At 40.4% G+C, this 144,179-nt stretch overlaps 5 protein-coding genes and 1 pseudogene across 11 annotated transcripts; 2 read left to right on the top strand and 4 right to left on the bottom strand.

The window, feature by feature from the left end:
- The first annotated feature begins 16,721 nt into the window (after positions 1-16,721).
- LOC125372127 (uncharacterized protein K02A2.6-like) lies at positions 16,722-17,735 on the top strand. The gene has a single exon (XM_048381182.1). It carries the CDS (start codon positions 16,722-16,724, stop codon positions 17,733-17,735), a length of 1,014 nt encoding a protein of 337 aa, XP_048237139.1.
- Positions 17,736-36,928: 19,193 nt separating this feature from the next.
- On the bottom strand, positions 36,929-43,746 carry LOC125383448 (annotated as a pseudogene).
- Positions 43,747-45,463: 1,717 nt separating this feature from the next.
- Positions 45,464-52,221, top strand: LOC125383439 (multiple epidermal growth factor-like domains protein 6). The gene is made up of 6 exons (XM_048401580.1): positions 45,464-45,588; positions 45,868-45,925; positions 46,209-46,313; positions 46,608-48,248; positions 50,285-50,372; positions 51,481-52,221. Exons 1-6 carry the CDS (start codon positions 45,583-45,585, stop codon positions 51,698-51,700), a joined length of 2,118 nt encoding a protein of 705 aa, XP_048257537.1. The 5' UTR covers positions 45,464-45,582; the 3' UTR covers positions 51,701-52,221.
- A 4,905-nt stretch (positions 52,222-57,126) lies between these two features.
- Positions 57,127-62,911, bottom strand: LOC124143799. Its single transcript, XM_046512915.2, has 4 exons — positions 61,913-62,911; positions 59,678-59,854; positions 59,209-59,348; positions 57,127-58,679 (listed from the first exon to the last, which is right to left on the bottom strand). The coding sequence occupies exons 1-4, from the start codon at positions 62,033-62,035 to the stop codon at positions 57,836-57,838; spliced, it is 1,284 nt and encodes a 427-aa protein (XP_046368871.2). The 5' UTR covers positions 62,036-62,911; the 3' UTR covers positions 57,127-57,835.
- A 954-nt stretch (positions 62,912-63,865) lies between these two features.
- On the bottom strand, positions 63,866-102,668 carry LOC124143800 (MFS-type transporter SLC18B1-like). Of its 4 annotated transcripts, none has more exons than XM_046512916.2 (15): positions 102,508-102,668; positions 88,618-88,710; positions 86,802-86,993; positions 86,390-86,485; positions 84,856-84,929; positions 75,953-76,109; positions 74,301-74,369; positions 72,723-72,813; positions 71,434-71,609; positions 69,478-69,576; positions 69,047-69,147; positions 66,638-66,733; positions 65,227-65,301; positions 64,494-64,587; positions 63,866-64,335 (listed from the first exon to the last, which is right to left on the bottom strand). In XM_046512916.2, the coding sequence occupies exons 2-15, from the start codon at positions 88,672-88,674 to the stop codon at positions 64,162-64,164; spliced, it is 1,551 nt and encodes a 516-aa protein (XP_046368872.2). In that variant the 5' UTR covers positions 88,675-88,710; positions 102,508-102,668; the 3' UTR covers positions 63,866-64,161. The 4 variants fall into 4 exon arrangements, with proteins under 4 accessions (XP_046368872.2, XP_046368874.2, XP_046368873.2 ...); XM_046512918.2 differs by lacking the exon at positions 102,508-102,668 and adding an exon at positions 101,415-101,433; XM_046512917.2 differs by lacking the exon at positions 102,508-102,668 and adding an exon at positions 95,377-95,454.
- Positions 102,669-106,378: 3,710 nt separating this feature from the next.
- Positions 106,379-115,769, bottom strand: LOC124143801 (probable E3 ubiquitin-protein ligase MID2). 4 transcript variants are annotated; one of them, XM_046512922.2, is made up of 5 exons: positions 115,696-115,769; positions 111,395-111,924; positions 110,552-110,863; positions 110,104-110,181; positions 106,379-107,678 (listed from the first exon to the last, which is right to left on the bottom strand). In XM_046512922.2, exons 2-5 carry the CDS (start codon positions 111,917-111,919, stop codon positions 107,673-107,675), a joined length of 921 nt encoding a protein of 306 aa, XP_046368878.2. In that variant the 5' UTR covers positions 111,920-111,924; positions 115,696-115,769; the 3' UTR covers positions 106,379-107,672. The 4 variants fall into 4 exon arrangements, with proteins under 4 accessions (XP_046368878.2, XP_046368877.2, XP_048257535.1 ...); XM_046512921.2 differs by lacking the exon at positions 115,696-115,769 and adding an exon at positions 115,526-115,689; XM_048401578.1 differs by lacking the exon at positions 115,696-115,769 and adding an exon at positions 114,867-115,011.
- Between the last annotated feature and the right edge of the window lie 28,410 nt (positions 115,770-144,179).

The following is a 144,179-nucleotide window of genomic DNA, read 5'->3' as shown; positions in this document are numbered from 1 at the left end:
CCAGCGACTAAAGAGATGGTGTAATACAAGGTGGGTTACTGTGTAGGTATATGTAGCAGATGTACCTACGTCCCCATAGTCCCTTGAATGGTGATCTAACGTTGGTTTGCTGGCGATCTTGACCATGTTTTTTAAATCATATCTGTGTCTAACAATCTTATTATTATAATGTTCCCCAAGCTTGAGATAAATCAGTGATATGTTGCTAGTTTTGATACTGTCCTTTGACGATATATGTTTATGTGGCATAAACCAGAAACCTATAATCATGTGTTCGAATCCCAGATTATGTTTCTAGGTCTGCCGGCACCATACCCTTGCTCGTGGGTTTCACCATAGTGGTAAACGTTTGAGTCCAGCATCACTTGAGGCTTTCCTCCCACATTAAACTGACACGCCGTGGTGTAACTGGAAAACTGTTCAAAGCAGCGTTAAACCCAACTCACTCACTCACCTTCCTGCCTTCATTCCACTTGATGGCCGCCTCCGTGGTCTAGTGGTAGAGCGTCCGTCAGGAGAGCAGAATGTCCAGGGTTCGAACCCCGGCCGCGTTACACCAAAAGACGTTAAAAGATGGTACTTGTTGTAACCCTGTCTGGCATAAAGAGGCTAGCACTATAAATCGGCATTAGTCCGGACTAGTTCAAGCAGACACACACACCACCAACCCCCCCCCCCCCCCCACCCCCCCACCCCCCACCCCCACCCACCCCACCCCCACCCACCCCATACACACACACACGTATAAGTATATAAGTGCAATAATCTTAATTACATACATTTCAAACTCAATTACACCTCACTTACTACCACAGATCGAACAGTGATCAAAGACAAAATTCAAGTTCTCATGAAGCCAGTCATGAAAGACATGTCGATATGACAGAGGAAGAAAGTGACTCTGAATCTGATAATGCTGGTGATGAAATGAGTGACCAAGCCTACCAATAGGAGAAAAACATTTCTTTAATTGTTGGACATTGTTAGTCTATATTAGTTGTGACTGACATACTGTTCTCTCAAACTTTTGTGACAACACATGTCATCAACCAACTTTGAAATGTATTAGTTTTAAAACATGTGATTTGAACAAAACTACTTTTTATCATGGAACACACATTTCTTTGTTATGTGTATCTTTCAATTCGCATGTTATATTAAAAAATATAGGGATTTGTAAATGTGTGAAATAGTATGCCGCAGGGATATTTAGAAACGAAAATGTACAAAATGGTGACACACGGCTGTCCCCCAACAAGACAAGTCTGCGTGCTTGGCTGGTCACCACTTCAGTCCAGAGAGAATATATATGTTCAGAGTTTTAGATAATCTATTCAGAGTGACATTCCACTTCGCTCAGTCATTCAACATAAAGAGCAAACTTGGAATTTCGGATAAACTAGTCAGAGCGACATTCCAAATCATTATGTGAATAGTTTACATCGAAATATTTTCAAATGATAATGATAATGATGACAACAAGTCTTCCAAAGTGGCAGCCAATATTCGCGCAAGGATTGGAATGCCTAAGGTATTGTTGCCCTTGTTGTAATTCCATGAGGTAGGACTTGCTGTAACATCATGAGGAAGGGCTTGTTGTAACACCATGAGGTAGGATTTGTTGTAACTCCATGAGGTAGGACTTTTTGTTACACCATGAGGTAGGTCTTGTTGTAACACCATGAGGTAGGTCTTGTTGTGACATCATGAGGTAGGACTTGTTGTAACACCTTGAGGCAGGACTTGTTGTAACACCATGAGGTAGGACTTGCTGTATAATTGTGAGGTAGGACTTGTTGTAACTCCATGAGGTAGGACTTGTTGTAGTCAGTGCGACACTCCAATTCATTCAAGCTAAGTGAATATTTTACATCGAAACAATTTTCATAAGGATATGATGACAACAAGTCTCCCAAAGCGGAAGCCAATATTCGCGCAAGGATGAGGAATGCCTCAGGTATTGTTCCCATCTAGGTCAGTCAGTACAACAAATGTCCCGTCCATGCATTAAGCCAGGTGTCGGATGGGGCCCACATTGTTTTCAGAGTAGATACTAGCGTATTATCTCTAAACAGGGAACTGTAACTTAAACATAGTTTACCGTAAGGGGGACGGCTATTTCTGTAAGACAATTTACGGTGGTATATCACAGTATAGGGTGGAGGCGAGTAAATTGAAGACATTGAACTTAAACATACACTCAAAGAGTCAGACAAGTTCTAAAGTCGTGTAGAATAAGGGATACATGCTATACGGAAGATATGTGTTTCGTAAATTTCAACAGGATTTGGAAAACACGATCGGTGAGATTATGACTTTATGTAATGTTTACCAACCAGAGAGAAACGTTCCAGGTTCATTCACAGACGAGAATTTACGTCGTTATCTGTGGGTTGGAGAAAAGCCTGAGAGTCTGATGTTCCCGGCCACCCATGCGTGCGAAATGGAAGCCTAAAATGTAAAAAAAACAATGAAGTAGTGTAACATTCCTGATGAGTGAGTTAATATGGATTTACGCCGCTTTTAGCAATATTCCAGCAATATCACGGCGGGGGACACCAGAAAAGGGCTTTACACATAGAACCCAATGTCTGGAATCGAACCCGGATCTTCGGCGTGGCGAGCGAACGCTTTAACCACTAGCCTACCCGACCGCCCAACACTCCTGATGGACAATATTACTATAATAAGTCCCAAAAGAAACGCAAATCTCATTTTACAACTTCCGATCTCAATAATATCCAATAACTGTTAGATATTATAACAAAAGAGACATATTGATGGAATAAAATGTCTACAAACGTTCCACTGGTCGTTTTTGGATTCAAACACTGAACATATAGACTATTCATGTCCATGAGAGAGTGTAGCCAGAACGCGTCTTTCTGAGCACGTGCTTTGAACAACATGCACGTTTTTAATGTGCAACATGGACTGTTGGGTGTTGAAGGTACCCATACAAGTCAGGCGGGATAACAAACGTCCGTCAGTTCTTTGACTGACACAGAATGCATGCCCGGGTAAGGCATAAACAATTATCATCGAGTATTGCGCATGATTGAAGCTTGTACGGCGGCTACACAAGTAGCTAGAGATCTACAGTCTTATTGAGAAACAGTACACAGGATTGCACAAGGAGCGGGCGCCCACGTGTTGCGTCGTTACCGACGGGTGTTCAAAACCGATGAAGACTTACCATCTTAACGAACGTTCGGGCAATCCTGCAGCAAACCCGAATTTTCTGACATTTTTAGTTCCTCCTGAAACCTGGCGAATGTAGTGAAATAAAAGCGACAACACCCTTTCCATATTCATAAGAAATCTCTGCCGAAAGCACAATCGATTGTACGATTCCGACTGTATCATGAGCATGTGTTCATTAATTGCTTTCAAATAGTGATGAAACTATGTGTTCGCGAAAAGATGAGCGTACATGGCCCCACCAGTGGCACCCGTCACAAACACATGCAAAGGCAAGTCAATTGATCACCTGAAAAAAACAAGAAAAAACACGTAAAAAAAGGGAATTATGTGATCAGACATCATTTTTTGTCACTGATGCGTCAAATTTGGAATGGCCTCCACATGTCTTCCATAAAACTGTTTGAAGCTTTACAGGGGCCTTGAATGTTCAGTGTAGAACATTGATCACCTTTGAGAACCAGTCGTAAGACGCTCTAAAATCTTCGTAGAGTGCTCGATTATACCTCAAAAGCTGTGAAATATGAACGCCTGGAGCTGCGGGAATATTGCTCGACATAAAGGAAAGTTATTGGAAATGTGAAGTCATCCTTCTTGTCGTATAGTCTTGTGGAAAATGTTTTATCATTCACTCACTTTATTAATAGATCTAAATATGAAACATATGACGCGGTTCACAGGTTTCCTTTATTTCTAGTTCAGGTGGGTAATCAAGGGAAGGGAATTTGATATACATGGTAGTTATTGAACGATATCTAATCATCGATAAACCTGAAGCTTAAGTCAAACTTCTTGGCCAAATTACCCATATTTTGAGTTTGCCAATCCGAGCAGAAATTCCGATTCACATACATAAAGAAACATATCAGCAAGAAGAGGAGCACAATTTGTGCCCATGGGGATGCCTACTTCTTGCCTAAATGTCTTACAAAAAAATCTTACACCGATGTTCTCAATTAAGAAGTCCTACATTTCACATATTGTTATCTCAGTAAACTTCAAATTGTCCCGAATCTCTAGATAGATATGTGACTAAATATATATACGGTCACTATGCTCTTCCTTAACTTTGTTATTTGGGATAGTGGTGCACCAAGTTGAACAATCAAATGTTTTGACAGAATTGAACAAATCAAGCAAATCATTTGAGGTCTTAAGGATGAACATGGTATTTAATATTCCACCTACCTCAAATACTTAAATGAAAGTCTTTCCTTGGTAGTATCAAGGATTATGGTTAATCTTTGAGACAGGGATTTGTTGGTACATTTGCTGGACCCAGAATATATATCTCTTTGTACGTATTTTTATGGAGCGTTGGAATCCAGAACAAAAGGGGAATGGATATGTCTTCAGGTTTTAGATGAGTTTTAGTTGATAATACCGATGCATGGTTTGGGCAGATTTCTTCCTCAGTAAACAAACTTGCCTTATATATGGCAGTATTTGAAATGTCACTTACTTGTTTAAAAGTTCTTTGAAAGCCCATCCATTTTTGTAGGGCGTAAACTAGCACTTAGCACTAAGGTGATCAAAAAACCTATACTTTAACATACTACGCTTACGATCATCGTAGTGCTAAGATCGCTTTGAGGAACAGGGCCCTGAACTTCAGGTAATTTAAACAACGCCATCACGTCAGTCCATTATGACCCAACCCAAAATGTGTACTTAATTGCAGGGTAAAGTACAGTCGGCGCCTTTGATCTTTTAGCAAATCATTGTAGAATAAATCATAATAATATATCATTTATGTTGTGCGTCAACTTCGGGACTTGAATTTCACATTTCTCCTCAATATCAAATTCAATTATTGGCTCTTCAAATCTAAATACAAAATTATCCAGATTGCTTTCTTATTCGGCACTAAGATCTTCATTTTCATTTCAAAAGTTTGACTGTAAAAAATGTTATCATCATCGTCTCCTCGATCCACTCTTCTAATCTTGCGAGCGCTATGCCGACCATGTTACCGTCCAGCTTCCAAGAACATGTGTCTGCTAACGCGTGCCAGCATCAGGATAACATACACGTGTACCTCCATGCGTGACCAAATCGTGTTATTCTGGGACAAGCCGAATAGCGACTCGTGCCCCTCTCGTGGCCATTTTTGCAACCGGGTTCCGTCTTAGTGCAAACGGGCATACCTAAAACAATTGTCAACTCGTTGCGCAATGGTTTACATATATTTCCCCATATATTATTTATTTTTCAGATGCAATTTAAAGCACATAAGGACATGCGAAATTATACAGTATAATTGAACACATTTAACTGTGACTTGGGTATATTTTTAGATGCAAGACACATGTAAAAACAGAAATTATTTCTGAGGGATTCTTTGAAGAAGAACTTGAAATCATACGCGCATTCTGATTGGTTTGTCTTTTTTTCGCACATAACATTCATCGATAGGAGGACGAGTCTTCTCGCAGGTTACGGAAATGGTGACGAATGGTGTACCTCGTGAGCATTCGGATGCGTTTAGGCAAGACCGTAACTATATGTGAACAAGCTTAGGTATTAACTTTTGATTTTCATTATTATATTACATGGAGTTATGGCGGTTGATAAGTTAGCTAAAAACGTTCCCCTTGGTCTTGACTGAGAATTTTTTAAACAGGACAATAAGCTTCCCCGCGATTACATTATCAGTCAAGACCTCGGAGTCAGTTTTTAACCTTTACTTCTTCATCCAGGCATTCCAGCATCGTCGGCAAAGATGTGTGGACCTCGGAAACGATTTTGTTCAGAAATAAATAGCCATCAACGCAGTCAAACTATATCAAGAGCAGAAGCCACCCATAGTGTGACCATCCAATCAATATATTCAATACATTGCAATGAATACAAGACCCGTGAAGATCCGGGGTAGAATAGGTCTTCAGCAACCCATGCTTGTCGTAATATGCGACTATGCTTGTCGTAAAAGGCGACTAACGGGATCGGGTGGTCATGCTCGCTGACTTGGTTGATGCATGTCATCGATCCCAATTGCATGGATCGATGCTCATGATGTCAATCACTGGATTGTCTGGTCCACCATATAGCTGTAATATTGCTGAGTGCGGCGTTAAACAACAAAGAAACAAACAATGAATACAACGTTATGTTCTGGAACTCTGAGACCTACTGAAGCGAACATATGTTTTCAACCATTCATTTGAACAATGCATATGTATGTTTATGGCATATGTAAGTATATTTCTCAATTTTCATATCAACCATATCGATCACCTGAACATGTTTGCCATCTACAACTTGGTCATTGATATGCATACATCAATGATGTTGCAGGTCGCACGGGCCTAGTGTGGCATTTGTCTAAATATGGCCGCGAAGAACTGTTCTGAAGGCGCGATCTTCTACCTTCACTCGATATGTTTAGTAAGTAGCTCGTTTCTTTGCTGTTTTCACTGGTATAGGAAAGGTCATAACGGGTCTACAGTATTAAATAGTTTCATAACAAATAATTATTACACTGTAAATTGTCTTTCGAAATGTATTCATAAAAAGCGTACAATATTTTGGCGTATTGCTTAAGTATTTATATTATGATTAATATGTCTGTATGTTAGGTGCTTCAGAACAGTATTATTAGTGAGTGAGTTGGGTTTAACGCCGCTTTTAACAGTATTCCAGTTATATCGCGGCGTGTCAGCTTAATGTGGGGGGAAATTCCGAAGTGATGCAGGTCTCAGACGTTTACCACTTCGGTGAAACCCTCGAGCGCGGGTATGGTGCTGACAAACCTAGAAACATAATCGGTTGCGAACCGGGATTCGAACCCACAATCATAGGTTTCTGGCGTGCCCAAAGGGACGCAACTCTACACAGCGAATCGCTGTGCCTTAGACGACTGCAGGGCCACCCGTGCCCCCAGCTTAACTATAACCACGAAAGATGTTATACATATTTTGATTTATTCAGATTTAACATGACTACTTGTTCATATTATGCATACAGGGAGTACTCTTTGGAATAATAGGACCTTCACTCCCAGACCTCAGGTGTCTATTTGGCGTCAGTCTGCAAGTTGTGACTTCTCTGCTACTTTGGTTTGGTGTAGGAGGTGTATCTGGGCAAGTTCTTGTGGTCGTGCTCCTGAAGAGGATGCCGACCTACCTTCTCCTTGCCTCGCTTTTAACCATCACAAGTCTATCGACAGCCCTGGTGCCAGCTTCTGGGAACATATATTACGCCTCACTGCTTCTATACCTTGCTGGGCTCTCTACTGGACAAGGATTGTCAGGTTAGTAGAGGGGGCACGGGTGGCCCAGTGATCAAAGCGCCGCAATTCTCTGTGCTAAAACCCATGATTGTGGGTTCGAATCCCGATTCGCACCGATTTTGTTTCAAGGTTTGTCAGATCCATACACGTGCTCCTTGGTTTTAACAAAGTGCTAAGCGTCTGAGACCTGCATCTATTTGGGCAGTCCTCCCACGTTAAGCTGACACGCAGTGATATTATTGGAATACTGTTAAAAGCGGTGTTAAACTCAACCCACTCACTCACTCACATAGATAAGTTGACGACGTCAATGAGTTAGGGTTAACGCTACTTTGAACACAATTTCAGCAACATCATGGCGTCTCATCTTAATGAGGATTAGATGCGGATTTTGTGAAACCTTGATGAACGGTTTGTGGATGAGGATGAGGATCGGTCTGGAATCAGAAGCTATGATCATCATTCAGTTTAGGGTTTCCATACCCAAGAATCAGATACATCTACATTAACAACGAATTGGCTGAAAAACTGTTGTTTAAGTAATTTTAGACACAACTATTTCTAATCTGACATGGGGATTCAAGTTACCCAACAAATGTAAGTGTTTATCACAATAATATAACTTGAGGTGAGCTTGACACAGGACACAGGGAATACTTTCTTTGTTTAAATAGTTGTCTTTTCGTCATGACACAGGGAATACTTTCTTTGTTTAAAAAGTTGTCTTTTCGTCATGACACAGGGAATACTTTCTTTGTTTAATAGTTGTCTTTTCGACAATTGCATAATGCCTGGTGTATTCGGCAAGACAGTTCAAATACTGAAATACAATTCACAGACAACTGAGGGCGCTGATCCTAACAAGCCTGACTGTGCCAGGATCACCCGAACTCTCTTTGCTGCATTTATTTAAATCTGTAAAATATAGTGGGGTTTTTAATATAAAAAAACTCCATAACCTTTTCCATATTCTCAGAAAATATGCGCTAATTTTGAACCTATTCACCAACCATCCTCACCTTTGCATTCAAGGGGATACTGATAGGGTAAGGCATCCCCAATCATTTTCCCTACGTTCACAAAGCCACCGTTAAGGTAGGACATGCACAAGTTATTTCCCTCTATTCACAGAAATTTTGGTGTGGCAGGACACCCCTAACCATTTACCTTGCATTCACGGGGCTACTGGTCGGGTAGGACATCACAGCCATTTACATTGCATTCACGGGGCTACTGGTAAGGTAGGACGTTACAGCCATTTACATTGCATTCACGGGGCTACTGGTCGGGTAGGACATCACAGCCATTTACCTTGCATTCACGGGGCTACTGGTAAGGTAGGACGTTACAGCCATTTACATTGCATTCACGGGGCTACTGGTCGGGTAGGACATCACAGCCATTTACATTGCATTCACGGGGCTACTGGTTAGGTAGGACGTTACAGCCAATTACATTGCATTCACGGGGCTACTGGTTTGGTAGGACATTACAGCCATTTACCTTGCATTCGGATGCTACCGATTGTGTAGAACATCAAAATACATTCCCTTTGCATTCAAGGGGCTACCGTTAAGGTTGGACATCGGCAACATATTTCCTTCTATTCACGGGGCTACTGGTCGGGTAGGACATCCCCAGTCATTTCCCTTGCATTCGGATGCTACCGATTGTGTAGAACATCAAAATACATTCCCTTTGCATTCAAGGGGCTACTGGTAGTGTAGGACTTCCCCTATCATTTCCCTTGCATTAAGGCGATGACGATTGTGTAGGTCATCCCAATAGATTCCCTTTGCATTCAAGGGGTTACTGGTAGTGTAGGACTTCCCTACATGTCGATTCTACCTGTGGACTTTATACTTCTTGTTACAGTTTTGCTACATCAGATGAACGTGGTATGGCCAGGAGATGCAAAGACTGTTCACCTGCTCTTTGCTTCTGCAGCCCTTGGACCAGCCTTTGGACCACTGATTTTAGGACCATTTCTCAGTGATGGTGTGGTCACCATTTCATTTAGAAAAACGTTTGTTGTCTACAACAAATCCCAAGGCGTAACACGTGAACCCTTGAAATTTAACGCATATGAATCTGATGGTCATGTGAATAGATCTACGTGGACTATTAAGCCAACATATCCGAACATGAAAGAAGACTATAACACAACAGATCCGTGTCATGATGTTGTTACTCTCATACAATACCCATATCTAATGTTCGCACTTATGGGACTCCCTGCAATTGTTGGTTATATAGTTTTACAATACAAAGCACGACAGAAGCAAGAGTACGACATCATGCCGAGTGAGGAAGGAAGGCCACGACCATTAACAGAGTGGTTCTTTATAACATTGATGTGTGCATATTTCATCCTTGCGCAGGGCAGCGTGTCCACATACAGCTCACTCCTTACATCCTTTGGTTATGATGGCACTTTACACCTTTCTTTGAACCAAATGACAGTGATGACGTCAACGTATTGGTTCAGTTTTACAGCTGGTCGAGTTTCCTGCCTCCTACCACACCGCTTCAAACATATACATATTATCATCGCAATGTATGTTGCTATGTTTATTGGTCATATATGTCTATGTTTGGCACCAACAAGGGGAGACCTCCTATGGCCTTCAACAGTCCTAATCGGTTTCAGCACAGGTCCGTTACTATCGGCGGGACTGACTTGGTCTAGGGAAAACATTTCCATGTCACCAAACATAATTACAGCGTATATTGCATTCACTCTTGCAGCGTTTATTCTCGCCCATGCATGTGGTTTCCTAATGGGAGAGTACGGTCCGAATGTGTTTCTATATTTTCTTGTTGGGATATTTGCCTCAAACATCATTGTACTAGTATTCCTGATAATTGTATCCAAATATATTTGAATAAAGTACATGTGGTTACTTTCAACTAAAAGGATTGCTGGAGTGTAAGAGTTTATCCTTAACTCACTTGCTCACTATACAAGGGTCAATCAAGGTAATTGTATGTCCTTACCAATACTCATAGAATTATGTCGCAACCTAAGTGACGCAACTCTTCACACTTTTGACGACTGGTCCAGGATCGCATAAAAAAATATGTTTGTAATTGTATTACATTGTAATTTTATTAGTCTTATATAGCAATTCGAGTTGTTATATAAATAATTTTGTCCTTATGATATTCCTGTAAATATTTGAAATTATTTATTCGTTTTAACACTTAAGTGCGCAGCGAAACACAAAAAAACAGATCTCTGAACCCTTTTATTTTACATCATCACATCAGCATTCTGTAATGATAACATCATGATTAATTATGAATATTTAATACATTATTCACGGACATTGCCCAATGTTAAGTGGTAGGATTAGTTTTACCCCATGATCTTCAGTTGCTGTTCCAGAAATCTGAATATGTTTAAACAAGCATTCTGGTCTGTTCGTTTAATTTTTATGTTTTGGTATTGGATGTAAATCATTGTTGTTTGAAATCAGACATTTTACATGTATCCAGGTGTAAATGCGTTAACACATTACAGATATTTTATACAGTGCGTTGTAACTACAATGATGCTTGATTAGCGCCAGTATTACAACACAATGCCTATACTAACGGGCAAAAGAAAGTATACACCCATGTTTGGAGGTGGATAAAAATGAAACAAACAAGAAATGGTTTTTCGATGATGCATATTTGATATGGGTATCATTGTTGTGTTTCGGACTTCACGTTTGCAGTGTTTCGGCGATTGTTTTCAGCCTAGGAACGGTTGACAAATGTATATAACGTCAAATCCAATTTATTAGTGCCCAGCACTATACATCATATGGTCACAGAAAAGTACATTTCCAAGTTTTTGTGATGTATTTATCTCTGTGATAGGTGTAAATATTTTAGAGTATTGTTAAATGGATATGACGATTTGAATCAATGATTCTCTGTTGGCATAGGCATTGCATGATGGATGACGTTAAAGAACAGCTGTTGCTTCGGAAAAAGAGACAACTGTGTGAACGAGTACGCCTTCCGGAATACATTGCCACGCTAGTCTAAGTATTCATCGTGTATTTCCATCACACATATTATATTACGCTTTCAGCATACGTGAATACTATTTCTAACTCATATGTTAATCATGTTACAACCGTTGTGGTAGTACATACAATTTAATATTCAGCCAAATATACCTTACCGTTTTTACTGTCCTTTGTGGACAGATATTTAATATGAATACCTTGTTCTCATCGCTATATAGCTGCCATACTGCCGATCCAATAACATTTTAACTCACTTCATGGCATGTCAGTCGCTGTAAGTTGACTAATACAGCATAACACACATTTCATGTCAATTACTTATATATTATTCCAAAACGCAATCGCAATATTTAAGGAGTGGTTGTATTTTCATTGCGTGTACAGTTCACTCCAAGAGGAGAACATTAACAAAGTGCCGAAATAATAATAATAATAATAATAATATCGAGTTTATGTGCAATGTGTTGAAAAGATCAGCAATCCTGCAGAGTCCTTCGCTTGGTTGAAGTCGTCAGGCCTGAAAAGTGAAACTGAAGGCTTTCTGTTTGCTGCTCAGGACTAGTCACTTCCCACTCGAAACCGTCAATGTGTGATTTTGTATCAAAATGTAAATATGAAATGTAATTTATGTAATGAATTTAATGAGACTGTCCAACACCTTGTCAGTGGATGCCCACTTTTGGCACAAACACAGAATCTTAAGCGACATGATAGAGTGGCTCGATTCTTTTATTACCGTCTTCGCAATGCTTCTGATTTTGACACAGAGGTCCATCCATGGTACGACCCAGAATATGTAGAGGGCGTCATGGAAAATATATAAATACAAATTTCTTTGGAATAGGCACGTACACAGCCCTAGACGTATCCAGGCCATCAAACTTGATCTTGTCCTTTTTGATAATTCCAGTGAAATAATTTATGTTATTTGACGCTAATGTGATTGACAAGATTGAGGAAAAACATGGCAAATATGCGGACATCGCTTTCGAAATGTCACGCTTGCATCCCATGTACCAAGTTGTCCGACTCCCCATTGTTCTCGGTGCCCTGTGTTTTGTACCTCCCAATCTGTTGACTGGCATTGGGAGAGTACCCGGGTTTGCTACCAGGAATACAGCAATTCTGACAATCTGGGTAATGCAGAAGGCTGCAGTGTTGGGAGTCTTCACATTCTCCGAAAAGTTCTGGGTGGGTTTGACTAGGCAGCGTGGGCTGCGTGTAGAGGGTGCAAGGGCCCTGAGCTGATGATGAGCCTAACCAGCCCGACTGTGCCAGGTGGGTTCGACTAGGCAGCGCTTCCTGGGAGAAATCCCATTCGCTGTCTGGGCTGCGTGTAGAGGGGGCAAGGGCCCTGAGCTGATGGTGAGACTGTGCCAGGATCACACAAATCCTCCTTGCAGCATTTGTTTTATTATAATACGTATATGATAATAATAATCCTTCATATTCGTGTATGGTGAAAGCGCGAAACCATTGTCACCCATGTCCGTGCATCAGTGTGAAATCGATGGGGAGTGTACAACCCAAGCAGAATATCAAGAGCTTGATGGTACACAGTCACATTACCATCTAATCCTAGTGTGTACAAATATCCCCCACCCACTTATAACAGAGGAAAACAGAACGCATTTTGAGGTTTCGGTGTGCACCTGGGTGTACAATCGGGTGGAGAATTGCAGCCATTTCGAGGAATAAAATGACTTAGTATGACTTTATATAAACTATAAACATTCATGTAATTACAGCAACAAGGTGTCTCTAATCATCGTATGTCAAAACAGACATAATACTTATAGATTCCTTGGTCAACTTTGCGATACAGTTATGCTTTCGAGAACACTGACTCAAGGCATTATATTCAACGTACATTCAGCTTCTCTTGTGAGTAGATTCGTTTGGTTTAAAACGATATTAACGAAACAATCAAGTCAAACATCCTTGTATTGGCTAGAACACACATGTTCAGGATCCCTTTGCTCTACATTTGAGGCTTAGGCTTCAGGTACATCAATGATCTTAAAGCGTCACTGATTTACTCGCCTGAACTAGAAATAAAGAAACGAGTGAATCAGCCTCATCTGTTTCATATTTAGACCTGTAACAAAATACTAATATTAATTATTAAAAAATCTGGATGACAAGAGGGATGACTTCAACTGTAAAATAGTCTACCTTCACTTTTTGTCGAGCAATATTTCAGCAATATTTACCTTTAGAGGTACAATCGAACATGTTCAGTCTCCGAAAATTTCAACGAGCTTCATATGATTCTAGTTTAAAACATTCAAGGTTACAACATTCACGTGTCTGGAAGTGTTACGGTAGACAAATTCGACGCATCAGTGACAGGAAAGAAGGCCGACACAATTCTCTATTTTTACTTGTACCATATGTTCCCATGTTTTCCTTGATGAACATTTGACTTGGCTTTGCATGTGTTTGTGACGGGTGTCACCTTTTCGCGAAAACCTTGTATCATCACTATTTAATAGTGATTCATAAACATATGCTTATGATCGGAATCGTACAATTTTAGCAGAGATTTCTTATGATTATGGAAACTGTTTTGTCGCTTTATTTTTACATCAGAGCATCTCAGATTACAAATATTTCCAAAGTCTGTACAATAAATTGTTCTAAATTAAATTACCTCTAAATATAATTATTTTAAATGTTTCGTCACGACATGGTTGAAATATTGCAGATGTGACATTAAATTTCACTCACTCACTAACTAATCATTTATTATGACAGAAACAATGTGATATTCATATGTTCTTGTTGACATGTCTCATCGTACTGCTATTTTTCTGTCAGGATTTGGTTTTCAGCACACGACATAATATTCAATAACTATTTACCAAGCAAAAATTTTTGATATTATGATCAAATTATCGGAAACATTTAATGTGACATCATCTATTACAAAAGCTTTGAAAACAACATAGGCTATTGAGTGAGTGAGTATGGTTTTACGCCGCTTTCAACAATAGTCCAGCAATATCACGGCGGGGGACACCAGAAATGGGCCCCACATATTGTACCCATGTAGGGAATCGAACCCGGGTCTTCGGCGTGACGAGCGAACGCTTTAACCACCAGGCTACAAATTATTGACACATTAAGCTGAAGAATACCAAGTGTAAAACCGAAAGCGTATGTGCGACTGACCAAACGTCTGATAAATATTTTAGTAATTTAACGAATATGACTTTGACAACGACGCATTTCACCATACTTTATGGACAGTTCATCAATATGTGGATCAGGCGTCTTAGGCCCAGCAATAAGCTGTGCAGATCTAGAGTTGCGTCCCTTGGGCGCGCCAGTAACCTATGATCGTACGTTAAAATCCCAGAGTCGCCCTGATTATGTTTCCAGTTTTGTCAGCACCATGTCCTTGATCGTGGGTTTCACCAAAGTGCTATCGTCTGATTCTATTCTTCTAAGAGGATTCAACATGAATAGGAGAAAGGTGTGTACTTTTCATTTTCACGTCACATTTTGGCTATGGTTGATATCTTGAAACATGGTGTATTGATATTAGTTTTCATGTGATGGCATTAAAATTCGTATGCCTTAAAAATCGATATGTATTACCTGGTTTGTTCCACGTTTGACTACGTTTCTAGTCTGCACCGGAACCCACGTCTACACTATCTTTGCACAAATGTAAAATAATTCCATAAAAATATATTCATATCCATATATTAATAAGTTGTCAATAAATTACGACTGGCGCGTTAATAAATTATGCTCAACGCTAAGTGAATCGAGATTTTTTTAAAATTTATTCACCTATTTTGTTTATTGTCAAGAACTAAATTAATAATATATGCAGGCATATATAAAGAGGGCTTCTCGCTGTGGCGGCAGCTATTGTTTATGATATTTAACCAGTGGAGTGTGGTAATATCTGAAACAACAGCTTACGGCATAGCGAAAACCCACCTTTACGTACCGTCAACCTAACTGAATTTATGCCTGATTCGACATTACAAATGGCAGGCATATATAAAGAGGGCTTCTCGCTGTGGCGGCAGCTATTGTTTATGATATTTAACCAGTGGAGTGTGGTAATATCTGAAACAACAGCTTACGGCATAGCGAAAACCCACCTTTACGTACCGTCAACCTAACTGAATTTATGCCTGATTCGACATTAAGGCAACGGTCAGTCCACACCTGGTTATCACCAGTTGAGTGTTTGTGAGGTTACTCAGTATCTGGAAGAGTATTTCAGTTATATCAGTTGGTACAAGAGCAGAACCGTTCAATTATATATTTTGCATATCAGATCAATGGGGAATATCATCCAAAGATGGCGCATGTCGTTTTGTTTACTCATAAGCACGGCTATGATGTTGACAATGATACTAATAGTATCAGAATGAATTTGAGATTCAAATAACTGATCAGCGGATCTTTGCCCGACGATGGGCGTGTTAGGATAAGCTCTCTGGAGCGTTGTGTATACATAACAGAACCCTTAACGTACACCTTCAACAGTCAAAACACCGACATCCATCAGTAATTCGATAAATCTAATTTGAAATACAAACATGTGTTGTAAAGTGGTCACAGAACGACATGACACCAAACACATCACTGACAAACGACAACTTTATACAAGGTACTGTCGAACACCGCTACTATCGCTGTAGGTAAGGGTTCTGTTCACGAAGCATTATACGTCTTTCAGAGGTTATAAAACGTATGTATGTATGTATGTATGTGTGTGTGTGTGTGTGTATGTATGTATGTATGTATGTATGTATGTATGTATATGGGAATGAGTTGTGAAACAGACAGACCTCTTGTTAAGTTATCTGCAGGATTTTCTGCAGATGGTACGTGTCGCCATTGAGATGGATTTGGTTACCTTCTGGTCAGATAGTAGGAATGTCTTGTGTTGGATAAGAAACAATAGTCGTACTTTCAAACCGTTTGTTGCCAACAGAGTTGGAGAAATACACAGCACTACAAATCCACTCATACACAATGAGTTATGGTGGTCTGGTCCTACGTTTTTGCTCAGAGATGAAACTGAATGGCCATCTGATCAAGCATTTTCCCTTGACATGATCAATGATGATGAAAGAAGAACAAGCAATAAGCAGGTTGCTCTAGTTTCAATACAGAAACCTGACCTTGAGACGTGGAGACTTGACCCTTCCAGATTCTCCAGCTGGAGAAAATTGACACGTGTGAATGCTTGGATTTTCAGATTCTTGCATAACTGTTCCATGTCAGATGATTACAAAATGAAAGGTGAACTGACGGTAGAGGAAATAGCAGATTCTGAGCACAGAATCATTGCCGATGCACAGGCGGAAGTATTTGCAATTGAATATGCAACTTTGTTGTCAGGTAAGATGTTGGCTTCCAGTTCCAAACTCCTTACACTTCAGCCACATCTAGATGAAAATGGGGTCATGAGATTGAGTGGACGCTTAGGCGATGCTGAATGTTTGCCACTTGGAGCGCGATTTCCCATAATTCTACCTCGTAGAAGTTGGGTGACAAAGCTCATCATAAAACAGTATCACGAAGATGGTAAACATGTTCTGGGCACAAACCAAACACTGGCTGCAGTGTCATCAAAATACTGGATTATCTCAGCACGAGAAGCAATACGTGAATGGGAGAAAGAATGTGCTCGATGTCATAGGGACAAAGCAAAACCTGCCTATCCAATGATGGCTCCGTTACCAAAAATGAGACTTCGAACATCCTTCCGTGCATTCAGCCAGGCTGCTGTTGACTATGCTGGACCTTTCATAACAGTCCAAGGCAGAGGAAAATCACGTCAGAAACGTTATTTGTGTCTATTCACCTGTTTGACTACAAGAGCTGTTCACCTAGAGATGGCATACAGCTTGGACACCAGCGCATTCCTAAATGCGTTTTACCGAATGGTAAATCGAAGAGGTCTACCACAAGATGTCATATCTGACAATGGAACAAACTTCGTTGGTGCCGTCAAAGAACTCAAGGAACTTCTTCACATGCTGGATCAAGATGCTGTTCGGCGTTCCATGGCCAATCGAGGAGTGAAATGGCACTTCAACCCTCCATACTCGCCGCATTTTGGAGGCGTATTCGAGACGATGATAAAATCGGCTAAGCGTGCTATCTTCGCTATCCTGGGGAATGGTGACGTCACAGATGAGGAATTGGAAACGGGATTCACCGGAGCTGAAGCGCTGATCAACTCGCGCCCTCTGACATATCAGTCGACTCATATACCTCCCTTGGAGGACTTGTTCTTGAAGTAAAGTTGTTAAAGTAAACAAAGTGAAGACCTAATATGGGTAATTTCATTCCACTTTTTAAATGAATTCTAATTAACAGAAGTTGAACATACTTTGTACAGCTTGGAGATTCTTACTCCGTTCTGTTAAGGTCAGGTTGTCATACACCTCGGTCGAATGGAGAAGGAAAATACCTGAAAAGTACCACCCATTTAACCTGATGGCAGGAGTGAGCAATCTCATTCAAATCAGATCTTAGTTCTCGCAATCGCTAAACAAAGATCTGAAGACATCCGATTAGGGGTCACGTCAGAACAACCTTTCATCGGACCAATCGCTTACCAGATTATGAAAGTGACAGTCGGAATGTGATTTCGAATCATGCAAGCTCGAAAACTTTAACACGGGGTATTCCGAACGAGAGTTACGGGTTTAACGACTGAATCCATACAATCTAGACCATCTATTAGCCATGCCAGAATGTTCTTTTGTTCAAGTTTCAAACTTGTAATCGAGAATTTGTCAAGATATGTTTCGAAACGTAGTCGCCAATTAGAAATTTGTGCCGTAAAGCTGGAGAAAGCTGCCTTCTGATTGGTCATTCCATTGGTCGGTCAAAGTTCGCGCAAGGTCGGTCTGACGTGATCCGTAATGGGACGTCATCAGATCTTTGTTTAGCGGTAGCAAGAACTAAGATCTGACTTTAATGAGATTGCAGGAGTGAGTGAATTGAGTTTAACACCACCTTGAAGAGTATTTCAGATACATGACGGCTTGTCAGTTAATGGTGAGAGGAAGTGATGCCGGTGATGATGAGTTCGTATGATAATGATGATAAATATCGAAGGAATTCGCTGGGACCAGAAGACGAGTTCAAGACAACCTTAAACTCGACACATCCAAGTTCGACACAAAGAGGTTCGACTGTAGTATAGTTTCGATAAACATGGTTTATGACGCGGGTATATAATGTTAAAGAAGACGCGATTTTTACACTCAAAGTTGTAAGGCGCAAAAATATATAGTTGAATGTGGTGTTTTGCTTTGTGAAAGGTTAGTGTTTTACATAGTGATATCCCCGTTTTTCAAGTGTGATTTTATCTTCCAGTTACATGTCTTGAATCAATTATGTCCGTTCGGAGGCTCCTCCAATTACTCAGAAGGTAACGGGTGGCCCAGTACTCTAATGCGCCGCCAATCCAAGAGTCGGCCCTGTCAGCACCAATCCTGCTCGGTAAGTGGTAAACATCTAAGACCTGCATCACTTCGGCTGACACGCCGTGGTATAACACCGGCAAAGGGTAGGATGGTTTTCAATGTCTTTTTCTTTTAATCCGTTGCTCCTTTCTGACCTCTCCAAGGTGCCATGACCAACATCTTTATGATTTATTAAAAACTGCTTTGTAAATATCTAGGAAAATAACTGAAATACTTACAATGCAAACCTGTTTTGCACATAGGCAATATAGATCCACGTTCTATATGTTCGGGGCCATTGAGCAGATCAAATATCGTTAATATTTCCCGCACTTTGGTCATGAAATAAATGTAATTTAATTGGATAAACGTTTGCATATTCGTTAATATACCAAATGTAGTCCAACGGAAACAATTGTCTTAATGAAACTAATCTACACCGACGCGTTAAAAAGAGTAACCATTTTTGATTAAATATCCATCACTACAATTGTAGAAAGGTTTAATATTTTGCAGTTATGGTTGAAAACTCTGATTCATATGGTTATTAAAATCGCTGTTATTAATTAGATAATATTAGGTGTGCTCTATTAATCGTATTTGTGGGGAATATTAATTCCATGTACAGAACTTTTATTTTTAATTAAATGTGTATCAAAATGTGTATCAAAGTGCTATCGTCTTCCAGAACATATGCGTGGTAATTTTCACTGTTGGAGGATAAGGCTTTTCTAAAAGTTGTTATTGCAAATAATCATGTCAGTTAAAGATATTCTCCAAATGTTCATTTTGGTAGTACATAACTTATACAACGTAAGTATACATTTAGTACCTGTCTGTTTATGATAAAATATTCATATTATCAATGAATCTTCCTTTGACACAATTTAGAAGTTGGGTTACTGCGATACTATACACAATTCATCATGTTTTACTTCAGTAAAAAATGTTCCGCAGTACCGAATCAGAGAAAAAAGAACTGCCGACAAAGCAATTTACCTGTCATTATGGCGTCTTAAAAAGTCAAACAACAAAATCAAACAACAGTTTTGCAATTACAGGGTTTCATCATCGTCATCCTGGGCCCGAGCTTGCCAGAACTCCAATGCCAACTGCGGGTAGACCTGGACACAGCCAGCTACCTCTTCCTCGCCTTTACTCTGGGAAGCATCCCTGCCGTTGTGCTATCTGGCTATCTGCTGCAGAGATTCAGTGTGTACCTCCTTCAGACAATCACCCTCATCGTGATGAGTACAATCGTAATCTTCATCCCAATCTCCGAGACCATCTATCTTACGTTTTGCCTAGTTGCACTTCTTGGAGCTGCAGCGGGGTTTGGTTTGTGTGGTATGTAGCACTTCATTTTGACATAACATGTATTATAATGTGCGTGCGTGCATGCGTGCGTGCGTGTGTCTGCTTGTTCTAGTCCGGACTACCGTACTTAAACATTAATAGTTACTGTATACTGTCTCCGAGCCGACAAGTCTTTGTTTTATCCCCTCAATGCCGAGCGCCAGGCAGGGTGAGAGCAAGTGCCCTTTATTTTTGGCATGGCGCGGCCGGTGATCGAACCACTGACCTTCCGCTCTCCTGTTGGAATTCCTCATGGAATAAGTATGGACGATAAGAATCTGACGTAGCGAGTAACGTATTTATTTCTATAATTATACAAAGCATTACAAAATAGGCCATTACCATCAATTACATACATTTTAGTCCGTAGTCTTATCGAGATATTTATATTTTTCAGTTATTCTCCATTCGACACATATACGATGGCCGAATTCTCAACGAGTGATTCACCTAATATTCACTTCTGCAGCGGTAGGGTCAGTGATATGTCCAATACTGCTCAAACCATTTTTAAGTGTCGTCACTGAGGACAAAGAGAACCAATCACATGTAAGAAACAACACGAGACATGTGAAGAGCAGAACACTTCATCTTCCTGTTGTGCATGGTAACCACAGCATCATTAATAATGGGTCAAGTGAACAAGATTGCAGTAACTTTTCAACAGGACTCTTTTACCCATATGCCTTAATAGCAACATTAGGCCTGCCTGCCTTCATGCAGATGTATTTCTATTTTAAAAATAAGCAGACAAAGGACACAAATCCTTATGAAAACTTTGACAATAATAAAGATCAAATGAGTCCAAAACCAGGAAAGCTATATTTGCTATTAATGGCATTGTTTTTCTTCCACATTCAAGGTCTTTCCATCGGGTTTTCTTCTCTCCTTACAACCTTTGGCATTGATAGTTCTCAAAACCTGAGCATAGGAACAATGGCTTTGATCACGTCAGTATTTTGGTTTGTGTTCACAACAGGCCGTCTACTTCCAGCCTTCATGCCAAGGTGCATAGGTCAGACCCTTATAATTAATGTATGCATCATTGGTAACTGTATCGGGGCCATAACTCTTTTCTTCAGCGTTCCTGGTAATGGGACGTTGTTATGGATATCGTGTGTTATTCTTGGTTTATTCAACGGTCCCTTAATCGGATCGGGCATGGCATGGTCAAACCAAACCATATCTGTAACGCCCAATATACGAGCTTTGTATGTTCTCTTTATGGCACTGGGGTTCATTATTTCCTACATCTTTGGGTTGCTGATGAACAAGTTTGGGAGTGAAGCATTCATTTACGTTACCATAAGTGTTATTGTTTCTTTGTCATTGATTTACCTGGTCATACACCTGTACATTACAGTACAGAACAGGGTAACGATACATCCATGATTGATATGCAAACGGGGAGTGGTATACCATTTCATGAATTGTGTCAAGTCCCGATACGACCTTGACCTGGAGATATTACTCTGTAAACAGCTTAAAGTAGAAACAATGGCGTTGGTTGTGTGAAGGCACCATAAAGACATTGGTTACTCAAAACAACCTGTTTTGGTTAAACGTATTGTGATACTCTCGAGAAAGTATGAAACATAACTCCGCCAACATCTGCGTTGTTGTAGACGAGATGTAGAGCTTCTTGTGTGAATCTCAAAAACTATCGCCAATGATACTTTAATGGTACCGTGCCACCATCTTCGATCTTTTTCATTTTTTTAATTATTCACTTTCCCGCAAGATTCGCTTACCAAGCCGGTCCAACCTTAAACGAAAATTGCATATGGTTTGTGCCACGCGAGCAGTGTTGTTATTTAACACTCTTGATCAGTCAACTAATGCAGCCTTCGCATATCCAGTGGACAGCGTATTTGTTCTTCTGAACAAATGTCATGTCATGTCATGTCATGTCATGTCATGTCATGTCATGCAAAATGAGTTCACAGAAACTGTGATATATCAAGGCCGCCCAAGGTCAGCTCAGTATTTTCATATTAAACCACTCGAAACCATATCTGAAACGATGCAGGGAATTAGCTGACTATTGAAATTGGTATTTCAAATTTTATCGTTGATGTGTGACTTGTTAAAGTGTTCAAAATCATTGAATAATTAATATCTACATCCGGTTTGCTTTGAAAATGATCAAAGGACGATAATGCATAATGTATGAATTTTTTAGTGTCGACAATAACACATATAGAACGCTCTGTGTGCTCATAAAATAATTCATTTTGAATTTCAATTTGTTTGTTTTTTTTTGTTTCCAGCAGCGTTGAATATCATTGATCACACTGGAGAGAGGTGCATATCGCCCTGTTACCTCTATATTAACTTGAATGCGCTACCAAGCACGGGAAGGCTTTCACCCGTGTGCGCATTTAAAGGTTATTTGTTTCAAATGAGGCTTCGTGATATCCCGGATCTGTCACATTTCCACAGCTGCCAGATACAAAAGACAAACTTATTTGAAGATGGCTCTACACACTAGTGGCCGAAAGGGGACATCGCTTGCTCGCCCTCAGTTACGGCCGCGAGAAAGTGATAACGAGACGAGAAAGCCATAGAGCGAGAAAGCGATATTACGAGACGAGAAAGCCATAGAGCGAGAAAGCGATATTACGAGACGAGAAAGCAATAAAGCGTTAGGGCGAGAAAGCAATAAAGCGTTAGGGCGAGAAAGCGATATTTCCTAAATGCTTTACATTAGAAAGGTTTTTGTTGATACTCAGTTATCCATTTCTATAAGTTTCGCCGCTATTTTATCTTTTATACCGAGAACTTTTCAACATTTTGTGGTGGAGATGAATTTATTGGATAAAGATACAGAATGTTATCTCGTTTCGTTTGCATACACTCGTGTGTTTACGTTCTTATATTAAATTAGAAAGAGTCACGTACACTACAACGGAAAAGACTGTTAGTTTTATTATATTTCGCAAAACCTCAACTGAAAGTTTTTGCGAAACTTAATTGCCCATTTTATCGGTAATAATAGTTTTCTGCCTACCCCACCCATATCCAATGATATTAGTTATTTCATTCTATATTTAAACATGGTCTCAGATACTTGTTTGGTCTTCCGATTTAGGAATGACAATTGTATTGATTAGGATGCATGTACATCATGCAGACAAAAGTTTTAAATAACGCTGTCATGTTTCCCTTCAAAAATACAGATTGATTAGATATATACAGGATATTTCATGTGTCGAGTGTAATATCATGTTTCTCTAATCGAGTGACGGGGGTAAAGGATGAGAGAGACATGATCTTTCACTCGACACATGGAATATCCTATTTATTATATAGTATTCGTGTAGTTGTCTTCCGGAAAATGATATTATTTCATTACAAATGTAAAAACTTGAAACTAATACACAGGGACGGTTCACCACCCCTTTTATTTGCGACTTAAAACGTATTTTCGTGTTTGCAAAATCTTAAAAATTATAAACGAAAGCATCAAGAAATATTTAGGGGCAAATTCCTTATCATACATTTAGATATGATTATATACAAAATCAACTTAAACAAAAATATTCCTGAAAACTACTAGACAGCTGTTGGAAGCGAAAGAATACACGCTGGTCAAGTAACAAAAATGGCACTTTGCGAAACCAACAGTCTCGATTGACGAGTTAAATGAGAAGTTTAAAGTTTATAATGAAACGGCAAGGCGTGATATTAATTCCTCAAATGACCATCTGTCATTATTTTGCCTTGTCAATGTGTAACTAACGTAACAAGGTCGTCAACAGTTCGTGCACGGGCTAGACACTTACGATAAAGGGAGACAATTTCAGGGGAAGTTACTCTTGTATGACAATAGTTCCGTCAAATAGTAATGTTCACTGCATTGAAAATATCACTTTTCTCAACTTCAGAAAGCTCAGTCTTTCACATTGAAGTATATCATAAATGTCTTTACCTTAAGTCAAATACATGACTTTTAAGAGCGTCATTAGCCCGTAACCTCATTTCTTGGACAACAGAACAAACATCAAACTTCTTCTGAAATTCAATTCAATGATCATGTGCCTGCAAAACACACACACACACACACACACACACACACACACACACACACACACACACACACACACACACACACACACACACACAGGCACACACATACATACATACATACATACATACATACATACATACATACATACATGTACATGGCAGCTTGACAAATGGGGGCAGCCACAGAAAACACAGCCCTCCTACCAACAAACAAAACTATACTTAAAATATACGTAAAATATTGGGAAGACAGCTGATTTAACATATATTATCGATAATCAGAGTACTGCACTTCTTATTGTTGTCAACGTCAACTGTGTGGCCACACTAATTAGGATGTCACTCCATATGTGTGGTTTGATCCAAGTACACATATCAACTGTGACAACACCATTGTCACAGCGATGAGAGAGGTAGCCTAGAGGTTAAAGCGTTCGCTCGTCACGCCGAAGACCCAGGTTCGATTCCCCACATGGGTACAATGTGTGAAGCCGATTTCCAGTGTCCCCCGCCGGGATATTGCAGGAATATAGCGAAAGACGGCGTAAAACCATACTCACCCACTCACTCACAGCGGTTGACACGACCCGCCACGCGCTGACTGCGTGATGGTCACATAAATAGGATAGGACTGAATAGGACCGTATATCAATCAAATACTTTTTACTCAGAAATCAGTGGGTTGTTTTAAAATCGCCTGCGTCTGATACAGTTTAGATAACAGTAAGAAAATTCCAACATCCCTTCCATAGACATAATTTGAAATGTGAATGGAAAAATCAACACACCTCACCTCACCTCGACTAAATGAAGAAAACAAAAGCATACATACTTTCTATCGTACAGAAACAGAGGGAACATTGCCTTATCTCGAAAAAGCGACAACATATTCATATCGTTTTCTCGTCTCGTGCTATCGCTTTCTCGTCTCGTGGTATTGCTTACCGCTTTATCGCTGCCGTAATTGAAGGCGAGATAGCGATGTCCGCTCCCGGCCACAATAATACAGTTTGAGGGTGGTGACCTCGGAAATATGGATGCGATCAGTTGTCTCATCAGGAGGTGAGGTGAAATGGGATTTTACGTCTTATTCAATATTATTGCATTTATATATCCACGTGCATACACTGCTTATGCAAAAGAGTGTGTGCGTGCGCGCGTGTGTGCGTGCGTCCGGAGTAATGCCGGTTTAATTGTGCTAGTCCACTGAGATACCATGCTGCGGTTTAGCATGGATACCCACTTCGATACATTGTACTGACTCATAGCCTACCGTACCATCTTTTACAGTCTTTCGGTATGACGGGGCCGGGGATCGAACCACCAGCCTTCTACACATCGGCGGACACTCTATCCACTGAGTCTTGTAGGCGCTCTGTTATACGTAGTTCCGGCTTCTCAGACCGAAACAAATAAACCAACATAATATACATAGATTACTAATTCACTACACAACAGCTGCTGCGTGATGTTTTCCATATGAAATTTACTCTGTATTCACAAAATTGGCAACTAATTAAAAGTGTATGTGCTTTGTTCAGGACATAATATTATTTGAAGCTGTGGAAACGTGTCTTGGAATACGAAGGCGGTGTGCAAACTCGGTGTCTGAGAATATCTCTGCGGTTGCAGAATATAATCTAATTATCAATGGAACTATGGATGTCCATGCATTATGCGATAATTCTCTTTCACGGCTTCGTAATTGTAAGTACATATTCATACTATACTCTGTGAGGCAGAATAGGCCTTGTGTTTTGTCTTAAGAGCCGACTAAATGTGGATCGGCGACGATCTTAGTCCATCATCACTTGCATAGACTCAAACATAGATCTGCGATCATCGTAGCGCTTAGATTGCCGTGAAACAGACCCCTGGCCGTGTAACCTTACACCCTCGACCTATTGGGATTCCCGGTTACAACAGACCCTATGCAGCCTATGCAGCCTATGCATTTCGTAAGTGTCGACAAATGTGGTGGTCGGGTTCGTGATTTGGTTGAATGTGTGTCATCGTTCCCTGACGGCGTCAGGCGTTCCTCATAATATCAATCACTGGTTTGTCTGATCCAGCTTCAGCAGTGTTTCTTACAACGTCAAATATGGGTTTCACAAAACAATCTTTGTCACAATCGATGTAAGATGTTTACCTTTATACCGCAACCACATTACCATGGCCAATGCCTTTGGCGCAATGGTATCACTGCGCAGTTGTAGGACGACTTGGGTTTAACACCGCGGTCTCAGCTCAACAGTTGAAGTACGAATGGAGCAGGCTGAACTGTCTACCACTGTCTATTGAAAGGAAGAGCTTATTGTGTCAACCAAAAGTGTAACATGTTGCTAGGGTAATTCACTTCATTGCATAAAAACCGGGTAATTATAATTGAAGGAATGAGTGAGTGAGTGAGTGAGTTTGATTTTACGCCAGCAATATCACGGCGGAGGACACCAGAAATGGGCTTCACACATTGCACCCATGTCGGGAATAGAACCCGGGTCTTCGGCGTGACGAGCGAACGCTTTAACCACTGGGCTACCCGACCGCCCTATAATTGAAGGAACAAGCACTGGTATTGGACTTCTGTATGCACACGAATTGGAACGATGGAGTTCTTATTGCATTAATTGTATTTACAGTAAACTACGGTTATAACGAACTCAAAGGGACCACTAATTTAAGTTCGTAATAACCGTAGTTCTGTGTAAGCATATATACAGAATATATATAACAAATGGCCGGGACTAAAATAAGTTCGTTATAAGCGTGTTCGTTATAAACGTAGTTTACTGTATTCTTTTTTAAATATGCTGTAAAGTAGCTCACCTAGCAGGGAATGGGTACTCCATATGTGAGGTGGGTGTAAAAACCTTTTCGCCCCCCAGGCAGCTTGAATTGTATACTCCCCAGGGTGTTGAGAATTATAACTGGATTGCAAACGGATCCACTGGTCGGGGAAGAAATAAAAACCGCATTTGAGCAAATACCTGGATACCTGCGGTATATTAATGTACTGTCAAGTCTCGACAATCGGTTTTATCCGACACTAACGATGGGAACCGATTAAATCAGTGCTTTTAATTACATGCTTAGATTACTATCGAGGACACCCCTTTACAGGTCACGTTAGAACGACATTTCGCGAAGTTTGACCGAGTAATGAAATGACTAACAGGAAGTCGACAGTAGCCACATAGAAAGCCGCTTTCTTGAACTTTGCAGTACCAGTTTCAAACTGGCGACATCCATTCCAGACTATGCCTTTTAAAGTATTTTGAATCAGTTAAGCTTCAGAGGTTGCATGATTAGAAAACATATTCCGGTAACAATGTAACATAACAATATGAATATTTCATTTTTCATTTTTTTCTATTACAGCGTCTTTGTATCATAATCTATCTTGTAGTTGTCCGAACGTTGATACTACTTAATTTCGTTTATCCGACATGCTCGTTAATCCGACATAATCATACTGAACCAACAATGTCGGATTAACGGAACTTGACTGTATAATATACCAAAAATAATATTAACAACTGTAGCTCAATGTATTACTACATTATGCTTAATTCAAAATTAGTTTAAGGTTTATGATGATCACATCTCCAATACCCTTCAGTTTATTACATTCACACCTAACCAGATACACTACACAACATTATTGCACACTGAAACACATTGGATACTCATCGACATTGGTCCTTCCTCACACTGACTCAAACTGAATTAAACATCGACAGTGACCTTACCTCACACTGAATCACATTGGTTACACGTCGACAATGAACATGCCTCACACTGAAGCACATTGATTACACGTCGACACTGGCGGTGTCTCACACTGAAGCACATTGGTAACACGTCGACAATGAACATGCCTCACACTGAAGCACATTGATTACACGTCGACAATGAACATGCCTCACACTGAAGCACATTGGTTACACGTCGACAATGAACATGCCTCACACTGAAGCACATTGATTACACGTCGACAATGAACATGCCTCACACTGAAGCACATTGGTTACATGTCGACAATGAACATGCCTCACACTGAAGCACATTGATTACACGTCGACAATGAACATGCCTCACACTGAAGCACATTGGTTACACGTCGACAATGAACATGCCTCACACTGAAGCACATTGATTACACGTCGACAATGAACATGCCTCACACTGAAGCACATTGGTTACACGTCGACAATGAACATGCCTCACACTGAAGCACATTGATTACACGTCGACAATGAACATGCCTCACACTGAAGCACATTGGTTACACGTCGACAATGAACATGCCTCACACTGAAGCATAGTGGATATGCATCGACACTGGCGGTGCCCCACACTGAAGGAAGCGCTACTATATTGACATATATATCTGCCTGGATTTGATTTCGATTCTAAATATTCAAATAAAATGTACATCAATTTGGTCAGTAGTGTCTTCAAATATCTCAGCGTCACTGTTTATATACCACTGGTATCACTGGTATCATCACTGGTATCATCACTGGTGTCATCACTGTTTGATAGTGATTGAGTGCCCACTTTTTGCATTAAAGTAATTACTGGAAAGTGGCATAATATATTGAATATTGACAGTTCATACAGCCACGTGTTATTTGAATCTGTAAGTGCCACATGCCACATGCTCATGATATACTAGTGGTCAAAATCGTACAATGAACTCTGCGTTTTGTTGAGATTTCTCATTATTATGGAAAGGGTTTTGTCACTTTATACTTCTTGAACCCATAGTAGCATTGTTCTATTATAATCCCATGTTCCATAATGGTATGTGTCTCTAAAAGACCCGTGAAGATCCGGGGTAGAATAGGTCTTCAGCAACCCATGCTTGCCGTAAGAGGCGACTATGCTTGTCGTAAGTGGAGATTTGGTATTCTACAATAGTTCCAAATAATTGGAAATCCGGGTTAGAAGTGGTCTTTAGCAACCTATGCTTGTCGTAAGAGGCGACTAACGGGATCGGGTGGTCAGGCTGGCTGACTTGGTTGATGCATGTCATCGTATCCAAATTGCGTGGATCGATGTTCATGATGTCAATCACTGGATTGTCTTGTCCAGACTCGATTATTTACAGACAGCCGTCATATAGCTGGAATATTGTTGAGTGTGGCGTTAAACAACAAACAAACAAACACTTTGTTAAATAGCTCTAACTGAAAGTCGTTTTCTATCCAGGGCCTCCCAATGGGAGTGATTGGACCAAGCCTTCCGGACTTGCAGTGTCTGTTGGGAATAGGCCCGGGCGCCTTGAATTACCTCCTGCTTTCCCAAGGTATCGGATGCTTTAGTTGTCAGTTTGTGTCGTCCCTTTTCCTCACACACATATCTCCATACTTGATCACCTGTTGCTGCCTCATCCTTTGCAGCCTGAGCTTCTTCATCCTTCCAGTCAGCGGAAGCATCTACGTCACGGCAGTCGCCATGTTTGTAATGGGAGGTACTACAGAGGCAGGCTTATGCGGTGAGTAGTCTTTGCTGTAATACCACTGATAGTCCACAAAGCCTCTTATCCATTGAGAGATGGTCATTTGATTATGAGGAGGACCTTGTATCCTGATATACTGCTGATTAGTGTGTGTTGTTTTGCGCCGCAGTAGGACAATACTCCAGCTATATATCGGCCTGTATAAGTTATTCAGTTTGAACTCGACACACCAATGACGATGCATGATGACATGCAACCAACTGAATCTGACCAGTCCCCAGTTTGCTGGGTAAAACGTCCGTTCGTAATCCCTGGCTAGAAGTATCAAATAATCATTTATGTGGGGTCATGGTTGGGGTTAGATTGCCTTAACCCAGGCAAAATTTGAAGCAGGGTTTACCGACGGAAACCCTTGTATCGGCTGTTAAAAAAAGCATGGACCACTGGTGACATATTCTGCCCCGGGTTTCCAACGGGGGTGTCTTACTGTTGATAGTACACATCTTTAGGACAATGCGTGGTCTATTCTACGTGGGCTGGGAGTTTTGGGCTGAGCGACACATTTTGGGGGACCACAAAACATTAATTTTCAGAACAGCATTTGTTTCTTTGTAAAACCAAAGGGCAAACTATTTTTTTTATCATTGTCTGAGACAGAATATCAAATGGTCTGCCCGTAAGGCTGTGATAATGTTAAAAAGCAGCTTTGTTTGTTTGTTTGTTTGTTTGTTTGTTTACCGTCGCACTCATCAATATTCCAGCTATATAAAGGCGGTCTGTGAATAATCGAGTCTGGATCAGACAACCCATTGGTTGATATCATGAGCATCGATCCACGCAATTTGGATACGATGACATGCATCAACAAGTCAGCGAGCCTGACCACCCGACCCCGTTAGTCGCCTCTTACGACAAGCATTGGTTGTTAAAGACCAATACTAACCCGGATTTCCAAGGGTGTAAACTGCAGCAATTTGAATTATTTGGAACTATTTCAGAAATCCAATACGTCTAACACATAATGCTCATTTCTTTGCCAGGGTTATTTCAACTGGTGCATCGGATATGGGCAGGGAACGAAAGAATACTCCACCTCGTGATGGCATCGAGTGCTTCAGGGGCGATGCTGGGACCTCTACTGCTCAACCCTTTTCTTCATGACGGTGTCCTGACAAAGGCATACATTTATAAACCCAACACAACCCTCGAAAATCATATAGTTGAAAACCTATCTAACACAAGTTTAGTGACACCACTCAACAAGTACCACATGGAAGAGCTTGGAGAACGTATACAGAACACGTCTCAGTCTTCAAAGGAACTCACATGTGCTGACAATTCCACTGCTTGTTCTGACTTCAATACACTTATCGAGTATCCATACCTAATCATGGGGACAATAGGTATACCGGCGATTATCATGGAGCTCTATTTCTATATCAAACCTGGAACACATTGCCCCAGCGATTCCTACGAGACAGTAGACTCGAGCAAAGGAATCACTAACCCTGGGAATCTGTATTTTGTATTGATGTTCCTGTTCCTTTTCTGTAACCAAGGCATTTCTGTTGCATTTGCATCTCTCCTTACCACATTTGGCGTGACGAGTTCCCTTCACATCAAGGTTAACACAATGTCAGTGATGACATCTTTCTTCTGGTTTATTTTTTTTATTGGTCGTATGTTAACAGTATTGTTGCCAAGAGGGTACAAACAAGCATACATACTATGCATCTGCCTCCTGGGGACACTGTTGGGCTCACTTACTTTAGCAATGGTTGAATGGCTAGGCACGCCAGTTCTTTGGGCAGCGTGTGCGTTGTTCGGTCTCTTCACTGCCCCTCTGGTGTCTGCGGGGTTCACATGGTCCGGTCAAGTCATTGCAATAACACCAAAGATCACATCGTTCTATGTGGTTGCCATATCATGTGCATTTATGGTTCAGTTTTTATGTGGGTCGGCCATGTTTGTTGCTGGACCAGAAGGATTCGTCTACTTTTGTGCTGGCATTTCTTTTATAACGTTAACACTTCACGCAAGTCTATTTGTAGTTATTCGATCATTTGGGTTTGTTTTTTAACTCATGTATATCGTCGTTCATTTACAATGCGACCAGCCCAAGTTAGAAGATATTTTGGTAATACATATGATGAGGTGAAGGAATGTGAATGGGGTTTATCGTCGAGATTATTGCACTTATATATAGCGACGTGCATGCACACGTGTGTGTGTGTGTGTGTGTGTGTGTGTGTGTGTGTGTGTGTGTGTGTGTGTGTGTGTGTGTGTGTGTGTGTGTGTGTGTGTGTGTGTTCTAGTCTCGACTAATGACGATTTTATAGTGCTAGCCCACTCAGGAACCATGTCGCAGTTAAACATGAATACTCCATTCAGACACAGCTAGAGTCGGCTTGTTTTAGCCCCTTAATACCGAGCATCCGGCAGGGAAACATCAAATACCATCTTTTCATGTATGACGTATGACGCGGCCGGGGACTGAACCCGCAATATCCCGAGTCCGGGACGACGCATTACCAGTAGACCACGGAGGCGGTTATAATTAATGATAATAGGATGACGAATCACATCTGTTACAGACGTGGATAAATCAGCTGGGCCCTCTATATTCCCGTATTGATCTGCATCAGACTTGTGAAATAAATTGTGTGTGATAATTTGAAGGTACATAAGCTCACCTTTATTACATGATCAAACACTTCATGAGAATTTCCAAATTTACCTGTTTTGTCTTAAAGCATCAAACTTAGTGTAAATGCAGAAATCTTGAAGCAAAGTCGATGTTGTCTGCAAGTTGAACTCCTGTGCTTGAGATCCATTGGGAAAGGTGATCGCTGTATTTGATAAAGTCTTGTTGCTTTTCTGTATTCGACTTGCTCTCAATACTCTTTGGCTCTTCTGTTTCTAATGCAGCAAGATACGTATCAAAACACATGCAAATTATCTCAACGTTCCATGAGCCTTGTGATTTCGTTGCGCTTCTTTGTCACTGCTGTGGTAGCTGCTATCTGTTTATTCTTCAGTTCTAACCTTTCTAAGATTTCGACCTTCACTTTCACCTTCATCTTCTCATCATCAACTATTGAATAATTTTGACTAGTTGCCATGGTTACGTTGTACTTGAAAAGTCAAAGTTCAGTTTAGCTATTTATCAATTTCAGTTTTGGACAAGTCTAGTTTCAAAGTTATCTTGCAGTATAATTTTTTCCCAACTTCACCCACCAACGTATTCAACGTAAACAAATGTAAACAAAGATAGTCGTCTTATAACGAGACTGAAATTGCCTCATTATAACGCCTTAGAACGTAAACATAGTTTGAAGTTGTATTTTGAAGTCGTCCTTACCGTTCAACGTCAGCTCTTCAATTCAACTCCTTCACCAACGATTATGTCTGAATGAATATTGTTCTCATCAACGTTTGTATTGAACATTGTGATTAACGCTCAACATCATGTATTAAAGATCCCTGTGGGTGCGAGTGTCAGAAGCTTGTGTTTCTTGCATCAACACTTAGTTCCAAGCTGAAAGAGTTATGTGTTTTCACAAACCGTGTCATGAGCCTGATGTCAAGGTAATCCAATAATCTCAACCTGATCGCCTCTATTCGCACTATCATGGCAATACATGACGGGGACATAAAGAATGGGCAAAACAATGTTTACTTCCATTTCTGGCATTTGTGTATTGTATATAAATAAAAGCAAAAACACCCTTTCCATAATCACAAGAAATATATGCCAAAGGCATAACTCGTTTGTGTGTTCCCCTGTGGCTTGACATTGGATAGAGTGAGTGAGTATGGTTTTACGCCGCTTTTAGCAATATTCCAGCAATATCACGGCGGGGGACACATTGTACCTATGTCGGGAATCGAACCCGGGTCTTCGGCCTGACGAGCGAACGATTTAACCACTAGGCTACCCGACCACCTCCACATTGGATAGAGGCCAGGCCTTACATGAAGTGAATGGAGACCCCCAACAAAAGGCTTCATAAGCCCAATCATGAGATCTCAGGTTCGCATATACATAAGTTTTTATCAATAATAAGCACTGGCCTTGACCATGAACGTAAGTCAGTGAGATACCAATATATAAATATTAATTTAGATCAAAGTCTCACGAGTACGTTTCATTGTCGAGTGTGACACCGTGAGATTCAGACATGGCGAGATACGTCCTGCGACATTACACGTTTTTCAGACAACTTCTTTCGTTGAATGATTACCAAGAAACCTTGCGCGATATTCGCAGCATGAACGGCGAGCAAATCAAGGGTACTAAAGCCATCGTAAAGCGATTGCTCGATGCTCGCATCCCGGTAACACGTGGTGAGAATCGTCGTTTCCTGCAGCCTCATCCCCACAACCATTATTTGAGAATATTGCGACGTATCGCTCGTCCCGACACGACGAATAGAAGCATTAAGCGAACCCTGTTAAACCATACTCCTTTGATTCAGTTTATATTCGAGTACGAACACGTCAGAGATGAAGCCCAAAGAGCTCTCCAAAGATTGGCTAGACGTCAACAACGGACACTCGTACCGAGGGCTGCATAAATAAGCCCGCACCGGTGATAGAATGTATCAGTTCGCATAGACACTCCGTGAAATATGTCCGCGAAATGTTTGCTCCCTTTCATCACACCTACCACCTTGTCCGTGATCGGGGGCACGTGTAGCGGCAAGACCTATTGGACGAAACGCCTGTTAGAGAATGCCAGTACAGTGTTTGATAAGCCACCCGACCTCATCGTGTACTGTTACGGGGTGTGGCAGGATCTGTACGCCGACGTGCAGCAATCCATTGCCAACATTCAGTTTCACGAATCTTTGCCCAGGGAAAGCCAACTGCGTTTGTGGTCCGATCAGTCGAGCAAAAACATGATTCTTGTGTTAGACGATCTCATGATGGACATATGTACCAGTAAACTCATGTTAAACGTATACACCACCTTGTCGCATCATCTGGGCATTACCGTAATCAATCTGCTACAGTCCGTCTACCCTAAAGGTCCCTGTTTACGAACGGTCAGCGTGAATACGCATATATTCGTCTTGATGAGCAATCCCCGTTCCGCTCACGAATACAAGATTTTGGCCTCGCAAATATTTCCAGGTCAAAGCAAGTATTTTTCGGAATCTTACAAGGATGCGGTGGAAGGGAGGAAATACGGTTATTTAGTCGTGGACGCCTCGCCGTACAGTGACCCGGAATTCGGACGCTTACGCACGGGTATCTCACCCGGCGAACTTTGCACCCTCTATTTTCCCAAATAAAAAGCGACAAACACGCTTTAATCCAGTCAGTCTTACAGCAGCCGCGCTATGAGCAAGGTCTAGTTTTGGACGATCGTGTGTAACCCGCCACCCTCTACCTTGTCCGTAAGAGCTACCCAGCACCAGACCGAAGAGATCACCTTAAAAGAGAGCCCTACGTGGTTTTCATCGAAGGAAGCGTGCATCACATCTCTTAAAGAAGCTTGGCGGATTGGAGTGGACCTACTCGATTCATACGGCGGGCCTGTAGGTTATACGTACAAAAAGGTTCGCTTCACACCATGAGCGAGTGTATTCGAGATAACGTGGATTTACTCCACGTACTGAGTCGGTCTAAGCCTGTACAGCGTAAAACATTACTGTCTCATCTGTCCAAAGCCCAGTTTAAGGCCATCATCACGTTGTTACATAACATTATCATCGGACACATTACCGTGACGGATCGCGAGAAAAAGACCTTGTACCGGTACAGAAAGATCATTCGGTTACTAGCCAGCAAACGGGAAGGATACAAACCTAAAAGGGAGTTGCTGGTTTCTTTTCACTTTATATTATCACCTTGTGTGAGAGCGCTTGACAGGTATTTCGCACCTGAACATGACGAAACCCATGATCCTGTTATCTCGCGAGACGTACCATCACCTGATCCAACCTCCTCCGAAGATGGAAGCCAACCCCCCTCCAGCCCTGAAACCCCCACCAGCCCATATCCCACAACAGCAGCAGACTCCAGACAACACTACAACTGAGGAACCACCGGCTGAGCGGGAAACGGCCATCCACGATAACATCGCCTCACATATCCCACAAACAACAGGAGGAGGAGGGAATGCAACAGTAGCGAACCCACCCCTATACTGTCAAGATGTTTTATATCTACTGTTACAACGCGTCCACTCGAACGACCAAAAGGGAAAGTCAGTGTCGCTATGGCAATATCTCAACCAACAAAAAGAGCTCGGCCGCATTAACTGGAATGCTAACCTCGAATGGTTGGATAAACACGAACACCCTATAAAGCATTCTAATGTGATTGACTGCATTCGACAGTTTGTGTTACACAGTAACGATATAAAAGATGTTGGATTTCAAGCATTTACCCGTCAACTGAAACATCTACCCAACTCACAACCCTTTTCCTCTCAGGTGGGAAAAGGCAAGAGAAAACGAACTCAACCCATGTTCGTGCGTGGCAAAGTGAGGGACGGTGTTCCCGGTGCGAAGAAGAAATTCAAACCATTAGAAACTGTAAAATAGTATGGAATCTCTCTTGTTGTTAGTTTTAAACGTGAATTGATAGAAAGTTTGTCTCATGTTGCCACTGGAAACTGTGTATTAAAATGACTATACTGTCTTATGTATCACCATAACGAGCTGTTAGTAATAAACACTGAATCGATAGAATGGAAGTCTCGTGTTGTTTGTGTGAATGTTATGCGGTATATAGAATCGCAGTACGCTGAAGTCGCTCTTAAAGGGCCTGTCCCCATTGCGCCTACAATAAGCACCCTACCTACACCCCAATTCGCTAACAATAAACATAATAGCGCATAGCATCGCCCTCCGAGACTAGGATGTAGAATGGCTCCCATGAAACTAACTTTGCCTCTTTTGCTTCCAGCAAAGGAAACCAGTCTTATTTTCTCACGCGTGTCGTCAACCGCAAAGGAAACCAGTCTTATTTTCTCACTTAACAGCAAAGGAAACCAGTCTTATTTTCTGATAGTTTGCACTATGTAGTGAACTGTAGTGTAGAAGGCAGTACATTCTGTTCCGAGTGGGTACGGGACTCGTATGTGAATGGATGTATTATTTCATACACGACTTCTAGAAAGTAGACCTACATGGCATAAGACAAGACAAGACAACCAACACTCTTTCCAAAATAACATAGATTTATTCATGTAAATACATTTGAGAAACCAAAATATCACAGGTAGCAAAGAGAATACTTTTGAAAGAAATACTTATGTTTATCACAATATGCTTCTAATAATAATAAATAAATAAATAACTATAATATGTACACTACTGGAGTTGAGGGAACGCGGTTGGGACTTTTTTTTGTTTAATTTTCTGCTAAATTTTCTAAAAGTTCGGCCAAAAAGGTGTCGGTGTCATCCAACCTGTCATCACGGGAAGGCCAAGGACAAAGCTCTAGGTCCAGAGGGGCTGTGTGAATGCCATCGGCTAGCACTCGACGCTTGCAATACAGATAGCTCAACCCCTGGCGTGTCTGTTGATAGGAACACATGGTATTCCCCTTGAGTCGGAAACCTCTGTTCAACCCCTCGCCGGGTACTCGCGTACGTAAAACATCTCTAAACGCTCTAAGTGGTGTTTTCAGTGTGCGTTTCGAGATGCCTTTACAGGAGAATTTTACCCGGCGTTCGAAATGACCGACGACAGGGGTGCTTGAACGGAGGCGTCGGGCCTTGTTATTGACGGGCTTGTTGCGACCGAGCCGGCGGCGGGCACGGCGTAGTAAACGTTGTGCTGTACGTACGCTCGAACTCGGCGTTGGCTTTGGAGTTCGCTGGAGACTGGACTGTGAGACTAAGTACGTTTTACTACATAGTCCGATCATCTCGTCTCCTTCGTACTCGAGTTTGAATAAACCCGGAGTACGTTTGTCGTGAAGGGCGTGGACGGAACAGCAACTGCGTGGAAACCAACGCGTGACGTGGCTGTCGTCCGGGTTATGGTCACCACAGAGCCCCTTCAACTGGTCCTGGTACGCCGACTGTTTGGTGGGTTTAATGACGTCGGACAGACATTTCGCGCTCAAGGCCACGTAAGCCGAATCCGTATCCATCTCCATGTATTCAAAATCGCTACGATCCACGTACACGTCCATGAAATCGTAGTAAAATTGAAGCATGCGCAGTTTGGCGTACTGCAGGATGAAATACCCCAGCTGCACTGGAGTATCGAGGCGTATGACTTTCTTGGCTTTCTCCACCTCGAAATAACCCCCGCCCAGTTCCGTCAATTTTCTGAATTGAGGGAAATTGACTTGTGTGCTAGCCGACGCTTGACCACACACGTACGAGACGGTCTGATGTTTTTCTTTAATGATCAAAACCGAACCGTACGCGGAGTTGCCCGTAAGTTTAGCCGTATCCCCGCGAATGGCTGCTGAGGGATCTCGGTCGGCTTCTCGTCTGGCCGAGCACACGTCCCGAACGAACTGCTGAAAACACGCGTTCGGGGTGTACTCGACGACTTGGTATACGCGATCGACCACCATGCCGTGCTGTAAATACCATTGCAACAGAGGGGTGGCGATCAAGATTTTCCGCGCCTTTAACCCGCCAACGAGCATACGGCGCGGTTTTGTACTCAAGTCGTTCTCCCTGATGTACCCCTGCATGTGTTCCCCGAGAATCTCGAACGGAACTTCTGCATTGCAAAACAAGGGAGTCATCTCTTGAAAGTACTCCCTCGGGGAGAGACGAGTGCCGTGAGGGTTCTGTCCAGGCATCCAGTGGTCGGGGACGCGAATGTCCACTTCCACCATGCCGAAAAGTTCCCCCTTTTCCACAGCGTTCAACATACCTCGCTCCGAGACCTCCTTCCACGCCTTCTTTTGAGTAAAAGGTGGTTGACGATCTCGAATAAAGGACGAGAGCTGGGAATTAGTTTTGCACTCGGCGCGAAAGTTACATTCCCACATTTCCACGACCGTGTAACCCAGATCACGGATGTAAGCAACGCGCGCTCTGGTTGCCTTTAGTTTTTGTTCTAATCGTTCTCTTGGTTTTTCCTGAGCGCGCGCTTTCGCCGTGAGGTGAAAATGGTGGCCGTAGAAATAGCATCCATGAAACTCGAATACGGTCATGGAGCCGGGAATGAACCCATCCACCAAGTACGGCCCGACTCGTTTTTCCCGCCCCCAGTTAAACTTGTGCCGAATGTCCCGCCCTTCCTGCTCCCTCAACCAATCCATCCAATCGTACATGCACGCGTACCTGTCCCTGCGTTCCGGCTTGAATCGATTCTCGGCTCTCCTACGCACGAAAGGACCGGTGGGCATGGGCTGATCTATAGCCCACAAGTATAACGCGTTCGCGTCATACCCAACTACCCTTTTACACCGTTTTTCGGGATGGCCTCTAATCAACGTTTGATCGGCTTTGTGGTACCTCGTGAATATGATAGAAGGACCGCCGACCACGTTACCCTTCACGGTGTGATAGAGGTCTTCGTTGCGTTTATCGAACAGAGCAAAGGAGACCCTAACCTTCGACTCTCCCGGAATAGTTTCTGACGGGCCACACCGGGTACCGACATAGTGGTTTTAAAGAGGTCGATGCCGTCCTGGAAATAAAACCGTTGCATGGCTTGTACGGCTTCCACAAAGGGACCCACGTCCAGATTGTTATACCACTCGAGGAAATCTCGAAACGTGGACATGCCTTACCGTCTCCAAACTTCCTCGAGCTCGGCATAATTCTCCTCGATCGATTTCACACCATCGTCGAGGACGGACTTCTGTTTGAGACTGGAATACCATGCCTCACCCAGAGGGGGAAGCCGAGTTTCGTTTAGCTTATCCGGAGTGTCGAGATACTCGTACGGGAAAAATCCCTTTTTCTCTTGCACTCCGAATGCTTTCAGAAACTGAGCATAACTCGTTCCGGGAGAGAGATATTGCGTGACGTCAAGAAATTTGAAACTTTGATTACTTTGACACAAGTAAGCATTGTTTTTCTTGACGGTGAAAGCCTGAGATTCGACGTCGTCGAGAGAGAGATGTTTGGGGAGTTTTTCCTTAATGATATTCAGATCGTAACGAGCTGAATTAAAACCGAGGACGGGGACTTGAGAAAAGTACCCCAAAAGCTTCCCGCAGAGATCGCTCACGTGCTTTCCCCACTTAGCCACGGGTGTAGAGTGTGCGCGAGTAGGCTTGCCTTTGGCGGGGTGGTTGTCACCCTCCCTGACGTTGACATCATCATCATCATCATCGTCATCGTCGTCGTCAACAGTCGCCTGGTCCTCGTCAGACAACAATTGCATCCACTCGCGCAAGCGTTCTAACACCTCTTTATATTTTTCTTTGGCTAGCTTCGTTACGGCTTCTCCTATTTCCGTCATGTATGACAACATGGCAGCAATCAGTCGATCCGGATCGGAATCGACGATGCAGTGTGGCGAAGTAAACCCTTCCACATTGGAACACACGCTGACCGAGATGGGGTGGTGTTCTTGCGTCCATCTCAGTTTCTGGGTTCCGGTATTCATCGGTTTCAAAAAACACTCAAAATCGAACACCACGAACCACGGAAAATATCTGTCTCTAGGCTCGACGACGAAGTCGAACTCTTCCAACTCGTCAAACACGGTCTTTGGGGTGTGGTGGAAACCACCCGGGAACCGCAAAGTCGTTTGACCCGTGCAACGACGTTGGTGTTCGTTGCATTTGTTTTGGCGCCGGAAGAGGCGTTCGCACGGGGGACACTGGTAGCGTTTACAATAGATGTTAATATTATTAATGAGGGATAGGTGACTTTCGAACTGATTTAAGTACATGTGTTCCTGATACAACCCTCTAGATTTATACACGGGTTGAGCTATCCCCGTCACGTCTAGAGTGAACACGCTCACATTCACACGGAAACAGGCTTCAAAGTGACACAGGAGAGAAGGGGGGAGACCCGCGTACTCTTCGGGACGAACTTGATACAAAGATTGGAGATGATGGTCCCGAGAGTAGGCACCCACTGATAGTAAAGAGCTTTGGTGGGCTTTTCTAGTGACTGTCGAGCGGATGGATCTCGATACAGAGCCAGACACCGGAAAGCACATAAATGGTCCTCGTATCGTCGACCAGACTTAGCATTATAATGTAAACAGATAATAGCTTTATGGTGTTTAATGTAATCGGGGAGAGCAGCAGGGGGGTGGCCTAAAGGAAATTTCATTCTGTACGCATAAAACTGTACATTCGTAATCAAAACGGGTTTCCATTTGGTATCGGGGCGTTGTTTCAATAGATAAGACATCACATCTAAGCTTTCCAGTCTCTGACGCAACCGTTCGAGATACCTCAGCTCGGTGATATAGAGAGGAGTAGTAAAGAGCGGATCGACAGCGTAAGGGTGGAAATAGCGATAGCGTCCCGTCTCCACGTGACGCAGGATGACATCGAACGCTAGATTCAACCTAAAACTATAATTCAACGACTGATAGATTTCCCTAGCGCGTTCCATCAACTCACCTATCGAAAAGTTGTTGCTGACGGGGAGGTTGTAGGTAGAAAACATCTCCCCGGGTTGGTCCCGTGCGAGGATGTAGGGAGCGTCCAGGTCAAAGGCTTCCTGGAGTCCGGGCTCCGTCACCTCGCCAGTGCTCTCCTCTACCCACGGGGCGGGACCTTCTCCCCATGGGCGTGGTTGGAGCTCACTACCAGCAGCATCGGTATCCATACTCCCGCCGCACTGCGATGGTAGGACACGGTGTCCCTCTATCATCTGATGACGGTAGAGAGACAACCGATCATCGAAACGCCTATGACACGTCCGGCAGGTAGTACAACCATCCGATGCTGCGATGCGGGAACACGAGGGAGCTGGTGATAGAATAAAATTCAATGTATGAATACTGTGCTCGCCTATAACAGCATAGTTCACTCACTCACTCACTACGAGCTCTTATGCTTCAAATGAAACCGCATGACTAACACGTGCTATATAATACTTCCAAAGCGAATACATATGAACACCATGACGGATTGAATTAATACATATAATTCAGGGCTAGCTAAAACCCATAGCTTATAAAATACTATTCAATATCTACCTCCACTAGCACGAGAGTTTCCCACCCTTGCAACCTGCCCCGAAGAGGTGGACGGTGTAGGCTGGTTTGTAGAGGTTGTCCCTGAAATACAAAACAGTTTACTGAAAACATCCCAGTCAATGCTATCTACAAACACACGACACACATATATTGAAACCCTATGCGGTATGAACCTCGTTAAAACTAACCATGGATGAATGAAGTGATAGATAGATACAAAATAGAACTCACCCCCACTAACCGGTACTGCTCTAGAGGTAGACGGCCGTGCGTCATGACGCGACGTCTGTGTTGCGCCTGTGGAGAAAAAAGATATGTTCAATCTATAGCATCTGAGCATATTTTATTCGAGTGAAATGATAAGCTCGAAGTCACGAATGTGTTGTTTTCAATACAATAACCCATGTCTTTCGCACTTTTACTTCAGATGGCATTATGAACATTCAACTTACCGCTAGAATGACACCGTCGAAAATGCACGGCCAAGTCACGGGGAGAGGGGAACACCTCGGGGCATTTCTGTATGTAGAAATAAAGCAGTGTTCTTAAAGGGACTGTACGAGTTTAGTAACGATACTCGTACTAACATAGCATGATGTCCTTGTTTTCAACATAGAATGAAAATTACCTTTTCAAAAGCATAGGAAGATAAATAAAAGTCCCACACATATTCGCTTAAATCTAATGAAATTACCCTTACATTCACGAAAATATAATGAAAATGAAACTTACGCTACATCGGTATTCCGATAGGCGTTGTTGCGACAGGGCACATTTATGTTTGTTTAGTTTTTGTTTGGAAGCAAACGATTTTGTGCAATGGTCGCACGCGTAACGTTCACCCTGGTGAACAGATCGCATATGACGGGAAAGGTTTAGTTATCTTTTCTATTAAAACCTTTCCCGCACTGTGGACAGGTGAATGGTCTGAAAGACAAAACATTTCCTTTCAATTCTCGCTAGAGATACAACATTGTTTTCTTCATAAAGTTGGTAATGAGAGTTACTCATAATCACTTTTACTAACACATACCTTTTCACTCAGCCTAAAACATGTGTAAGCTGTATAGTATTCTCATTTAATATAAACGAAATAAGTCATTAAGAAATACACTTACGCGTTTGATGAATCCATGTTTTCCTTGCTGACTGTTGAAACTGAAATGACGCTCTGATATTCGGGGTGGTGTTTATATAGGATGTTTCTATGATGAATGATTGCCATATAGTAACTGGCCATTCAACGCACCTGTATAGCTCACTGTAAGCATGACTGACAGCTTGGGATACGGACCACCCATATACCCATATAGATGCACCTGTGTATCTGTCTGTACGTTCACACGGGAAAAGATGTTGAACATTGAGCAATTCAGATATTATTATTATGTACACACCTGCGCGTTGGCTATCTCGGTGCCTGACCTCAATTTTAGTAGTATAGTCTAGGCTAGTATAGACATAGTATAGTCATCCTATCCGATTAAGGGTGACTATTGTAAACATGAAATGTCTTATAGATGGCTTCCATCACTTTCCCAACAAACCTAGCTTCGTGCCGTCACACTGCTACATGTACTCATCAGTTTTCTATTGAACATAGGCATGGTTCTAACTATCTATTGTCAAAATAGCACGTTCTGAAGTAAAACTGTGCACATCATGTTACACGGTTAAAACTCAAACCGTACGGTTTATTTGTCATCGCGTTAAATGGAAACGCTAGCATTGAAACATCAACTATGCAAGTCGGGACAGGGCTGAATAAGTGAACGCCCTCTATACAAATGGTTCACAATAGTACGCAGCGCGGGGTGATTCGAAATCCGGCTGCCTTCAGCGTTATAGTCAATGCAGGGTGACGTGACTACCTCGTTCTTGCGCGCTAAATGTAAACGACACTGCTAGCTTGCTGATTGTGAAGTCTTATCTATTTTGTCTATATTTTTTTCTATACAGGTTGTCTAACGTTCATGGTGTACAACGTGTAGACCGTACAAGATGAATTTGATCCAGCTAGACGTACATTTTTTTCCCTACATTACCCGGCGTATATCGTGTTGACACAACCCGTCTCTATTGTGGTATGATGTACTTTCAACACACACCCTGTATTCATCAAACCAGGTCGCACGCTCTAGCGAGCGCGGGTTAAACGACGAGGCCACGTGAGTTGTCAAGCGCGCTCAATTCAAACTGGGCTGACGGGTACGGTCTGTCTATTCAGGACAGCACGCTATACATTTAGCTCTATTCATAACCCTTTACTTTTGTTTTCTTATGAATTCTTTTCTGCCTTATAAACACACACCTTTCATTCCCCACCCTTTCCCGACGCGCTGTTGATGCATGAGTCATCCTATCCGATCACGTGACTTGGATCAACCAATCACCTTCCCTATTTTCCCTCAACCTCCCTCAACCAAAAGGGGTTCCTGGCGACCCGTTCTATACTACTATCTTTCTAATGATTTTATTTGTTTGTTTTTTGTTTTATTGCTTTCGTTAATTATTGTATTTGTGCCAAAATCAATCAATTTGTGTGGATTCGTAAGCTAATTATTTTTTTAATATGAAGACACTTAGACAAAAACTAAATACAAATGTTGTATCTGCGGTAATGTACGTTAATCGTTTTGTTTTGAATGCACTAGAACATACATATGGCGTGGGATATTGTTCATAATGTCATCCACTGGTTCATAAGTCTGTTAAGAATCGATTAGTTTCAAGCCGCCGTGATATAGCTGGAATGTCGCTGACTGGGTCGTAAAAGACAAGACAAACAAACAAAATGTTCATATTTGTGATCCAAAAACAAACGCAAAAGATGCGAAGTAAAAATATGTGAAATTAAGGTGCCCTTTAACAATACAAGGTTCCGTTGAGTAATGTTAACGAGTCTTTCATTGGTAAATATTTGTCATATGGCGAGACACTTGTTTAACTGGAATGCGAGCATTCACGTGAGTACACACAAGTGAAAGTAGAAATGTTTCCTTACGCTCGCAAGCTTGGATATTTCACTGAGATCTGACCACAACTGTCCATGTTGCCCTTGTCAAATACCTCAGACTAAATTAAACTTATTCCCTCTACGCGTCTGTTTTTTTTTCAGTTTGATATGAACTATCTCTTCCTTCTGAACAACCTAGACTGAATTACACATACAAACAATCCGTCGGAAAGAGTCTCGACACCAACTGTGATCCCTTTTATGTGTTACATTAGACTGAGGTAATATTATCAATTGTTAGAAAAATATATAAAAAAATTGTAAAGAAAATGTAAAGAAAAGCAAACTGTCAATGTGTTATAGCTGCTAATACTGCAGTAGGAAACTTATGTATGGTATGGACCCCGACTGTTTATACAGACATATTAACATGCGAGATTTGATATTGTATATTACGAAGCGTTGACGATCCATCAAGTTGTTTCATTGTAATTACTAACTGGTGCATATTTTGATGTATTTCATATGTACACACGCATGGCTATAAATAGTTTGGGTAAACCCATCATATTTCCGGGTACAGAGGTGGTTCTATTGTCGAATCTAAGTGAACAGGGAAATAGAATTATGAATCATCCTGACGGCTGTGTTGCAGTGTGATGTATACACCATGGGGGAAGGCTGTTTCTAAACCAACATAATCACAGTGACGACTTAATTCACAAGAGAGGCAGAGAGGCTACATGTGATTTCAACAGGAGAAGAAACATGGAGGTAATATATAGTTAAGTTTATAACATCATCTAATGGATATTAATTATCTGAATGCAAAAAATAACAATTGGAATGGACAATTTTCAATCAAACCGTAGCATGTCAGTAAGACTAACATATAATCCCTGAAATAAATATACGCGACAAAAATATTATAATAAAAAGGAGAAAGAAGTTCATTGCACGCGTTTATGAATCATTGTCAAATATAGTGATGATACCAGGTGTTTGCGAAAGGGTAAGTGTATCGTTATTTCCTGTACTGTTTCTCTGTTCCAGACACGAATGTTTGCATATTGCTGGATCGTGATCATTGCAACATTCAGAGCAGGATCTGGTAAGTCTGCATTTTATCGTATCCGAGTCACTTGTTTATGATCACCACCCACCCTGATGTACACTAATATAGCAACTAATTAGAATCATTGATACCAAAAAGTTAAAACTTAATCAAGGGCCATAATTTGCAATTAACTGCGGCGTTATTGTAAACGAGAGAATGTTCCACAAAATTAAAACCAAGGACACCTCTGGTGATACAGTTGATACAGATAATATGTCTTTGTAACAGTACATGTGTACACCGCACTAGTATCTTCTTATATTTTGCCTTTGGCTAGAATCTTGTGTCGACACATTGGAGGATCACTGCAAGACAGCGGATTGTTCACAACCAGGAATTGATGTCACCTGTGCGAAGACGTGTGCCATTTGCCGAGAAGAAGGTTTGTCATGGGACTATTATTCCTTTATCTGTTCGTTACTTAAGTAAACCTTAACTTTGGTTAACATGCAAAACTAAACCAAATGTTGTTTTACAGAGATCACAATTCGGATAAGATCTTGATTGCTGTTGTTGTTTCGTATTTCTATATATGTTAACTTCTAAACACAATATATTGATCATATTCGTTGATATACAATATCTGCCCAAAACAGAGTTTAATAAGTATTCAATGCAAATGTCAATTACAGTTTCTTCATAATACTTTCCTAATAATACGACATTACTTATGCAGGTTGTGCAAAAGGTTACTACAGGACAGCTGAGAGAACCTGTGAATCCTGTGCCAAACCGCCGGTATCACATCGTACTGACTCATACAACAGTTCCTGTCTAGAAGAGTGTCCCGATGGCAAGTTGGGACTTGACTGTAATAAAACCTGCAGCATTGGGTGTACGTCTACTTGTCGCAGGTGGACTGGTCTATGCCATGGTGGATGTAAACGCTGCTACTGGGGTCTTAAATGTAATCATATACATGCCAGGTGTATCTGTGACCAAACCGCCGGGAAATGTATGTGTAAAGAAGGATATTATGGAGAAACGTGTGACTTAAAGTGCTCACTTAATTGTGGTGGTGTATGCGATACCAAAGATACGTGTTACAGGGGATGCAAGGAAGGTTGGTCTGGCAAGATGTGCGATCACTCCTGTGTAAACTGTTTACTGAGCAAGTGCATGGCTGATGGAACCTGTACACAGACTTGCAAGGCTGGTTTCTATGGTAACTTGTGTCAGGTCGCATGTAATAAACAATGTAACAATATCACATGTAAATGGAACACAGGCGAGTGTGACGAGGGATGTACTGCTGGGTGGTATGGTGGCAGATGTGACATCAGATGTCCGGGAAACTGTGCTTCAGAATTGTGTGACAGAACTGATGGTGCATGTTCACACTGTAAGAATGGTTTCATGGGTTCTAACTGTACCACACCATGTCCACATAATTGTGCTACGAAGACATGCAAACAAAAGGATGGTACGTGTGTCAAGTGTAAAGTTGGCTACAGCGGATCTCACTGTGACACACCTTGTCCAGACAATTGTGCTACGAAGACATGCAAACAAAAGGATGGTACGTGTGTCAAGTGTAAAGTTGGCTACAGCGGATCTCACTGTGACACACCTTGTCCAGACAATTGTGCTACGAAGACATGCAAACAAAAGGATGGTACGTGTGTCAAGTGTAAAGTTGGCTACAGCGGATCTCACTGTGACACACCTTGTCCAGACAATTGTGCTACGAAGACATGCAAACAAAAGGATGGTACGTGTGTCAAGTGTAAAGTTGGCTACAGGGGATCTCACTGTGACACTCCTTGTCCAGACAATTGTGCCACCGATGCCTGTGAACAACATGGAGCTTCCTGCACAGGATGCAAACCTGGCTATAAAGGTCCACACTGCGACACCCGGTGTCCAGATAAATGTTCAAGTTGTCACCAATCTGAAAATACATGTATCTCATGCAATGCTAACTGGTACGGGGGAACATGTGGCAAATCTTGCAACACATGTCTGAATGGTACATGCAACATAACTGATGGAGCCTGCCTACATGGATGTAAACCGGGTAGCTATGGACACCGCTGTAATAGAACCTGTAATGCAAACTGCTTAAAGACAGAATGTTTCCGTGACTCGGGAAACTGTACACACGGCTGTAAGGACGGCTTGTGGGGGCCTCAGTGTAACAGCAGATGTCCGTCACACTGTGCCAGGTGTGATAGAGTTGATGCTGCATGTCTGGAATGTGAGGAGAACTACTATGGAGAGAACTGTAGCAGCAGGTGTTCCCCCAGGTGCGGCAGCTGTGACGGAACAGGACACTGTCTTACCTGTGCTGAAGGCTGGGAGGGAGACAACTGTCATGGTAACGTTCCTTTTGTTAGCTCACCTGACAGAAAGAAACGGCGTTTTGGCCGAGACACCATTTCCCTCCACTGTGTTGCGAAACTAACGTATTTCTTAAGTATGTAAGCTGTGGAAGTAATTCAAAGGTAACCTATCATTTATAGTTTCAACAAAATCATAAACGAGCTCCTGTGTTACTGGATTGCCAGTAAAGATTCAACCGTCGCATAGCAGTAGTATTGTTGTGCGGCGTTAACAACAAACACATATATATTAATGTTGTGTAAGTTGCGGCTGCTACATACTTAACCTTTTAACTAACCCCTAGTGAAATTTTCAGTGATCCATTGTTATAATTTTCCTTAAATGTTGTAACCTTGATCAAACAACTTTTGAGCAAGAGTCGTATGAGGCCCTTTAAAATCTTGCTTGATCAAGGTTACAACATTCAAAGCCTTCTCAGGATAAGCGGATAAGCATCACTAGGTATAGACTCGATCCCCCGTGTGCGTCATACCAAAATATAATACACTTGTTGTTACCTTGCGTGAAGCTCTTCCCGGGATAAAACAAAAACTAGTAGGCATGGTGCCAGTATACTGTGTCTGAGTGGGATATTCATGTTAAAACCGCGGTATAGTATCTCAGTGGGTAGTACTAGCAGCAACACACACACTTTACATGCTCGTTGCAATAATCTTGAAAGCGAAGTAACTTCCTGTTTCACATCACCACCAGCTATTTCTATGAAGGAACAAAACACAATTTTATACGTTATTAGTCTTGACTGTCAGAAAATATGATTATTGATAAGATGATAGAGTTTCTAGAAAAGAATATATCTGTGTATAGTCTGTATAAGCACTCTCACTCACTCACTCACTCACTCACTCACTCACTCACCCACCCATTCAGAGTTGACTTGTGTTCTCCCATGAATTGTGATGCAACTCCATACAATTACAATTCCAAAACTGACGACGTTGAGTAACGCAAGCGTTGCTAAAACGTTCTCTTGGACGCCTGCAGACCCTTGCACGACCATCATAGCTGTCCAGATGAAACATGGACTCCGCTGTGAACAGTATGCTGTCCCAGTCCTGTCGTATGAAGCTTTTGAGGCTGTATACACCAAGTTAGACGTGCCTGACTGTGACGTGAAACCAAAATTTGGCTATCAGTGGGACGTCGGAGCAGGATGTTGTGCTCCCTCAACGGGTTGCGTACAGTTCTGCCACTAATTGGTCTCAATCCAGGAATTGGCGGAGTGGTTAAAGTGGCAGTTTGGTATCGATTCCGTAAATGCGCCAATCGAATATGGTTATCTTTGTGACGTGACGACATACGTGGACCCACCGGCCTGTGGCAAGTTGCCCGCAGTAGATTACGTCTCCAAAGAGAATATATTGTGTTTCGATGTTAAAATGTCTGGCAGCACACCCACGCCGCGTAGACGTTAATTTTCAACAAACATTGGCATTGCGTAAGCATTATTTACGGTAAACAAAAGTTGTTGTTTTTTAGCACCAACAGCTAAACAATCACTGTGTGCTGTTCACATTAAAAATCCACGTGTGAGAGTATCTTGCTCCCAACAAATACGCAAACATCGAAATTGTGCGCCGTGCATGAACATGTACGTGCAAATTAGGAATCACGACCTTAAAGTCGAGGAGATGTCTTCTATGTATTAAGAGAAGCATTATCTAATATCAGAATAAATATATTTTCATTAAACGTTATACGAAACACAGTTATTTTGATCGATTACAATACACACAAGGGGGACATCATGATTGTACAAGTCAATAAATGACGTTAGAATTATGACATATGAAATAAATTATTATTTACCGGCGGAATAAATCTTAAAAAGCATAGAATAACTCACTAAACGTAGACCTTCGACATAATAGGCAAAGACAAACAGTTAGACATTTTGACAACATTTCCCAGTGAAAAATCATAGTTTCAAATACATCTTAATATATGAACATGAATAGAACTTTTGTAAGTTCCGTGCCATTGATCGATCTCTTTTGTATCATATTTCAGCGTCGAAGAGTCTGCAGCCATCAACACTAGTATGGACCTCTGTAGTTGCAATTCTGCTGCTTATCATTGCGGTCATGGCCATTAAGATGTAAGTCCGGATCCTTACAGTCACAATATAGGATTAATATCTGAATTAACATCCTCGATTATCCAGTTTCTTTTTTAAGAAATAAACAACGACCACAATATATATGAGATATTCCATGGCTGTTTCTAAAATCTGATTTGACTGCTATTATTAGCAGCGTGTCTCTCGAATGCCCTTCAAAACGAAGCCATGTTGGCGAAAGTGAGTGAGTATGGTTTTACGCCGCTTTTAGCAATATTCCAGCAATATCACGGCGGGGGACACCAGTAATGGGCTTCACACATTGTACCCATGTCGGGAATCGAACCCGGGTCTTCGGCGTGGCGAACAAACGCTTTAACTACAAGACTACCCGACCGCCCCTGCTGGCGAAAGGGTCCAAGGGATTCATCATACATATAATACAGTTGATACTTGAGGATGCTGTTGGGAAAAAGAAACTGAAAGCATGTGAATGATAACAGTTAAGGCATCCAAAGGCAACGGCGATTGGGTTAATGTCAAATATATCCTCAACGAAACAGATGAACTATATTTGTGTTCGTTCATTACACCAATATCGCTGTGTTGCGGTGTGGGTACCCCTCGGACGTCACATACATATACTATTTTGACTTCTCTAAAACGATTTCCTACCGACTGAGTAATTGTTATGTTGTTTATTATGCTGTAATTGTTATGTTTGTCAGTTGAAAATTTTATCCCCTCGTGTGCTCTATCATTAACGTTGCTCTATAAAACGTTTTCTCATTCAAGACACACATATGATTTAATCATGTTTGTTCATTACAAGGAATCTTGTTTTTAAACTATTACTGTTTCCCCTGAAAATGATTAACTGCTTATATTCGCGTTACTGTTTCAGGGCAATAGTTTGTCATATCCGATTTAATGAACATCATCCAATTAATATATCCTGATACGACTGTTGAAGAAATTATTACGCCAATATTTGCATAATAAAGTGTTTATCGCGCCTGTATCTTAGGGTAATTCATCGTCGACATGATTAAGGTTTAACCCTTTTCCAAATGTTTCAAACATTTCAATTTAGACAATATTTGGTGATATGCCAAAATAAGTTTTAAAATTTCGATATTTTTTTCAGCGTTTCTAAAAGGGCAAGAGCGGTGTACCTCTCCCCCCGTTTTGAGGACAATGTTTACTCATCAGTTGATGATGTGTCACTGTATGAGTTGGCTGAACCACGAGACAGTACTGGATCTCAGTATGCAACAATTCCAGATGCTGCAGTATCGTTGGAAGACAGAGGCTACGAGCAGCTGAGACAGGCTTCCCCTTGCACGGGTTACACGTCTCTGTACTGAGAAGAGACAGTCTGATCAATTACATCATGTTCTTCTGGAAAATCTTACCATTTCAGTGCAGTTACATACGCTTATTATGGAAAGAAGCGTAATTGACTGTTTGAAGTCATGATTAATACATTTAATCCTCCATCTGTGTAGCCTAGTAGTAAAAGGTTTCGCCCGTCCCTGCAAATGCCTGGGTTTAATTCCCTACACGGGACAATCTGTGCAAAGCCCGGAGTAAGAAACTGACGAGCTAGACTCAAGTTGTTTATTATATTTCCAATTCTGGTGGATACATGAAAGGATGACACTGTTCTTTGAAATTATGTTTCTAAATTTGTCAGCACCATATCAGTGTTCATGGGTTTCACCAATGTGGTAAACGTCTTAGACCTGCATCACTTCGATCTTTTCACCCATATGAAGCTGACATGATGATATAATTGAAAGACGTATCAAAACAGCGTTAAACCCAGCTCGCTTACTCAGTCATTCATAAACATTTACAATAAATTAATTAAAGGAGCGCTGTTAATGTGTGTATATATATATATATATATATATATATATATATATATATATATATATATATATATATATATATATATATAATCTGTAGTTTATTTACTCACTTATAGTTTTCTGTGTTATTGTTTGAGTGATTCAAGAGAATAAACATTTTTCTTCGTCTTCATTTTACTTTGTCAAACTTCATTTATAATTTCGAATGGTTAAACAAATTAACATCTATACAGGCGAGCATGGCAATTTGTTAAGAGTCTCGTGGCGTGATTTGACCACATGCATGGATTTACAAAACGTGGTGACAAACGATTATTGTTGATATAAATGAAAACACGTTCCAAAAATATTAACAATCAACATTCCTACTTCACTGTTAAACACACACTTGCACATCCTTTCGTGCAGTGTCGAGGAAGATTTGTCATCTCAAACATCTATCATGTTACAAATGTGATTGATTCTACCCTAGCCCGTGGTCACCTTTGCCAGTTGACCTGAAGAAGTAATACACGTGCGTTATAATCGATTACTTCATTAAGTGATGCTGGGTATTTAAATAGTATACCTATATAAAGTTTAGTTAAGTATATTTCCGTATTCATCCATAACTAAATGTACATCGGATAAGAGGTCCATGTTGGAAGAGAATAACATAATATTCAAATTAAGAGACACGATTGTTGCCGGTTTTCAAGTCCATAAAGTCCACCCTGTGTATATGTATTGTGCGTTTTCAACGTGAAATATAGAAGTTTTAGCTAATCTAAATGTGTGGATTCTTCAGGAAAGGATGGGATGACGTCATACTCTCCAGTTGGGACAAGTAACGGATGCTGTTTATGACTTAACGATTAGAAATATTGCCTGAGTGACTATTTCATTCAGATATTCCATAAAAGTTTAACTATGATTCATACATGTGCTGTGCCCTGTATTCGAACCGTTTGGTTTGGTTGAAGTCAGCTCAGTAAATCTACCTATGTTGAGGGATGTCCCCTCGGTTACCAAAAGGCAAATACACTACTGCCCAAAAGTTCATTCCCCTAACGCGCGTTGAGAACGCGTATAACATGTGTACATCTTCACCATGATACACGATATGATAGTAATGTCGACACTAACTGTTGGAGTCATGACATTCAGCTGCCTTGTTGTCTCAGTGCAAAATGTCATAGGCATTTTCTTGTTATATAACCTACTTTTATATTAAGCCAAAATAAGAAGAAACTAGAATAACGAAATCATATATTTTAAAACAAATTGATCTCTTTTGTTTTTGGGAGAAGAATGTGAGAACAATATTGCTTGAGAGTTTCTATGTAATTACTAATCATGGAGTTACTTCCCTTGATTTCACATATCGATTCTGTTTAAGGTGCCCAGCGAGAAGAAAAGAAACTGACCTTATTCATTCAACATTTGTTAATCCGTTGATTAAGATATACATATAAATTGTCAATGCAAAAGAATAACCATCATAGATAATCTGCCGCAGAATCCCGTTAAAACTCAATTGCATTTTCATTATTTGACCGAGTTTTTATTAATGTTTCTGTATTTAATATCTTTTTAACCAACTATGTTTATGTGTGACATTGCGCTTCTGAAACATATTATTTCATTGTTATCTGAATCACGTACATAGGTAGTGTTCTTTTCAGGTGGGGTATACATACCACCTGTACAAAACGATCTGGCCATGTAAACAAGATGCTATAACGTCTCTCTGGAAGAGCTTGGTGGGTCACGTGATTGTGGTTACCGACATTATGAAAGGATTCAAGACGAAGCTGACCCAACGGCTGGTGCAGATGAAGGTGACGGGTGGTATGATAAGTTGATGTTACAGACCAGAGACGCTGTGAGACGGGGCCAGCCGGGGAAGCCGTATGGTATACACAGCTAATATCTACATCTATATCTTATACCTGAAGTTTATATTCGGATTTGATTAAAACATGTTTCAGCACTGCTGTATGTAAACTTTGAATTTGTAAAATTCTAAAACATATTTGATGGCATTGAATAAGAATATGTTTTTCTTTCTTCTTAATGTGTTGTGTCAAATGTGAAAGACAGCATTGTATGCTTCATTACGTGGTATGTATACAGTTATCTCCCTTACATTGTATTTCCATTCAGCATGGCTGTGTCTGTGGTGTTGACTTCCTTTTCACCGTGATCTATTTTTACACGTGATATCAAATGGAAATACTTTAGAAAAAACCTTCATACCAGCTGTCCTCAATTCTAAAGGTTGCCTAATCTGTAAACAAAACGATATTTTGTACCAAATGACAGTGGTTTGAACAGGGGGTTGAATAGATCCTAGTTTTTACCGAGAACTGTTCAGACCCCCTTTGTTGTCAGCACGCCATAACTGATCCATCACTATATGTCACTTTCTGTTATTTGTTAGTTGTTACTCACATGTAAAATTTAAATGCATTCTCATTCAAAACTCTTCAAATCACGGCGCACAATTTGGATGTTTGGGTGTTTGTTGTGAGCATGATACTCATACACGTGATTTTTTAATGTGATTGTTTAGCTATCAGGTGCTCATATAAACACCTTTGTTAAACCGTAAATAATGCTAACGCAATGCCCCGGCTAACTGAAAACCAAAGACTATGCGCCGTGGGTATGCTGCAAACAGGAGTTGTGCAAAATGAAGTTGCCAGATATTTTAATGTTCGTCGAAACACAATATGATCTCTTTGGAGACGTTACCTACAGCAGGGCAAGACTTATGACTTGCCACAGATCGGTCGTCACCAAGACAACCATATTCGGTTGGTGCATCTATGTAATCGATACCAAACTGCCACATAAACAGCTCGGACAATTCATGGGTTGGGCCAGTCAGTGGCAGAACCGTGCGCAACCGGCTGAGGGAGGACAACATTCGGCCCCGACGTCCATCGACACGCCCAATTTTGATTCCAGGTCATCGTCAGGAACGCATAGTTTGGTGTAGACAGCTTCTGAGGTCACGACAAGCCTGGGACAGTACACTGTTCTCAGATGAGTCCAGGTTTCATCTGGACAGCTCCGATGGACGTGCAGGAGTCTACTGACGTCCATGAGAAGCTTTCAGCGACGCTTGTGTTACTCAACGTCTTCAGTTTGGGAGTGGGAGTGGAAGTGTAATGGTATGGGGTGGCATCACAACTCATGGGGAACTCATCATTGATAATGGCATTTTGAATTGAGTACGCTACTGGGACATTGTTCGAAATTATGTTCTACCCGTTGTGCAAATGCAGGGACGTAACGTCACGTTGTAGCAGGAAATTGACATGTTGCAGGTGTTGTCATACTTTTTGAGGTTGCATAATATTGCTGTACTGCCGTGTCGAACTGCTTCTCCCGACCTCTCCCAGCATAGTACATTGTCTGGGATGAGATGGTGGGACGCCTATGACAGGACCAGAACCAGTCGATAATGATTGGTCAGTTGGGACAATATTTTGCTGTAATTTGAGGTCTTCAATGCACCGTCGCTACCTCGTCTGCATCAATGCAAATGATGGGCACACCAACCATTGACATTGTTGATTGAATTATTACACCGTCTTTTGGGGCGTGTCCCTCTGTCTCCGGTTACCAGGTATGGGTTTTGTCAAGGAATTTGTTATGATTAAAAATTGATCAGACGAATGACCTTTATATAATGTTGTTGTTTTCAATAACATAAGATTTACACCACTTTATTAGAGAAGTTTACTTTTTCTCCATGTACACACGACGATGTAGCCATTTAAACAGGAAGTCAATAAACCAATTAACTATCGCTTTCTATAGCATCCAGTTTTTAATCCGGTTTAATTGGCTTCATCATCGTGTTCTCTGTCCAACATGTTTTTACTACGTTTTCCTTCTGTACTTTTAATGTACTAAATAGATTCTTGTATGTGGCTCGGCATTTTGGGGCAAAAATCAAGGACTGGTCGGCTCGGAGTCAGAATGCTGTGTCTGAGTAGGGTATTCATGTTAAACTGCGGCATGGTATCTCAGTGGGCTAGCCCTATAGATCGAACCCCGAACCTTCCGCTCTCTGAACCCCTTATGATCTGCCACTTGCCGTAAAAGGCGACTATGCTTGTCGTAAGAGGCGACTAACGGGATCGAGTGGTCAGGCTCGCTGACTTGGTTGATGCATGTAATCGTATCCCATTTGCGTGGATCGATGCTCATGATGTCAATCACAGGATTGTCTGGTCCAGACTCGATTATTTACAGACCGCCGTCATATAGCTGGAATATTGCTGAGTGCCGCGTTAAACAACAAACAAACCAAAACTGATCAGCCACAGTCAGTTTTAGCATATTTGTCAATCAGTTTGCATATTGAAGGCAGCGCATTTAAAATCTGCATTGTATATATAGAGAATCTCACCCAAGTGTATTTTGATGTCAGATGCATCAACAGAAGTCATCAAAAGATTAAAACTCTGAGTGTAGATATATTTAATATAAAAAAACATGGGTGAGATTCTATTAATTTATAATCCAACATCATTCGATCAAGTTTGTAAACAGCTAAAAACAGTAAGAAGTGTCCTGTAACACATACAGCTAATCAGCTTCAGCAGCAGAGAATACTGATGTCATTTGATTGTGACGTCATGACAACCAATGATGTCAAAAGTCTGCAAAGCATTATGATGCATTTTCATTGCAGCGATGTCTCCCAGGAGATAACATGTGATTTCAACCATGTTTTCTGTGGATGTCTGTGGGTCTGCTTTCACTGTGTGCAAACCTAGCCTGAATAACAAGTGCATGTGATCAAGTAGCGGCCCTGATAGTGACTCATCAAAATCTGTTTCACTTATCGATCTACTTCTTGTGTGAGTGAAAGACAAGATAATTGAATACTTCCCAAACAAGCAAAAAGACGAAAACTCATACATGTTATATTAATATTTATTGAATATCAAAAACTTGAGTTGCTTATATTTTTAAGCCTAATAAAACATTCCAACACGCAAGAGTACCACTTAACAAAACAGAAGTAAAACCAGTAGGGAATATCATTGTATGACATTGTATCACAGCAGCCTGTAAATATTCAAGTCTGGGCCAGGCAAATGAATGATTGAAAAACAAACAAAGCCATGAGGGCACAATGACACACCTGCACCTCATTCTATCCTGGTATCCAGGTGGTGGTGTTAACAAAACAATGTTTGCATATGGCACTGACAGTATACAGACATTAGAACAGCATAACTTGGTTTTGGAGGAACATCGCCAATATAAGGGGTTTGGGGGGCAAGCCCACCTACGAAAAGTTTTAATACAATGATTAAAATATGTGCATTTTACATCATTTTGAGAAGAAAAATACTGGAATTCCGGGAATCCAAGGTAAATTCTCATGTCTGAGTATAGGACCATGGCAAGTATTATCATCCAAAACTGAGTCCTGAAGTTTTTCCACTTTTATCAACTAGTGTTTATATATTTGATATCAAAAGACACTCGGGTGAGATTCTCTATATATAAAACAACTGCTTTATAAATTAGGTACACTTGTATCTAAAATGATTATTCACATATTTAGAGTCAGTACATTTTTATAAACCTTACAGAATCATAATTATATTCTTTTAATTTTCAAAAGTCTATCTCTAAATCAGCATCGTCCACATCTCCTACCGAAAACATAGAAGAAGTTTGCAGGTGAGGTCTGTTTTCTTTTCCTTCAACATGTTCAAGCCCGCATCTGTCCATGCCAGTGTTTGCCCTGTGTTGTTCTGGCGATCCTGAATTGTTGTCACACGTTTTAGAGGAACGTTTTCGTCCGTCCAAATGACTGTGTCCTTGTGACAACTCCCTCTGGACAGACTGACCAATCACTTCATCGATGTAACCATGGTAACAGGTCATATTGGCACCACTCACATTAACATTACTTCTCAATGATGAACTAAAAGGCTCTGTAACATGAGAGCCCTCTTGTGACATGGGCGGTTCAGAAGGAGCACTGTCCACAAACACTGACCACATACTGGACGCTGTCTGACCACCCATCTGCAAACCTGAACTGTCATGTTCAGGATTACATTCTGTCCGTCCGAACCTCATTGTACTTTCTGAGCAATCAGAATCATCACTTTCCTCATTGTCAATAAAGTTTGACCATTTGCTTCTGACAGCTACATCTTGATTTGATGTTTTTTGCTTCTTTACGACAGAAGTCATCACTTTCTTAACTGAATCAGAAGACAACCCACCATTGTTCTTGCTGTGGTTCCGGAGTCTCTGGTCGGGCAGTTGTAAATGACAGTCATCGGTTGACTGGTATTTGTCACACAGATCATCTGCCTTGCTATTTCCACTATCTCTTATGTTCATGTATGAGTCAGGGTTATCCCAGCTGGAGACACTCTGGCTGGTGTAGGAAGAGAATGGATTATCTCCCTTTAAACTGTGCTGACTGAAGGTTCCCTGTGATTTTCTGAAATAATTAGACAAAATGTAAGTGATGGTTGGAACAATGTAAGTATATGTTCACACATTATTATCATCAATAATCACTCAAGAGTTAAAATCCACTTTTGATGAGACCATCTGGGCTAGAAGTCTGTCAATTTCTCCTAGCCTCTTTGAATAATAGGCACATAGTACTGGGCAGTTAGCATACAAGCTCTCGTAAGGTGGGGGGGCATGGGTGGCCCAGTCATCAAAGGTGCCGCAATTCACTGTGCAGAGTTGCGTTCCTTGGGCAAGCCAGAAACCTATGATTGTGGGTTCGATTCCCGGTTCACCCCAATTATGTTTCTAGGTTTATCAGCACCATACCCGTGCTCGTGGGTTTCACCAAAGTAGTAAACGTCTAAGACCTGCATCACTTGGGGCTTTCCTCCCACATTAAGCTGACATGCCGTGATATAACTGGAATACTGTAAATAGCGGCATTAAACACAACTCGCTCACTCACTCTAGTAAGGTGAGCTAAATGTTTTTGATGGATGCTGTTAACTTACTTCCTTTTTTTACTTTGCTTTATTGACTCTTTGAACATCTTTTTGTCTGTGGTCCAGCGATGATCATTGTCCCCATCATCATCACCCCACTCCTCAGTCTGTGGCGTATCATCCATGAACTGACCCCAGCGTGACATCAGCTGCACAGGGAGGATAGAGGAAACAATCTTATCAATGAATTTCCTCCTGCAACTTGAGGTGTTTGCATATACTTGCGAAAAACAGAAACAGCCCTGTCATCACCATATATGCAAATCTAAACGTCTTACACAAAGTACATCCAATGCACAAAAATTACTTCCAGAGCTTGACCTTAATTTGGACAATTTGAATTAAATAATACATCATCATAAATGACCTAACATAGTCACAAATTCTTAGAACTTGAATGAATTTTTAACTTTCATTTGATCGCCTAAACTTTGGGGATGAATGATTCTAGAGTACACACAAAATACAAACCACTAACCTGGCTGTCTTGCCTGTACTGTAGGTCAGAGTGACCTAGGTCAGGGTGACCCAGCTCAGGCCCCGTGTGAGCAGGCTGTAGCATGGCCGACTGCTGGGTGTGGTCCATCTCCCCTCTCAAGGTGTTCAGTTTCTGTACATGAACTCTGCAGTCGGCACCACTGCCTTCACCGTAAACCTGCAGCACAGAAGACCCCTTGTGTTCTCACTAAACAGCTGTTTAACTGTTTATGCATGAAATTGTGCTGTTTTAATAGGTCCTCATGTAATTTAAAATCGACTGAACACAGTTGCTGTCGATTCCTTCATTCATGATACTGACTTAAAAATAGATGGTGCTTTCTACAAATGTCATATACAAGGATTGTCCTGGTAATTTTTATCTATGAAAGAAAATCCCCCTGGTCCAAAAGCAATGAGATTTTTTAGGTGTGTGATTTTGCAAATTTTCAGAGACATTTTGTTTTCACACAGTGGAATCTGTAATTGATATTCGGTATTTGTGACTCAAATTATGTTGCAATTAATGTTACTAAACTATTTAAAAATATTAGCATTAGTATCAACAACAAAATGCATTAGTATATTTATTTCTGTTCACTGTCTACTTTAGGAGAAATTACATTAGTATTTCTGTATTTCTGTTCATTGTCAACTTTAGGAGGAATTATTTGCGAGAACATTTATAGATCATTTAGAAGGCATGTTTACCACCAACAGCTGTTCATTTCATTGGCATGCAGGGGACAAACAATTTCTAGGTCTTCAACAATTGTCATTGTGCTCCAGTGTTATGTATTGTTGCTTTTGATTATGTTGATAGCAGTCACTGATTTGTCTTGTCACCGCTCGATTATGGCGGATGTGATACGACTGGAATATTGCTGACTGCTGCGTTGTAATTTAATATATTCAAAGTGATGACATGAAATAGCGACTGTTGTAAATTGTGTTACAGTTTGTTGGGAAAAAATATATCATTTACATTCTAGTGCCTTCATCAATTTCGCTGTCTTATTTCCATCTGTAGTGTGGACTGTATCAAAGACAGGGTGTCTGACCGTATCAAATGAAATCTTATCAGTATGGACTTTTCAATTAATTAGAAATGACAGTTCATTATACAATGACTATTGCTTCAGGTTCACCCTTTTGTTTAACTAGCAACAAATAAGTCATTTATTTCCTGCAGAAGGCGGCATGTTTGCCATGTGCTAATTTGTGTTTGTGTTTGTAGGTAAAAAGGAGAGTGTCAATGCAGATAAAACTATTAAAGATGTATGCGATTTTCAATCGCGTTGAATGAATGTTGAAGAGATATACATGTACAGTATATGACAAGTATTCGAACATATCGCGGAATTGCGTACTAAGTCAATCGATGCAAATGACCTTAAAATTTAACAGATTGACTTCTTAATAAATCTTAAATTACTTATGGATTAAATACCTACCACAATAAAGTTGGAAATCATTATCAATGACAACTTAATTACTTGGTATTGTTAGCGAAGTGATGTCTGTGACAGTGGTAGAAACTTACATTTTTAGTCCACTAGGCCTAGTCCTTATACATCATGTACATAATAGTATATAGCAAACCCCTTAAAAAAGGCAAATTTCTACTAGTCCTTAAAAATTGGGCAGTTTTGCAAGGACTACAGGACTAGTGCCAATTTAATTTCTGATGCTGCATCATGTAAACACGAGCAGATTTAGGAGAAACGGCTGTATGTTCAGGACCATGACATGTATCAAATTTCATTCCACTTTCAACAAATATGGCTGAATGATAAGGTTTTTCAAAACTGGAAATCAGATTAGAACGTCTAGATCAAAGCATGTGAAGCTTCTGTTGATGGGTCCTTCCAAAAAAGTTTATTGCAAGCGACGCCATGCGATAAGTCCACTTAACTTTCAGTCAGGTGAGCTAAAAAATATAGCAAAGCAATTGTTACCTTGGTATTCAGATATTGATGAGGCACGAAAGTAAGTTGCTTCAGGATAAACTGTCTCCTCTTTGCTAAATCAGAATTGTTATTAGGGCCTACAACATTAACCTTTTGATATGTTGGTTCATCTGAAACTAACAGAACTTTGAAGCGTTTCAAACAAAAAATGAAATAAAAATTGTTTCGGGAATACATTCAAAATCTATCACAGCAACTTTTATGTTAGGGTTCAAAACTAGGTCATTTTGTGAAATATGACTTGTTTGTGACAGAATATAGTATACTTTTTTGATGGACTGTTTCTCTCCGCACATCTTGCAGACCCACTTGTTGACCTTCTTTCTCTGTTGCACCTGGAAGGTGTGGCAACTGTAGCACTGGACCACTTGAAACACCTGACCTGGCATCGTCACACGTGCTAATCCAGTATAAACAGACGCAGTGCAAACCACAAGGCCAAGCTAACGTTCTCGTCTTGGAAAGGTTGACATCAATCGTATCTGGCGCTTTCTGTGAAGGGGACGTAACTCTAATGTCACTCAGTTTCCTCAATTCTACCTCCATTGTCATGACATTACAGGGTCGGAGCCCTAATTCAACGCATTATTTTGTAACCATGTATGTCTTTCATTTTTCTTTCTTTGAAATAACTATTATATGTCAGGATTTAATTACATCTCTAATTAAAGTCTCCAAGTCAAAACTTCAAAAACATGCGGAGGTTGCCCACTAATACATTGTCCAAAGAAGCGTTGAACCAAATTCGCTCGCACACTCAATGCACACAATCCATGCGGAAGCGCCATAAATGTAACTTATCTTTTTGAGTAGGCATTCACCCATCAAACACACAACCGAGGTACGAGGAAGTAAAAGCAGACGACACTATGCTGTGCAGGGGCGGGATATTTACATAAATATTTTAATGGAGCACCCATCCTCGATACTTTTAAAACACCACATACGACAAACATTGTTACGATTTTATTTCAAAATAATCACAGACTTTGGGTGTTCATAAAAGAAAGATCGAGTAGATTCAGGTCGATTTCTATTGTACACAACTTAATGACAGCCCGAGTTGTAGTGTTGGGCCCGCACAGGTTTACATAAGACATATTACAGGTAAACAACAAGTACTTTACAGACTTACAAAGGGAACGTGAGTGAGTTGGGTTTAACGCCGCTTTTAACATTATTCCAGTTATATCACGGCGTGTCAGCTTAATGTGGAAGGAAAGCCCCAAGTGATACAGGTCTCAGACGATTACCACTGCGATGAAACCAACGAGCACGGGTATGGTGCTGACAAACCTAGAAACATAATCGGTTGCGAACCGGGATTCGAACCCACAATCATAGGTTTCTGGCGTGCCCAAGGGACGCAACTCTGCACGGCGCCTTAGACGACTGGGCCACCCGTTCCCCTACAATGGGTAACGGTAAACCGTAGGTATACTACAGGTATACTACAGCCATACTACAGCTATACTACAGCTTTACTACAGGTAAGTACTTTGTCGTATACTGCAACTATCAGTAAAGATGTTTATTGGACCAATGCTCTGTACTAGACCGCCTCCGTGGTCTAGTGGTAGAGCGTCCGCCCGGAGAGCGGAAGGTCCGGGGTTCGATCCCCGCCCGCGTCATACCAAAAGACGTTAAAAGATGGTACTTGTTGTTACCCTGTCTGGCGCTCGGCATTAAGGGGCTAAAACAAGGACTGGTCGGCTCGGAGTCAGTATACTGTGTCTGAGTGGGATATTCATGTTAAACTTCGGCATGGTATCTCAGTGAGCTAGCACTATAAATCGGCATCAGTCCGGACTAGTACAAGCAGCCACACAAACACACACACGTACATGCACGTCGCTATATAAGTGCAATAATCTTGGACGCGACGTTAAACCCCATTTCACCTCACCTCACCTCTGTACTAAAAAATGCTCCCTAAACATGATAACTACATCGTTTCAATCTGCTGCTTGGAATCAGCCTCAGACACAATGAATATGTATTATGTACACATGATTTCTAAAGCTGCGGTGATATATTTGGTAGAAATGTACCATCAATGCGAATGAGTGAGTGAGTTGGGTTAAACGCCGCTTTTAACATTATTCTAGTTATGTCACGGTGTGTCAGCTTAATGTGGGAGGAAAGCCCGAAGTGATACAGGTCTCAGACGTTTACCACTTCGGTGAAACCCACGAGCACGGGTATGGTGCTGACAAACCTAGAAACATAATCGGTTGCGGACCGGGATTCGAACCCACAATCATAGGTTTCTGGCGTGCCCAATGGACACACCTCTGCACAGCGAATCGCGGCGCCTTAGACGACTGGGCCACCCGTGCCCCTCCCAACCAATGCGAAAGACGATGTCTCGCCATCCATCCATCATTGTCCAAACGTCGCTGCAACACAATAATTCACTCATGACAGTAATTGTTGGAAGGATGTCTGTAGAGATCCGTCCTGCCATCTGCTTGATTTATCAAGCACCATTAGGTTTCACGCACAGGCAGTCACGTTATGCCATTTGAAGAGGAGGTACCAGTGTCTTTATATACACCTCTGTGAAAGTCAAATAGTCGTCATCATTATACTGAAGTAATTTCGTTCTAGATTGTTCATCGTCTGTAGGACTTTTCCTAGGTTTTCGGCACTTTTTGTCACACACTGCCGAAATTATCAGCAAAATACTCTGAAACAGAGACAACAGGGAATTAGAACAATTAGAACGTACAGATGATAAGGACTGTAAACAGGCGTCACCAAAACAACAGGGAGGTAATATTATTCCAACCGTGCATGTTTTAAAATGAATTAGGGATTACTATCAACTTGTCTTCAAATACTCACAACTACAATACACGCCAATCCTGTATACGTTAGGGTCCAAGCGAAACCACCATCGTCCGCCATCCAACCACCAAAGATGGGACCTATAAAATCTCTGAAATTTAGAAAATGTTTGTTACAATAACAATTAAAAATACGTATAACAGTCAAATGCGACATTTGCAACCGCTGATCATGAGGGACATCTTGGTGTGTTGACTGATACTCCATAGAACACACGCTACGTTGTATATTCTCTCGTGTATGAGAGGCATATTTCAGGTTTATGGAAGTCCTTCACATCGAAAACAGAACAGGACACGCGGTCACCTTTCAATTTAATTTAAATTAAGTTAAAATTTCAGTTAATTTTATTTTGATAATTTTAAATACATATATTAGCACAAAATAAAATTAACTTAAATTTTAACTTAATTTAAATTAGATTGAAAGGTGACCGCGTGTCCTGTTCTGCTTTATATATATATACCTCCTCTGTATTAACTTTCTAAAAAAATGACGCATTGTTTTGTTTGGCAACTTACAGTACCTAATAGCATGTAAGTAATACCCCGTGAACACAGTTGTAAACCGTTACATATAACGGTATGTAGCACCACCTTGGTCATTGCGTATCGATAACTGAAAAAATACATCCCTAGGGATATAATGCAGTTCCTCTTGGCATATTGTTAAGGAATAATTCTTTTAATCAACCTTGAACATGATCGTGTTAGAAACACACACAACCTACCCCACTGCATACATAGAGCACCAGATCCCTGCTACGGCGCCGTTAGTTTCCATGTTGTCTTCTAGACCACTGTCCCTGCAACGTAGACAGTAGGAGTATGTGACGTGTTGGATACTCAAGTAGACGTTTCTCTGGATTGTCTTGTCGGAAACAGGTGAGGCCAAAACAGTTGAACATTGAATGATCACAGTTTATTTTTTTACCAGAGTTATAAAGGTGTAACGCCCTCATCACTGTGGGTGATCCTCCCACAAGCTGACAGGCAGTGATATAACTGGAATACTGTTCAAAGCGGTTTGGTTGGTTGGTTTGTTGTTTAACGCCGCACTCCGCTATATTCCAGCTATATGACGGCGGTCTGTAAATAATCGAGTATGGACCAGACAATCCAGTGATTGATATCATGAGCATCGATCCACGCAATTGGGATCGATGACATGCATCAACCAAGTCAGCGAGCCTGATCATGACCACCCGATCCCGTTAGTCGTCTCTTACGACAAGCATAGTCGCTTTTTACGGCAAGAATGGGTTGCTGAAGACCTATTCTATCCCAGATCTTCACGGGTCTGTTCAAAGCCGACTCAAACCAAACTCACCCACCCACTTTCGTCTAAATAATAAATTCGGTATTCACGTCAATCTGTGTGTATTTGGGCTGAGGGTATCATGTGTTTGTAAAAAACGAAGGTTTCTTAAGAATGACGAATGTCACTTATTATTACACTGGCCCCTTTATAATGGCATAAGATATGCCCTTTTATCCAAACGCCAACACAACAATATGCAGGTTTTAATACTTTTAATAATCTTCATAAATAAGCGTTAATTTTGTCTTGCTCAGAATTAATGCATTACTGTCAAAACCTCTAATCTTTCACTCGAAAAGAGAAAACTGCTTATGGTGGCTAGGTTGTTTCATTATCTTTTTTTTTTAAGTTGGATTATAAATACAATTGGTAACCCATTGTTGTATAAATATTCCATGTATATTTTCACCGAAAAAATAGTCTCTCATAACCCTAAACATGTGGTTCATTATTGTTTCAATTACACGTATTTTATTATGTATTTATATATGAGGTGAAACGTTGATAAAATAATATGTGTGTCAGCTACGATCACTGCTTGTGTAGACTGAAGTGTAACAACACACGCCACGCAACCCCTGCCCCATCCCCAACACACACATACCCTCTTAAATCCCCGATGTCACATGCTTATAAAACAAAAGCCCAGAAAGTGACCAGTGGACTCAAGGCCATGCTCACTGATGCATGCGCCGAGTCGTGTGACAGTTACCAGTAAACCAGATCTACATACTGTGAGAGAGCCGTGTATTGTGTTGGGGAATACGCGTATTCGTATACAAAATCTACTCATAACACATCTGGAGTGAAGCATGACTCACGTTGCGACGTCCAGAACGATCTGGTAGGATGGAATAACAGCCATGCTGATTGCAAATCCAAGTGTCATCAGTGACACAATCGTCAACCAGATCTCTCTGTCGGTAAAACATAATTAAAATGGATAACGAAATTGTAAATAAAAGCGACAAAACCCTTTTCATATTCATAAGAAATCAGTACTATTCCGACCGTATCGTGAACACGTGTTTATGAATGATCAACTATCAACTAGTGATGACACCAGCTCTACAAGTGTCCCCATTACATTCACAAGAATGGAGTAAATCAAGCTTACTGGCCGATGTTTTAATGTATATCTGGTGAGATATAGTTTATAAAAGTGTCACAAGTTAAACACACATAGCTCAAACATTTCATAGCACAATAAAAGATACAGAGAATCTCACCCGAGTGTCTTTTGATATCAACACGAGTTGATAAAGTGGGATTTTTGCCACTTTTATCAACGAGTGTTGATATATTTGATATCAAAAGACACGAGGGTGACATTTTATTTATCATCCAACATCATTCTTTTTCAGTTTGTAGACAGTAATAAGCAGTGTCTTAGGTGTCAAAAAGTACTGCTAACAACTTCAGTAGCCAATGATGTCACAATGGTCTGCAAAGCATTGTGATTCAATTTCATTGCAGCGATATCTACAGTGTAGATATAGCTTGATCTCACCCAAGCGATATCTCCTGTGAGAGCCAGTTTTGGATGATAAATAGAGGATATTTAATGGTTTTCTCAAATACCACTTTTATCTCATCGAGTGAAGTGGGGAGAGTCTAAAACGTGACGCAGTCACGAGTGAAAATATTAGACTCTCCCCAATTCACGAGATGAGATTTAAGTGGTATTTTAGAAAACACATTGAATTTTCTATTTATTATATACATGTTTTATTTTTATTACTTGCAATTTATATATTTTTTCGAAAACAGTGTCTGATAAATTACTAAGTTCTCCCTGTCGCCCCTTTACCACCGCCGTATAAAGGGTTTTACGCAAAGAATATAGTTCGTGAATAAAACTAGCCCTGTTTATATATGTTATGCGAAATATATTATTTCATATCGAGTATTAAGTTCCGTGGACATTTTTGTTTGTCATAATTATACATTCCTGTTTAAAATGGATAACTCTTTAATGTTTTGATTCAGGAGAAAGTAGTTCCGGCACCTTGTTTATATTTATTTGATATATAAGTCACTAGTGACTGATATAACTTTTTTATATCAGTCACTAGTGATTGATAACTTGATCTATCGTCACTGATAAATTCCAGTATTTCATTCATATGTATATAATAAAAAAAGTTTAACATCCAGCCATATCTTGGCTTACGAGACACTTCTTATTTATTACTACATATGTACGATAAAATACTATTCACAATGATATATTCGTTATTAAGTGATGTAGAACAATAAACAATGCAAGTATCACATGAATAATTGTCATTTAAAAAACATGTTTCTTATGGTAGAGGCAATATATTTGATGCGCTTAGGATTATTTTCAGATGACAATTTAATGAATAGATCTTTAGGTTCTGAAGTATTGTAACAAGATAAATTAATGTTGTGACTTAGGTCCTTATAGAATTACACTCTGAAAGGACATGAACTTCTGTTTCCATTTTGTTACAAAAATAACAAGTTGTGTGCTCTAATGGCGCTATGTGTATGTACTGGCTTGTTGCTAGATGTTTTACCCTGCCGTGTCAAGGGCGGCCCAGTGGTGCATGGCGAGGCATCGTGCTGATATTCACTGCCTTAGTCGTAATTGCGGTCGGGAATTCTCAGCCCATATTCGCCTAGATTATGTTTGGTCTGACGGCACCACGACCATTGTTGCGTTTTTTCTCAGAATAGTTACATCTAGGCTTCTGCGTCACTTTAGGCGTTCTTCATATATGAAGCTGACACGCCATGATGAAAGTGAATGTAACTTTCTCTCTTTCTCGCACTCCCTCCTACCCACTCACTCACCCAATCACCCCCTCACTCACTCACTCACTCACCCCTACCCACTCACTCACTCACCCCTACCCACTCACTCACTCACCCAATCACCCGCTCCCACACTCACTCACTCACTCACTCACCCCTACCCACTCACTCACTCACCCCTACCCAATCACTCACCCAATCACCCGCTCCCACACTCACTCACTCACTCACTCACCCCTACCCACTCACTCACTCACCCAATCACCCGCTCCCACACTCACTCACACACTCACCCCTACCCACTCACTCACTCACCCCTACCCACTCACTCACCCAATCACCCGCTCCCACACTCACTCACTCAGCCCCATCCACTCACTCACTCACCCAATCACCCGCTCCCACACTCACTTACTCACTCACCCCTACCCACTCACTCACCCACTCACCTGTAATCGGGATCGAAGCCAAGGAGAGGAGAGCCGCCGAGCAGCAAGTGAGATATTGCACACGCCAGGAAGCCTGGGACCATCAGGATACGGTTGTCTGGCTGCAAGTATCATAACTTGGATATTTCCCCAAAAATAGTCATTTGATTAAGCCTATTAAAACTTACTCCCTTTTACTCCGATCACACGGAAGCGATAAACGTATATTCCTCAACTTCAAGTAATGAATCCCCTGTCCGATCGTCGCAAAATGTTGATGTGCATGCTTTAAGTACCCCCTCAGCATGTAGCGACATACACAGCACATCGCTAATTTCTCATTAATGTTCTGTTGGAACGAAACAGAAAATCTGTCGCGTTTGGCATTATAGCCATGACGACAGTTACTCATTGACTTCTGAAATTGTCCTCATGGAGGGACAAGAACTAACCAGCCTGTCTGCAACCCAGCTGCTGATGGGGGAGCCCAGGGCGTAGGATGCGGAGAGGATGAGGAAGATTACCCCGCTCATTTCTGGAGTCAAGTCGAACTGAAACATAGTAACGACATTGTGTCCACATTAATAACTTACATCACGCCATTAACGCCTTATTGACTGTTTCTGATCCACGCACCTGTACATATCATCGTATTCACCTATACTGGAGTATACATGAAGTGGGGCGATGGGATGGCCTGGTGGTTAAAGTGTTTGCTCGTCACGCCGAAGGCCCGAGTTCGCTCCTCACATGGGCACAATGTGTTGTGCCTATTTCTGGTGTCCCCCGCCGTGATATTGTTGTAATATTGCAAGAAAAGCGGCGTAAAACTACACTCACTCACTCACTCACTCACTCACTCGCCCACTCACTTACTCACTTGGGTAATAACATACCTTAGTCATGACCACAGATATATGCGTAGATAATGACATCAATGAATAGAAATGATTAAGGTAATTCCTTCCCACTAATTCGAAATAATAAGAAGGATAAGATTGAAAGGACGAATCTAATACGGAAATACGATGAGGGTGGAATTAGAATGTTAAATGTTAGGACTTTTATTGACTCCTTAAAGATATCTGCTCTTAAACGACACCTTTCCAAAAAGACAACCAATAACCTTTGCGGCTTCCCTTTAATATTTGTTCAACTACTATTAGGAAATAAATCCAGGTTGACAATCCTGTATGGAAAGACACTCTGGATGCTTGGTCAAAATGCATAGGGGGGCACGGGTGGCCCAGTCGTCTAAGGCGTCGCTATTCGCTGTGCAGTGTTGCGTCCCTTGGGCGAGCCAGAAACCTATGATTGTGGGTTCGAATCCCGGTTCGCCCCGATTATGTTTCTAGGTTTGTCAGTACCATACCCGTGCTCGTGGGTTTCACTAAAGTGGTAAACGTCTAAGACCTGCATCACTTCGGGCTTTCCTCCCACATTAAGCTGACACGCCGCGATATAACTGTAATACTGTTAAAAGCGGCGTTAAACACAACTCACTCAAAATGCATAAAGAGATATATCCTAAACGATGAAAACATTAAATGAAATCCTTACGCAACCACTGTGGCTGAATCACCAATTCAAATTATCAGATTTCATAATCAATTACTGGTATCAGAAGGAAATATATTACGTTACAGATATATGTAACTCACAAGGACCTATAACTTAAAAATATGTATGATATAAAAGGTACTATACTAGATTACAATCGATTGACCATAAATATACCTAATTTATGGAGAGATACTATTCACAGAACTATTTTTCTCAACACTTTACCACTAAACATTCAATCCTTTTATGACTTAATTAAATCGGGTAAAGCTTCTAGATTGTTATATGATAATCTTGTTAATTCAGTAAATCCGCCAGCAGTGTGCAAGAAATGGGAAACGGAGCTAAATAATGACATAGATTGGAACGTTTTATGCTGCATATACATATAATGTAAACAAACTACCTGTACCAACATAACTAAAAAAAACTTACCACTAGGTGAGGTGAAATGGGGTTTAACGTAGCGTCCAAGATTATTGCACTTATATAGCGACGTGCATGCACGTGTGTGTGTGACTGCTTGTACTACTCAGGACTGATCCCGATTTATAGTGCTAGCTCACTGAGATACCATGCCGCAGTTTAACATGAATACCCCACTCAGACACAGTATACTGACTCAAACCGACCAGTCCTTGTTTTAGCCCCTTAATGCCGAGCGCCAGACAGGGTAACAACAAGTACCATCCTTTAACGTCTTTTGGTATGACGCGGCCGGGGATCGAACCCCGGACCTTCCGCTCTCCGGGGGGACGCTCTATCACTAGACCACGGAGGCGGTCTACCCTTACCACTAATATGGTAGTACCTCGAATTCGATCATTTGTACAATACCAACTTACGTCAGTGAGTCTTGGTTCCAGTATGGGGTCCAGTACTGCCCACACCCCTGCCCCCAGCACCACTGACAGGAGAGTGACCAGCGCCGTTGGGTCCCTGAGTATGGTTCGGGTGGCCGAGATTCCTTTAGGCTTAGAAACTGCCCTGTCGGCATTGGTCGACTTAAAATGCCGCGCATCTACAAAGTATATATACATGTTCCCCATCATACACATGATGCAGAAAATATTGATACTTGGAAAATGGAAGAGAGTGTGTCCTGGGATCTGATCGGATGAAAAAAGTTGTTAAATGGAATTTGATTCTGAGATGCCCTAGTTTCATTGCGTATGAATATGTTTTTGTGGGTTTTTTAACATTTGAAACCTCCAACTACAGCCGTTTCAAATTAAATTAAATATGCTAAAAAATCATAATATATATTGTTTTAAAAACACAATGCCTTTCAGAAAGTGGTCAAATGTAACAAATGTTACATTTGGGATAACACTTTCTTAGTAAAGTACAGATTCTCGTACTTTTTGGGTTGAGTCCCGCCCGGGATTTGAACCCACACTGCCAGAGTGAGGCACATAATCGGCAGTGTGGGTTCAAATCCCGGACGGGAATCAACCCAAAAGGTACGAGAATCTGTACTTTACTAAGAAAGTGTTATCCCAAATGTCACATTTGTTACACTTGACCACTTTCTAAATGGCATTGTGTGTTCATAGCCGTGCCAATTTACACTTGTCAGAGGGGTACACAAAGTACGTGATCTAGACTACCAGTTGTCGGGTTCTCCTTTTTGTGGAAGCCTCGGTGGCTGAGTGGGTCAGATCGCTGACTTCGTATGCTGGCGATTAGGTGCCTCACTCTGGCAGTGTGGGTGCCAATGCCGGAGGGGACTCAACCCAAAAAGTACGATAATCTGTAATTTACTCAGAAAGTGATATCCCAAATATGACATTTGTTACATATATTATTTTTCTCCTAAGTTGGGTAGGCTAGTGGTGTAACCGTTCGCTCGTCACGCCGAAGACAAGTTCGATTCCCCATATAGCTACAATGTGTGAAGATTCCTAGTGTCTCCCCGCAGTGATAAATTTGGAATATTGATAAGAGCGACCTAAAACGAAATTAATTCACTCTCCTTAGAGTAATGTAATAGATAAATGTATCAATAGTGTTATGTTGATCGCTGCCCGAGAGTTCAGGCACCAAAGCAATGTTGTCCTCATAATGACACTACTAGTGTATCTCGAATCCTGTTTGTACCCAGGGAAGTGGAGTATATCAGTAAACATCGTACCCCGCACAGATGGAAGGAGGAAATAGTTGAACGGAAGACTTAAGACGATCAGACACCCGACCACCACGAACGGCAGGTGAAACCCACCCAGCTGCAACACACACAGAACATCATGGTAAGTGCTAATTCTATATTCAGTGGAAGGTAGACAGTAGGAATGTTTTCCAAGACATTGTGTGCACTGTCGTTCGTCCCTGGGTTTTGATATTGCTTTTATTAATTATTTAAAGAATAAATGGATATTGTGTTCTCTAATGTATAATCAATCCATTAAAATGTCCATCATCCATCTGATCCAGCCTCCAACTTATAGCCCACTTTTAAATAGCGAGACTATTGTCAACCAACAATCAAAACAGGAAGACTGAAGAAGGTTTAACCATTTCTGAAAATATTTTGCAGAACCGTAATAGATATGGCCCGCCTCTCCCCGGGCGGTTAGCTTTGATCAGCTGATGTAACCGCCCCAACCAAGTCAGCGAGCCTGACAACCCGATCCCGTTAGTCGCCTCTTACGATAAGCATAGTCGCCTTTTACGGCAAGCATGGGTTGCTGAAGACCTATTCTACCCCGGATCTTCACGGGTCTAATATTGAGGTAATTGAGAGGACGCAACATCGACATTTTAATGTGGGTGCACTCTTAATTTGGATGCACTCGCACAGCCAGTAATGTATCAGTGATAACCCTTAGTCCTAGTGATAACAACCTGATAACGCCCCCACGTGACCCGGCACATGACGTAGTACCGTCGGAGATGTGTACAAGATTGTACTTAAGTGGATAATATATCCTCGAACAGTAGAATGTGACATAGACGATCATTGTCATCTAGACAGGTCAACACAGTATCGACTGATAAGATGAAACAGTACGTTGCCTATTGACCTTAGCCATGCGTGTTCTCTGTATGGACGGACGCGCGTGATGAAATGGAACATACGATACCGTTTCAAAAAAGCGGCTAAAAATAGTCACCATTTGAAAGGTTGAAATGTCGACATGAGGTAAGGTTGCTATAACACTGCGTGTCAACGTGTCAACAACCTCAAGTTGAATTTAGAATCACGTGTCAGATCTAATAGAACGTGACAGAACTCAAGCGTGATCTAATATGTACGTGTCAGATCTCAGGAAGGATCTAATAGAACGTGTCAGACCTCCAGGCCGGAGGATCTAACATGTACGTGTCAAATCTCAGGAAGGATCTAATAGAACGTGTCAGACCTCCAGGTCGGGGGATCTAATATGTACGTGTCAGATCTCAGAAAGGATCTAATAGAACGTGTCAGACCTCCAGGTCGGGGGATCTAATATGTACGTGTCAGATCTCAGGAAGGATCTAATAGAACGTGTCAGACCTCCAGGTCGGGGGATCTAACATGTACGTGTCAGATCTCAGGAAGGATCTAATAGAACGTGTCAAACCTCAAGCGAGATCTAATACATACATGTCAGATATCAGGATAGACCCAGTAAAAACGTGTCAGACTTCAAGCGGCATATAATATATACGTGATGTAATGTTTTGTTTCAGACGTGAAACATCGACATCCACGACTCCAACAATGCCTTACCGTGTACAGGAAGCCGCCTATTGCAGGTCCAACCGTCATCCCCAGCCCAACAAACACCTCCATCATTCCCTGAAACATACCCGTCAGTGTTAGAGTAAGATGATATATACAAAGTAATCACAATAAAGACACACTAACTCACCCAAGTCATGTCCTATCTCAGCAATGATGTCTCTTTTGTTCAATCTGCCTCTTTCAATTGGTAAATATAAAACGTCATTGCAAGATAATAACCAGTCTCGATTATCCGACGAAACAGATTCCACTGGGCGAAAAAGCCAAGATAGCGGTAAAAATGATATGACGTGAGGTGAAATGGGGTTTAAAGTCGCGTCCAAGATCATTGCACTTATATAGCGTGCATGCACGTGTGTGTTTGTGTGGCTGCTTGTACTAGTCCGGACTGAAGCCGATTTATAGTGCTAGCACACTGAGATACCATGCTGCAGTTTAACATGGCTACCCCACTCAGACACAGTATACTGACTCCGAGCCGACCAGTCCTTGTTTAAGCCCCTTAATGTCAAGCGCCAGACAGGGTAACAACAAGTACCATCTTTTAACATCTTTGGTATGACGCGGCCGGGGATCGAGCCCCGGACCTTCCGCTCTCCGGGGGGACGCTCTACCACTAGACCACGGAGGCGGTCTAAAAATGATAATTTATGAAGGATCACTGAAAATCAGTGATGACACCAGGAGTCCGCGAAAAGGGTATGAATGTTCTGTCCTTAATGTAGAACCCGACACTCACACAATGCGCCTTTTGGTTTGTGTTCATCATCTAACAGAGATTTAATGAAATGGGATTTACCTTTCAAAATGTCATTGTGAAGTAATGTGTACCTAAGTAAGACAAGTATTTTCTATATGTGCCCAGGGTGCCGTTGTACAAAACAACCTTAGCGCTACGACTGTCGTAAGTCTATGTTAAGGTATGGGAGTAACGACAACCTTATCGCTAAGATCGCCTTGTACAGCAGCACCCAGATACATATTGTTCCTGTTTCGGCTACGATATTGCAGGTACTATGACACGTTCTGCGTATATCATGATTAATGGAGATGTTCTGAGAGTGTTCTAAAAAATGTGACATGTTTTTTATTCAACAATTTAGATATTTTCGAAACTCCATATTTTACAGTCATACAATACGATGGGAAGTACCATAACTCCGTGGTCTAGTGGACAGTGCGTCAGCCAAAAGAGCGAAAGATCTGCGGTTCGATCCCAGGGCCGGGTCATACCAAAAGAAGTTATAAGACAGTACTATCTGTTATACTGCAAGACAATCGACATTAAGGGGATACAATTAGGACTGGTCGGTTCATAGTTTGTTTGTTTGTTGTTTAACGCCGCACTCAGCAATATTCCAGCTATATGACAGCCGGTTCGTAGTCTGATTGCGGCATGGTATCTCAGTGGGCTAGCACAGTAATGCCGGACTAGTCCAAGCAGACATTCTTCCTCACCCCCCTCGTCTAATGTTTAAACCTCAAATCGTACGTAAATTGTATTTGCCTTAATAATTTGAATTGTGAAATGGGAGCCTGGAAGCAATATCATTTAAATAGTCAAAAACATTGTCTTATGATAGTACAGCGACTGAAATGTTATTTTAACGTATAACTGACTATGGGGATATACTTACAAACACAGCAGTAAAATTAGACCCGAACTCTTTGGAGGCCATAGTGAATGCGGCAGTTTGTTGAGCAGTAACCCCTATAGACAGGACGATCTGCATGAGGAAGCAGAACACCACGAACACCAACTGGCCGTCAGTCAGTGGGATGTACTCCAATATGCTGTAACACAGGTCCATTCTAACGTCAACGCCAGAAAGTGATAAGTCTCAAATATCATCCGCAACAGATTCAATAGGGCGTAACATGCAAAATAGTGATGAACATTAATTGGAAGGATCTGAAAATCAGTGATGATACCAGCTCACAAGAAAAAATACCCATATATACAAAATATACAATTTTGTATATTTGATATTTCCAAAATATACAATTTTGTATAGTTGGTATTTCCAAAATATACAATTTTGTATATATGGTTAGATTTTACCACTGCTTCATTCAATTTCCTCACCTCTTATAGAATGTTTCACATAATATGTGGTTGCAAAGTTTACTAATGATACCGAACAGTATAATTATTGCATGTGACAATAATGCTTTAATACTATTTTCATTATGACAACTATATGATGTTATGAAATAATTTGTATTTCGTTATGTTTTACAGATCTTAATAACAGTTTGATCAATATAAAATGCGTACGCCAGCAACAAGTAGTTGAAAGTAGTTTTAAACATTGATGTTTATCGTTCCAAAGCTCTGTTCTCCAGCTCAGTTCATCTTTGTTTACGAGAACGTTTTTAATATGGGCAATTTTCTTCTTTCGGGACATTGGAGCAGTCATAATATTCATAACATCATAAATATTAAGATTACAGGAAATTTTAACAACTTTAGTACTCCATGAACTTTTACATAGTAACCATTTTCTTCATCAAAGCGTTACAAGTACTGTTATTAAATCTTGGGGTAGTCTAAAAACATTAGCATTACTAACACCAAGAAATAATTTACCGGCTCTATTTTGGATTAGATTAACGTTTTATCCTCATATACCAGAGCCATAGAACATTACCGGCTCAACAAGACTTTCATACAGTTTCATAAAAAACATCATAAGACATACACCCAACAGAATAAGACAAAGCATGGCTGGCAGAATTGTACAACTCTTTCACAGTTTCACATATCTAGATGCTCGTCAACCCGTAGTCCCAGATAACGATATGATTCTACATAGACCAGTGTTTGCCCAGCGTAGAGGAATCTGGTTAATCTGTATCACTTAACGAGTGGTGAATCGCTTACTCTGCCCACAGTCGAGAGCAGCACAGTAATTAGTAGTTTAGACCAGGCGAATACACTGGTCACACTTGACTGGTCTGTCTGATGATTCGGTCACCTGCCAAATGGGATGTCTGACAATTGGGTGTGAACCTTACAGAGGAAGTTATTTTATGAATGCGTCACGTGTTTCAAAAGAGATGACCATTATCTAAGTAAAATACTTCTAAGATCATAAAGGACATAACATTTAATAAAGTGAAATTCATTTTCGACAAACTTTAATGAACAATTTTAAAACAGTGCGGGCAGATTCTATTTTCTAAAAGGTTTGGGGGGTTGTAAATCGTCCTGTTTCGATCCAGATCTAAAACTAGCTAAAATGCGACGGTGGTCCCTGTATTTAAAACATAAGGAGCAACAACGTTACGATCATGAAAGTTCTTAATGTATTGCCCTTAACGTTATGTTTATCGTTCCAAAGCTCTGTTCTCCAGCTCAGTTCATCTTTGTTTACGAGAACGTTTTTAATATGGGCAATTTTCTTCTTTCGGGACATTGGAGCAGTCATAATATTCATAACATCATAAATATTAAGATTACAGGAAATTTTAACAACTTTAGTACTCCATGAACTTTTACATAGTAACCTTTTTCTTCATCAAAGCGTTACAAGTACTGTTATTAAATCTTGGGGTAGTCTAAAAACATTAGCATGTAATGTAACAAACGGGGAGGAGAGACCCATGTCTCCATTAGTGGCTATACATGGAGGTACCGTTACTAACACCAAGAAATACTTACGGGCTCTATTGTGGATTAGATTAATGTTTTATCCTCATATACCAGAGCCATAGATCATTACCGGCTCAACAAGACTTTCATACAGTTTCATAAAAAAACATCATAAGACATACACCCAACAGAATAAGACAAAGCATGGCTGGCAGAATTGTACAACTCTAAACTTCTTGACCAATCCGCTTCATGTACATTTTCAGAAAAACATAACATAACATGGGAATACCGTTCGAATTGAGCCTCGCCCAATTTCCCTGTGCGCTGTGATTTTTTATTTATTTTTTTTAAATGAAAATTTTTCAGGGACTAGCTGTGCTACCACACATGTTAAACCATTTTTACAGTTTTGTCTAATTTTAGCGATAATGAAAACTGAGTAGAGATAAGATATATTGATGAACAACGTCTTTATTACAGTTAGGAGCGACGCTTAGGTGTATGTTGTAACACCATTATCAAGCAAGTGATGTTGTTCATCCACAGATCTTATCCTCTCTCAATACTCCAACCTCCAAATTCCTCGCAAAGAAGATAATGATACTTGTTTTGAATCTTGCCATCGTACAAAATATTCTTCGCACAGTATTCAAGAAACAATGTAACATTAATATCATACTACGCCATCAATATATGCTGTGCAATATTTGAGAGGTTGGCGCCTGTCGGGACGGTGTGAGATGCTAAAACTGTTCTTGTATAGTCTAGTATCCTTTGGCTAGTGACAGCTACCACTGTTTATTCCCATTCAAGTTGCTAACGGTGTTTCATCTAAACAGTATTATGGGAACGGAAATTAAAACATTACTTCATTCGTTATGCTACCATTTTTGAATATATGTCCATGAGATTAATCTGTTCATTTTTCCGTATTTTTATTACGGAACTTATAGCTTTGTGTGGCACAAACGATCAAATAGTAAGATGACTACAATTAAAGGGCATTAATAACGAGAGGCTGTTCACATATATGTACATCATATATGTATCACGCGAATCATTTCTGATTTTACTCGACGTAAGAGCTAGAAACGTTACCTACTTCCGGCGCAGCGGTTCTAGATGTTGGCGCTATCTAGATTGGGTCCCTGACACATGCAGCTGAACTTTTATAAATCTATTTTTTGCAAATATATACTGGTCACTCCAACTAATCATTGTTACTAAAATATATAGGATTGTTGTCTATAACGTGTCCATTTGTATGTCTGTTTTACGTCTGTTCTACTAATTATTGACACTAAGAAACTCGTACAATTTTTTAAATCATTACTAAACGTGTTGTACTTGTCTACATCTGAATTGAAAAGTGGGAGAAAAGTTGCTTACTGTATTTTGCCGCCTTTGATGGTTCTGATGATCAAGATGACAACGTCAAAATCTAAGTGTTCAGGAGTCGATGAGGATTCAGGAGTTTTTGAATTGATGCAGAATCAAGGTTGGGGGTTATTATAGGCCTAATAGTGCACCACGTGATTTATGTCCAGGCCCCCGTGACATGCAGTTGTCATGTGACATGTTATTAACTAATTGAATTGCAAAAACAATTCCGACAGCAAATAACCGCATCCACAACAACAATGCGTGGATGCAAAGAAAGAAACCATTTTAAACCCCTTTCTGTATATTTGTATTTGTATTCCTTTCTGAAACTATCATTCTACAAACAGTTGTGTTCACCGCCCATTGTGATACTTCTACTTAAGAAAATAAAAAAGGATGTTTATTTAGTCATTTGACATGCGTTCATTGTAAACAAGGATTAGTGTGAAAGGATTACTAAGTTTGTCATCCAGTATAATGCACTTCCTCGATTAGCATAATTAGAACAGAGTTTGTAATTAGTTATATCCTGACTCCAGTTAACCAAGGCAGCTACATCAGTTGTGATTTAGGAATTTGTGGAATCTTAATGAAAATAACGACCGTCTGTCACAAAAATACAAACGAACATTGAACACGCACAGTTGCAGATTTTCCTTTCGTACATTTGAGGGTGAACGCGAACGAAGCCGTGCAAGATGCTTTACAGCGATTTGTCTTCAGAACACATATTGAGCTCAGGTAAGTTTATTAATGATGATATTTTCATCCATTCATAGATATGGCGATCATGAGCGCTGACACTATATGTATTCGCAATAGAACATTTGGAAGACTAGACACAAATTGAGTCACAATATGACAACATCAAATCAAAGAATTTGTTTAATGCAACAGATTTAAGGCATTGAAATTGTACATTATTATAAAATACATGAGTGTCGCTACGTCTCATGTCAAATACATCAATGAATGCTTTATAAAAAAACTTTATTTAATATTACTATGAATTTATAGCTAAAATTATGGAGTCTTGCATGTCGAGCCAACAAACTATAGTACATATTATTCACCTTGGAATTTCTGTTTACTGTGCTTGCGGTGGGGTCAACCCTATTCCCAAAATGGACAGTTCCAAATACTACTGCATAAAATATTAATGCCAATTTGGAGAAAATTACCAAATGAATGAATGCAAGTAAAACTTAATCCAGGGAAAAAGAAAACTGTTCAATATCACGTCAAAGTGTGCCCAAGTGCAAAACCTAATCTTAAAATGAAAGGACTTTGGTATTAATATTTCAGTCAGATTATGATATTGGCGAGTTAACGAGGTAAGCCCTATGATTAATTGTCTTAAATACCTTTCTGGTGTCCACCGCCGTGAACCATACTCAATCACTCAGATAAATAACCCCTTTTACATAAGTCATGAACAAGCATATATATATTGCCAATATTTTGCTCCAATGTTTTGGATAATTGTACCAAAGAAAAAGAATTAATCCTAGAATGTCTACACATTAATTCATTACGGACGCTGAAATAATGCCGATGAGACGTTAATTTTTACCTCGCCCACTTACTGATTACGGACTATTTGTTGGCCAATAAGAGGTACAAGCCACGTGAAAATGTAGAGTGAGACCAACGTAGCCATTACACCTTTTTACAAGATGGAAAACATCTTTGCTGTTACTGATTACATATAAAGAAATCTAACCAATTCACAGGCTATACGTTGTAGAACTGAATGCAAGTCATTCCTACCTGATACCATTAATAATTGGAATAGTCACCGGAAAAAGAGGATTATTAAACTTAGACAATGTTATATTCAGTTAAGCCATGATACCAGATTTTGTCACTTAAAACTTCCATCGGCTTAAAAAACACATCTCAGATAATACATCATGCATGCTCTTGTGGCTGTCACAATAGTACACTGCATTAATTTTTACACATGCCCCAACTACAATATATTTAGAAACGATTCTATTCTAAAGGTTAAGTGAGTTTCTAATCAGTGGTTTATTGGAAACAATTTGAACAGTGCCTAATTTAGCTATTTTGAAATCGGCCATGTACATCCGACATTCGGGTGGATTTGCACATATATAATAACTAGTAGTAAGACTTAATACATACTTTGAGACACGTATTAAGTATTAAAGAGTTAAATAACTTTTCTTAGAAAACCCCTTTCCATCAACCGCACTGTTGACCTATCTTTTTTGTTCTGTTTTGATGTATTGATGTATTATTTAATACAATATGTATATCTCCCCTCATCCCAATGTTAATAAAAGGAAGCTTGGTGGGGACTTTTGGGATATAAGAAATGAATACAGACTGCCATATTGTCTGAATGTCTTAACAATCACCGGGTGTGACCACGTAGACAGGATATCATTCGGGTTTCTCATAATTACTCCATGAGCATGCTTGGTATTGTAGCTTGGGGATATTAAATGTAAGTTTGTTATCAGAGGAGATTGATAGTGAACTTTTAGTACCAGTTAGATATGATATCTATATGACTTCTTTCTGTTTGACAAAGGATTAAGGGTATATGTGTGGGTAATCCTTCCACGCTGATGAAAGAAAGTCACTCTACTAGTTCATGTAATCTACGTCAAATAAGATCAGAACACATGCATTATTACAACATACTCAGGATACCAATAACAACGAAATGTACAAATTAACAAACATGATCAATATTATTATTACATGTTAATGCCATGTATGTAAATATAGCTATATAAACATATGTTTAATTTTTCAGCTTGTGTGAAGTCGTCCATAAATACAAGAAAACGTATATTTTCCCAAAATTATATTACCCTCAAAAGGGCAATTATATTCATGTTACATTTTTTCAGTCTCTTTTTTAATTCGAATGACGTAACATTTATGTTACTTTGATTTTATTAGACCCATGTTGTTGTTACAGACCCAGGGATTGACTAGGTTCATTACATGTCATAAAAGTGCCGGGACATAATATGGTGGCAATACATTCTCTAATTAACACCTGTCACAAAGGGACGGGCAATTTGGGTTTGTCCTCAGGGAATGTGTTATGCAATTTGTGTATTCACGAAATAACATTCAACAAATTATGTACATGGTCCTGTGATGTAGGATTGATGCATTCGTACTTTTTATAAATAAATGAATTGCATTTTTTTTCTTAACCGTGTGCGAAATACGCATAATGTCGGAAAGCGCAAGTTAAATACTGACTTCATCCCAAAATAAATCACAAACCCTCTCTTATAATTTGTATATTATTCTATATTTTAATTATGTAAATCACGTTCCTGTCACTTTTAAAGTAGAATACGTTAGTCACTCAACCAATTCCATTATTATTTTCCCAAAGATCAAAGATAAAAGCAGTTATCAAGATTTATTTTCCATATCTTTAAAAATACTTAATCTTTACATTGAAACTGCCATCATGATGTATTATTATTATTATTATTATTATTTTTACTATTATTATTGATGTACATATGGTTTGCACCCAACCATGCGCGTGCCAAATTATACAGCATCAAGCTTTTAGAGCGCCAACTAAGTTTTCCAAAGTAGAAATTAAGCCAAATTAATATATATCAAGTTTCCTTTTGCTAGAACATATGCATGCTGTTGTGTTTTTTCAAGGTAATATTCGTTCTCGCATTGATAACAATATTTAAAGAACAAGTATTATAAAATATAATACGGGAATATATTACACACGTTATTTACGCATCCGGTTGCTCATAATACAATTTTCCCCAAGGCCACCGTTTTAAAAAACGCGATTTTCCGCGTTTCCGCCGAGATTTCACATTATAACAATGTATATCTACAATGAAACCGACAGCTCAGAACAAACCAAATTCAACACTTTTAAGTAGTGATAAAATAGTTTTCATCCTCTGTGCAATCCACTCTGTTGGCATATGTGCACGAGAGCATGTTACAAAACACATCGCGGCCTCCCCGTAAAACAAATCCAAGCTCAAACACTTTCAATACAGAAGTTACCGCCAAAGCAATCGCCCCCGACAGCTAATCCCCTCTGTGCATTTGACCATAAAGTCTACTCACATACCAAGCACCGCGCCAGGAAAAGTACCAGACGCCTCAACCGCCCACCCGTCAATATCATTGCAAGGACAGTATGTACTCCCGCTAACAGTGTGGAGTACTAATTAAACCTTCCAGTAATGTTACCCGCCACTAAATCAGTTTTTTGTAACTTGCTGATACTATTTTGCACATACAAAACATTTATAGAGCAATGCATAGCAATTATCCTCCTTTACCAACATATACAAAGAAACACAGTGCTCAACTTAAAACACTTCAATTTGCACATATATCATAATTATACACAAATACATAATAATTATCTCCCTTTACCAATATATACAAACAAAACAAATTTGGATACACCATATATACAAATTTGTATATTTTGTATATGTCATATATACAAACTTGTATATTTTGTATATATCATCTTTCCAATCTTGTATATCCTTTGGAAATATCATCTTTCCAAAGGATATACAAGCTTGTATATATGGATTTTTTTTGCAGTGCAGGTGTTCACGAAAAGGATAAACATGTCCTGCTCTTCCGGAAACAGTAACCACTTAAACATTGTTGCTTAAAAGGTTTGTTTGTTTGTTTGTTGTTTAACGCCGGACTCAGCAATATTCCAGCTATATGACGGCGGTCTGTAAATAATCGAGTCTTGGCAAGACAATTCAGTGATTGACATCATGAACATCGATCCACGCAATTGGGATCGATGACATGCATTAACCAATTCAACGAGCCTGACCACCCGATCCCGTTAGTCGCCTTTACGACAAGCATAGTCGCCTTTTACGGCAAGCATGGGTTGTTGAAGACCTATTCCATCCCGGATCTTCACGGGTCTGCTTAAAAGGTAAGTGCCACGAGGTGTGAACACTCCATAGGACAGCATCGGACATCATGTTGACCAGAGAAGTGACATAGTTAGTCAATTCCATAACAATTCTGGATTGACTTGACCAGGATTATTATGATAAAACCTTGATGGAAAAGGTTAGTTGAAAGCAAAATGTGTCACAACGTCGAAGTTCCTTCAAGAAAACCATCGTTTCTGGATAAAGAGGGAAATGATACTTGAGATAAGATTTGGACTGAGCGTTCCATTTAAGTTGACCGAGGTTTCGCGGTCGTCATAAAATAATAAGTCATATGAAATTTGGATCGTTCATTCACCTTTAATACGATAGCCAACGTTCTAAAATAGAGAGATAAATCATATGTGAGACGAAACTTTGGCATATCAGATGATTCATGAAATACGAAAACGGCAATGGATATGTGAGACGAGGTGAGAACCGTGTTTCACTTCGAGATATTCGACGTTTTGAGTTTCTACATGATTAGTATGCTTCAGAGAGGCGGATGGGCACCAATGTACCCTACCCTAGTCTGGAGCCGCGTATGGCAAGGAGGCAGAATAGATTTTCGATAGTTTTTGGTCAATGGTAGTGAACCTACCCAAACAGTAACGTACACCCTCCAGCGAAGAATACCCCAGACAGATAGATGAATCTGGATCCGATATTCGGTATCTGTAAGAATACGGTGTATGAAGAAAAGTGTAGATTTACATTCTAATATTTATGTAAATGTTTATTCAAATATTTATGTAAATGTTCATTCAAATATTTATGTAAATGTTTCTTCAAATATTTAAATAAATTGTTTATTCAAATATTTATGTAAATGTTCATTCAAATATTTTTATAATTGTTCATTCAAATATTTATGTAAATGCTCATTCAAATATTTATATAATTGTTTATTCAAATATTTATGTTAATTTTTCTTCAAATATTTATATAATTGTTTATTCAAATATTTATGTAAATGTTTCTTCAAATATTTATATAATTGTTTATTCAAACATTTATATAAATATTCATTCAAATATTTATATAATTGTTCATTCAAATATTTATGTAGATGCTCATTCAAATATTTATATAATTGTTTATACAAATATTTATGTAAATTTTTCTTCAAATATTTATGTAAATATTACAAATAATCCACCGGTATACGGGGTGCAAATCTAAAATTACTTTGGTCAGTACAACAGACTGAGTACATTCCGTCACTTATCAGGTGAAATTAAGCAGCGGCGGATCAATCAAACAGTTTGATTGGTGACCGCGCTCGACAAATTGACTCCCGAGTTTTTAGGGTTTTGGTCCTGCCCCACATTGACGCTCATGTAGCTCATGTGGCACATGTGGTGTCTCCTAAGGCAAGTGACTTTGTTCGGAATATACCTATGTTAACCTAGCAGTAAATGGGTACACGTTGGGATGAGATGGAATTATTGTTATTATTATTTACAGATTAAAATACAAAATGCAGCAAAGAGGGTTTGGGTGATCCTGACACAGTCAGGCTGGTTAGGCTCATCATCAGCTCAGGGCCCTTGCCCCCTCTACACGCAGACCAGACAGCGAATGCCTAGTCAAACCCACCGAGCAAAATACGGAGAATGCGAAGACTTCCTAATGCAGCCTTCTGCATTATTCAGATTGTCAGAAGGGCTTATTCCTGGCAGCAAATCCGGGTGCTCTCCCAAATGTCAGTCAACAGATCGGGAGGTACCAAAACTAAGGCACCGAGAACAATGGGGAGTCGGACATTTTGGTACTTGGGATGCAAGCGTGACATTTCGAAAGCGAGGTCCGCATATTTGCCATGTTTTGCCTCAATCTTGTCAATCACATCAGTGTCAAAGGGGACAGAAAATTCAATAATATAAATGATTTCATTGGATTTATCAAAAAGGACAAGACTGGGCCTGGATACGTCTAAGGCCGTAAATTGGCCTATTCCAAAAAAAAATGTATTTATCATTTTCACTGACGCACTCTACATATTCCTGGTCGTACCATGGGTGGACCTCTGTGTCAAAACCGCAAGCATGGCGATATATAAACACATCATGAGTTATGCATACACAAAGCCGTAACCTAACGAGTTGACAAACTAACTATTAAACCGTACTTACATATTTACCAATAAGTGGAGAGAAGATGACTTGTCCGAGAGCGTACGCGGCAAACACCCATCCGGACACCAGCGTACTGATTCCGCGTACCTCCGTCTGTAACATGTAACAAGCATAGTAACACAACGCAAGCGCTCCATCTGTTGTGCATCGGGCAATTCTACGTCCTCTAATAATACAGTATCGAAAGACAATAATTACAACGTGTTTAACAAACTTCAAGAGACAATAAAATCAGTTCGATATTCATAGGTGCAAAAAGGTTTATTTTCCATTGACTTGTTCTTTCCTTAGGTCCATCCAGAGTTGACACGTGTGCGCTGTTATGTAAATCAGTTTGTTGTAGCAGTATGTCTGTAACGTCAACACTTTGGTTTATAGCCAGAGTTTGACCTGTGAATAGATTCCCTACCTCCGCGGGATAGAGGGGACTCATGATGGACTCGCTCATCATGATGATGAAGCTTGTGGTACAGATGCTGACGATGACGCACTTGTGTCGCCTTGACAACCGTCGGTAGGAGAAGCTTCCCTCACCTTGGACCTCCTCCGAGGAATGTGCATCACTTTCATCGGTGTCCAGGCTGTCACTGCACGACATGATCTGCTCAACACAGGTGTACAGTGCATGGTGAATACATCGTAAACTGACATACAGTGCATGGTGAATACATCGTTAACTAACAGACAGTGCATGGTGAATACATCGTAAACTAACATACAGTGCATGGTGAATACATCGTAAACTAACATACAGTGCATGGTGAATACATCCTAAACTAACATACAGTGCATGGTTAATACATCGTAAACTAACACACAGTGCATGGTGAATACATCGTCAACTAACATACAGTGCATGGTGAATACATCGTAAACCAACATTCAGAGCATGGTGAATACATCGTTAACTAACATACAGTGCATGGTGAATACATCGTAAACTAACATACAGTGTATGTGAATACATCCTAAACTAACATACTGTGTATGCAAATACATCCTAAACTAACATACAGTGCATGGTGAATACATCCTAAACTCACATAGTGTGCATTGTGCGGGGTTTGCGTTCAATCAACAAGGAAGAGTGAGAAGGGGAATAAGTCGCTATAAACGATATTTTCTTGATTTGGGAGAGAGCCCGAAGTGATAAAGGTCCTAGGCTTTACAGCTTTGGTGAAACACACGAGTGCAGGTGCCCTGCTGACAAACTTGAAAACATTATCAGGGCGAACCGAGATTCTAACCCACGATCATAGGTTCCTGCAACGATTAAGGGACGCAACCCTGAACAGATTTCGGAGCCTTTTATCTGCTATACAGTGCCACCATAGTCCCATTTCCGCCTTTGTAAGGGTTAAAGAACGTTCGTGTTGGAGACTATTCCAGCTATATCACGGCGGCATGTGAACAGTCGGGTTTGGAGCAGGTCAACCAATGGTTGATGAGGGACAACTACACGCAATCAAGTAATCGCGATTCACTGCCTGACCACATGATTCATCTTAATCCCTTAGTTCTACAACAGAATACCAACGATATACAGCACCGATGTATCGTTGTGAACATTTATATCGATATACAAACATAAATAATGAATGGTATGCAGGTCGATTGAAATGAAAATACAATGTGTAAAACGTTTAAATGTGGATTGAAGCCGATGCTGCTGTTGGATTGGCGGACAACAAGTAGAAGTATTGCTAGCCTCTTTGATGTCTATCTAAATGGTTATTAATAATAGTATTATATAATGCGATGTCTTCCGCCATATTCATTGGCCTATTTCAACAGAGACGCATACTGACCACAAGTCAGGTCTGATAATTTACGGTATTGACTTGAGTTTATAAAAACAGAATGGGAATTACCCGGACGTGGTGTTCCCCCAAACCGAAGCCAATCAGATGTCCCCGTTTGTTGGAACATCATAATATTATTGTAGCTAACATAGATTGATATGTTGAGTCTCCTTTTATCGGTTTATTATATAAAAAACAGTTATACACTTTATATGAGGTGTAATATAACAGGTATAATTACTGGCTTTATGGACCTAAACAATACCAACATCCGTCAATTTTTGGTTTTGATCAGGTGCATAAAACAGTTATCGACCCCATATAAAGTCTACTGTTACATATCACATAAACTTGGTCGTGCACACTGCCTACCCGTGCCGACTTATATCAAAACACGTACACCATTGGACAACGTGTACTAACCTCGCTACTTCCGCCATAGCTGTTTTGACGGGAAGCGGCCTCTTTGTTGGTGTCCATTTCCGAGCAGCCATTTGCATATCACATCACTTCGTCCTGCAACACGACATAGTACATGTAGCTTGCTTATCTATATGTATGTACAGTGAAACTAATACAGCCCTGGCCGTTAATAAGAATATATCAGTTTACAAACCCTGTAAAAGAAGAGGTGGTTGCGGGTTTGTTTTTCTTAAAAACACAGCTCATTACTTTTGGTTGAATGAAAACTCATGTGTGAATGCTGTTTTTGTTTTTATCACGAGTGTTTCGGCATCAAGAAAAGTAGTGATCACGAACAAAGTGTAGCGAATTTTGATAGTGAATGCATAATGAAAATGCGACATTTTATTATTGCAAGCTACTATCGGTCGCCTCAATAAAACGCCTTCCTCGTCAATACAAATTATTTCTTGTGATGTGAATGTTATGTTAAGCATCATTTACGCTTACTTGAAAAAATACAACATAAAACATATATAAAAGTAAAAATAATGTATTGAAATAACCTTAACTAACGAGTAAAAGAAATGTTACCAACCAACATTGTTTGTTCTTCAAACAGGACAGGACTGGTGTCAAGGAAGATACTTGTATTGTCAAAAGACATGAATTAAGTTAAGCCGTGAATGAGAACAAAAAGGATGGTATTGAGTCCACAGTTTGAAAGATAGGGTCTGTTTTTCAGTAGTCGATGTACCAGCAAGACTAAAATCAGCACATAAAACTCTATTTAATCCTTCATAATGTCGCACTGATCAGTCAGTATCGCGTATGCCCACCATAGTCCAGGCAATCTAGGCCATTTTTTCACTCAACTTGGAACAAATTGCAACAGAATTTATTTCACCACAATGCATTTCTGCAAGGTCCCAGGAACAACATACTAAGAGTCCCAAACAATCCTAGTTTGGGAAATATGTCTAATTTGCATAATCCAATATGGCCACCAATTATCAATATATCTTCCATGCTTCAGATGAGGTTGAATCTTTTGATGAAAAAGGCATGTGTTGTGTTGCAAAATAGCTATATTGTGTTTCTAAAAGGTGTTCACAATTCCTGAACGTTTTCGACTTTTGATAAATCTACACAAATTCAAGATGGCCACCAAAAACAAGATGGCCACCAAGTTTCCTTATTATGAGTTTAGACTGTGGAATCGTTAACTCTAAAACAGTGTGATATGACTTATATGCATAATTATTACTTGGCACACTAACACAGAATACTGAATCATTTGCATAAATCCAATATAACCACCACATATCTCGTAAATGACATGTTTTGGCCAGTCTAAATATCAATATTAATTGTTATTGTCTGTACCTACATATTACCATGACAATAAACACTATGTTGAATACCAATGAAACACTTCTTTTTTTTTAATATGAATACCAGTTGGAAAAACAGTGTGTCCACATGAGGTCCTGCCAGAATTAATCCAAGTTGTTTCACAATTAGTCAATGAGTCATCTCCATTGTAGTTCATTTGCGGAAATCCAATATAACCAGCAAATACCAATATTTAAACGTTTGTTTATTTGTTTAAAGCCGCACTCAGCAATATTCCAGCTTTATGACATCGGTCTGTAAATAATCGAGTTTGAACCAGATAATCCAGCGATTGACATCATGAGCAACGATCCACGCAATTGGGATACGATGACATACATCAACCAAGTCAGCTAGCTTGGCCACCCGATACCGTGTACGGCAAGCATGGGTTGCTGAAGACCTATTCTACCCCAGATCTTCATGGGTATTTGCATATAAATCTAAAACATGTTCATTCAGTTACATGATGGTGTGATTCATGATCATTAGTACGGGATGAACAACGGAACAACTGTCAAAGTGAATGCTGTATCTTTAGGTAGCAGGCTTTACACTTTTGTATCTCGAAAGTCTCAACAGGTTTGTCACCCCCTGAGAGGTCTAGCAACTGTATATTTGTACAGCTTGTACCATGGCATACAGCAGTGCAAGTGAGACCATACTTCCGTCAAGTGCATCTTCGTATGTTACAGTCTTTTTTGAATTTACAGCTGATTATGTCCTGGAGTCCTGAAGGTGCTGCAGGCTGATCTGAATGTAATGGTAAGCACTATCCATCTATCATCTGCCATCCCCGCTCCAATAGATTCATATTGAACTCTTTCCACTCCATTATCCCGTAGTAGACACGGGGTCTGTGGTATCTTGCGGCTGCAGGGGATGGTGGCAGAGTTAGTGGCTCTACGCGTGATAGAATCTTCGTCACCCTCCCCAAAAATCGTTTGTATCATAAGCTATCCAGTCCTTCCTTCTTACATTCGCCATATAAGACACTAGTGCATGTTTACCTGCTTCGGTGATGACTTTTTCATCCCCAGTTTCTTCTGTTTGGCTGAAAATTTTAGCCTGATCACAGAACAAGGCATTATTCTTCAATGCTAGACCCTTTACCAAGCCAAACAGTCGAGGAGTGGTGTCACAGCCAAGAACTGTATGTAAAAAGAGCACATGCTCACATACATCACTGCCCAGCAGCCGCTTTGATTCCTTTATGCACCAGATCCCGTTCCTTCTTGAAGCTGGCCTGGGTTATGGTCAAGTCAACTGCTTCTATTTTAACATGATGAAGAAGGAGGATGAGCAAGTCTGTGTCATCTTCCAACAGGACAGTGTGACAGCGCCTAGTTTTGCATGAACCGTTCTGCACCAAGCTCTCTCCGGTTTGTCAGGCAATAAAGCGCTGTTTGTGGTTTGCTTTGTTCTTCTTTGTTCTGTGTTCTTCCTTCTACGATTAAATAACCATTTTGCCCGTGAAATAATCTCGCCAGAACAGGTCCCTGTGTTGCATCTTTCGTTGATGGATCATCATTGTATCCATTAACGACAATGTTAGCAGCAGCATATTTATGTACAACATATAGATGGTCTATAGTTAACATAGGTGATATAGCGTAGAACATCTTGGTCAGGGTAGCCTGTGAAGTAAAGCACTACCATCAAGAATGTTCTGGACATTTCAAGATACTCAGTCTTTCACTTGGATGGTGTCCCAGATAACATCAGCAAGGGTTGCCTTACTGACCTGCAGTGCTAGGGAGGAGGATTTAAACAATGCTGATCGGTGACTACAGAGTCACATGAACAGTGCTAGTACATAGATCTTGTATTGTACTGGTGGGACAGTTTATTTCACGAAGGAAATGGTCATTCGATCTAAGAAGCATTCTTGAACAACGCAAAAAACAGACAGCACTTTATTGCCCATCTGGGTGACAAACTGGATAGACTTGGGTGCAGTTCTGTACATGCAAACCGGGAGAACATTAACTTGGGTCTCTCTATGGCGGATGTAAGGAGGAAGGACGGGATAGCTTAAGGTACAAGTGATTTTGTTAGAAGGTGACGAAAAACCTGCAACATGCAGAGCCACAAACTCTGCCACCAAACAAGATACCACAGCCCCCTTGTCTCCTCCCAGATAATGGAGTAGAAAGGGTTCAGTATGGATCCATTGGGTTGAGGATGGCACATGATAGATGGATGTTCCTTACCCATACAGACAGATCACCCTGCAGCGCCTTCAGCACTCACGGACATCATCCGTTGTAATTACAAACGAGACTGTAAAAGAAGAGTGAGTGAGTGAGTTGAGTTTAACGCCGCTTTTAATATTATTCCAGTTATATCACGGCATGTCAGCTTAATGTGGGAGGAAAGCCAGAAGTGATGCAGGTCTCAGACGTTTACCACTTCGGTGAAACCCACGAGCACGGGTATGGTGCTGACAAACCTAGAAACATAATCGGGGCGAACCGGGATTCGAACCCACAACCATTGGTTTCTGGCGTGCCCAAGGGACGCAACTCTGCAGAGCGAATCGCGGCCACCCGTGCCCTCTGTAAAACAAGAAGCGCTTGCAAGAAATATGGTCTCATTTTAAGTGTTGTGTGCGGCGACTGCCATGGTACAAGCTGACGATGACAAACCTTTGGAGACTTTCGAAGTATAATGACCCTGCAATATCTAGCTACAGCATTCACCGTGACAACTTTGCTACTATTCTTCAAGTAATAATGTTCATAAATCACACAATCATGTAACTGAATGAGCAGTGGATCAAACATTTTCAGATTTATATCCAAATATTGGTTATATTGGACTTCCACAATTGAACTACAAGGAAATAAATAACAAACTACTTGTGAAACAACTGTTTTTTCGGTAGTAAATTCTAAGAGGTCCTCATGTGGACAAACATGAATGAAAACAAAACTTGTTACAGTGTTTGTCATGGTAATAAGTAGATACAGACAATAACAATCAATACTGTTATATAAATAAATATATTGGATTTATGCAAATAATTGAGTATTCTACATGCATCCTCAGGACTGTTTACCGCATTGTAGACGTTCAAATTACTCAAATATGTAATCAGAGACCAACAGTGTATTGATATTTCATGTCTATCCAGCAATCTCTTGGCGTCAATCTTGGAATTTTTTGCTACTATTGGGCAATGGTGACAGAGTTTCTTTTCTAAAAGTGTAAACTATACTTCAGTGAGTTTGTGCGCAAAGTAATAATTATGCATATAAGTCCTATCACACTGTTTTAGAGTTAACGATTCCACAGTCTAAACTCATAATAAAGAAACTTGACGGCCATCTTGAAATTGGCGGCTATCTTGATTTTTTTGTAGATTTATCAAAAGTCGGAAACGTTCAGGAATTGTGAACACCTTTTAGAAACACAATATAGCTATTTCGCAACACAACACATGCCTTTTTCATCAAAAGATTCAACCGCATCTGAAGCATGGAAGATATATTGATAATTGGTGGTCATATTGGATTATGCAAATTAGACATATTTCCAAAACTAGGATTGTTTGGGACTCTTAGTATGTTGTTCCTGGGACCTTGCAGAAATGCATCTTGGTGAAATAAATTCTGTTGCAATTTGTTCCAAGTAAATCCTTATTTTGCCATGGGAATCAATGCACGCCCCAACTCGACGACAGGCAGAAATATGAGACATCTGATCACAAGAAATGGTAATCAACGCCATTCTTCTCGGAGGGCATTGTCCTAACTGACCATTGTTATATACGCTAACTGGTCGTGCTCAATTTTGTCAGTGAAGGTGATCCCACAAGTGTTCCACAGGTGATTAGTCTGTTGATTGTGCTGTCCATGACAAGACGTTGTGTGGAGCTTTGTGTTATGTTGCTGAAACAGGGTCGGGAGATCCTGTCACAAACACGGCAGTACGATAAGGTAGAGAGACTGGTCAATGTGACTCTGTCCGGTAATGTTTCCTCCATGTCATATGTCACTGTCTAGCGGTGTGGGCGTGGGCGTGGGCGTGGATGAACAGTACATCGTTTATACCCATATCTTTGTAGACTGGTATACTGCAAGCGCAGCAAAAAATTTTCCTCAATCTTAAGTTTGATCTGGGTACTGTGGCTCGTGCATAACTCAACAAATTGTTTGGGTTGTGATTAGGCGATTGATTTTCAACCATTTTGTAACACCATTCGGGGTTTTGAGCCAAGGTGTCCAACTTTCTGTTTGGTTGTATTCGTCAGTTTACAAAAGTTATCATGCTATTGATGTCCATCATCCTCAATCTTAGTTATTGGAGAGTACATTTCTACAGCAGTTGTGAGTACTAACATGTCAAGTTGACCAGTGTTCTGTTAATTTGAAAAAAAACTGCACACTAGGCTTTTGCTACACATGGTGTTGTAAATGGTCTTTTGTTGTATAAAAATGCGTTATTATACTACTATTTGATTGTCTTAAAATCACCTACATCTGCAAAGTTACTATGTTTCAGAAAACAGTGAGAAAAGTTTGACAAGCTTTCCATGAGTTGAATTTGAAATGCGACGCAAACAAAAGAACATAATCTCAGCCCCTCAAACTGAGGAAAAAGAAATACCCTACCCCCAACCCCACTCCAGCTTTAAATCAAATGGCCTGCCCCTAAGTTTTCCACCGTTTTGAATACTAAAATGTCTGAGGGTTTTCTATTTTGTACCAACAAAAATGTCACGTACGTACAAAGTTTTTAACTTTACAATAAAAAGAAAAAAGTAATGGGCTAAATGGACATGATATTAAATAATCACCTATTCATCTACACGATGGCGGAAGGTCGAGGGTTTGATCCCCAGCCGCTTCATACCAAAAGATGGTAAACGTAGGTGCTTGTTGTTACCCTGCATGGCGCTTGGCATTAAGGGGCTAAAATAAGGAGTGGTCGGCTCGGAGTCAATATACTGTATCTATTGGTTTCCATGTTAAATTTCGGGATTGGGTCTTAGTGGGCTAGCAATATGAAACAGGCTTAATCCGGACTAGTTCATGCAGGCACGCGCACGCACGCGCACGCACGCACGCACGCACACACACACACACACACACAAACACACACACACAAACACACACACAACACACGTGTACGTCGCTATATAAGTGCTATAATCTTAACCTCGACGTCAAACCCCATTTCTCCTCACCTAAACCTCACCTCACCTCACCTCTCCACAAAGACTATATTTCAGTTCGATAACGCTAGCGCTATCATGCCACTTATGACCCCTTTCGCTTACAAAAGTTTTTGGAGCAAGTTCAAAATATTTATACATGAACAATCCTATGTACTATGATGAAGAAATTCATGACTAAAATTGACTGGATAAAGGGTACTCACACATAACGTTGCTTAGAAAAAAATAGCTGTCAAACGTGCACCGCAATGAATATGCATAACTCTCCGTTTAGTCATGGGATAACCTCTGATAACAAAGTGGTGTTACTTACCTTGTCGTACTTATCTTATATAGGCTATTATTATATTGGTAACAAGATAACCGTCTTTCAGGTAGCTGGTTTGTTTATATAATAAAAAGTCACAAAATTGGTTTTATTTTGCTTGTTTATTATAATATACTTTACATGTTATGTAACATTTATAATCATTATATTTTAAGTACAAAGGGTGTAAGTCAAAATGTTGTAATATAATTGCCTGATCGTATAGGTTATGCCACAAAATACACTTTACACTGTCTAGAAGACTCTCATAATTTCTCATAAACAAGCGTCAGGTAAAAAGCGACCTTCCTTGGCAAATAAACTGTATGTATTATTTTAGAAATAAACGACGAGGGGGAGTTGTTTATCGAACAATAAAACACTTCAGGGAGAATAAACCATGTGGGGCGCAACGATCACGACTCGTCCTCTTTAAGGATGTCGATAAATTGAACAAGCTTTTTATATATTTAAATAATGATGATTCGTTAAATAGAATCAGACCTCGGCAAAGTCCATTTTATGAGCATGTGGGTTAAGTTTGGTATTTCCCGCAACACGTTGGTTATCTGTACCTTTTCTCCTCATACCGATTGTCATATCTCTCACACTTTTGGATGCGATCGTTCGGCCACTGCGTTTATCTACGTAGCCCAGCTACATCTATGTGGAACAACTCACTAGACACTTGCCTCTCATTAATAACGTCGTCCAATATATAACGTCATCAAGTTGCGAGCGCATATTCGAATCCACGCTCTTCATTCCTCTTTGCGATTTATTGCGTAGCCATCTTTTATTTGTGAATGCATGGCAGTTGATTGTGCAAATGCCAAAAAGACGTCTGGATATAATATGCACTGTATAATATATACTCTGTAAAAATGAAACGCAAAAGTAGTAAAATCGTAAATATCTGACAGTGTTTCCGACATCCATACAAAATAAATACTATAATTGATCTGGTACTTTCTGCATGGATTGGGATGGATTTGTGTGGAAAGAATGAGATACTGCAGAAATTTGGTGAAAAGATAGAATAATCGCAAAAGCACAACCATGTGAGAGCCTGGCGCTGAAACACACGAACATGACATGCCCGTGCAACATCACTTGTTTGGCTATAAAAACGTTTGGTTTTTATTTGCATGACGTCACAATCCTACAGTAAGTGAACACCGAAAACATGCCACAACGGACGGAAGCCAAACGCAACAACGCCATCGGCGTACTGCGAACAGAATAATCATCTTCAGCTATAGCCAGGTTTTTCCAGGTAGAACCAACCATCATTACAAGACTGTAGAACCGTTATCAGACACACAACACGTGACCTTCCCAGATCAGGTTGACCACGTATCACTACTAGAGCACAGCGCAGATTCATTTGGCCACGTCACTTACGTGAAACGTCATTTTCAAACAAGACAACGCGCGGCCTCACATGACAAGACTGACAACAGCCTTTTTCAGGTATCAGACATACACGCCCTGCTCATCTTCCCGAGGCAAGAGAGTTAACTGACTTTAAAAGTCCAGTTTCCACCCTTGCTGAACAAGGCTGGAATTCCTGGGCTCGATCGTAGCGCCACCAGTGGTTATTATGAGTTATGTCCCTTCTGAGCCTCTCCTGTGGAACAATCCGATTCCATCACTTGCACTTGCTTTCAAACAAAATGGCGGCGCCCAGTCAAGACGATCTGATCGTTAATCGAGATCTATATTGTGATAAAACGGGTCTTACATCGAGAAGTGCATCAAAACACGCGAGCACCTTGATTAAAAACATGTAAAGGTTTGGAAAATATCTGTTGACAACGAGTTGGCGGTGCACATGCTTTACAAATCCTACAATCGACCGTAATCTGCGTGACAGTTTACGAACCGGAGTTCGATTTCGTTGCGAGATTTTGATTGGACTATGCATAGACTCGTTAGTCCAGCCAAAATGTAACTCAATAATACCAGCCTAGTTCGGCAAGGGTGGAAACTGTACTTTTATAGTCAGTTAACTCGCTTGCCTCGGGAAGACGGGTCCTGCTATGGCCCTCCAGGTGTCCAGATTTATCCCAATCGGACACTTAATGGACGACTGCGAGCATGTCAGCAACAACCACAGAACCTCAGACAGTTGGCACAAGCACTGCAGGGAGAGTGGGTGAACATTCCCCATGCCACATCCGGGATCTGATTGCTTCCATGGGAGGACTTTGCCAGTCAGATTTGGACTGTAATGGTGGCTACATGATTGAGAACAGATGACCTTCATCTTGAAAATCTACTGTTCCATGTGTGTCCTAATGACTTTAAGTCAATGACAATGATGTGTGCCAATTTTGAACAATCGATACCATCTGTTGATTTTCTATATGATATGTGAACTATACATTCTTGTTTGGCAGAGTATTAGTCAGACGTGTCAAATGGGCAACCCGGTGTGTTAGCTGATGTGATAACAAGATATAACTTCTATATCCACAAATTCTGAACTCTGAAGATGCCCCTCGTTCCTCTTAATGCAACTAGAGTTGCTATGGAGACGCGAGAGACGTTGTTATTAATCAAGGGGAAGCCTGAATGCACGCGTCAAAGTCGATACCATCGAGATGGACTGGCGATATGGGTGGCAGGTGTTCGTGTCAGTATGATGCGAATTACATCGCGGACGTTATTTAGGTCTATAATTACATGCATGCCAACAGACATGGATGATATAACTGTACAGCCTATCCGCATCACCTACACTAGACAAGAACAGCGTCAATTTTATTACAATAAAATGTGATTCATGAACTATAAACCTGGACAAAAGTTAAGCACCACATGATATAATGAATGATAACTTGTCACTGTTGACAAAGGTGATTGTGACAAGAATGGTTTTCAATCGTGAAGATTTGAATGCTCATATCTGACGGGGCAGCATGCCCAGCATGCCCAACATCTGTATGTTCAAAATCGGGCATTTCTATACGCTGTCTTGCAATGTTCAATCACTTCCAGTGAACACGACACGAAGTTGGATGTCAGAGGCACAATTATGGCAAACAATCGGAATGCATTCCATAGGGTTGTCCGACAACTCGGGCGTCAACTGTGCTATCATTACGCAGTAATCGGCCGATTGGTGAGAACGTCAATGCTGTGAAAGACCTGTCGCGGCCAGAACGACCTCCTGTGACGTCATAGCGTGAAGACAGGTCATTGCGTCGATTAGTACGACGACAGACATTTGCATTGAGTCCAACCCTGAAGCAAATATGGATACCCAATCGACGTCTGTCCACCAGAACCTTGGGGAAGTGCTTGAGAGCAGCAGGAATGGCGTCCAGGAGAGTCATGAAACTCCCCAGCATATTAATCGTTTTATCATAACAACCCTTCCGTGGAGTAGTGGATACAGCAATGGAGCTGACAAACCCGCATAGGTTGAGCAGACAGACCAATATGCTCGTAGAATAGGTAATTCAGCAACCCATGCTTGCCGTAAAAGGCGACTAACGGGATCGGGTGGTCAGGCTCGCTGACTTGGTTGATGCATATCATCGTATCCCAATTGCATGGATCGATGCTCATGATGTCAATCACTGGATTGTCTGGTGTAGACTCGCCGTCATATAGCTGGAATACTGCTGAGTACAGTGTTAAACAACAAACAAACAAACAAACACTATCTATTTGAGTAAACGTTAGCAGTCGATCGCATAACTGCAGAATTGGAGTTTGGTAAATTTGGCAATGTTCCTTTACAATTGTCATTAACATGCCCCGGTACAGTGTAGACATTGAAGGACTTGCATGTAGTTCCTCAATACTGCTGCCTGCATGTGTATGTTCATCAGTCGGTGGTGTCGAGGACCTGTCAAGGCCGACACAAATCTACACATGCAATCAAAGGGCAGCGGTTAATATTTATGTTCAGGTGTCTGTTACATCTTGCTGAATGATCCATTAGTGTGAAGGATTCCTATTTGACCAGCCGTTACCAAGAACCACAGCACTTCACAAGCCTGGAACGCTAGATTATATAACCTAGTTTACTCTCGACTTACACATTTTAAGCAAACTTTGCTGACTCATGGACAATACAGTTAATCATATAACGTCAACGGCTGCGAACAGTCAGTCTCGATTAGCCGACGACATAGTGGTGGAACTATATGAGTAGATCACAGTCAGTCAGTGATGATACAAGGATTGAACACGCGCAGGTGTATCACATCGTACCTTTGACTCGTTTATCCGGACATTTATCGATGCGTGCGATTTCACTTGGAACGCTACCCTCTGGTTTAACGGGATTTCGCTGATGCAATAGTAACTTTAAATTTAACGTCCCGCCGGCATTATTTCAGCCATATAGCGACGCTGATGCAATAGCGTTTGAATACGTCACAACCTTAACTATTATACTCTAAATGAAAATGTGTCTACACTTGTATTTGCAGAATGAGTGAGTGAATATGGTTTTACGCCGCTTTTAGCAATATTCCAGCAACATCACGGCGGGGGACACCAGAAATGGGCTTCACACATTGTACCCATGTCGGGAATCGAACCCGGGTCTTCGGCGTGACGAGCGAACGCTTTAACCACCAGGTTACCCGACCGCCCCTTGCAGAATGATAGGCCAGGGGTTCATATTACAATTATTATGACAAGGTATGAGTATATATACTTTTTAACAGAGCACGGTAAACATAGACATCAATATTTGGTCTCTTGCAAAAATAGACACAGGGATGAGTAGTTTGTACATTGCCAAGAAATATGCATGTTGTTTCTTAATTCAAAATAACTGTAACATGTAAGAATACAGTGAAATTCATCTTCTACACTCTTCAAAGTACATAATGTACATGGTTTAGTCTGGTATTTGAGCGAGGCCTCGGTGAGTCCTATTCCCTTCCAACCAATTCATGTGTACCGTCAATCTGATAATATCTTATCATTTAGATAGGAACGTTTATGTTAAAAATACAGTAACTTGCGGTACAAGTCAAAGTACGGTATTGTTCAAGACATCATTCTGGCCACTGATGTGTCGAATTTAGAAACGTCCTCCAAATGCGACAAATTTAGAAACGTCTATCATAAAACGTGTTGAATGTTTTACTGAGGCTTGGGTGCCGTATGTCCGAGCAAACAACGATTGCACAAGATTCGTATAACTTACGATGTCTTGAAATTCCCGATTTAAACACACACACACAACACACATATACGCACACACAAAACACACATACATACACACACAACACAAACATACACACACGCAATCAAGCACGCACGCTCGAACAAAACACATACACAAAACATGCACACACAAACACACTTGAATCCACACTCAGACATAAGCCTGTAATCTCACTTGCAGCTGTATGTGGATCAACTATATCAAGGCATTTTTCAGGACAGATTCTCGTACGTAGACAGTTACACGTACAGTTTGCACTAGACTAACATCTAGTCTCTGAAATGAACTGTTTTACAGAAGAAAAAAAAAAAGTTGTTAATTTATAGTTAAAATTAATATAAAGGATCCTGGATACTCTTCATTTTCTATTCTGCAGTAATCTAGACTTGCCAAATATTATAGACCTGCATGGGCTGTATTTGATATATTTGTTTCAGGGTCTGCGTGACAGGCTAAGCTTGCACACACAATGACCAATAGTACATGTATGCATGCAGCTCTGTGTCCCTGCTGAGGTGCTTGTCAAACTGATCATATCAGTGGCACGGGCTGTACCCGCGTCAGCGAGTGTAATTGCTGCAGGTGGCTCGCGGAAGGTCAGTCGGACCTGCCACTGTCCCATATCTGACGTAATGCTGCAGTATTCCTGATAAAATGCTTGAAATAAATAAAACTTTATAATCAAATTATCATGGGAGTCCGCCTTCCCTGAAACCTCTCAGCTCACTAAATATTACCTTTCGATCGGCTACCTTCAGATTCAGTTTCCAGTTAATGTGGGACAGCATCACCCAGTCGGTCATTATGTTCTCTTTCAGAACAAATATAGATCGCCTTCCTCCACATTCAGTTTCCAGTTAATGTGGGACAGCATCACCCAGTCGGTCATTGTGTTCTCTTTCAGAACAAATATAGATCGCCTTCCTCCACATTCAGTTTCCAGTTAATGTGGGACAGCATCACCCAGTCGGTCATTGTGTTCTCTTTCAGAACAAATATAGATCGCCTTCCTCCACATTCAGTTTCCAGTTAATGTGGGACAGCATCACCCAGTCGGTCATTGTGTTCTCTTTCAGAACAAATATAGATCGCCTTCCTCCACATTCAGTTTCCAGTTAATGTGGGAGAGCATCACCCAGTCGGTCATTGTGTTCTCTTTCAGAACAAATATAGATCGCCTTCCTCCACATTCAGTTTCCAGTTAATGTGGGACAGCATCACCCAGTCGGTCATTGTGTTCTCTTTCAGAACAAATATAGATCGCCTTCCTCCACATTCAAACTTGACGCTAATGTATATGGGCCTTTAGACTGAATCAAATATTATAGGAAAGGCGTTATACTCCTTTAAAGAAGACAAGTTGTGCCTTAGCAATTGTAGCAAGCCCGTATATCAATAATAATAATAATAATAATAATAATAATGATAATAAGATAATAATACCAAAACAAAAAATAGTAACAACAACAACGTGAGTATGGTGGAGTGTCAACCGACAATAGTTTGACTTTCTTCAGTTGAATGAGTCGTGTGAATCGGGCTTAGTGTTTGAACATGTTATCACAGTATTGAAGCGTACAAACAACTGTCCGAAGATACCCTGAATAAACACGGACAAAGACGCTATATATATAGCTACTTCTGTACAGGCCGGAGCTGATGCAACACATACAACGTGTGCTTCGCTGAACAATCACAGGCGATGTTTACACCAAGACACATATACATGTGAGAAATGTCTACACATATTTCATGCGTACACTTGATCAATCAGCCATAGAACATTATGCATTTTCCACACTGAGGAGAATACCACTAAACGTTACTCACCGAGTCATGCGGCTACACCGTGGTGAGAATCGGGTCCCAATGGTCAAGGTCCACTTTTGTATACAAAGTGGACGTACACGCTACAGTAAACAGCTCGACTTGCAGGTTAAGGCTGTCACGATCACATGTGTGCAGACATGAGTAATCAGGTGTAAACAGCATGGGCTGTATTTGGGCGACCATAACCATCCACATGTCACTGTATATATGATAGATGATCGGTAATTTAAACGCCTCTGGTAAGGTAGCGTAAGCGGGAAAACGTTTTCTCATTTCTAGATTACATTGTTCATATATCATTTCTAAATGCAACTCTTGGTCCCATATTGTATTAAAGCGAGTGGTGGCATATACCAGAGACCATATAATATTATATGGTCTCTGCATATACTCTGATGTACTGTTTTGAAATAAAAGAGACACATTGTTGTGATAGGAATGAGTTATACCAGTTAGGGCCGGTATTGTTAATAGACAGGAGTAAAACCAGTTGATGCCGGTATTGATGGGACAGACCTGGCAGTACAGTGCCAGTACATGCCGGATTTGTGACAATGTTATAAATGAGTTTTACTGACACCTGGTATTATAAGTATTTGATAGTGACTCGTGAACACGTACTCATGATTAAATAGTCGGAATCGCCTCTGTTTCGGAATATGGAAAGGGTTTTGTCGCTTTTCTTAAACACAAATAAATGCCGTTAACGTTGTGAGATATGGCAACTATATACCAAATGGTGTTGGTATTGATGTGAGATATGCCATTTTTTCTTTATAAAAACCAAATGGTATCGGTATTGATGTGAGATATGATAGCTATGTACCAAATGGTGTCGGTATTGATGTGATATGTGACAACTATATATCACATGGTGCCGTCATTGATAGTACATATGACAACTTAACATCGAATAGTGCCGCGTTTGCCGGCTGTTTCAATCCATATTTCTTGAACTGTTTAACTTCTGTACATCACACACATACTGGGGGCATGGGTGGCCCAATCGACAAAGTTCCGCATTTCGCTGTGCAGAGTTGCGTCCCTTAGGCGTGTCAGAAACCTGTGTTCGTTAGTTCGAATCCCACATTCACCCTCATTATGTTTCTAGGTTTGTCACACCCGTGATTGTAATGTGATATTACTCATACCCTCCTACAAACATTCGAATGTATTGACTCTGTATATATCTTCTTAAAAATAATTTTAAATTTCGACATTTGTCTACGAACTAAGACCAGTATATCAACAAGCCTGTCCCTTAACTTCCCCTGCCACGCCAGTTTATGTCTGGTTTTGCTTCCACGACTAAAACATTTGCTCAAACACAACAGAGTGCAGATAACACATGTGACATACCCGGGTTCCGTCTGAATACCCTCGTGTCATAATAACACACACTGACATTCCACGTTTGGGCGGTCTGACTATACACACATGCCTGCTGATAAAGCAACAGAGTTTGGGCTCGTGACCAGATATGGGAAGGCTGTATGCGGGATAATACAATGATAACAGCAGCTCATGTCCCAGGTCCCTCACCAAACTGCCATGACGTAAGAGGGGTTTGAGAGGGAGGGGTTAAAATATGGGACGCTGAGAACATGGATGGCGCATTTTGGACCAGGTGATCCTCAATTGTCTTTTTCCGAAATGGGATTTATATATTTGAAGGGTGTGAAGGGAGGGGGTAGCATCTAGCATCGTGAATTGAGGCACTTCAAATACATCGGATTATTATTTGGCCAAACCTAAAGACGTTATGACGGCTCTGTCCTCCCATAATCCCAAGGATTTTAAACAATCTTATACATATAAACCAACCATATTCAAGACTCACAGACAACAAAGATATTATAAACACCATTGCCATGCTGTCATTTTGATCTGTTTTGATTTTTAATCTGATGTGCTATTTTTTTATCTCCTCTTTTGTATCACCGTTTGTGGTTTTAAGGCAAAAAACTGTCAAAAAATTCCGTTATTATTTGATAATATATACAAGTTAAACTAAGCCCCAAATCTATGTAAAAATAGCATGTACATGTATGTAAGCATATTCATGTACCTTTGAATGTATTTGATTGTCGTTCCGATTACTTGTGACCGCCTCCGTGGTCTAGTGGTAGAGCGTCCGCCCGGGGAGCAGAAGGTCCGGGGTTCGATCCCCGGCCGCGTCATACCAAAAGACGTTAAAAGATTGTACTTGTTGTTACCCTGTCTGGCGCTCGGCATTAAGGGGCTAAACAAGGACTGGTCGGCTCGGAGTCAGTATACTGTGTCTGAGTGGGATATTCATGTTAAACTGTGGCATGGTATCTCAGTGAGCTAGCACTATAAATCGGCATCAGTCCGGATTAACACAAACACACACACGTACATGCACGTCACTATATAAGTGCAATAATCTTGGACGCGACGTTAAACCCCATTTCACCTCACCTCCGATTATTTGTTACAAGAGGGAAACCTAAATTAAATCAGTAGATAAGCTCCACGAGGGGTGGATGGTGAGTGTGACGCTGCTTATAGGAAACTTCCAGCAATATCACTGAAATGGGACACCAGAAAATAGGCTTCAACCATTGTAGCTATGTGGGGAATCTATCTCGGGCCGACCGAGTGACAAGCCGACGCTACCCCCACCGCTTCCACAAGTGGTATAGTCCTGTATACATATAACAGCTCAAATACGATCACCAGCTGCAGGTACCTCATTTCAACGTTCATCAAAGTACGAACACGTGATAAATATATATATATATTTCAAGTGGATAAGTATATACAATTCAAGTAATACGGGTGGTCTGGAGCTCGCTGTGCAGTGTTGCGTCCCAAATGTATCCCGATTATGATCTTTGATCCGTCAAAGCGGTTTATATCTTAAGTGATTGCATTCCCTTAATATTAAGATAAAACACTATGGTATATAAGATATGCTGAACAAAGCGGCTTTAGGAGTTTTTCGCACGCACGCACGCACGCACGCACGCACACGCGCACACGCACTCACACATACGCACGCACACACGCGCACGCACGCATGCACACGCGCACACGCACACACGCACAAACGTGCGCGCGCGCGTGCCTCATGCGCCTCGCTATATTGGTGCAATAATTGCTTGAACGTAACCTTAAACCCCACCTCACCTACAAGAAAGATGGGACCTCGGGTTAAACCGATTTAAACTGCTTGGGAAAAGGAAGTGTACACTTTGATTTGACCTAAAGGTTACAAATGTTATCAAAACGTTATTTTGCTCAAAACAGTCGACGAAATGCTGCAAACATAAGTTCCAAAACCTATATGTCAAATATACCCGTATCCAATACATCCCCGTGGGATAACCATTTCTTGTTTGCTTCATTTTAGCCACCATCAAACATGGGTGTATACTTTCTTTTGCCCGGCATAACTCATCATACAACACAACATGATGTACGTTAAGAAAATGTGTGAATAGGTTTTGATAAATCCAAATTATTCCACATCAATCTCAAATATCAACACAAATTAGAATCACAATGAATATATGATAATTTGCAAACCAACATTTAATTTGTTTGTAGAGCGTCGACATGCGCTGATAACTGAAAATATTTATGAAGTCAATGTAAAATAAATATAAAAATAATCGTAAAGATGCAAGCGAATTGTGGTATGTTTTGTTTTATGTTGTTGTTGTTGTTGATTTGGCTTTTGTTTGGGGTTTTTGTTTGTTGTTGTTTGTTGCTGTTTTTGTGGGGTTTTTGTGTTTTTTCTGTGTGTATTTTTTTATTTTTGGTTGTTGTTTTTTGGGGGTTTTTCTTCTTTTTTTTTCTTCTTTTTTTTTGGGGGGGGGGGGGGGGGGGGGGGATGGTGGTATTACCGTGGTAGTTACACTGTTTTGGCTTGGCACTTGACACGTTGGCCGCTTTGCGATGCCAAGGAACACAGCTTCACTGAAATGTCCATCTACCGTACACAATGATAACCCCGTGGTTGTTCTGGTTGTTAGGCTCGTGTGCTGTCCTTTAGGAATTAATATTCTTCTTCTCGTGTGCTGTCCTTTAGGAATTAATATTCTTCTTCTCGTGTGCTGTCCTTTAGGAATTAATATTCTTCTTCTCGTGTGCTGTCCTTTAGGAATTAATTTTCTTCTTCTCGTGTTCATAAAGCTAATAAAGCGTTAGTTCCTGTTAAACATTTACAGGCTGGAGAATATTTCATTTTCTGTTTTATTTAACATGTTTGGTACCCAGATTAAACCAATTATTATTGTATGCATGTGAAGTGTGGGGAAGATTATATCGAGCGGGTTAAAGTATGCAATAGGTGTGTAATCATGTTTCCAATGTTTCTGTACTTGATATGTATACGGTAAACATGTTTTAAATATTGGTTGAAATGGTTATCAATGTCTAACAAGGGATATCCAAAGCAACGTTATCATTATGTCAATGTTTAGATCAATGTCACCGTGTAGCATGGGCATTAAATGTAACAGGATCACTGTTCACTTACGGTTATGGCCTGCTGAATTTATGTACATATACCTATAGCCTTTATACCGGATAAAGATATAAACTTTGTAAGTTTTGGTGACTTGGTTGATCGTCACTATAAATCCTGGGCGTGGGACGATGCTCATGATATCAACCACTAGTTGTGTGGACAAGCATAGATTATTTACAAACCACCGTTGGAATAGTGCTGACTGCGGCGTTAAACAACCATCTCAAACTAACTCCCGCATGAATGAATGAATGAATGAATGAATGAATGAATGAATGAATGTCTTTATTTCCTCCAGATAAATCCGAAGATTCTCAAAACATCAAGATTATGTAATTAAATAATCAAATAACACAGTAATCAAACATATATACATATCAATGTCCCGCATATTTACAGGCTATAAACAGTGAGAAATATTGGTATGGTTACCACACGTTGTTTAGGATATGTTTGAGTTGATATAAATACTTTGAGAATTCAACAATTGTGAAATGCCACGCTTGAAGCTTGTAATTGGTGGTTAATTGTAATTGTTACATTTGCTGCTTGGTCGAAATATATACATATATAAGTTTTGACATTTTTTGTCATGATATACATATGTGTTCACATCTTTCGCCAAGTACTGATCCCCACCCAGCTGCGTCGTGATGTCTGTCTCACTTCAAGTCTGAAAATTAAAGAGCAACTGTTCAGTTTGAGTATACAGGATTTTATGACGCTTTACACAACTACTCCTTGCTTTGCGATTCATGCTTCTCCTCACAAAGTTCAGGTGCCATATTAGAATAAAGATATACATGTCTAACAGCTAGGTCATTTCATACATGTCTAACACCTAGGTCATTTCATACATGTCCATCAGATAGGTCATTTCATACATGTCCAACAGTTAGGTCATTTCATACATGTCTAACAGCTAGGTCATTTCATACATGTCTAACAGCTAGGTCATTTTTTACAAGTCTAACAGCTTGGTCATTTGATACAAGTCTAACAAATAGGTAACTTCATATATGATAAAAGCTAGGTCATTTCATACATGTCCAACAGATAGGTCATTTCATACATGTCTAACAGCTGGGTCACTTCATACATGTCTAACAGCTGGGTCACTTCATACATGTCTAACAGCTAGGTCATTTCATACATGTCTAACAGTTAGGTCATTTCATACATGTCTAACAGCTAGGACATTTCATACATGTCTAACAGATAGGTCATTTTATATAAGTCTAACAGCTGATCATTTCGTACATGTCCAACAGATAGGTCACTTCATACATGTCTAACAGCTGATCATTTCGTACATGTCTAACAGCTAGGTCATTTCATACATGTCCAACACCTAGGTCATTTCGTACATGTCTAACAGATAGGTCATTTCATACATGTCCAACAGATAGGTCATTTCATACAAGTCTAACAGATAGGTCATTTGATACAAGTCTAACAACTAGGTAACTTCATATATGATAAAAGCTAGGTCATTTCATAAATGTTTAACAGCTTGGTCATTTCATACATGTCTAACAGCTAAGTCATTTCATACATGTCTAACAGATAGGTCATTTCATACAAGTCTAACAGCTAGGTCATTTCATACATGTCTTACAGCTAGGTCATTTCATAGACTAACAACTAGGTCATTTCATAAATGTCTAACAGCCAGGACATTTCATACATGTCTAACACCTAGGTCATTTCATACAAGTCTAACAGCTGGGTCATTTCATACATGTCTTACAACTAGGTCATTTCATACATGTCTCACACCTAGGTCATTTCATGCATGGTTTTCCAAATGAAATACAAGCATCTGGCTTACATATTGCTTGGGAAAGATAAATTGTCTCCTATGGCATGCCCCAATGATTGGAATTATGTAAGATGTAAAGCTGTTATACTCCTTACCCCAGGGCGTCTCTTAGTCAGCTCCTCAATCAACTCTAGCTGCATGTAAGATGTAAAGCTGTTATACCCCTTACCTCATGACGTCTCTTAGTCAGCTCCTCAATCAATTCTAGAAGCATGTAAGGTGTAAAGCTGTTATACCCCTTACCTCATGACGTCTCTTAGTTAGCTCCTCAATCAATTCTAAAAGCATGTAAGATGTAAAGCTGTTATACCCCTTACCTCATGACGTCTCTTAGTCAGCTCCTCAATCAATTCTAGAAGCATGTAAGATGTAAAGCTGTTATACCCCTTACCTCATGACGTCTCTAAGTTATCTCCTCAATCAATTCTAGAAGCATGTAAGATGTAAAGCTGTTATACCCCTTACCTCATGACGTCTCTTAGTTAGCTCCTCAATCATTTCTAGAAGCATGTAAGATGTAAAGCTGTTATACCCCTTACCTCATGACGTCTCTTAGTTAGCTCCTCAATCAATTCTAGAAGCATGTAAGATGTAAAGCTGTTATACCCCTTACCTCATGACGTCTCTTAGTTAGCTCCTCAATCATTTCTAGAAGCATGTAAGATGTAAAGCTGTTATACCCCTTACCTCTTGACGTCTCTTAGTTAGCTCCTCAATCAATTCTAGAAGCATGTAAGATGTAAAGCTGTTATACCCCATACCTCAAGACGTCTCTTAGTCAGCTCCTCAATCAACTATAAGAGCGTGTAAGATGTAAAGCTGTTATACCCCTTACCTCAGAACGTCTCTTAGTCAGCTCCTCAAACAATTCTAGAAGCATGTAAGATGTAGAGCTGTTGTACCCCATATTCAGGACGTCTCTTAGTCAGATCCTCAATCAACTCCAGGAGCATGTAAGATGTAAAGCTGTTATACCCCTTACCTCATGACGTCTCTTGATTAGCTCCTCAATCATTTCTAGAAGCATGTAAGATGTAAAGCTGTTATACCCCTTACCTCAGGACGTCTCGTAGTTAGCTCCTCAATCAACTCTAGAAGCATGTAAGGTGTAAAGATAATACCCCTTACCTCATGACGTCTCTTAGTCAGATCCTCAATCAACTCTAGGAGCATGTAAGATGTAACGCTGTTATACCCCTTACCTAAGGTCGTCTCTTTGTTAGCTCCTCAATCAACTCTAGAAGCATGTAAGATGTTAAGCTGTTATACCCCTTACCTCATGACGTCTGGTCAGCTCCTCAATCAAATCTAGGAGGAGGTTTTCTTTAAGATTCATTACTTCTATCAGATGTGCCTTAAAGAAAAACGTATTTTAATCTTAATACCAGCATTAAGGTTTTAAAAAGTCATTGTGTGTGTTAATGTGTTGGAATTAACTTTCCTATTCAAAGAAATTGTTATTCAGTTACAACGTTAATATGCCACCAAATATCCATCTGTTACCCCCTGCCATTGAACTTACCATAGAACAGAAGCACCTACGTATTTCAAATTTGACAAATACATGTAATATTCTTGTACCTATCTTGGGTAACAGCGCACGGTGGAGACCCGGATTAAATTTCCTTTAAGAATACAATACATAATGCTGTAATGAGTACCCCACTTGATATTGCTGGAATATTCTTAAAAGCAGACTCACACTGGTGTTCTCTCGTGTTTACCTGGACGTTTCTGTCACTACTGACTGTCTCCCAAGATTGACTCGCCATCTGGGGTGCCGATGGCTCAAGGCCAGTGTGTGCCTGGGCACGGGGAGGGCATGGCTGCGACTGCTGACGTTGTACAATGCCTCCGGTTGGAAAAGCACTGCCACTGTGGGGGCTACTAGTTGGAGTGTTAGAAGGTCGAAGGGTGTGGCCGGGAGCTGAACTTGTTGTGGGGTGGTAGTTCTCGAGACAGGGCTGACAGAAGGACATCTGGCACTCAACACATTGGACGATGGCGGAAGAGTTACAGATGACACAATCAGTAGTCTGAGAACACAATAGACAAGTTCCCATAAGAAGAATTACCGCATATCGCATTAAATGATATAATATTAGACCCTATTCATTACACATAAAATCTCTGCCCAAGCCAAAAAGGAATTGTGTGATCATTCAGTTGCAATCGTTCATGAAATAGGGTTTACGTTCCATTATTATATGTTATTATTTGGTTTGGATTCTTCCAACAAAATTTTATGATGTTTGTTTGTTCGTTGTTTAACGCCACACTCAGCAATATGCCAGCTATATGACGGCAGTCTGTAAATAATCGAGTCTGGACCAGACAATCTAGTGACTGACATCATGAGCATCGATCCACGCAATTGGGATACAATGACATGCATCAACCAAGTCAGCGAGCCTAACCACCCGATCCCGTTAGTCGCCTCTTATGACAAGCATGAAGCGTATTGGGACTGACAATGTGATCGAGCGTTGTCCCCTGAAAAGTCAATATGAAAATTAATGATACATAATTGTCACTGATCTTACTACAGTAATGAAGTGTGGCATTACCGTTTCAGCTTCTTCAAGATATACAATAGCATGGCCACTATCTTCAGGATGATATGCCTCCAGGCATTGAATACAGAAGGCAATGCTGCATGTTTGACACACGACCTGTGACGCGGTATGCTTGGCTGTGTCACACGTGCTGCACTGCCTGTGGAAGCTGCGTGGAAATGAAGAGGATGACCTCTGACCTGATGACGTCTGCGTATGTTCTGTCGTCTGCTGACGTGATGCCTTCTGCTGACTTCCGACAAGAGGCATCAATGCGCCTTCGTTAGAAGGTCGGGAAAAAGGAATGATCGACTGTTTGTAAATTTCAACCATGTTGCTTAATGGAAAGTTTTTACGCATTTTGCTTGGATCTGGTGGCATCGCCTGTTTGCACTCCGGACACTCTGTGATTCTGGAAACTACCAGACAATTCACACACCGCCGACATAGAGAGTGAAGACACGGAAGCAAAACGGGGTCGGTATACAACTCCAGGCACACAGAGCACGACAACTGTCTTCTCATATTTTCATCCATGTCTCCTACCAAATCAGAAATAGGTTGAAGGGTAAATATTTACATTATCATGTAGGTCAATATTCTAGCACTCTTAACATTGTCACCCTCATTGAGAAGGTATCTTGGCATTCGCAGTTCAGGACCCTGAATCACACAGCATCACAGCATAATAAAAGCGACAAAACTATTTCCATCATCATTTCCATCATCAAAATGATTTCCATAATTTCCATAACTCTAACATAGGCTAACGATCGTCGATACCCAATATGGGTACAAAGGGTAAAGCCCCTTTCTCTATATATTATATCCGTTTTATTGCTGTAATAAACGCGACGTAAAACTATACTTAGTCACTCACACACTCAGATTCGATTATTTACAAGCCTGCGTCACATAGCTAGAATTCTGCTGACTGTATAGTTAAACAATATTCCCACAGTCATCACAGACACTTTAAGTAACATTGGATCTCCTACACGTACATGTAGAAAAGGGATAGAAAAGGTCTTCAGCAACCCATGCTAACGGGATCTGGTGGTCAGGCATGCTTGGTTGATGCATGTCATTGTGTCTCGATTGTGAAAGAGTGCGGCGTTAAACAACAAACAAACAAAACACGTACGTGTGTACTTTATACCGTTATGAACTTGATATGCAATACAACCTGTGATATGTAGATACCCCATGTCTGGCCTTTAACAGGTTTTGAATGATGTGTTTAATTACAATTTTAATGTTTCATTGGGACCCAAGGTTATTATATTAAGGTAAGAGTACCATTTAAGGGACACTGGTACGTTATATTAACATATAATAACTTCCTTTATTACTTGCCCGTGAAGAGATCACCCGTTTAATAAACATACAGCTTTATTACACATTGTGTAATACCAAAACGCGTGCTGATGTACTCTCGGAACACGTTTCTAGAACAAATATTGAAAGCTCTCAACATCCTTTGGCGTATTCAACGACATTGCGTGTGGAGATGATAGATCACTGGGGGGAGCTTATGCACACTCGATGACCCCAGCAACCTTGTTGCTAGGCTGACGTCACATGGCATTGTTTCGCCGATGGATCTTGCAACAAAATTCAACAAATTACGTCATCGGGTATTGTGACGTTATTGTAAACTTTGAGGTGCAAGGCCCCGCTCCACAAGGCGATCGTATTGTAGCGCAACGACAGTCGTTGGTCTAAGTTAAATTATGTGAGTTGTGATAGCCTTAGCACTACGATAATTTTGTGGGACGAACGCCTGAATTCTTAAGGTGGACCATTGTATGATATTAAATTCATACGTTTCAACTTTTGACGTGTTTGAAGTATTATTGTCTTAAACTCAATTGGATTATGCCATGGATCGTGTAGGTGTCAGCCTATTTACACTCAACAGTATGATTCTAAAAACGTTATAAATGGCAAGTAATAAATAAAATACTAAACTCGCTCCCGTGTAAATCCAATTTTATGAAACTCGTGAATAGTTGTGGTATCTGACTCGCTTTCGCTCGTCAGATACCAGAACTATTCACTCCTTTCATAAAATTGGTATTACACGGGAGCTCGTTTAGTATTCTATATTTATTACTTGCCCGTGAAGGGATCACCCGTTTAATAAACATACAGCTTTATTACACATTGTGTAATACCAAAACGCGTGCTGATGTACTCTCGGAACACGTTTCTAGAACAAATATTGAAAGCTCTCAACATCCTTTGGCTTATTCAACGACATTGCGTGTGGAGATGATAGATCACTGGGGGGAGCTTATGCACACTCGATGACCCTAGCAACCTTGTTGCTAGGCTGACGTCACATGGCATTGTTTCGCCGATGGATCTTGCAACAAAATTTCACAAATTACGTCATCGGCTATTGTGACGTTATTGTAAACTTTGAGGTGCAAGGCCCCGCTCCACAAGGCGATCGTATTGTAGCGCAACGACAGTCGTTGGTCTAAGTTAAGATATGTGAGTTTGCGATAACCTTAACGCTGCGATAATTTTGTTGAACGGACGCCTGAATTCTAAAGGTTGGCCGTTGTATGGTATTAAATCCATACGTTTCAACTTTTGACGTGTTTGAAGTATTATTGTGTTAAACTCAATTGGATTATACCTTGGATCGTGTAGGTGTCAGCCTATTCACACTCAACAGTATGATTCTAAAAACGTTATAAATGGCAAGTAATAAATAAAATACTAAACTCGCTCCCGTGTAAATCCAATTTTATGAAACTCGTGAATAGATGTGGTATCCGACTCGCTTTCGCTCGTCAGATACCAGAACTATTCACTCCTTTCATAAAATTGGTATTACACGGGAGCTCGTTTAGTATTCTATACTTAACTCATCTTTTTCAGTCTCACAGAGGCTGTTTAACTACTGCAGTAAAATCGACAAAAAACTTTCTGTTATTATAAGACAGCTTTGATAAAAGAGTCGGTTGTACGAATCCGAATCATAGGCATATCTTTAGGAACAATTATCAAATAGTGATGATACCAGGTGTTCGAGGAAAGGTGAGCATAACCTGCTCCACCGGTGGTACCCACAAACAAATGCAAGGGCAAGTCAGTTGTTCACTCGTACAAAACGGGAACATAGGGTACAAGTCTAAATGATATGGTATAAAGAATACAACCGTAAACTGAGACATCGTTCACAGCAGGATCTGTGCTGCATGTGTGATCCCCGTAATCATTACTCATATATATTTATGTACGACAAACAACTAAAATCTTTCGTTATTAGTGTAGGAAAATATATGATCAATACAACTGCATGGTAATTTTAATTCTTATTTAACTCGAACCATAGCAGATTGTCGGGCCATGTTGCAACCTTAACACACAGAGAGAGGGCAGTTCACTAACGAAAGGTGGCTAGAGTCACATTTTTACAAATTATATTTCAGCAACATTGTATCTATCCTATTTGAGAAGAATATAATACCTACTGGTGTCACTGTGTGAACTTGTTAAGAAGTTGAGTGGGTCGCTCTATCCGATCGACAATAGATCCGTGTTTCTACGTTATCACAACAGCGCCATTTTGATCTAGTTTCGTAGGCTAGATTTATAACCTTATGCATGCTCTTATCTTGGATTGTAACACTGTTATCAAACATGTGCAAGGAAAAGGATACACATGCTATACACGCCTCTAATGAATATACCAGGACGTAGTGGAGCAGAATATTAAAACAGCTGAAATTCAAGGGAAATATAGACACTTTGTACATATTATAATTTAATATATGTTGTAAATATATTATCTCAAGCTTCCGCACATGGTCTGTGTTAAATAGTTTGAGAAATAAACTCCATTATTATCACCTTATGACGTATATAAAACAATTATCCTAGTAAAACGGAGAGGCGGGCGGGTAGCCTAGTGGTTAAAGCGTTCGCTCGTCACGCCGAAGACCCAGGTTCGATTCCCGACATTGGTACAATGTGTGAAGCCCATTTCTGGTGTCCCCCGTCGTGATATTGCTGGAATATTGCTAAAAGCGGCGTAAAACCATACTCACTCACTCCTAGTAAAACATATTATGAAACGATCAATGTGATCCTTTAATGAAACACTTTAAACGTCTTTAATATAGTTACCTTATGTAGGTTACGTCAACCCCCTTGATGCTGCCAGGCGACGAAATATGTATCGTTACAAGGAGTATTATACGAGGTATAAAGTTTGATCTAAACTAGTTGTGTTACGCCAGACCGATCATGTATGATGCATGGTGTCTCTGACGGAGTAAATCAGGGGTTGTGTTGACCTTGCGTTCAGTGCTGTCGTGTACGAGTGAAGTGTGCCGCCCCTTGTCTCCGCTGTCTTCCTGGGTTAAAGATTATGTAGAATTGATCGCACCTGTTAACCTATGTGTGAATATGCATAGAGGATGTGACGTTAACACAAGTTATGTGGTTATCGTGTACAGCTGTTTTGTTGGAGGGGTAGTTCGATTCAATTTACTGTTTTTTTTATTGAGACATGTCTCAAAGAAGAGTGAGTGAGATTGGTTTTACGCCGCTTTTAGCAATATTCCAGCAATATCACGGCGGGGGACACCAGAAAATGGGCTTCACACATTGTACCCATGTCGGGAATCGAACCCGGGTCTACGGCGTGACGAGCGAACGCTTTAACCACTAGGCTACCCGACCGCCCCCTCAAAGAAGATAGATATGAAGCTAAAGTTGCTGAGTTACTCCTCGTGGATATGCTTTCACATAGTATCCAAGAATAGGATTCGTTTGTTTGTTTGTTTGTTTGACGCCACAAACAGCAATATTCCAGCTATATGACGGCGGTCTGTAAATAATAGAGTCTCGGCCAGACAATCTAGTGACTGACATCATGAGCATCGATCCACTCTTTTGGGATACAATGACATGCATCAACCATGTCGGCGAGCCTGACCATCCGATCCCGTTAGTCGCCTCTAACGACAAGCATACACTACTGCCTAGAAGTTCATTCCCCTTACACGCATGGGCAACGCGTTACGCAACCTGTGTGCACCCCGTTGGTCACCCGTGTGGAACCCGTACGCCACGCGTGTGATACCCGTGTGCAACGCGTGTCACACTCATTAGAGGGGGAACAAACTTTTGACCAAAGGAGGACCCATGGGCATGTCTACCTGAACCTGGACGTGGTAACAAGGAGATGACTTTTTGATTTCCTGACGAAAAATGTTCATACACATTTTATTATATGTACTTGCTGATGTTTCATTTTTAGATGTGATTACATGGTGTCTTGCGATGGTGTTAAGAGAATACATGATCCTGTTACATGTTATTGCTATTCAAATGCTTTTTTTGTGATTTGACATTAAGCGTCTGTAGTACGACTTTCAGTGATCATGTTTATGAGGTTTGGTGGGGCATTGTGTTCATTGGACCCTTATTACTTTATGATGGTTGGGCCTCTTCGTCTCAGCTCGATAGCCGTGACGCTGGGAAAGGGCAGCATTTAATTAATGAGAGTAGCATATATCCTGGAGGATACACTTGAGGGAGAGGGCTATACTAATTACCGTACCACAGGAAGAGACCTGTAGACGTGAGCACGGGGTTGTGTGTAAGATGGCCGTTGCATAATGGCCGCCAGGAGTGGTAAACATTGAGCTAAAGCAGTGTTGTTTTCACGGGCCTGTTGAATAAATTTCCAGCGCTGCTGTCCATATATCTTCTACTTGATCCTGGATACATCATTTTGACATTTACATTATAATATTTTTCTACGTACATTAATGGTTTACTAGTCATAGATTTTAGAGTATTTGTCAATTGTGGTGAACGTACAAGCAAAGATTTTAATTTGTGGTGACATCTAAATTTAAACGTCTCATTTAAAACAATACGTAAGTACGATAGTAAATAATAATATTCAAATCGCATTAAACTACAATGAGACATCATCTGAATATGACTATATATGCAAATGTTACGAAACTGTACCTATCTTCACGAATTATTAAAAAATGGGCATAAAGTTCACGGAGACGAAGGCTATAGATACAATACCATATTTTATTTTTTAGATGATAAAGTACATCATTTGATAATGAATTCAGTTATTGATATCTAAAAACCGATTTTCCATATTAATAAACATTTCATGATAAAAAACAATCAGATGTGTGATATAAATTCATTCTTTAGTATCCATAAAGGAATTATTGATATCATATAACGAATACATAGTAAAAAGGCGCCCTATATATTGTTCTTTGTGGACTGTAACGTCAAGTAACGCATTTGCAGCACGGTTATAATGTTAATTGCTAGTCTTTTTTTCTGCACCATCATTTCTTTCATCTTATGAAAAAATGTTTTAAAAATGGCAACTTATAATTAACTTATATATAGCACTGGTGTAGATAAATAGTACACACACTAATTTAATGTCACAGCTGGCCTCAATCTGTCACATAGAGCACTAAAACTACTATATTTCAAGTCTCTTAACCAAGTTTGAGAAGATGACCAACAGCATCAAGGAACTCGATAGGGGTTTTCTGTCCTTGAGTCAACATGTCCTTAAGACGTCTCAGGCGATTTTCAGGCTCTCTGTAAACTCGCTTCCTGCTGGGTGGGGCGGCACCAAAGTCTAACTGTTTTTGTCCTGTCTGCACACTCAATCTTCTTAATCACTTCTACAAATCGGTAGATATTCGGGTGGCGGTGGGGTAAGGTTCTGTTAAGGCCACTGTGAAATCCCTCAAGATTGTTGTTGGTGCGAGGGCCGGCTGTCTGGTGGTGATTCAAGAGAGGTATTGGAAACCGAGCATCATTGATGACCATATAGTTGATGACCATATAGTCATTGAAGTCTTCAGTTCTCGGAACTGGTGGAGTTGCCTGCTTAGCATCCAACCAGGTGTCCTGGACATCACGCAAGGGCAGGAGGGCAAGTCCAGCAGCTCTTCTGATCCAGGATCTTCCTTGTACTGTACTGCTAATCCAAGATCCTGTGTCTTCCGCCAGATCGCCTGACAATAATGAAAAAAACAACCTTTGACGTCGGCATTCGGGAACTCTGTGTTGACGGCACGAATGGCAGCCTTCTCAAAATCCGTCTGGACAGTGGCAGGAGCGAGAAGACGGTTGAATCTCTGTTGGACTTCTGTTTTGAGTCGGCTGAACAGTCTGGTGTAAGTTGTGGTCTGTCTGTCAGGCAGGAGGGCTAAGACAAGTGGGCACATACAGGAACGACTTCTTGCATGTATGATGTATACCTGGTTCCACAAATCTGGGCAAGATGTAAATGTTCCGTCCATGTATACAGTGTCTGCAGACTGCAGAGCTTGGAGTTGGTCATGGGTAGAAAATACAACAATCTTGTTGGCATCGCAATCAGTGAAAAGCAGGAATGGGCGGCTGTCTGTTGTTTCAGTCCAGTTTCCTTCAAGTTGGACTTCAGCTCTTGTCTGTGGGAGTGCTGGGTTTTTCTTCCGCCTGTGTCGGTACAAGGCACTGCTCATGGATGGGAACGGTGGCAGCAGCTGTGGCTGGTCTTCTGTATCTACCTCACCGTTGTACAGGGTACGCATCGACATGGTTTCTTCTCTGGCCCTCTTCCTCATGGTACTGATGAATCTTACTCTACTGCTGAGACATTTCTGATGAAGTCACCTACAGTGGTGCATCTGCCCTTACAAGTGGAGTCTACACACTTCCAGTGAATGCATGTCTGTCTGACAACATTCTTGTTATAACGATAGCCATCTAGGAATACCTGCACAGTACCCTTCTGTGACATGACATACTCCACTTTCCTGATACCAGCCATAGTGATAAAATGTCATCTGACTGGTTTATAGGTTTTACGTCCGCTTCGCATTTATTGCATTTCGCGGACGGGGTAGGTGAGGATTGCCTAAAAGTCGGGCCGGGCCGGGCCAGCGGGTAATACTAAAAATGGATTGCAGAATAATAAAACGAAACGCGCATATCTAGGCAGATCTCAAATGTCCACAAACGTATAGTTTTGCTCATTTAATTGAGTTTGAATAAAAATGCACCTTCAACAATGTAATTAACTGATGATTATGACTACATACCGTGAGTCTCGTAGAAAAGTCAGTGTCTTGACTGTGTGTATTCTTTGATTAGAATGCTTCTCACCGACCTTAGCGTGTAGGGGTGTGATGTCCTGGGCAGGAAACGACAGTGTTTTGACTACTCTTCTTTCATTAATTAACGTGTTAAGGTAATTAACCTTTACTAATTCGTGTAAAACCAACACAGGCTGTTTACTGGAAGTGGATATTCGCGAATGTCAAAGGACTGACACGACACGTGTTAATAACTGTCCAAGCACTTCTAAAGTTCCTAAAATTCTTTATATCTAAAGACTAGTATTATATCTCATTATATACCACTTTATTGTCTCATATTTCAGTAGTTTAAGAAAACAAGGTGCTCAAAGTGAAGCCCTCTTCCCTCTACATTCTCAACATAGTCTCTATCAGAAGTGTTTTGCTTGTGTTGGGTCCGACTTGGCCCGGGCTGTCAAAATCTACTTTAAACACACAGATGTATCTTCAAATGTGTTTACATCTATAGATTAGTGTTATATCTACCTATATACCACTTTATAATGTCACGGTACATCGTATTTAAAGAAAACAAGGGGCTCAAAGTGAAGCTCTTTTCCCTCTACATTCTCAACATAGTCTCTATCAGAAGTGTTTTGCTTGTGTTGGGTCCGACTTGGCCCGGGCTGTCAAAATCTACTTTAAACACACAGATGTATCTTCAAATGTGTTTACATCTATAGATTAGTGTTATATCTACCTATATACCACTTTATAATGTCACGGTACATCGTATTTAAAGAAAACAAGGGGCTCAAAGTGAAGCTCTTTTCCCTCTACATTCTCAACATAGTCTCTATCAGAAGTGTTTTGCTTGTGTTGGGTCCGACTTGGCCCGGGCTGTCAAAATCTACTTTAAACACACAGATGTAGCTTCAAATGTGTTTACATCTATAGATTAGTGTTATATCTACCTATATACCACTTTATAATGTCACGGTACATCGTATTTAAAGAAAACAAGGGGCTCAAAGTGAAGCATTTTTACTGTATTTTCTTAAGAAAATCTCTGTCAGAAGTGTTCGGTCCGACTTGGCCCGGGCTGTCAAATCATCTTAAACCTCACAGATGTATCATCAAATGGATCCACATCTTTCGATTAGTATTATATCTACCTAAATACCACTTTATAGTGTCTCAGGTCGCTGTACTTAAAGAAAACAAGGGGCTCAAAGTGAAGCCCTTTTCTACCACTTAAAACTCAGGACAGCTAATTAAGGGCAAATGGTTGATTGATTACGCAACACCTACTTGATTGCAATTAAGCAAGCTGGGTACAGGTGTAATTTGGATTAATTCCACACTTAACGTGCATATACGGACGCAATGAGAAGGATCGATGAGACACAAGACTTGAAGTAAGGCAAAAACGTTTCTCCAGTATAATCGAATAATCAAATTAGCGTATTGTGAAACCAAACATTAATGTTATCAACTCAAGTCCGGGTGCAGGAAGTGTTTTTCTTGCAAAAAAAAGATGTACATGTGCATATATTAAGGTACAAAACCTGGTCCCTAAGTGGTACCTCAGATGCAAGTACAAATACTAACAGTTCACGATAATCTTCATCATTGAGATGTGTTCACATGTGATACCCAGTAGTACGTTATGAATAATTCTCAATTGGAAATATTATGCGTTTGTTCTATGAGTACATGTGAATCAGTTTTGTAAATGCATTCTCAACCCGCATCGGTATATTCATAATTACAGTTTAGTTATCTTCTGAGATTATAATTTGCGTTCGGGAAAGAAACCGCAAGTGTCTACACCTGATGTTTGAACAAATATTGCGTAAAATGGCAAAACATAATTGAGAAAGTTAAAAACACATGTTTAAAATTCACATTACAATAAATATGAATATGAATGTTGCGTTTTCTGAATCAACATAAAAAAGGAACATATGTGAGTCTTGAAAAAGTGTTTTTCTACATTTCTTACAAATTCAAAACACGTTTGATTAAAGATCATAGCTTATGACACCATATGAACATGCCAAGACTTCAACACACGTTATCTGTTGTTGGAATAAACAGCTTAAGTTTCAATTTTTTCAGCAACATAGCTGCAAAACTTACACTAAAATGAGATCAAACAAGATATACAAGCTTAGATTAATCTCGAGAATGGGGAAGTCAAAAGCATTTACTCACTTATTTTGGAATTATAAATATTGTATAACTAATAACGGGAAGTGGAATGGCATGTAGTACATACATCGTACTAATAGTGACACAATTACTTACCCCAATATCCCAAAGAATAACAAACTACTTAAATGAACACCAAATTAAAAATCTTAAACAAAACTGCAAACAATCAAATATCTTCACCCCTAAACTTAAAATACCCAAAATAGACACAACACTAGCTAGCCTAAAATAAACAAACCGACCCAAACATAGCTAAAACTACCACACTAGCATACATACACGAAAATTGGCCAAATTGGTGTCACATTTACACGGACGGATCCTCAGATCCGACCTCCAAACACACAGGTTTCGGAGTCCATACCACACGACCAACTAAAACCACACAATCCTTCCGACTCCCAAACAACCAATCAATATTCACGGCAGAACTAACAGGCATGGCCTCAGCCCTCCACAATCAAGAATCCAAAAAACACCCCAAAAATCCTAATACTTATCGACTCCCTAAGTGGACTGCAAGCCCTCCAAAACAAAAATACCAAAAACCGACCTAAATTAATAAATCAAATACTTAAAAGCTCCAACGACCTAGCTAAGGCAGGCAAACAAATAACCAACTTGTGGATACCCGCCCACGTAGGAATATACGGCAATGAAAACGCCGATAAAGCAGCTAAACTATCCCTCAAAATCCCAGAAATAAGCTTAAACTTACCCATCTCAAAATCAGAAATTAAAAGTGTAAACAAGCAAAAAATCACCAAAAAATGGCATAACCTATACCTAAACTCAAATAGCCAAATCAAAAAAGTGCTCAGCAAACCACTAACCAAACCAAAAATTCTCCATCTATCCCAAAAAATCGACAGAGTAATCACTAAACTCCAAATAGGACACACCAACCTAAATAACCATCTAAAAAAAATAAAAAAACACACTACAGGTAACTGCCTACACTGCAAAGAACCAGAAACCTCAGAACACGCACTCATCCACTGCACACACTACCCAACACATCGAACCGCATTACAAACCACCCTCAATCTAAACAAGGCTCTCACTCTAGAAGAATACTAAACCCACAAAATAAACTAGAAAACTTCATGGCCTTAGGCGTATTCTTAATAAAAACGGAACTAATAAAACGCATCTAAAAACACAATAACCTACCAAATCAAAATCACATAAACAAACAAACATCCACCATACCCAGTTCCCTTAGTTCTCTTCCCCAACCCCATCGGCATCCATTCCAAATCTCAAAATTCCCAAATTCTATATTATTCTTTGGGATATTGGAGTTAGTAGAGGATGTTTTCGAGCTAGGGCTTGGTTTTTTGGGCTTATATTTTTGTTTATTAGGCTTTGAATTAAGGGGTTGGATTGAGACGCGGCCCAGAAATTTAGGGTTAATCGTTCCCTACGTAGACTTAGTGGCATTTTTTATGTTAAGGCCTGGAGTGAAGTGTAGGAGGTGCCATGTTGAGTGCGTGTTATTAGTTTTAGAGCCTGATATTAGATTGAGTCTAGTTTTTTGCTTAGGTTTAGGGTGTCGTATATGGCATATCCGTAGTCTATTTTAGATCTAATTAGTGATATATAGAGTGAGAGGAGGGTGTCTTTGGAGGCCCCCCAGTTTGAGCCAGTGAGGCATCTTAGCGTATTTAGATCTTTGCTACATTTAGTTATTAGATTATTTATGTGAGCGTCCCAGGAGAGATGTTCATCGAAAATTAGTCCTAAGAATTTGGTTTGTTTTAGGAATTGGATTGGTTTGTTGTTTAGCTGGAGTTTGGGGGAGGCGGGTTTCATGTTTTTGTGTTTAAATACTATTTCTGTAGTTTTTTCCGAGTTAAGGGAGAAGCCCCATTTGTCAGCCCATTGCTGTATTTTGTTTAGAGATTTTTTAAGTAGGTTTTGGGCCATTTTAATGCTTTTTGTGCGGATCCAGAGGGCTCCATCATCCGCGAATTTAGATGTGTTTATTTTAGGGGATAGGCCCTCGAATAGATCATTTATCATTATATTGAAGAGTGTGGGGCTGAGGATACTGCCCTGGGGAGTGCCATTTTCTAGGGGACATTGGTCCGATAGCATTTGGTCTATACCCACGGTTATTTTACGATTGTTTAGGAAGTCTTGGATGTAGTTTATTATTTGACCTTTGAGTCCTATTTTTTGTAGTTTTTGTATTAGCCCATCGTGCCATACCATGTCGAAAGCTTTGGAGAAGTCTAAGAAGATGCCTGTAGTATATTGTTTGCTGAGTTGTCCTGTTTTAAAGTCCTGCTCTAAACGGGCGAGGTTATCTAAGGTTGAGCGGCCAGGAGTGAAACCACTTTGATCTGGGTTTATGATGTTATTTTGAGTTAGGTAATGTTGTAGTCTGTTTTTAGCCATAGATTCCATTACTTTACATAAGTTTGAAGTTAAGGAAATTGGTCTATAGGAGTTAGCCTGATTAGCTGGTTTATTAGGTTTAGGGATTGGTATGACTAAGGCCTGTTTCCAGGGAGTAGGTACTTGTCCGTTTTGATAGATGAGATTGTATAATTTAAGTAGTGCTTGGAGTAGTTTAGGGGGGAGTTTTTTAATTATTTGGTAGGAAGTTAGGTCCAATCCTGGGGCTGTGCCCTTTTTCCTGTTTTGGATGTTTTCCTGTTTTAGCTCCTCCATTGTGTAAGGGTGGTTTATTTCTAGGTTGTCATTATTTGGTTCTTTGGTGGATTTGTTTTCTGTTTTAAGTTTATCTTTTGGCTAAAGTTGTTGTTACTGCTTACGGCCGAAAAGTGGTTGGCGAGGTTATTTGCCTTTTCAGCGGGGTGTGTTGAATTATTAATGTTAGGTGGTTTTTTTTATGACGTTTTAAGCCTCTAATGGCGTGGATTTTGCGCCAGACCGTTCTGGCGTCTGTACGGTTATTTATTTCTTCATAGAATTTTTTCCAGTTTCTGGTTTTAGATATTTTGACTAGACTTGGAACTTGGTGGTTTAGTTCGTGAGCTATTTTTAGATGTTTATAGTCGCGTTTGGCTTTATTGAAGGCTGATTTACGTTTACGTCTAGTTTGTTCTATTTCCTCGTTCCACCATGGTACTGTTGGTTTGCCTGTTTTAATTGTTTTAAAAGGGATGGAGGTTTTGGCTGCTTTTATTATGTAATCTGTTAGGTTTTTACAGTAGATTTCTGGATCATTAGTTTCTTATTCGTTTAAATTAGCCTGATTGCAGATCATTTGAAATTGGTCCCAGTTAGCTTGGTTATAACGGAATTTTGGTTCTTTATTTTCTGTTTGTATTGGTACGTTTGTATTCCCTATGGTTATGTTTATGGGGAAGTGATCACTACCTAGTGGGACATCGTGTACTTCCCATTGAGTACTTTGGGCTAGATCTGCGGTGCATATAGTTAGGTCGATAGCCGACATTTTTTAGTTAATCTTATCGTACCTCGTGGGTTGGTTGTTATTTAGGAGTACTAGGTCGTTTGTTTCTATCCTTTCGGATATTAGTTTGCCATGATTATCTATTTTATCATTTATGCTCCAGGTAGGATGGTGAGCGTTAAAGTCTCCTAGGAATATAGTGGATTTGTTGCTTATTTGGAGTAGCTTATTTAGATCCTCAGGTTGGACTTTTTGTTCTACCCAGTGGTATATATTAATGATTTATCTTTTTGTTATTTAATGTGATTTGAATGTCGTTAGCTTCTAGGTTTGGCGTGTCTATCTTTATTTCTTCGTAGTTAATATCTTCCCTGATGTATATAATCAGTCCTCCTGCGGCTCTACCTGTTTTTGGTTTAGCTCTATCTGTTCTAACTGAGTTATAGTTCGGTAGTGTGAATTTGGATTTTTTGGAGAATTTAGTTTCCTGAATACAAGCAATATGTGGGCCTTTATCTCGTTTAAATTTAGCTTTTAGTTCATGGCCGTGGGAGGTGAGTCCGTTGGCGTTCCACTGAAAAATATTTAGTCCTTCCATTATTGGGGTCGGGTTTTTGGTAATTTTCGTTTTAGTTTTATTTTACTTGGTGAGTTCTTTTAGGTGGAGGTTAAAGAGGAAGAAGGGGAGATTGGTTAAGTTTAGATTGAATGCTACTTTGTGGAAGGATTTCATGCTTGCGTTTGGTGAGTTTTGACTATGCATGTAAGCTAGGAGTAAAGTGAATCTATTTAGGTTTTTGAATGTAGTTTCATTTGTTTTAGTTGGAGTAGCTTCGATTGTTTCTTCTGTTGTGGAGTACTCTTCTTCATCAGTTAAGTTAGAATTAGCTGTTTGGGTTTCCATAGGGTTGGCTTGCGGTGTGGAGGGTTGTGTTTGGGCTTGCGGGGTGGGCGTAGCTGTGGATTTAGTGTTTGTGTTTTTTTGTTGTGCTTGCTTGAGTGTTTGGGTGAGGGTCGTGTTGTGGTGGTCGTTTTATGGTTTGTTTTGCATGCGGGTGTTGATGTTGTGGCTATGTGAGGTATGGGAGAGTTGGTGGGTGGTTGTGTGGCTGCATGTGTGTGTAAGGTGGGTGCGGTTTCTATGTCGTCGTCCCAGACAGAGCTTGCGGTTATGGGTGTGGTGTTTGTTTGAGGGATGGTGTTTGGGTGTGGTGTAGGGAGAAGCGGTTTTAATGCGGGTGATGCAAATTTTCGTGTTTGGATTTTGGCCGTTTCTATGTTAATGTGTTTGTTGGCCTGCTGGGTGAGGGTGTGTCTGTGTGGGCATTGGTCTGAAAGTGAGGTGTGTTTGATGGATTTGCAGTAGATGCACCAGGGTGAGCATGTGCCTGTGCAGTCTGTTTGTGCGCATTATTTACATTTAGTTTTTTGAAATGTGCATTGGGAGGCTGTGTGATTATATTTGAGGCAGTTGGAACATTGTTTGACCTGTTTTATATAGGGTTTGACTTCTAAGCTAGTGTGGGCTCCGAAAGATGGTCAAGCCTTGCTTTTAGGAGACTTACATGCTTTCCATTTTAACATAGAATACCAATGTTGTTGATTGGATATATATACCCATTGTTGGATGTATCGTTAATGATGGGGATTATGTGATATCTTAAAAATGCAGTAATTGGTGCTCTTATACAACAATTCGTAATTCAACGTTTGCCATGTCCACATCAGATGTCGATTCTCCAAATTTAATTGCTCGATATTTTTATGACAGTTCATTAATCACCAATCACTGTTATAATACCACTTCACAAACGGGATCAAAGGCATTGCTCCATTGAACATGCATCTTGTAATATACAGCAAACGCCAACACCATTCCCTGGTGTATTTAATTAATATCAGTGGGTGTTACACACAGTGTAACCGCTAAAATTAGAACTTGGAAATAAAAGTGACATCCGTGTACATTCTACGAGTGCGACCATATCAAGTGTTCATGAATAACTGTGAAAAGTAGTGATGACATCGGATGTTTGCGAAAAGGTGAGATTTTTCTGCCCCACACATTGCGAACACGTGTAAAGGCAAGTCAACGTCTCACATGGAAATGATGGCCTGAATGTGAGAATGTTAGTAATTGTAAATAAGTCAATAAAAGTTCAAGCAGTGATGATGTCAGTTCACAAATGGGCCTTGTTCTCGGTAGCTATTGAGACCACTACGTGACTCCAAAACTGATCCGCATCGTCATGATTGAAGAAGGCTTTGGGTCCTAGCTAGCCCAAATGTTCTGTGGCTTTAATGTTTGGCGATTTGGACAGCCATGTGAAAGTGGTAATGTAACGTATTCATAGGCAAGAGTGGAACGTGCAGTCCGGCATTATCTCCTCTGAACATTTCTCTCTTATGGTCAATAATAAGAATCACGTGTAAAACGTGATCCCTGTGACGAAAAGCTATTATAATTGTCCCGTTTACACAAGACAGGATATCCACAATTATTCTTTTGTACGTGAAGTGATGTGTGGTATATATATATATATAATATATTATGTTGAATTTTGTTTAACGACACAGTCAGCAAAAACTGACAAGCTAGCGACGGAAATTATATTTTATATTATTGTGTAGCAAGCAGAGGCATAGGCAGATCCAGGGTTTCTGGTGTCACCACCCATCAATTACCCGTAGACGCATGTTTCCCGAACTGACCAACAAGCAGCACATAGTTAAACTACTTTATTCTGCAATTTTAACATTTTACGTCCGGAATAATGCTGAGCTCTCTCATTCACCCGAGTGACTCAGAATTGGTGATATGTAGTCCCAGGAACTGGCTACTTTTTATGTTTCACTTTTTGTTTCCTTATATTTCTTACTTCCTCTTTTTTCAACTGATGTTTTTGTAACGTTAAATAGTCGAATAAAAAAGTGGCTGTTGATGCGTCTTTTGTCTTTAAAAGCATAAGTCACTTCGCTAAAATATTCTGATCTGTCCATGTTGTGGTGTTCGCTCATTTAGAACGCTGAGTTTTGCTGTACGCGTCAGTGGAAACATTTTCAATAAAACGAAGCTGCAGGAACTACTTTCTTTGTGTTTCAATGAGTTTCCATAGAAGAGAACATATGTCATTTCTTGCCAAATATTGAATGAATGGAGCACGTTTGATCATATATGTCAGGTCAGTTGATGAGAAAACATTATTTGAACAGAAACACCCTGATACATCCCTTCTCAGGCGGTGCGTCACACGTTTCACGTGAATATTTCACCCTGGTTACAACTTAATCGTGGTGTGAAGATATGTGTGATCATTTTTGTTAGACAATCAAAATTAAATTGCATTGCGAGAGTTGTTTTTAAACAAATGCATTGTCAACTGACAGCGAGAGCACTGTATTTTTTGTAGCCTAATTTTCGAATTTGCTAGGTTTTATATTTTATCATTTTACTGACATTTGGGTTCTCCTACGTTCTGTACCGCTTCAGACGTTTCCTCCGCATGAACCTACATGTAACACGCTGGGATATAACTTACATGAAGGAGAGGCGATACAACTTTGGAATGGTCAACAGTCCGAACATGACCATAAAGGGATCGAGCCTACAGGAACACACAGGAACATTGGAAAGTTTATGTTCCTCAAATGAGCTCAAATGCATTTCTGAAGAAAATTCTGACTGATTTGTTTTGTACTGCAGAAATTTCTGCCAGACATTTATTATTTACCACTTTGTATTATGTACTTCAAAATATCACTCAGCAGTCATTTTTGTAGTAAACAACACGTTGGTGTTGAAACATTAGTCTCTGTAGTCAATCAATATATTTTGCAGTAAGAGAAAATCATTTGGCCTGATAGACTGGGGAATCATATCAAGATTTTCAACAAATCATTTCATACTCTCATGGCTTCAAATGCCCGATTAGCTACAATGAAAACCAAATGGTGGATTTTTCATACTTTTATTATACATGGTTTGATACAGAAAAATGGCGTGACACTATAGTTCATGAAAGTCAGCCTCACAAGTATGATATTGAAACCACCTAGTCCCACAGTAGTTGTAAGTGTGGCATCACGTTCGAGTGATTAGAGGACGGGGCACAACTGCGAGTTTTCCAGGTGGTACCCGGTCCAAGTAATGTCCATCACAGTGGCCTTTGTCAGGTACCAACTACTTGTCCTCCACAGCTCGTTCAAGTCTTGGTGGATCAAATGATTCATACTGAATGAAAAAGAAAGACAACGTTACAAGTAAGCACTTACAAATTGGTGACATGTAGAATTAGTATTGTCGTAACATTGATTTTTAGCCATCAGCGCGTATTGTTTCTCATAATTAATGCTATCTGTCTCTGCTAATCAATTTGAATGGCACTGACAGCATCGAAGCAATGCATTTCATACTTCATCTCGCCATGGATGCTGATCAAACAACCGCGACCATAATTTTAAAGGTTTAAATTGTTGCAATATTCCCAGGTGTATGGGATCCATTTCTACCTTATGGCACTAAGCTTACATATTTACAACAGTAATGCTATTCTACAACTACCTACAGATGCAAGGACAAACATGTAAAACATATATGAATAAATATATTAAATTACATGCAACACAGAACTAGTCCCTACATAATTTTTCTTGAATAGCGAAAACTTTACCACAACAAACGTGTATCATGACCCATTTTAACGTCCATCTACTCAAGTGACAGATGATCTCATCAATACATGTTTTAGATTCATCACGGATACCTCATGTTGCCAAATGCAGTAGAAATTAGTCCTGTGCCTCAAGCTGTCAATGTAAGCACTCTTGGTTTGATAACTTCACCTTTTTAAGAATATCAAACCAAGAGTGCTTACATTGACAGCTTGAGGCACAGGACTAATTTCTACTGCATTTGGCAACATGAGGTATCCGTGATGAATCTAAAACATGTATTGATGAGATCATCTGTCACTTGAGTAGATGGACGTTAAAATGGGTCATGATACACGTTTGTTGTGGTAAAGTTTTCGCTATTCAAGAAAAATTATGTAGGGACTAGTTCTGTGTTGCATGTAATTTAATATATTTATTCATATATGTTTTACATGTTTGTCCTTGACAGACAAACTGACTTAATTGTAGTAAAGGCCAAACATAACATAAGCTCAATGCATCACAACCTAAAAACAGGTCTGCACCAACATTACTAAGAAAGTTGTTGGCACTTCCAGTTAAATGACATCATTTCCCGTTTGGAAAGAAGACAACTTCAAAACAGAAAGTGTTATTCCACAAGCTACCATAAACAGAAAGTTATAAGCACTTTTGGTGTAATGACCTTGACCTCAATTTAAGAGAATCACATGTTTGATTATTTTTAGTTGAAAACATAGGTGTAAGCTCTTACAAACATGTTATACACACACATTATTTCCTCAGTACAGAAAGGAGCAGAAGTTCCTTAAGACAGACCAATCCAGTGACCTTAATCTTCATAGAAGGTCACTCAAAACCTCACCACTTCAAAGCGCCACCCTCAGGACGTCGTCCATCCACAACTGGTGATGTGAACTGGTTGTAAAATCATAATTGCTGAATTAGTGACGTGCCAACCAATCGATCTTAGGAATTAATTGGTTTGTGTCATTTTAATGTTTTTCAGTGCTATGTCCAGAGAATCTAGAATACACTTAACAAAAACAAACAAACAAACAAACAAACATGAATGCTGACCTTCGACGTGAAAACATTTGGGGGATTATTATGGAAAATTGCATTTGATTGCCTAGTCATTTAGACCTTATAGTAGGTCTTCGTCATTTCAATTAATTGTAACTACTTTGAACGATTTTTATTATTGAGAACACGTGACCTTGACATTATCAATATCAACTGCAATATTAACCAGTATATAAAACCCAATATGAAGTCTCATGGTGGAATTCTATGTCACAACGAAAATATGGTTCATGCTTTTCATTGAAAATAGGTCACTGTGACCTAACAAATATCTGCAGAAATAGACACTGAAGTGAAAGGCACTGTTCTGCCTCCAGGGTGTCCTCGTGACAGTGACACTGAATATCTTCTGGCAATCATTTCCTCAAGAGGTCTCGAATAATTTCGTGAGAGTGAATTATCACTGAATATCTTCTTAGCAATCAATGCTTCGAGATTAACATTCTTGGAACTTTCATTCCTCTTCATGACAGCGAAGTGTCATTGAAAATATTCTTCGTAATCAACGCCTCAAAACGGCCGATTGGAGTTCTTCCGTCTCCACGGTGTCATCGTGAAAGTGAAGTTACGCAAAATATATTCTTGGCAATGAATGCCTCGATTTGTCCTCATGGAAATCTGGGTGTCTTCATGACAGTGAAGTGTCATTTAAATTATTTTAGTAATCAATGCCTGGAAATGGCCTCTTAGAACTCTTCTGCATCCAAGATGTCTTCGTGACAGGAAGTGCCATTTTAAAAATAATGGTAATCAATGCATCGAGATGTCCTCATGGATCTCTTCTGGCTCCAGGGGGTCTTCGTGACAATGAAGTGCCACTCAATATAATCTTGGCAATCAATGCCTCGAGATGTCATAGAACTCTTCTGCATCCAAGGTGTTTTCGTGACAGTGAAGTGTCACGGAATGTTTTCTTAGCAATCAACGAATCGAAATGTCCTCATGGAATTCTTCTGCCTCTAGGGTGTCTTCCTGACAGTAAAGTGTCACGGCACAGAACGTATTCTTAGCAATCGATGAATAGAAATATCCCCTTCTGTCTCAAGGGGGTCTTCGTGACAATGAAGTGCCACTCAATATAATCTTGGCAATCTATGCCTCGAGATGTCATAGAACTCTTCTGCATCCGAGGTGTCTTAGTGACAGTGAAGTGTCACTGAATGTATTCTTAGCAATCGAAGAATCGAAATGTCCTCATGGAATTCTTCTGCCTCCAGGGTGTCTTGGTGACAGTCAAATGTCGTATCCTCAGCAATATATAGAAATATCCTCTTCAAACTCTTCTGTCTCAAGTGTGTCTTCGTGACAAAGAAGTGCCACTCAATATTATCTTGGCAATCAATGCTTCGAGATGTCATAAAATTCTTCTGCACTCAATGTGTCTTCGTGACAGTGAAGTGTAAAGGAATGTATTCATAGCAATCAATGAATCGAAATGTCCTCAGGTATTTCTTCTGCCTCCAGGTTGTCTTTGTGACAATGAAGTGCCACTCAATATATTCTTGGCAATCAATGCCTCGAGATGTCATGGAACTCTTCTGCATCCAAGGTGTCTCCGTGACAGTGAAGTATCACTGAATGTATTCTTAGCAAACAATGCCTCCAAATATTCTCTTCAAACTCTTGTCTCACGGATGTCTCGTTGACAATGAGGTGCCGCTCAATATAATCTTGGTAATCAATGCGTCGAGTTGTCATGAAAGTCTTCGGCATCCAAGGAGTCTTCATGTGAAGTGTCCTCGAATGTATTCACAGCAATCAATGCCTCGAAATGTCCTCTTCAAACTCTTTTGGTGTCTCAATGGTGTCTTCGTGACAATGAAGTGCCACTCAATACAATTTTGGCAATTACATTCGAAAATTTTCCAATGTCCACGTATTGTCTTCAGATAACACCCATTTTTTTGCAGGTGAATCGATCAAAATCATGTGCACAGCACTATAGTGACAAAAGTGGTTTTTCACCTGCAACTAGTCACGTGGCCACAATACCGCACGTGTTTTCAGCCATACTTGTTAGCAGTCATTAATAAAAAAAGAAAAACACAAGAAAACAAAAGTCTTTACGGCCATTTGTCATGCCACGCCTTTCAAATGTGAAACGTGAACGTGCCATCGGCATGTTGCAGACGGGAACGTCCGTAGCTGAAGTCGCAAGGACGATGGGTTGTAGTCGACGGACTGTTTATGATTAACAGACGCGTCTACAGCAAACGGGTACCACCGCTGATCACCCTCGGCCAGGCCGACCACGTGTGACGTCACATGCAGAGGATCGTCAGATTGTCTTACATCACCTCCGTAACCGATTTTTGACGGCTACATCAACCAGAAATGAACTGTTTAGGGGTAGACTGAGTGCGCAAACTGTTCGAAACCGTCTGAGAACTAGTCATCTTCAAACACGACGGTCATACTGCGGGCTGATTCTGACTCAATTACACAGACGTCAACGTCAATTGTGGGCACAGCGACACTTACGATGGACTCAGAGGAATAGGAATCATATCGTCTTCAGTGATGAATCCCGATTTAATCTTCGATTTGCTGATGGTAGAACGAGGGTGTGGAGGCGCCGTCATGAACGTTACGCCCAGTGTTGTGTACAGGAAGTTGACAGATTTCGAGGCGGAAGTGTCATGGTGTGGGGTGCTTTCTGTGGCAATGTACGTTCCAGGCTTCTTGTCATCAGTGGCAACCTCAACGCTGCTGCTTACCGCGACCAGGTACTGGCACCAGAACTTCTGCCTTTTATGGGAGCACATGCACCCGGTTTGATCTTCCAACACGACAAAGCCAGACCCAATAAAGCAATTTTGACAAGGAATTTCCTTCCGAATGCGGGAGTCAACGTCATGGACTGGCCGTCATGGTCTCCCGACCTCAATCCCATCGAACACAACAGTATCTTCCTGACAGTGAAGTGCCACTCAATATAATCTTGGTAATCAATGCGTCGAGTTGTCATGGAACTCTTCTGCAACCAAGGTGTCTTCGTGACAGTGAAGTGTCACTGAATGTATTCATAGCAATCAATGCCTCGAAATGTCATCATGAAAGTTTTCTGCCCCTCGGGTATCTTTGTGACAGTGAAGTGTCACTGAATGTATTCACAGCAATCAATGCCTCGAAATGTCCTCATGGATATATTTTGCCTCCTGGGTGTCTTCCTGACAGTGAAGTGTCACTGAACGTATCCTCAGCAATGAATGAATAGAAATATCCTCTTCAAACTCCTTTGTCTCAAGGGTGTCTTCGTGACAATGAAGTGCCACTCAATATAATCTTGGCAATAAATGCCTCGAGATGTCATAGAACTCTTCTGCATCCAGGGCGTCTTCGTGACAGTGAATTGTCATTGACTGTATACTGAACCAAATTAAAAACTTCACAATCCTAACATTTGAACATTTTGACAAGTTATCATTGTGGGCCCTTATTGTGTATTTAAACAGTAATGGCCACGATACTGCGGGCTGATTCTGACTCAATTACACAGACGTCAACGTCAATTGTGGGCACAGCGACACTTACGCTGGACTCAGAGGAATTTGAATCATATCGTCTTCAGTGTGGATCCCGATTTAATCTTCGATTTGCTGATGGTAGAACGAGGGTGTGGAGGCGCCGTCATGAACGTTACGCCTAGTGTTGTGTACAGGAAGCTGACAGATTCCGAGGCGGAAGTGTCATGGTGTGGGGTGCTTTCTGTGGCAATGCACGTTCAAGGCTTCTTGTCATCAGTGGCAACCTCAACGCTGCTGCTTACCGCGACCAGGTACTGGCACCAGAACTTCTTCCCTTTATGGCAGCACATGCACCCGGTTTGATCTTCCAACACGACAATGCCAAACCCAATAAAGCAATTTTGACAAGGAATTTCCTTCCGAATGCGGGAGTCAACGTCATGGACTGGCCGTCATGGTCTCCCGACCTCAATCCCATCGAACACGTCTGGGATGCTCTTGGCAGAAGTCTGCGCACTCTCCAGAACCAACCACAGAATTAGCAAGATCTTTGCACCATTTTGCAGCAACAATGGCGTCGTCTTTCCAATCATGTGTTCACAAGCATCAAGGGATGCGGAGGCGTTGTGTGGCAGTTGTCAACGCAGATGGTGGCCACATACGCTTCCGAACTTGTGTGCCAGCAGATTCTCGTGCTTGGGACTTATGATTTAAACTGTTGATGTTATTACGGAATACCGTAGGTGCTTGGAACAAATCATGGTTACCACCGTTAATTAAAATCCTTTCTTTGGGCATTAGTGATTAAAAATTACCTTCTCTGAAACATTTGTCCGGTATATATCATATATGGGATTACTTTTAAATATGTGAAGTTTTAAATTTGACTCAGCATATTCTTGGCAATCAATGCCGCTAAATGTCCTCATCAAATTCCTCTGCTTCTAGGGTGTCTTCGTGACAGTGAAATGTCACTGAATATTCTTAGCAATCAATGCCTCGAAATATCCTCTTCAAATTCTTCTGTCTCAAGGGTGTCTTCCTGACAGTGAAGTGCCACTCAATATAATCTTGGCAATCAATGCCTCGAGAGAACTCTCCTGCATCCATGGTGTCTTCTTGACAGTGAGGTGTCACTGAACGTATTCTTAGCAATCAATGCCTCGAAATATCCTCATGAAATTCTTCTCTCAAAGGTGTCTCCGTATCATTGAAGTGTCTTTAAATGTATTTTAAGCAAGCAATGAATTGAAATGTCCTTTGAGAAACTTTATGCCTCGAAGCTGTCTTTGTGAACAGTGAAGTGCCACTTAATCCACTTTTTCCATTTAATGCCTCGATATGTCCTTATGGAATTCTTCTGTTTAATGAGTGTCTTCGTAAAATTGAAATGTCAAACAATACATTCTTGGCAATCAATGCCTCGAGATTTCCTTTCAGAACTCTTCTGCATCCAGGGTGTCTTCGTGACAGTGAAATATCACTGAATATATTCTTAGCAATCAATTCCTCAAAATATCCTCTTAGAACTCTTCAGCCTGAAGGTTTCTTTGTGGCAGTGAAGTGTCACTGAATGTATCCTCAGCAATCAATGTCTCGAAATGTCCTCATCGAATTCTTCTGTCTCAAGGGTGTCTCCGTAACATTGAAGTGTCTTTGAATGTATTTTTAGCAATCAATGAATTGAAATGTCCTTATACGTCCATGCTGTCTTTATGACAGTGAAGTGCCACTAAATTTAATCTCGGCAATCAATGCTTTGAGATGTCTTCAAGGAATTCGTCTGCCTCCAGGGTGTCTTCGTGCCTGTGATGTGTCACTGAATATCTTCTTGGCATTCATTGCCTCAAGATGCTTCATGTCACTGTTTTCCCTCCAGGGTGTGTTCGTGCCAGAGAAGTGCCACTTAATAATTCTTGGCAATCAATGCCTCGAAATGTGCACTTTGATCTCTTCTGCCTCCATAGTGCCTTCGTGACAGTCAATTTCCACTGAATATCTTATTAGCAGCATCACTGCATTCATAAGTCTTCTTGACCCCCTTTTGCCTCCAGTGTGTGACCGTCGTTATCCAATGGTCGGGCATGCTTCAGGCGGATACAAAGAGGCTGACACTGCCTCTGACAACCAAACAATCCCCGATTTTGAACCTAAATCTAAATAATTTGGAAGTGTCTTTCTATAAAGTGATGCGCCTACGTGCAGGTTGTTAGTGCGGGTTAGTGCAGGTTAGTGGAGTGTTAAGTCTCTGAACCTAACGTGCCTCAGAAGCATACCCGACCCTTAGATCGAGGTCTCCAGAGGTCTTATTTGGTACCAGTGACCATGGGAGTTGGGAAACCTGGTCCTGGAGTCTCCTGGTGATGCCTTTTGCCTAAAGGATGTCTTATGGCAGACATATTCCTAAAGGGGTCTTCTTGGTCATTTCTGCCCCCAGAAGTCTTGTTGGCAATCTAATGCTTCCTGTGTTTCTTTGTGACAGTCAATTGCCACTGAACAGCTTCTTGGCAAACCTTGCCTCCAGAAGTCTCCTTGCAACTCGTCTATGTCTCTTCTGTGATTTGTTACAGACTAGCCTCTTGGACCTCAATGTTTCCAGAAAAAATCAAGGCACCTTTCAGCCTCAATGGTGTCGTCGTGAAGTGCCACTGAATATCTTCTTGACAATCATTGGTTCAAGAGTTCTTGGATGTCTTCTTTACAGTGAATTGTCACCGAATGTCTTCAAGGAAATAATTGCTTCATGAACTGCAGGACGTCGTCGTGAAAGTACATTTTCACTGAAAATCCTTTTGGCAATCATAACTCATAGATTACTTATTGGCCCTGTCCTGCCTCCAGGATGTCTTCGTGACAGTGAATTACCACTGAATTTCTTCTTAGCAATCAGTGCATCGACATGTCCTCTTGAAACGTTTCTACTTCCAGGGTGTCTTCGTGACAGTGAAGTGTCATTGAATTTATTCTTAGCAATCAATGCCTCGAAATGTCCTCTTAAACCTCTTCTGCATCCAAGGAGTCTTCGTGACAGAGAAGTGCCACTTGAATTTATTCTTAGCATTCAATGCCTCGAAATGGCTTATAAGATCTCTTCTTTGGTGTCTTCATGACAGAGAAGTCACTTGGTATATTCTTGGCAATCAATGCCTCGAAATGTCTTCTTGGATCTCTTGTGCCTCCAGAGCGTCTACGTGTCAGTGAAATGTCACTGACTATCTTGCCTCGACATGTTCTCCACTGCCTGAAAAGTGTCTTCGTGACAGTGAGGTGTCATTGAATATATTCTTAACAATTATTGCCTCGAAATGTCCTATTAGATCTCTTCTGCTGTCTCTTCATGACAGGGAAGTGTCACTTGGTACATTCTTGGCAATCAATGACTCGAAATATGCACTTTGATCTCTTCTGCCCCCAGGGTGTCTTCGTGACAGTGAGGTGTCATTGAATATATTCTTAGCAATCATTGCCTCGAAATGTCCTATTAGATCTCTTCTGCTGTCTCCTCGTGACATAGAAGTGCCACTCAATATAATCTTGGTAATGAATGTGTCGAGTTGTCATGAAACTCTTCTGCCTCCAGGGTGTCTTCGTGACAGTAAAGTGTCACTGAATATCTTCTTAGCAATCAATGCCTCGAAATGTCCTCTTAGAAATCTTCTACCTCCAGGATGGTCTTCGTGACCGTCCTAATGGACTGTCTTTGTGACAGTGGTTGGTTGGTTTGTTGTTTAACGCCGCAGTCAGCAATATTCCATATGACTATATGACGGCTGTCTGTAAATAATCGAGTCTGGACCAGACAATCCAGTGATTAATATCATGAGCATCGATACACGCAATTGGGATCGATGACATGCATCAACCAAGTCAGCGAGCCTGACCACCCGATCCCGTTAGTCGCCTTTTACGACAAGCAGAGTCACCTTTTACGGTAAGCATGGGTTGCTGAAGACCTATTCTACCCCGGAATCTTCACGGGTCTTTTGTGACAGTGAAGTATCATTGAATATATTCTTAGCAATCATTGCCTCGAAATGTCCTATTAGATCTCTTCTACCGTGTCTTCGTGACAGAGAAGTGTCACTTGGTATATTCATGGCAATCAATGACTCGAAATATGCACTTTGATCTCTTCTGCCCCCAGAGTGTCTTCGTGGCAGTGAAATATCACTGACTATCTTCTTAGCAATCAATGCCTTGAAATGTCTTCTCAGAAACCTACTGCCTGTAGGGTGGCTTCGTGACAGTAAAATATCATTGAATATATTCTTAGTAAGCATTGCCTCGAAATGTCCTCTTAGAAATCTTATGCTTCCAGGGTGTATTCGTGTCAGAAAAGTGCCACTTGATACATTCTTAGCAATCAATGCCTCGAGATGTGCAGTTTCATACCTTCTGCCTCTCGTGTGTCTCCGTGACATTGAAGAGTCATTGAATATCCTTTTAGCAATCAATGCATCGACCTGTCCTCTTGGAAGCTTTCTGCCTCTAAAGTGTCTTCGTGACAGTTTAGTGTCAATAAATATCTTTTAGTAATCAATGCCTCGAAATGTCCAATCAGAAAACTTCTGCCTACAGGGTGCCTTCGTGACAGTGACGAGTCACTGAATATCTTTTTAGCAATCAATGCCTCAAAATGTCCTCTTAGATCTCTTCTGGGGTGTATTCGTGCCGGTGAGGTGCCACGTGTCACTGAATATCATCTCAGCAGTCAATGCCTCGAAATGTTATATGAGAAATCGTCTGCCTTCAGGGTGTCTTCGTGACAGTCCTATTGGATCTCTTCAACCCCCAGGGTGTCTTCGTGACAGAGAAGTGCCACTTAATACATTCTTTGCAATCATTGCTTCGAAATGTCCTCTTAGATCTCTTCTGGGCATTCTTCCTCCCAGTGAGGTGTCACTGAATATCTTCTCAGCAGTCAATGCCTCGAAATGTTCTCTTAGAAATCTGCCTTCAGGATGTCTTCGTTACAGTCCTGATGGAACTCTTCTGCCTCTAGGGTGTCTTCGTGACAGTGAAATGTCATTGAATATATTCTTAGCAATCAATGCCTCGAAATGTCCTCTCAAAAATCTTCTGCCTCCAGGGCGTCTTCGTGGCAGAGAAGTGTCACTTGGTATACTCTTGGCGATCAATGCTTCAAAATGTGCTCTTAGAATTCCTCAGCCTCCAGGTTGTCTTCGTGACTGTGAAGTGCCACTCAAAATATTTTTGACAAATTAAAAACTTCACATTTTTAAAAGTAATCCCATATATGATATACAACGGACAAATGTATCAGAGAAGGTACTTTTTAATCATTAATGTCCAAAGAAGGAGTTGAATTAACGGTGGTAACCATAATTTGTTCCAAGCACCTGCGGTATTCCGTAATAACATCAACAGTTTAAATCATAAGTCCCAAGCACGAGAATCTGCTGGCACACAAGTTCAGTAGCGTGTATGGCCACCATCTGCGTTGACAACTGCCACACAACGCCTCCGCATGGACCTTTTGATGCTTGTGAACACATGATTGGAAAGACGACGCCATTGTTGCTGCAAAATGGTGCCAAGATCTTGCTAATTCTGTGGTTGGTTCTGGAGAGTGCGCAGACTTCTGCCAAGATAATCCCAGACGTGTTCGATGGGATTGAGGTCGGGGGACCTTGGCGGCCAGTCCATGACGTTGACTCCCGCATTCGGAAGGAAATTCCTTGTCAAAATTGCTTTATTGGGTTTGGCATTGTCGTGTTGGAAGATCAAACCGGGTGCATGTGCTCCCATAAAAGGCAGAAGTTCTGGTGCCAGTACCTGGTCGCGGTAAGCAGCAGCGTTTAGATTGCCACTGATGACAAGAAGCCTGGAACTTGCATTGCCACAGAAAGCACCCCACACCATGACACTTCCGCCTCGAAATCTGTCAACTTCCTGTACACAACACTAGGCGTAACGTTCATGACGTCGCCTCCACACCCTCGCCCTACCATCAGCAAATCGAAGATTAAATCGGGATTCATCACTGAAGACGACTTGATTCCTATTCCTCTGAGTCCATCGTAAGTGTCGCTGTGCCCACAATTGACGTTGACGTCTGTGAAATTGAGTCAGAATCAGCCCGCAGTATGGCCGTCGTGCTTGAAGGTGAACAGTTCTCAGACGGTTTCGAACAGTTTGCGCACTCAGTCTACCCCTAAACAGTTCATTTCTGGTTGATGTAGCCGTCAAAAATCGGTTACGGAGGTGATGTAAGACAATCTGACGATCCTCTGCATGTGACGTCACACGTGGTCGGCCTGGCCGAGGGCGATCAGCGGTGGTACCCATTTGCTGTAGACGCGTCTGTAAATCATAAACAGTCCGTCGACTACAACCCATCGTCCTTGCGACTTCAGCTACGGACGTTCCCGTCTGCAACATGCCGATGGTACGTTCACGTTTCACATTTGAAAGGCGTGGCATGACAAATGGCCGTAAAGACTTTTGTTTTCTTGTGTTTTTCTTTTTTCTTGTTAATGACTGCTAACAAGAATGGCTGAAAACACGTGCGGTATTATGGCCACGTGACCAGTTGCAGGTGAAAAACCACTTTTGCCACTATAGTTCTGTGCACATTATTTTGATCGATTCACCTGCACAAAATGGGTGTTATCTGAAGACAATACGTGGACATTACTGTTTAAATACACAATAAGGGCCCACAATGATAACTTGTCAAAAAGTTAAAGTTTTAGGATTGTGAAGTTGTTAATTTGGTTCAATATATTTACGTATTTCTTTGAAACTAATGCTTACTTATTCTTGGTATGCAATCAACAAAACCTATGGGTACAAAATCACTACATTTCAACCGGATTTCATGGGAGTGATGGGATAGTAAAAAGGAGATATATCGCCTGTAGGTTTCCTTTTCACATTTTAAAAAAAGAATCGGTTTTTTTCCATGTTTGTTCTACCTTTTACTTGAGAGCTGCAACATGGATTCTTTCCAAATGTAAGAAACACATTCTATTCTAATAAAAAAGGTGCAGTCCAAATGTTGATTTTGATATGTGTATTTTATGAAACAATATCATTTTCTTACAAGTTGTGAATGTGTTTTTTTTAATTCAACATTGTGCGACCTTTAAAGTGAGAACTGCCACATGGGTTCTCTTCAAATTTAAGGAACACTTTTTTATATTCATTGGAGAGATGCAGTGCGAAGGTTGATTTTGATATGTTCATTTTATGAAACAATATGAATTTTTTTCATCTTTTGAACACAGAATGTTTTTTTTTATTTTCTGTTTGTGCTACCTTTTACTTGAGAGCTGCTAAATGAATTCTTTCCAATACTATAGAAGAGGTGCGGGCCATATGTGTCATGTACCCTTTGATCTGTGCCATGTAATTTTTTTTATGCGATATGTGATGTGATTAAGTGTTAATGTATGATGTTCCCTGCAATAATATATACAAACATCTTTTATAATAAAAATTTAGATGTTTCCTTTTTTAATGATATCCCCAATCTAAAAGGGCGGGTTGATAAAGCCATACCAAGGATATACGTCTGTCCGTCCTTCCAAAGACATTTTGTGTGTGAGTGCAGTGAAAAGGTTCATTTTGATATGTGTATTTTATGAAACAATATGATTATTTACTTGTTTTGAACTTAGAATGTTGTTTTTTTAATTCAACATTGTGCGACCTTTAACTTGTGATATTAATTGAAAAGATGCAGTGCAAAGGTTGATTTTGATGTGTTTATTTTATGAAAGAATATGATTTTGTAGATGTTTTGAACTTAGAATGTGTTTTTTAATTCAAAATTGTGCTACCTTTAACCGGAGAACTGCTACATGGATTCTTTCCAAATTTGAGGAACACTTTCTATACAAATAGGAGAGGTGAAGAGCAAAGCTTGATTTTCAGAAGTGTATTTTTTTATGAAACAATATGATTTTGTACATGTTTTGAACTTAGAATGTGTTTTTCTATTCAACATTGTTCGACCTTTAACTTGATATATTAATTGGAGAGATGTCGTGCAAAGGTTGATTTTGATATGTTGATTTTATGAAACAATATGAAATTCTTGAAAATGGTTTGAACATAGAATGTTTTTCTTTAATTATTCTATGTTTGTGCTACCTTTTACTTGGGAGCTCCCACATGGATTCTTTCCAAATGTAAGAAACTCTTTCTATACTTATAGAAGAGGTGCAGTGCAAATGTTGATTTTCATATATGTATTTTATAAAACAGTATGATTTTTTGCATATTTTGAACCTAGAATGTTGTTTTTAATTCTATGTTTGTGCTAGCTTTTACTTTAGAACTGCTGCATGGATTCTTTCCAAATGTGAGAAACACTTTCTATACAAATAGGAGGTGCAGTACAAATGTTGATTTTGATATGTGTATTTTCGGAACAAATATTGTTTGAATGAGTTGAGGTTACCCTTGTTCATTTTAGTGTTAAAAGCTTTTCTGCCAATGTATGATCCAAGAGCATCATGGTATTACTGTCCATGTCACCTTCCCAGTTTTAGCAGTTTTGAACAGTTTAATGACTTGGACGGGTGGAGGTAGCACTGCTGAGATTGTTTTCAGACATCAAATTATTATTTGGGGGAAGGCAACTTTTTAATGTCAAAATATGTCCCTTTCCTTGTAATTTTATAATATTTGTGTCATTGTTTTATTCAGTTACCAAGGCAAAAGCAGTGACCATGGATAAGGTTGAAGATCATCCCTGTGATAAGTTCGTCTGATTCCTCATTTGAGGACTGAAAAGGCTCCTCAACCACTTGGCCCAAGTTCTGACTTGTAATTTAACAAATAGATAGAGGTCACCTTAAACCCGAATTCTATTGTCATTTTGTTGCTGTCATCATATTTTTTAATGGATCAAGGCAATCAATCATAGGACATCCGATGCATGGACTATTTTGCCTGTCTCAGTGTTGCTCTCAATGCTGAATGTATGGAGTAAGGCCAAGGAAAATTAAATGTTTCAATTTGTGCCGGGCTTATTGTCTGATGGTTTTTAATTTGCAAACTCGTGGGGAAATAATATATCTTTTAATAGTGTTGAAACATTTGTGAACAATTTGCGCATAGTCTTGAAAGTTGTTTTGCAAAGTAAATATTATATCACGAAATTATGCATGTAATTATAACCATTTTGAATTTTGTCTTGGCCGTATTTGAAACTATGTATACCGAGGTACCCTGCCAGAAGACAGCACATTTAATTGACATGCTCTTTCATGGATAGAGTTCAGAGTGAATTCAGCTTGCAGAATTTACTGCTTGATACCTGATATTTTAATCAGATTGGTACAAACATTTCAAGCTGCCTGGGAGGTATTGAGTAATAAAACAGGCGTAATCTAACGTTGGACCAACGATGTCTATCAACGTTGGGCCAACGTTGTTTTGACGGACGGCATAACGTCTGACTTCTTTCTGGGATGTGTCATGTGCCCTGTGATCTGTGTCGTGTAATATTTTTTGTGATAATTGCATATTTGTGATGTGCCATGTAACATATGTGTCGTGTATCCTGTGATCTGTGTCATGTAATGTTTATGTTTGTGATACGTGATATGATTATTTGTATATGCGTGATTTGCCATGTGACATGTGTCATGTATCCTGTCATATGTCTCATTGAATGTTTTGGGTTTTTTGGTATGCAATGCGATTGATTTTATATATGTGATGTGTGATGTACCATGTGTGTCATGTATCCAGTGATCTGTGTCATGTAATGTTTATGTTTGTGATATGCGATGTGATTGATTTTAAATGTGCCACGCACCATATGTGTCATGTATCCAGTGATATGTGTCATGTAACGTATTTTCGTGATATGTGATTCATTGTACATTTATGATGTGCCATGTGCCATATGTGTCATGTACCCTTTG

Source organism: Haliotis rufescens, unplaced genomic scaffold (assembly GCF_023055435.1).
Source record: "Haliotis rufescens isolate VD_foot unplaced genomic scaffold, xgHalRufe1.0.p SCAF_1, whole genome shotgun sequence".
Lineage (NCBI taxonomy): Eukaryota > Metazoa > Mollusca > Gastropoda > Lepetellida > Haliotidae > Haliotis > Haliotis rufescens.
This window is presented reverse-complemented; position numbering and strand designations above follow the sequence as displayed.

Coding starts and splice junctions, on each gene's coding strand:
- LOC125372127 (XM_048381182.1), top strand. CDS start 16,722: ATGAAAGGTGAACTGACGGTAGAGGAAATAGCAGATTCTGAGCACAGA.
- LOC125383439 (XM_048401580.1), top strand. Junction 46,314..46,607: donor TGCCATTTGCCGAGAAGAAG/GTTTGTCATGGG, acceptor TTACTTATGCAG/GTTGTGCAAAAGGTTACTAC. Junction 48,249..50,284: donor GGAGGGAGACAACTGTCATG/GTAACGTTCCTT, acceptor ATCATATTTCAG/CGTCGAAGAGTCTGCAGCCA.
- LOC124143799 (XM_046512915.2), bottom strand. CDS start 62,035: ATGCCAGGTCAGGTGTTTCAAGTGGTCCAGTGCTACAGTTGCCACACC. Junction 59,855..61,912: donor AGAAACAGTCCATCAAAAAA/GTATACTATATT, acceptor TCTGTGCTGCAG/GTTTACGGTGAAGGCAGTGG. Junction 59,349..59,677: donor AGTACAGGCAAGACAGCCAG/GTTAGTGGTTTG, acceptor CTCCCTGTGCAG/CTGATGTCACGCTGGGGTCA.
- LOC124143800 (XM_046512916.2), bottom strand. CDS start 88,674: ATGGACACCAACAAAGAGGCCGCTTCCCGTCAAAACAGCTATGGCGGA. Junction 86,994..88,617: donor GCTATGGCGGAAGTAGCGAG/GTTAGTACACGT, acceptor TGTGTTGAGCAG/ATCATGTCGTGCAGTGACAG. Junction 86,486..86,801: donor GTCCCCTCTATCCCGCGGAG/GTAGGGAATCTA, acceptor TACATGTTACAG/ACGGAGGTACGCGGAATCAG.
- LOC124143801 (XM_046512922.2), bottom strand. CDS start 111,919: ATGGATGAAAATATGAGAAGACAGTTGTCGTGCTCTGTGTGCCTGGAG. Junction 110,864..111,394: donor ATCTTGAAGAAGCTGAAACG/GTAATGCCACAC, acceptor TTGTGTTCTCAG/ACTACTGATTGTGTCATCTG. Junction 110,182..110,551: donor GTAGTGACAGAAACGTCCAG/GTAAACACGAGA, acceptor TTTTTCTTTAAG/GCACATCTGATAGAAGTAAT.